The 144,179-nt window shown below is 37.1% G+C and overlaps 1 protein-coding gene across 1 annotated transcript; it reads left to right on the plus strand.

Moving 5' to 3' along the window:
• Positions 1-23,168: 23,168 nt before the first annotated feature.
• Positions 23,169-102,743, plus strand: RSPO3 (R-spondin 3). The gene is made up of 5 exons (XM_009242235.3): positions 23,169-23,823; positions 52,974-53,165; positions 54,757-54,903; positions 60,859-61,056; positions 101,534-102,743. The coding sequence occupies exons 1-5, from the start codon at positions 23,727-23,729 to the stop codon at positions 101,716-101,718; spliced, it is 819 nt and encodes a 272-aa protein (XP_009240510.1). The 5' UTR covers positions 23,169-23,726; the 3' UTR covers positions 101,719-102,743.
• Positions 102,744-144,179: the final 41,436 nt, after the last annotated feature.

Genomic DNA, 144,179 nt, shown 5'->3' on the forward strand with positions numbered 1-144,179 from the left:
GTAATTTAAAAAAAATAATAATACATATAATTTAAGCCATTTAAAATATATTTACATATCTTTACAAATATGTAATATGCATAAAAATCTTAAAAGTTATGTATCCAAATGTAAATATATTTTAAAAGTTTTGGTTTTTGTTTATTTGTTTTGGGTCAGTTTCGTTTTCTTGTTTTTTTGTTTGGGTTTTTTGGCAACCAAGGAATTAACTAAAATTAGGAACTTAAGAATGAACAATGATAATATTAAAAAATGATGGTAAGTGCTGAAATGTATTAAACATAGAATCAAGTTGAAATATCCACTTGATAGTAAAACTAGGAACACACAAGAAAAATAATTATGTGCTAATAATAATCAATTATAAAATCAATGTTTTTTTTAAAATAGTACCTCAGTAGCAAAGGGCCAAATAGGGTAAAATAATCCCATATATTTCATCATATGTGTGGCATATATGCTACCAAAAGAAAATAATACAAACGGAATCTTTTAGAAGAAGAAATTTTAGTGGCCAGTAAAAAAACAGAAAGCTATTTGTCCTCCTGAATTAACAAAACACAAATTTAAAAAACAGTAAAATGTTATTTTTCACGTGTGAACTTGGCATGAAGTATAAATTTATAACATCCAGTGCTGTTGGAAGTATAGGTAAAATGAGTCACAGTAAAAATCTGTACATGATGAGAGATGCAAGGCTTAGGAATATCTAGTAAAATTTGCAATGTGTGCAACATTCACCCCCAGCAACCTCACTCATAGTACTTCGTTATCCCCAAGAAATATTTGAACATGAGCATACAGAAGTATTTGTAAAAATATTTTGGAGGGCCATTATTTGTAACAGCAAAAAAGGTAAAGTTTGGCTCTTACTGCTTTGTTGGGGAGAATGAGCAGGCTGAGCAGAGGGTATGCAATCCCAGGGCAGCAAGAGTGAGAGAAATAGGAAACTGAGGCAGGGAAGCCAGAAAAGTAAAAACAATGTGGGTCAGTGTGAAGCTGGCATAGCCTCACAGGAAGCATAGCAGGCCATATGAAGCACCTCCATTTTGGAACAGTTGGGAGCTGGATGGGAAGTGGACTAGAAAACCAGTCCTCACATCTCCTATTCTTCATTGGTCAACTCTTCCTCACAAGTGCCTGAATTTCTGGCTTGTATTAGTCACCCCCTTTGAATAGTCAGATCTCATGCCCAATGCTCAGTGCTGATGTTAACACAGAACCAGCGGAGAGAGACAGAATTGTCAGGCATTTAGTTAAGCTGAGCCCAGTTTAGATGCTGCTGCAGGTCCCCCCTCTTCAGGTGCAACGAACCTTAACTTCTTGCCAGGGCAACCTGAGACAGCAAGTGATATTTGGGTTGAGGTGACTCCTCAGTGACATAGCCAAAGGTCTCTACTGAGAAAGTGGCTAAGACCCTGGGAAGCAGGCGGGGCCAAGTGAATCTGGGAAGGTGCATAAATGTTTAATTCTATAATGTGTTTATTAAATTATGTAAATATGCTAAGTTCAGAATTAAAACTGAATAACTAAAAAAAGTTACTAATATATTTTTATCTTCACTAATAAGAGAAACGAAATAAAACTAAAATGTTTTCTTAAATGAAAGTTTATCACTAGTAGAATTAAAAAATGGGATACTTACTTTCCAAATTTCTAAACAAGTAAAAACTAAAATGTAGTTCATAACAGAAATAAAAAGAGACTGCAAGGAAGCAAAAAATTAGGAGGCATTAAACAAATACCAAAAAGAAAGATCATACATTTCAATTATGCTAAATGCTTAACACCCCATCAGGAGGCAAGGAGACATAGATAATATTAAAGCAAACAAATAAACCAATATCCAAGTACTTATTGGCAAAACACTCCTCATCAGTTCTTAGACCTCTCAATGCACAAACTAAGATATTACTTTCATCTAATAATGCAAAGTATTGCTAGCTGTCAATAGAGAGCCCAAAGATGCATAGATAAATATAAATGAATATTCTTAGAGTCTATGCAGAAAATCTGTTGGCCAGGGCTGAGCAATCTGGAAGTCTGACTCTAAATACTTCATTAAATTATTTGTGGCCGGGCGTGATGGCTCATGCCTGTAATCCCAGCACTTTGGGAGGCCGAGGTGGGTGGATCACCTGAGGTCAGGAGTTTGAGACCAGCCTGGCCAACATGGTGAAACCCCATCTCTACCAAAAATACAAAAAAAAAAAAAATTCACCAGGCCTGGTGGAGGAAGCCTGTAATCCCAGCTACTCGGAAGGCTGAGGCAGGAGAATTGCTTGAACCCAGGAGGCGGAGGGTGCAGTGAGCCAAGATTGCGCTACTGCATTCCAGCCTGGGCAGCAAGAGTGAAACTCTGTCTCAAAAAATAAATAAATAAATAAATAAATAAATAATTTGTAATAACATCCGAGCTATCTATAGCAGTAAAAATTCTAGTCTACTTTCTTGGTTTTTAGTACTGGGGAGATGCAAAAATACCATTTTTGAAATCACAGAAACCATGGTAACATTGGGATTTTTCAGTGGAGTGGAGAGAGGAAGAATGGAGGAAGAATGTGAATCCTTGTGCTGATGAAGAAGATCCATTGGGAGCTTTGCTTTTCTGTGTTTTTGATTTTTAAAAATCTTGACACAAGACTCAACATAAGTATAAAGACAACAAGACAAATTCACCAGTAATAATTCAAATAAGACTTTTAAAGAGAATTTACTATGATTAAGTTCCTTATTTTTTAATATTTTTATTTTTGTGGGTACATTGTACGTGTATACATAAGTTCCTCATTTCTCTGTCTCTGCATCTGCACCAACATAGCTTTTTTCTTCAAATATTTTTATTTTTTCTAGATTATTGTAAATGAAACTTATCTTATTCTTCTCTATGTCAAGAATCTTTAGCAAATTTTCCAGTCATTATCTACATGTTTGAGATAATCATTGCAGTTTAGAAATGTACATCTTCCTTCAAAGTCCATATCATTCATCTTTAGAAAAATGTTCAGTTACAACGAAAGATAGTTATTTAATATTTTTCTGTTCCTTTATTTCTCTCTTTGGTATGAACTTCACCCAGAAACATATAAAATATGATGAACAAAAAACATACACCCAGGTTAAAAACAGCAAAGACGACCAGAAACTTTTTCATGGCTATAAGTATCCCACAGATTACATGAAGAATATTCTTAACGGCATTAATTTTTTTCCCAAAGAATGATCTTGACACTGGCCTTATATGTCTTTGTAGATAAACATAATAGCTATGATATGTTCAGTTTTAGATTGTGAAAATAACTTTAGGCATTAGTGTCTCCTTATTTCAAGATATTTGTCTTGAAATATCAACTCATCAGTTCCAGACTTTAAAAGAAAAAGAAAGGGAAGGAAGAAGGAAGGAAAAAAGGAAGGAAATGATGATGCACAAGGCCCTGCTTTCCAAAAGCTTCAACCCCACCACTTGACATTTATCATCAGAGATTTCAGCCTTTGCAATTACCAAGCGAGGGGATTCCACAGTGTAAGCTAATACTCAAAAGAAATGAAATGGCAGCCGCTTGAAGAAAGAAATACAGAAAAGCTAAAATAGAACATGAAGAGGATAAACTCCACATGTGACTCTTTCCCCTGGATAAAATTCCATGTGTTGATTAAGGAAAAAGAACAGAGAGAATTAAACCAAATAAATTATGCATTGTGCACCTACTATATAAATGCCTTGTATGACTGTGGGCTGAAAGGAAGAAACAAAAAGTAGAAATTAAAGTAGAAAGATAGGGAGAAGGCATAATAGAAATAAAAGCTACACAGTACCTAAGAGGCTATTGAAGAAAATCCTAACACATACTTGCACTGAATGTGAGAATTTCTCATTGCACATCCAACTCTATTTGGAGATTTGATCCTTTTGAGATATACAAAGAAATTGGTACCTGATGAGAAAAATGCTGGTTGCTCCTCATCATCAAGGGCTATAGAAGATTAACGGTGTAAAATTGTATGAAAATCTTTAAAAAACATTCACTCAAACTCTGTTTCGGGTAGATACCAACCTAAAAGTTGACAAAGGAAAAAACTGAAGCTGTATGAGTTCTTAAAATTAGTTTGCATATACAAGTTGGAAAGAAATAATACCAAGCATTTTTCCTCCCTCCCTTCCTAAAAACAAAATTTGCTAAAAGAGTCTCCTCACAAACATAAGAGCTATAAAGTCTGAGGAACTGCAATTGATGGTCTCACTAAAATGAACTACCTGTCTATTTAAATAATTTTTCAAAAACTAGATATTTTAAGCAGCATTCTTTTATTGATTTTGTCAGCAGATTTGTGTTGAATATTTACTATTAGCAAATCCCATTGCTTAAAATGGAGAATGTAAAGTTTAGGTCCCTTGATCTCTATACCTACTTAAGGAGTTTGAGTTTCATTGACAAGTAAGACATGTTCCAGAAACAACTATAAGGTAAGGCAGAAAGTGATAGTGCCAAAAGAAAAGTAACAGCACAATTTGAGTGAAGTTCAGAGAAAGTAGAAATCATTCTTATAGTGTTAAGAAGGGACAAGGAGTGTTTCATGGAGTTCATATCAGTTGAGTTGCATCTAAAGAACATGTGAGGTTTCTATAACTGTAAATAGAAGTTGAGTAAACGTCAAGTGAAAGAAATAGTGCAATAAAAGGAACAAATGTTTTAAAAAGTTACAGGAGGTATCTGGCAGAAGTACATGTAATCCAGTTGTGCATGATACAAGAATATTTAGAACAAAAGTATATTAAAAACAAAATGCTAGACTTCCAAGATTTTTTTTTTTTTTTTTTTTTTTTTTTTTGAGATGGAGTTTCACTCTTGTTGCCCAGGCTGGAATGCAATGGTGAGATCTTGGCTCACCACAACCTCTGCCTCCTAGATTCAAGCAATTCCCCTGCATCAGCTTCCTGAGTAGCTGGGATTACAGGCATGTATGCCCAGCTAATTTTGTATTTTTAGTAGAGACAGGGTTTCTCCATTTTGGTCAGGCTGGTCTCAAACTCCCGATCTCAGGTGATCTACCCGCCTAGGCCTCCCAAGGTGTTGAGATTACAGGCGTGAGCCATCGCGCCCAGCCCAGACTTCCAAGATTTTTCTAGGAGCTACTGGCTCATACCCAGATCTTCCAGATACACTTTTATACAAACCATAAACTTTCTTCTATCGAAATAATATCATAAAACTTAGACCTGGGACCTTCTAGCTCAAAATTCCATTTTAGCACAATTGAAAAACTGAATTTCAAAGAGGTTAAGAGGTGTTTCCAAGTTCACACAGCTAACCAATGGCATTATTGAGACCCATATTGTAGTTTATTATTCCATTCGGGAAGGAGTAGTTTTTCCTGGCCCGTAAATACTCTTTTACTCCACATCCTACCTTTCACTCTCTCCCTATTCATGCCTAAGTATGCATTGGTTCACATGCTGACCCAAGCAGTCTGTGACCAAGGGAAGGGGTATTTTCTCTGTAAGTGGCTAAATGGTTCACACATGGAGTCAGTCTGTACCTTGGCCTCATTAGATCCCAGTTCTAACCAATTCCTGGACTGCATCCTTATTAACTAAGAGGACCAAAACAGATTGTCACCAAGAAGAGGAATTTATTTTTAAAAAACCAACAGCACTTGAAATGCATTAAACACAACTTTCTTACATTTGACTCCCTCTAGAGTATGTTGAAGGGAAAGACTTGATCCAGTAAATTCTTTCTCAATACACATTTTAAAATATGGAGCATTCATGCTACGAAACTATCTGTCCCAATCTCCAAAAAAAAACAAAAAACAAAAAAAAAAACAAACTACAAGTTTTCTTAAAAAGAAAAAACAATATTCAGTCTTTACTAATGGACACAACTAAAATGTTTCTGCTAAGTAAACTACTGATTTGTAACTCCAACTCATTCATCTACTAGTGCCAGAGATCTCTAAAAGAAAGTAATTAACTACTGGTTCTGTAATACAAAGTAAAAAAATTCCAAATTTGCAGTAATAGCTTTTTTAGTATGAGTCAGATAATGATTTAATGAATTAGCATTTAATACATGCCATCAAATCAAATAAACCTGTCATGAAACATTTCTGTCTACAATTTAAAGTTTACTAACAAAATTCAATGAAATTTGGCTTCTTGTGTCTCTGATGAACACATATTCACTTGCAAATATGCAAGTTACATGTTTCTTTATGACAAGACACATGTATTAATTTCATATTGCAAAAAAAAAGCGCAAAATCAGAGAGTTGCTTAATTCTTCTAAACTCTTAAAACTTGAATACATTCAAGAGTTATTTTACATGTTTTGCATTTTCAACCTCAGGCAGACTTATTCAACATAACAAAAATGTTCTCAATGTCACACTGAAGCATTCTGTACCATATACCAATTATAATAAAAAATGTTCATGAAATCCCTCATAGGAATAATACTCACTCAAGGATAATCAAGTTACATCAGATCTTTTCTCTCCTTTCCCATTCTTGCAGGGAACCTACATTTTAAAAAACATACGAACATACACATACACACACACACACACACACACACATAGTGTTTACCTATACATCTATTTGTGAGCTCTGATGATCTTCCACTATCTTATGTTGATAGACCCTATTACAGTGTTTAGTACCTACCACTTCAAAATTTAAATAGTTACATAAAGAAACTTGGAAATAATATGGGAAAGAAACCATAAAACCTTAAGTTGAATAACACCTTAACACTTATCTGTATTTATGCAGGAATTCTTCTACTCCATAGGAGAAACACATTTCCTTTTAGACAAAATGACCACTTATATAATTTTCTCTCTGGAATGCTCCTCCCAGTCATGGAAGCTCTTGCTTGGCCTTGGGTCCCCAGCTATTAGTTGATTAGTAAAGTACTTTGGCTTGTCTACTAATATTAATAATTAACTTGATTGATTAATATACATTAAAGGGGTAGAGGAAAGTCATGCTGGTGGGAACCTCTGAGGGACTGGTTATTTATTTGAACACTGTGGTGCATTAAGAGTTCATTTTGACTTCTGTGAATTCTACCAGGCAGATAATTGCTCACCTTCTACAGAACTGAGAAAAAAACTTCCAGTCATGCACAAGTTGCAAAATATAGTGACTAATCCTTATAATATTGTATTACACAGTTGCATGGTGGCTCCTGATGTCAATTGACCATTTCCCATTCTACAGACGGGACTCACTTGACTTTCTGTTTATTCAAGTGACACTTGTTTGAAATTCTGGGTGCTTCTTATCCCTTTGAGTCACACACTATGTCTCAGAGCCTCTGGTAGTTTTAGCACCTAATTTATTACTAACTCTAGCAAAGTCCTGCTGTTTTGCAACTCCCTGTCTTTGTTGGGAAATCACAACCCCTTGCTAGAATGAGAAGGCAAGAAAATAGTTATCAACCAAATATCCAGTTTGGGTCCATATTACAAAAGCGAATTACCTTAGGGTCTTTTAATTCCTCTAGATATTCAAACTAGAAAGGATAACTTATTGTGTCTCTAAACTTCCTTTAAGTTTAGCGTCAAAGGAAATCCAAAAAAATATGTTTTTTAATTGCATTTGCATTCAGCTATTATTCAGAGAAGTTAAATAATCATTAAAGTTTTACAGTGAGAATTGGTAATGAAATAAAAAAAATAGTCTCTTAGTTCACATTGGCAAGTTTTCTAGGGACAGCACAAAGCACAATGCCCATAGGCATAACAGCACTCTCAACTCCTTTAACACTTACCATCCAAATCTCCCATTTGTCTGTCAACATATCCACTGCTCCATTGTTACTTATTTTTTTGTGCATAGAAGTTCTGACACCTCTGACTCCAAATAAATTTTAAGCACTTCAGAAGCGAAGGCTCTATCCTCTATTTTCTATCTGCAGCACCTAGCAGAGTACTCCACATTTTTTTTAAGTAGATGTTTAAAACACATGGTATTTCTCCTACTGCAAAATATAAATAAAACTATAAATAATTCTATAAATCAATGCATGGTCTTAAAAAGTTCTTGAAATACAACTTAACATAATTTTATGAAAACAAATTTCTCAAACCAACCTGCTACCCTATATCAAGACAGCAGATACATTGAACAAATGCAATGAGTATGTATTATAATGCATTATAATGTATTATAATCAATACCAGTATTAGAAATGTGTTATTGACTTTTGTGTTACATTTACCAGTAGAGAGGCTACACATTCTCGAAATTGGTATTCCTCAAACTGAGAATCACATAAGCAAATAAAGAATCTAAAGGACAGCTTCCCACAGTCCTACAGAATACCGAATCATTCCCTTTGTAATGAACCAGAAGACTCTCAGTCAAGTTAACCATTCTGATTTGATCTCTCTCTTCCCCCAAACCACGGTTATCATCTCTGAAATGTGCCCTTTCAACACCAGTCCTTTCTCAAACAAAGAGATTTACAGTTGTTGGGAATCATTCACTCATCTAAGTGCAGCAGTGGCTCTTGATAGTGACAAAGGGATTCAGGCTGATTTGAGTCCCACCTCCACCTCTGCCCCACCCTATTGGATATTTTGGAATCTATTTCTCATCTCACACTCTTTCCTTTCCATGTTTGTCTCCCTACTTTGTGACTCCACTGCCTCTTGTCCTTTGGTGAAGGATGTAAGGACACAGGAAAAAATGAGTTCCCACAAGGTCACCAGATGAAAGAAATAGAGTCTGAGTTGCTTGTTAAATATGCAGATGAACAGCTTTCTTTTCTGGAAATTATGATTTCTGATTCTGTAGGTGCTGAATCTAGACTCTGAAATCTACTTTGTTTACAAGGGATTTGTGAAATTTTTATCTATATGTCATTTTGGGAAAGAGCAGAGCAGTGTGTCCCAACCTTGGGTGCACCCTATAATCTCCTGGAGAGTGTTTAAAACACACAGGTACCCCAGTCACTAGACTTTCTGACTTAATTGTGTTGAAATTGAGCCTACTCAATAGTCCTGTTAAAAGCTCTTTCAGATGATTATATCATGAAGCGTTCTCAAACTTTAATGTGCATTCAGTCACCTGGATAAATAATGGTTAAAATGATTGAGTAGATTGTGATTAGCAGGTCCGAGGTGGGGCCTAATGTTCTGCATTTCTTTTTTTGAGATGGAGTTTCACTGTGGTTGCCCAGGCTGGAGTGCCATGGCACGATCTCGGCTCACTGCAACATTTGCCTCCCGGGTTCAAGCAGTTCTCCTGCCTCAGCCTCCCGAGTAGCTGGGATTACAGGCATGCACCACCACTCCTGGCTAATTTTTGTATTTTTTAGTAGAGACAGGGTTTCTTCATGTTGGTCAGGCTGGTCTCGAACTCCTGACCTCAGGTGATCCACCCACCTCAGCCTCCCAAAGTGCTGGGATTACAGGCGTGAGCCACCGCACCCGGCCTGATGTTCTGCATTTCTAACAAGCTCCCAGATGATCTCTCTGCTTCTGTTCTCTGGACAACCTGTAAGTAGCAAGGCCTATTAAACTGAATATTTTGGGGAACGGAGACAGAGGTAAAGCTACTGATCACTCACTCACCCTCCCTCCCCACTACACACACACACACACACACACACATTATTTATATATTTTAGATTCTGGGGGTGAATAAGATGCACAGCATGGAAGAAAAAGTTGAGAATAACCTGCCAACCTATCTAGAGGGAAGAGCTACTAGTTAAACAAATGTGATAACATGCCATAATGCCTTGCACAGGGCCTGGAACACGAGGTCTCAGGAAATGCTGCTGAATGTGAAGCTGAACCTTCTGAAGGAACCTAAGCAGAGAGTGGGTCATTCAATTGAGAGAGATCACTCAAAAGAGAGAGGAAGACTTCTTACCCAAGCCTTTCCTTAAATAGTAATGCCTCCCTATATTAATTGCTCTTTCCCTATATCTCTATCAGATTTAGACTTGCTTCAAAACCTGGCTTACCTGACTCAAGTCTTCAAAGACTGGTATTTTAACTAAACTACTTAGTTCTTCTCTTTTCTTGGTAGTTTAAGAGTGATTTCTTTTTGGTAATAAAGGCATAAATAGAATAGCATTTTTGTTACTAATATATTTCTTTAGGTCTTCTTCATGACTTAGTTATTTGCTCCTGGAGACCTGGGTCCTTCATTTCTTTGGTGTTATTCTCACTACATTTAACACATTTATGTTTATTGCCCACATAGTAGGTACTCAGCATGCTCACTGATGGCAGTGTTGGAGTAGAATCCAAGGGATTTTTATACATTGCATCAATCTGGAAAGAAATGAATAAATTTCAGCAGTGCCAATATAGGATAATATATAAATGCATTGCGTTATTACTTTAAGCAGGTTATTTTTTTCCTTAAGTATGACTGAAAAAAAAACCTACGGTCAGTTTGTATAACAAATCCATGAGGAGTTCTCTAGTTATAATAATAAATATAGGTTTTTTAATCAAAATAAATGCAGAAAAATTAGGTCTTCTTTCTATTACGTTCAGAAGTTACTTGACCCTAAACTTTGCAATAAGAAGTATATGAAAGTCAATGAAGAATTATTAAAAGAATCAGAAGTAAAGTGTTTTGCCCTCCGAAATGGATACATTCACAATTGTTTTAAACTTTATCAAGTGTTCTTAGTCTGAAATAACAATGAGGATTAAGGACAATGTCCAAAGAAGATGGGCACCAAGGGAATGCTAAATTAATGTGAGTAAATGAATGAATGAATTGGTGAATAAATGAGTTGTTCTCAGATTCCATTGATACAAAACAAGGATATGGATTTCTAAAGTAGAATGACTGATTAAACACTGAACACTGAACAAAACAGCATTCAGAATGGTGGTGCAATAAAATATAATCCTAGTAATGAGGAGGAGTGGGTTTTAGTCTCAGCATTGCCAGTAGTGCCTTGGGCATGTCACTTAATCTTTCAGGTCTCAGTCAAAATAAAATAATGTATACTAACGATCTCTGAGGGTAATCCAGATCTAGAATTCTATGAATTTCATAAGTCTATTAAACTAGATTTTTTTTCTTAAAAATCAAAAGTTTTTCCAGTTTCTAGACAAAGATTCCAATTTGCTTTTGAAATTTTACTTCAGTACAGACAACTTATGCTGCCATAAACTGCCATTAGAGGGAAATAAAATATTTTTTGAAATAAAATTTGTTCTACCTTTTTGAAAGCTTCTAAAGAAGAAGGAAAATTCTTTCCCTAAAAAGTCTTTACAAAGACTATACATCTTTGTCTCTCAAGGATGCTTTAAATGTTCTCCTACCTCAGGTTCAGGGGGCAAACAGATTTCTCTACTATATTCCAGCTCCCATCCATTGACAGTGCTGCATGCAGCCCTTTACATAAAGGATTCTGAAACCCCTTTGAGCCAGTGGTCCCGAGTGCCAAGATCACATCAGTAAAGTGCACTTCGGAAGAAAGGAGTTGTGGCCTCAGACTGAAATATTTGCCAAGTGTGAAAGATTAACTGATTTGTCAAGGACCTTTCAAGTTCTATATGTTTCTCAACTTGGTATTAAAGATAATCATTCTTCAACAATGGGCATAAAATAATTCATTCTGTATTTAACTTTTAAATATCTATGAATTCAACAACAGCAAATATATCTTATTCCAGTGGACTCGGCTGCTCCATTTTTTGTTCACTCTTGCCCACTATCAGTAAGGATCTATTGAACTTACTCTGTAAAGTATCCATTATTTCCTGCTTTGGTATTCCGGTGGAAATTGTTTATTTGTCTCTTCTTTATTCTCCTTCTGCACACATGTCCTGATTTATATAGACAAGGAACTATTCTGACTGAAATACATGGAAGCTGACTTAAGGGAAATCTCAGTGGCCCGATAACTACAAAGTTGTGTTTCTCGTTCATGCTGTGTCTAGCACAGGTCAGCAATGGGCAGGGAGCGAGGGGGCTGTTCATAGTCACTCAAGGACCTTGTCTGACGAAGACTTCACTCTGTCTTATGCTTCTATGATCACGACAGCACTAGAAAAAGAATGTGGTAAACTCAACCCTGGCTCTTCAAACTTTTATCTTCAAGTGACTAATGTCACTTCTGTCTCATTTATTTCCATTTATACATCCCATGCCTAACTTTAAAAGTAACAGGCACTTTGGGAGGACGAGGCAGGTGGATCACCTGAGGTCAGGAGTTCAAGACCAGCCTGGGGAACAAGGGGAAACCCTGTCTCTACTAAAAATACAAAAATTAGCTGGGTGCAGTGGTGCGTGCCTGTAATCTCAGCTACTCAGGAGGCTGAGGCAGGAGAATCACTTGAACTCGGGAGGCAGAGGTTGCAGTGAGCCGAGATCGTGCCATTGCACTCCAGCCTGGGCAAGAGAGCAAGACTCCATCTCAAAAAAAAAAAAAGTGACAAGGAGAGGCATGAAAATGCAATCTCTACACGTCTCCAGAAAACAGATCAAGGAGAGACAGAACGATTTGCTGAACAGCCCCATGGATACCACACAATGCCATGCCAGGGCCAACACTGCAGGGAAAACTTTTTTGAGCACTTTTCACTCATACTTGACAGTTGTGCAAGATGTCTCTGGCCCCTGGCAGATCTGCCTTTGAACAATTATATTAGTTTCTACCAGCACAGGGGTGATTTTAGTTCATCTTCTACCTTTGATTATCAGTTCTCTGTGAACACGTTACACAAGGCCCTAAAGGTGCATAATAATTCTACTCCTTCTATATAAAAAGAGATATGAATGATCAATTGTCAAGAGTAGAGTACAGTCTGATTTCTTTGCCCAAGACTCCCACTCTTTCCTCCAGTTCCAGAAAGGTTCTTCACTTCCTCTTCCTTCTGTCAAGGACACTTTTTACAGTCCTGATTCCTCACTACACTGTGGCTTTCAGTGAAACTGCATATTTGGAACCAAAACTTTGCTGGTATACATAAAGGAAATTTGGAGTTTAGAAATCTCTTTCTCTCAACAAATCCATGTCAAGACTAACTACTAGGGATTCAAGGAAGGCAGCTCTGAGACTCAAAGAACAATAGTGAAATTGTGGTCTAGGAGTTATCTCCCCTTACCCCCAAACAATGAATGACCTTGATTCAATAGGTAGAGAATAACTGTAAGGCAACATAATTTTCAGTGAATGAAAAATATGCCCACTTAACATTTTAAAAATGAACACCTGCAAATTAATCAATCTAGAATATTAAACTTCATGGCTATATATTAAACAAAACATTTTTATTAGGTGGGTACTCTTTTAAAAAGAAGGTAACATAAGTACTAGTATCCAATCAAACATGTCTATGTTGTCACTGAAGTTTCTCTCAAAGAGGCATTTAGAAGATGGTCATGCAGAGAAAATACTTTCATGCAGTCCTCACTAACAGGTATGAGTAATAGCAGCAATCTTGAAAACAGTTATTTTTTCAAAGAAAATGAGTAAAAAGAAACTATATGCATTTTGCCCCACATCCTTGCATTCCATTATATATACTCACCCACTTTCCATCTTTAGGGCAATGTTCTGGGTAATTTTTCTTCTTTCCTATCTCATGTCAAATATCAGGTGAATTTATGTCATTGTTTTGAGAACAATTTATGTATAATATTTTATGCAATCTCCTCCTATGTTTAGGAGGTTGCCATAATGTGTCAAATTTAGATTTTTCTTAATACTTCATAAAAGTATCTCTAGAAAACTAAGTGCATCCTTTTACTAAGTTCATCCTTAGCACACTCACACAGCTCCTTTTGCTGCTGCTTTTTCTTGCAGCTTCTGCTTCTGCGCTCACTTTTCCACCTCCCTTAGTTACTTGGTGTCCTTATCAGACACAGGTCTCCCTCATACTCACACTTCATAATGCCCCTAAACAGGTCAGACCCTCTCTCCTTGTCAAATTTCAGAGATGTGTTCAGAAGGAAACAATCTAACTAAAATAATTCACCCATTCTTAACTTTCTTGGGAATATTTGCATTTAAAATAAATTTCTAATTGTGATGATTTCAAGTAGTATACATAACGATGTGAATAATTTTAACAATGCTAAAAAATAAGTAGAGAAAAAATACAAATGTACATGAACAGAGAGAAAGCAAGCTATACGTACAAATATAATTATTTGGAGGAGAAATCCTCAAGGCATTAGTTGTCCATTAGAAACCAGGCTGTCCTTGAATATCTAGTATACCAGTTCTTTTGGGCTGCCACAACAAAATACTTTAGATTGAGTAATTTATAAAACAACATAAATTTATTTGGTACAGTTCTGGAGGCTGGGAAATCCAAGATCAAGGTGTCAGCAGAGTCATTGTCTGCTGAGAGCTTGCTCTCTGCTTCAAAGATGGAACCTCTTTGCTGTGTCTTCACATGGAACAATGGGCAAAGGGAGCTTCCTGGAGCCACTTTTATAAGGGCATGAATCCAATTTATGAGAGCGGAGCCTTCATTACTTAATCACCTCCACAAAGGCCCTACCTCTAAAAAATACAATCACATTAGAGATTAAGTTTCAATATATAAATTCGGCATAGAGCACATTCAAACCATAGTACCGTGTATTTTTTAAAAAAGACAACGCCATATTGTACATAACTTACAATGTTACTTTAAAAAAGTATTGATTCTTATGATCATAATGGTGAAAATTCACCAAAAACTCATGAAAACCCAATATATCATTCCTAACCAAATCAGAGAATCAAGTCACAGTGAGGAAGTAAATCCATTAGTTAAATTGCCTCCTTTCCTAAACACTTAAGGTAAATCTATGTTGTAGGGCAAAATGATTGTACCTCATGTCATTAAATCTCAGAATTATGGAATTTAATGAGATAGTGCTTCATGTTTCTATGCACTAAAATGATAAGTTCTGCTGCCATTTTTAGTAGACAAAAGGAAGGCCTCCTGGTAAGGAGGCATTTTCACAGGATTCTTTTCAATGAGAAGATGTCAATATTATATTCACAAACCTTAAGTAATACTATCCTAGCTCTTAAGACAAGAGAAAAGGGAAGGAAATAGCAGGCTAAAGAAAAACACTTGTGACTTCCCCCAAGATGAGAACATTGCAAAGATCTTTCTCTGTGAGTTCCAAACCATAATTGCTTCTTATTTATGTACCCAAAGCTGAAAATTTGTCCCACCAATGGCCTGGACCTTTGTACTGCTTTGATTTTGTGAGGCTTCAAGTCTAGAATTAAAACTCAATTCAGAGAAAGAACTGATCTAGAACCAGACACTCTGTATAGGTAGACAGGGTATATGGTAAACCTCAGTTTTGCTTTCTTGCTTCAATTAGGTATCAACTTTCTGACTGGCCAAAAAGCTCCACACTTGGCTTTATACAGAAGTTAATAACCTGCCCATTAGCTCTGGGGTGGATTTAAAATAGCCTACAATTCTTTGCAGTTCCTCCCATCAAAAGATAAAATCTATTGGGTAAATTCTGGAATCTAGGCTGGTCTTTTGACTTGCTTTGGTCAAAAAAATGCAGTAGAAGTGACACTTGTAGGGTTTCCAAGGGACCTTGCAACTTCCTCTCTCACACTTCTGGAACCCAGAGAGCTCCATGCTCTTGAGATGTAATACTACCTGGGAAGAGAGTCCTGCTATCTCTGCCATGTCAGCTGACCTGACAGCTGGATGTAGCATATGAGAGAGCCCAGGAGAGACCAGCAGGAGAGTCAGTCAACACACAAAATTGTGAGAAGCCATAAATAGTTGATAGTTTAAGCCACTAAGTTCGGAAGTGGTTCGTTATACAGCAATACATAACTGATACAAGCTCCTTGGAAAGAAAGTCCTTTGTTCTCCTCTATCTTCTTGCAGAATACTTCTCAGTGAGGCAATCTTATCTACAAATATAGAATACTACTTGCCAAATTGGAAAAATATCATGACCACCAGCCACCTGGAGCTTTTTCATAATGGCTTGAAACCCCCCACACCTGTGACATACCCCACAGGCCAAAGTGAAATCAAAATATGTTTCTGGGAAGAAAAGATTATATGGGGGGAGAAGAAGGAGAGAAGGGCAGAGCTAAACCAGCCCTTTATCACTAGTGAGTAAGCAAGGATTACATTTCAGAATCGGGAACTTCTAGGGTGGGGAGAGCTGGAAAGCAGAAGGGATGAGCCTCAGCAGGGGATTTTTGATAAGGATGCGTGCACAAAACACTGTCTGGGGAGAGCATGTTCCAAAGGAATACCAGAATATATGGAGAATGCTTGGGCATGGAGTTGGAGCAAGAGAATGGGAACAGCCAGACATTTACACAGGCCAACCCTCATTTCTTTGGTAGTTACTTTAAACATTCTCGAACACTTGTAGGAACAGGGGAAATGAAATGTCATCTTTCTCACATGAGAGGAATCTGCCCACATTCTCACTACAGTAAACCAGTCAAATCATTAACCCACACAAACCCCCACACAGGTATCAGCCATGAACCACACTCCCACAGGATCACCACTGAGCCACAGGAATTGCTGGAGGAGGAGGAGGCCTGATGCCGCTCTTCGAGTCTGGCTGCCTCCCTAGCAAACATGTAGCCAACCATGACCACTGACCTCCTCAAAGCAAGGCAGAAAAGGAGCTTGCCCCCCTACCTCTGAATCAGGGCCAGTCTAAAGCAAAAGAAGGGATCCTTCCTTATCCCCATTAAGATTCACCATTAGTTCTTTAAAAGCTGTATTATCTTAGACACAGAACTTATCTCTTTCCTTACCACTATCACTGCCCACCAAGTATTGTTCCTCTTCCTTTCCCCGCAACACACCACAGAGCCCTTATGACACAGCAGTTACCACATGGTTTATGTGCCTGCTTCCCTCACTGAGGGTATTCACCTTGAGGGCAGGGGCCTAGTGTCCCTAGTTTTCTATCTCTTGGGCCTAGCATGGCGCTTGCCACATGTTCAGTGAGTGCTGAAATAAAAGTAGCCAGACGGCCAAAACTAGCTACCCAAAGTGGCACCAGCAGTAACAAATATAAACCATAAATGATAGTACATATACAGGTGGAGAGAGATTTTCATTGTTTTGTTTATGAATATGGCAGCTTTGAAGAGGTACTTCCTAAAGCTTGTTGTTGGGTGTGTCCAGTTCATTTCTGTCATAAACCATAGCATTGCTTTTCATCTGAGCACCAATACAACCCCTAATATAATTCCTTCACTGTTCTTGCCTTAAAGGCCATGCATAAAACTCTGCTTCAGTGTGTAGCCTGTAGTTACCCATAGTAGGCACCATCAACAAATATTCATGGGATGAATGGATGGCACATTGACGTTAGCTGCCATCTTTCAGTATGCTTTCCAATAAACTACCCTTACTCACTGTGGATTGTGCAAGGCTTGTTTTGCACCTAACAGGAAAAAATAAGTAAAAAGTGACTTAGTCAAACCATGCTTTAAGATCAATGTCAGCTTTTGCTGCTACTGTTTCTTGATTCCCTTGCTCTTTCTTTTCCTGTGACTTCTTGTTTCTGATTGCCTGGCTATAATTTTAAACGTGAACTTTGCTTTGCGCTTTGCCACTCTGATTCTAGTTATTCATGGTGATTTAGCCCATGACCTTGCTCTGATGTTTGTTGTGTGCCCACTTTCTTACTTTATAAGCCTTCCTGACTTGTAACATACCCTGACCCTCTCCCTTCATGCAACTTAGTTTTAATCAGAGTGCCTTCCTCTGGAAAGGCAGGACGACATAGTAGGAAGGGCACTGGCATTAAATCAGACAACTTGGTCACAAGTCCAAGCACTGACACTTTTGTGTCACTTAGGGACCCAGCAAGAATTTTTGAAAGACACTTTTATAAAATGGCCATTTTCTATAGTGCAGACAGGGTTGAAGAAACCAAGAGGAGATGTTGAGGCACCAAGGAACTAAAAAGAGGGGGAAGCCATTTATATCCCTAAGCCTGAGGAGTCAAGGAGGGTAAATGGTGATTCTGAAACCTACTTGAGTGCTACAGCCACAGAAAAAGGACTGCATGACAGGGCTGTAGTCTCCTGAAGGATGTGGCAAATGATGCCAAAGCAGGGAAGGAGTGGCATCACTTTTCCTTCCCATGATCTGATCACCCGCAGGTACCCCCGGCTAGGCCTGAACTCAACTGGAAAGCAGGGGAAAGGAGCTCTGGTTATTTAGTTTATGGAAGTCAACTTCTTGGGGGACAGGGAGGACAGAGAAAATAGATTTTGGGGTAATACAAAACAGCCAGAATCTTATAAGCTTAAGCAAGTGACTTTATCTTTCTGGATTCAGTTGTCTCATCCATGAGACAATGTTTTGAGATAATACATGTAAAAGAAGCTGCAAAAATTACTCATTGGTATTATCCCTCATCTAGCACTCTACATCTTATACTTTTTTTTTTTTTTTTTTTTTTTTTTGAGAAAGAGTCTCGCTCTGTCGCACAGGCTGGAGTGCAGTGGCGCAATCTTGGCTCACTGCAACCTCCACCTCCCGGATTCAAGCAATTCTCCTGCCTCAGCCTCCCAAGTAGCTGGGACTACAGGCACCCGCCACCACACCCAGCTAATTTTTTGTATTTTTAGTAGGGATGGGGTTTCACCGTGTTAGCCAGGATGGTCTCAATCTCTTAACCTCGTCATCCGCCCACCTCAGCCTCCCAAAGTGCTGGAATTACAGGCGTGAGCTACCATGCCCAGCCTACATCTTATACATTCATGTCTTTGATAGTAACCCTTCAACCTAAATCTGTGACCACAACCACTCAAGCTTCACTGTTGACCTTCAGAAGAGGTTCCTGGGATGAAGGGTACACGGATATAAATCCTCATCCAAAGATAAGAATAGGAAAAATAAAATGTGACTTTTATTTCCAACTTTTTATTCCAAAAAAGAAAGTAATAACACAAAGATAAAAAGAATGGCTCTTAGTGAGATCCACACTCCTCCCTCATCTGTGATTCCTACAAACCGGTCTAAACGAGTGCTCTCTTTATGAGATGCAGAAGTCCTTTTTCCTACTCTCTGTAGGACTCTGCCTAGAATCTCGAGTTTATAATTTGTTTTTCTTGTTGTCCCAAAGTCTACAGACATCTAGACAGATTGAACTTGTCCTGAATTTATCTTTGCTGGGCCAGAGTCATCTAGGATTCTTGTAATGGGTTAGGCATTTCCAGAAAATCAACAAGTTTGAAAGCAGATTTCTAAATCTGGACCTATTCAATTAAACACAATTCTGTAAGTAAAAGCTGTGATGTCACACAACTAGAAATAGCTCTGACATTTGCAACTACAAGTCTGTCTTTCTTTCTTAGAAATAGTTACATTATTGTCAGAGCTGAAAAGGACTTTGGAAATGGTTTAGTTCAATTTCCTCATTTTTCAGATGAAGAAACCTGACACACAACAATATAAGTACAAAACAAGGACTCACCTTGATCCCCAGATTCACAATTTAGTGCCCTCTTACTACAACATAGCCTCTTTGTACTAAAGCTGCATGATCACGCAAAATTTTCTGAGCTGTTAAATTCTTTATATTGAGTACTATTGGATATTCACATTTTAAGTGAGCCCAGCAATCAACTGATTTGTGAAATAAGTTTTAAACTTAGGCATACCAGATGGTGCTTGCCACAATTACATAAATGTCCCATAACTTCATCTGGGAGGAAGAACATTCTTTCTTGTTGACAGAAAGTAATCCATCATGGGTCTTGATTTTCTCATTTTCTTAATGCTATATAACCATATAATCACTTTTTAAATTGCTACAATAATTCTGTCTCCTTTCTTTCTCTCTCTAAAAATAGTTTTCCTTCATCTACTAATTTCAACGGTGTTTAAGTGCTGCTACCCACTTTGTATTTCAGGGATGACTTCTAGCTGCATCAGTTACACACACCCTGCCAGCAGTACCCTGTTTGATTTACTGACTCAGATGCATCCAGATCTGAGTAACTGGAGAGCTGCGCATTTTCAGAATCTGCATATTCGCTCTGTGGTATAATGACTGATGTCAGCCCCAACTTTGCCAAACATCTCTCATCACTACTAGTTATATCCCTTTCCAAACTATTGGGCTTGCTCTCTCTTTCTGGAGCACACCCCCTTTCACATATTTGCAGTATGGATTCAACAATATGACAATCATTTTCTTTCCTTAGAGTGCCACTGCTGCAATGGATAAAAATAACTTGTTACTGTTGTCACTGCCTGGTTGGAATAAGTGGAAGGAGAGATGAGAAGTTGCAGTATCTAGTCGGGATAGGCTTAGCCTCCTGTCTTTGTTCAAAGCTATTCTATTCTCCTGGCCCAAGTCTCCCAGTCTCCCGGTTATCCAAAACTCCCTGGAACTAATGTGTTTTGGAGAAAAATAAACAAATGTTGACCTCTATGCTGAGCCTATGGTTTTTAACTTTCTTTAGGCTTGAGCTCTGAAATCCACTGGCAGCCACAGGCTTCTGTGAGTGTTGTTTTCTTGTTTGAAGAAAAAAAAAAAGGTACCATGTTGCAGAAAATATGCCATGGCATGCTTTTCATAAGCTTCTAAGACAGTTGAGGGAACGTAAAACTCAGCCAGGCAAGTAAACACACATTTAATACGACGGTAATATGGATCAGGAAAAAGTTATTCTAAAGCACAGCATCAAGAGAGAAAGAATACTCTCCTCGTTTATTTAATGTTTTCCTTATGTTTCCTCTGAGCAGAGCTTATTCCTTGACAAGCTTTTCCTTCCCACTGCATCTAGCACTTCTTTTCTGGGATGGCTCAAGAACTGTAGCTTCTCATTGGGTTTGTTTATTTACTTACACTGCCATTCCTGTTCTCATCCAAACTAACATATGTCTGCACAATGCACAGTGAAAAGTAAATGTCTTTCTTCATGTTTATTTCCCTGAAGTTGTTCATCAAATTGCGTTTTCACATCCCTTTTGCAATCTCATCCCATCCGGCTCAAGTATCCCGGATTAGAAAGGCTGTCTCTGGAGTCCTTTTCAAAGGGAACCTCCCATAGTCTTTAAATCCCCCATGTTTTATGGTGCAGATATTCAGGATTTGAGGTATTAGCAAGAAGGAAAGCAAAGCAGATGGGGACAGGCACAGTAAAATAGAGTGGCTTCTTTTTTGGATAATCATTATTGGAATTGTCTTGTTATCTGTAACTTTGCTGGTTCAAAGTGATAAACTCAGTCATTTATAACTAGATATTTTGCAACAGATAAAGGATGGAAAGGCTGTGTGTGGGGGTGTGCACACACATGTGCATACAATGTATAGAAAAAGTTCCACCACTGAAAGAGGGATGTTGTAAATGGGAACTCTTAAAAAGAAGGCAAAAATCATAATCCTGTTGAGGTGTCACCTTCCTCATAATATCAAACCTAAAGGAAACTATGCCTACTTTTGAAATTCTAACACAAGCATGCAAAATGATAAATGATATTTAATTAAAGAATTAACATCAAAAGGCCATCTCTCAGATTCTAATTTTTAGCATCTTGAAAATAATGCATATTTCAAGTTCCCTTCCTTTTGCATCCAGGCCACTTTATCGCCTCTATCCTACTTTTGGGATGTATAATAAATACACCACTAAAGGACTCCAGAGACATATAATTCACAGCATTGCAAACTTACAAAATGCTCTAATTCATGTAAATTTACCTAATTTACATAAATCGAAGGCAATCCAGTAATAGGGATTACAAATGGAGGAAGGAGATAGAAGTGCAAGTGTCACTTGCTTCTCTGCAAGGCTTTAGCAGTTGACTTAGACTGAATTATTTGAGCACAAAAATTAGCAAAGCACCTATGAATCAGGGACTCTTTCAAAGTGACCTCCCAGAAGTTTACTGCTGTGTTAACCTGTAGTGCTAGTGTAGTCCTTCAGATATTCTGTTAAATATAATACATAGGGCAGGCTTATGTTAAAAATCACTTGAGGCTTGTGACTTTCGACTAAATACTTCTTCAGTAATTACTGAAAAGTTCATCGGCTAGTACTACCGGAGAAAAGACGTGGAAAGCTCACCATTTACTAACGACAGCCAGGGTGTGCCCCACTCAGGGGTGCCAGCCCTCTGTTCTCCCATCCCTGGGTGGGCCAGGGCATCTTACTCTCTGCTACCTTGGGCCTCCACTTGGGCTGGGAAGATAAGAAAGTAGTGGACCTTCCCCTTCCTTCCCCAAGACTGGGAAAATCTTTCCAAATCTTATTCCCAGTCTTCCAAATGCGAGATCAAAATGTACAACAGATCCTCTCAAGAACACTGGGAGACAGAGGGTGAGAGAGAAAGCTCCAAGGGGGGCGAGCTGACTACAGAGGGAATTGCCTGAGAGGGAAAGGAATCTTCCAAAGCCACAGAAAAGGCTTGGTTTGGAAGAAAGCCGTAGCACAGCTGCATTTCCAATGAGAAGGTCCTGAGCGCACACACTTCTGGGTCCTCCCCGCTCGGAGCAGGTAAACCTCAGAGTAGCTGACCGGCAGCACCCACAGAGTTTCCTCCCCACCACCAGCCTGGCGACCAACTGCAGCCACTTTTATTGAAAGAAAGAAAGAAAGGGAGAAAGGCAACAGAGGTCAGGAAAGCCGGGAACAAGTCAGCAGCCAGAAACTCTCCAGCGATCTGCCAAGGGGGAGAGGGTAGTTGCGCGCCGGCGCTGGGGGTGGGGTGGGGGCGCGGGGACACAAGGGCGCAGGGGCGCAGGGGCGCACGGCCACCGACAGCCGGGTGCGCCTAGCTTGAGGCCGCGGAGAGGAGCCGAACTGGGAGGGGTGGGGGGTCTTCGGCCTCAACACTGCCTGCCAGCCCCAGCGCGCCCAAGTCTCCACGCCGGAGCTGCCCTTCTGAGGGGCTCTTCGCATGCACTGCTTTCCCCATTCTTCTGGCTGGAGTTCTCCCGCCGTCACTGCAGTGTCCAGAGATGCTGCGCTGTAGACCTGGGACCCCTTAGGCGCCTCTTCCCGTCCCTCTGCCAAAGCGCAACGCCTGTACTTTTCCAGCTCCTTCTTTCCCTCTTGAAATTGAAAGTTATTGAGGTCGCTCAGGGTTGTTGCTCCAGCAGTTTCCTTCCCCGCCCCCGAGCTCCCCCCGCCCCCCACAGCCATCCCCCCTCCTCTCCCCCTCCCTGCCCTCCTCTCCCTCCCCCGTCCCTGCCCTCCTCCTCCTCCCCTATGTGGTGCTCCCGGGAGCCCAGCCCAACACTGGAGCGTCTCCTGCTCGCGCACGCCAGAAGCAGCTCGGGGTCTCTCCGCCGCCCCTTGGCCATGGCCGCTGTGCCGACGGCGCCCGCTCCCCTGCGCTCCCGGGGCCCCCGCCGCTGCAGCCGCAGCCGCCGCAGCTTCTGAGCCCAAGGGGCCGCCGCTGCCGCCGCCGCCGCCGCTCGCCCGCCCGGATCCCGCCTGCGGCAGTTGCCGCACAACATGCTACCTGCGGCCGCCTCGGCGGCTCCTGGAACCCCGGTTCGCGGCGATGCCAGCCACCCCAGCGAAGCCGCCGCAGTTCAGTGCTTGGATAATTTGAAAGTACAATAGTTGGTTTCCCTGTCCACCCGCCCCGCTTCGCTTGCCATCACAGCACGCCTATCGGATGTGAGAGGAGAAGTCCCGCTGCTCGGGCACACTCTATATACGCCAAACACCTACATATATTTTAAAAACATTAAATATAATTAACAATCAAAAGAAAGAGGAGAAAAGGAAGGGAAGCATTACTGGGTTACTATGCACTTGCGACTGATTTCTTGGCTTTTTATCATTTTGAACTTTATGGAATACATCGGCAGCCAAAACGCCTCCCGGGGAAGGCGCCAGCGAAGAAGTAAGTGCAGGGTTTTTTACGCGTTTGCTCCCTCCCGCCGCGTTCACCTGTCGGGTCGCTTTGCCTGTCCGGAGCCGGCTCCCAACTGCAGCGGTCCTCCCGCCCTGCGCCTCGCAGAGGAGATGCGGGTTCGGGCTCTGGGGGTATGGACGGCGTCTTTCACCCTTGCCTCTCGGCGCCCCTGCCTTCCGCAGCATCCTAGCCGGTGCGAGGGGCGGGCGGACGCGGCGCTAAGGTGGCTCCCGCCCCATGGTAACTTCAGGTTCGCGGGAAAGTTCGGTCCTGGGTTAGACTCGCACCCGGGATTTGTGCTTTCCTTTTGAGGATCGGACAGGGGCACCCAGCCGAAGGCAGTTGGGACGCCCAGACGCAGGATGCCCCTGACCGCTGAGTAAATGCCGAGGGAGGCGCGGCCGCGGTACCCGCTCACCTAGCGCAACCGCCTCGCGCGGGGAGACCTCGGCTGGGCCCTTGGGCGGGACTCGGGTAGCCGAACGCCCGCTACCCGGCCAGGAAGCCAGGGAGCGAGCGCCTGCGCCGCCGCATCCCCGACACGCACCAGCGGAGCCAAAGGGCGCGCGAGGCGATGGGGTTCGCGTGTCTGCGCGTTTGCAGAGCTGCCGGACGTCCCACGCCCAAGGGTTGAAGACAGCAGAACCCCAGCTGTGGGGAGCCGGAGGTGCGGAGTTTCCAGGTTCTCTCTTGACTGTCACATGTGAGCGTCTGTACCATCTCTGGCCCTTTCAAGTGTGTCCCCTGAGACACACACGTACAGAGAGTGGGGTCTCCCTAAAGATTCGCCTCCTCGCTGCCCTTAATGCTGTTATTTGGAGGGTTGGATTGTGATGGCTTCTTAAGACAGTGTCCTAGCTGGAAATAGGCGGACACCACCACAGCAGCCTCAACCTGGGTTGGTCTGTCTGAAAGGTAGAATCTTCCCGAGATGAAAGGACAGATGCGAAGGTGTCACCTCTCCTCGCTCCAGGGTAGCCTGGCGCCCTCGCTGCTCTAGTGTCTGTGTTCCCATGGGGAGTCCTTTCGCAGATCGCAGAGCAGGGGCGACCCTGGCTCTATGTTTGGGGGCGCTGGTGGGGAGAGGGAGGAGGAAACCTCTCCTGGAGCTCTCGAGGGGCAGGAAGCGATGCTGCTGCTCTGGGCTCTTGCACCTCCCCGGAGTGCAGCCCATGCCCAGCGGCCCCACCTGGTTTCCCAAGGGGATCCCTCTCCCAGGGTCCCGCCCGGGAAGCCTTTCGGGGCAGACGTCGGGGCAGCGCGGAGGACACAACACCGGCTTGTGTGAGATGGAAATTTAGTAATCGCTTCTCGGCCGCTGTTTGTCCCTGCCCTGCCCTTGGGCATGAGGGTCCCCTGAAAGCTCCCTTTGTATTGCTGGCCTCGGCCAGACAAGGTTTGATTCACCTGAAAATTGCCTTTAAAAAAGGTGGCAGGGCCAGAGCGACAGGGGCCCTGGCCGGGCCTCACCGCCTTTAGGATCGCCTAGCAGGGGGCAGGAGAGCCCAAACTAAATATGTCAGGGCATCCGATTTATTATTCTTGGCCTCCGAATGGTGTGTACTCTGGTAACTCCCCACCCACTCTTTCATTCCGGCCCGGACGCGGAAGGGGAGGCCTGGGGCTCAGCGGTGTCCACGCGCCTGGCGGTCCCCGCCTCCTCTCCTCCCAGGCTCTGGCCTGGGGAATTGAGTCTTGGGGTCAGTGGGCATAGGGAGCCCGGGCTGAAGCGCGGCCCACTCTGCTTTCCATCCGCTCTTCCAGCCCGTGCCCACTGGGCGTCCCAGAGCACGCTCTCTCCTTTACCCGCACCGACGACCCCCGGGCTGGGAGCCACACACTTGTCAAGGAGGGACAGGGTACTGAGTGTCAGAGGCGTCTCGCTTTGCAGTTTTGGGGCCCCTGATTCTGAAGGAAGACACAGGAAAGAAAGCTTGTAGTCCATTTGTGCCCACCTCCCCCAGCGAGGACCACGGCGCAGGAAGCTTTCGCCGGGCGCTGCCTCAGGAAGCTGTGGGATGATGCACCTCTAGGTTGGCCCGAGAGGAGTCAAAAGGCAAACTGCTTTTCGACCTGCCTTAATCATCTCAAGGCCAAGTCAAAGGCGACCTCTGTTTGTGTTGAGGGGATGAAAGAGGGAATGGGTGGAACTGGGTTGCAATTCCAATTTTTCTGTGAGAGTGGGACTGGGAGACAGCACCCACAGCGATGCTCTTGCTCCTTCGCACTCGAGTCTGCGTTTGCGGCTTCGTTTGCTGGTGCAATGCTGGTAGAGGGGCGACCCCTTGCGTCCTCGGAGGAGACAGACTAGACTCTTGGCAGGTGCAGTATGACTTAATGAGGAAGGAGTGGAGGGTAGAGAGGTCCTCTTTAAATGCCCAGAAACTCAAGGTCAAACTGCATGTGCACAAACTCAGATATACCGTTTGTTTTGAAATCTCTGGGGGGGAAAAAACGAATAAAAAGACTCAATTCACAGTTCCTGCTTCTCAAGTAAGGACTAGGAAAAGTTTTTAAAATGAAAACATGTGGTCAAATGTGTTTTCAAAGAGGCTGGCTATCCTAATCGTTTCTTCAAGAGACAATTAAGTGAATATTTAAGGAATCTTCTGGCCTGTAGTTATATAGTTTCAATTTCCTAAGCCTAAAATCATCAGTAAAGATATGACAGGTAGAAAATTAAGGTGATAAAAACTGTTTTACAAAAATTTTAATGGTCTCTTTTGATTGTTTTAGTAGGAAAGTTTTTTGTAAACAAGAACATTGATTTGAAGTGTTAAATATTGTCATGTCCAAAGAACCACGCATTATCCTCTGAAATAGCAAATAAAGCCATATCAGTATTCTCCTGTTTCCCTAAAACAACTGTAATCCCATTTGTCTCTACTTTGATATAAACTAGTGATCCTAGTTATTACAAACTAGTGTTTCTTCTAATAAAAGAAACAATGTTTTAAGACAAGACTCTTGTACTTTAAAATGTCTATTTAGTTATGGGTGAATAAATACACAGTAAATTTTTATCTATTTGAATGGGTATACAGCTCTTAAAAATGACTCAACCTTTGAATTCCAGATTGTGTGCTAATAACATTAAGAAGCACATTTTTGCCGTAATGATACCCCCAATATCTTAGTGGGGCCTCACATTTTCACTTGGTTTAGTTGCTTGGGCCCTGAAATAGCCACTGAAGTGTAGAGGCAGGTACTTATCTTCCCATCTTACAAAGAAAAGGCCTGAGAACTAGAGGCTCAGTAACCTACACAATGCCATATATCCAGCAAGTGGAACTTGTCTCCTGCCTTGAATCTCACAGTTATGTACACCTTTATTCTATATTCTGGTCATAGAGAAGATATCAGGTTTATTAAGTAATAAATTAGATGGTCTCAAGGCCATCATTTATTCAATAGGTTTAGAGGATAAACTGTTCTCCTTGACTGGAAATTTTTGAACTGATATTATTATTTTATACAATGGTGATCAATGTCAAAGAATTAAATATCTAATAGTAAAGCTTTCTAAATGGAATATATTATTTGATTATCTAGAAGATACTGTAGGATTATACTATGCCAGAAGGTTATTGTTAGAAACATCAGATGGCATTTAGCATCCTTTTTATTTGATGCCATCTAGTAGCTGGGTTTTAATTGTTCAGACTCTAGATAAATGCAAGTTTTGAAAAGCCATTATATGCATAAAAATTTAAAAGCACTCATTGCACAATCTATAAAACTTCGCAAGTCTTTCATAAAGAAGTCTGAAGAAAGAGAGAAAGAATACAAAGGATATAATTTTCATGGTAATAAAATAAAAACAGACTATTGGAATGTACTGGTCATTGCTCATGACATTGTTTCAGATGTTGAGCCAGTCTTTGAAATTATGACACACTCTGTGATTATGTTGTGAATCCTGGAAAATAACAAGTTAACTGATAAAATAGAAAAATCTTTAATTCTACTATACATTTTGTAATATTAATTTCAAATGAAAGTTTGGTTTGGATATTGACTACAATGTATTTTTCACACCTGTCTACATTTGTCACCAGTCTGCCTTATTTTTGAGAGTAACAGTGTTTTAAAGATACAGACATGAATAGAATGTGCCGAAGAAAGTGTATTCTTTGATACATCGTGTAATAGCTGTATAAATCAAGACAAATGCAAATTCATATGCGGTAGTGGCAACATCTAAATGCAAGGAAAAACATCTTTGTGAATTCAAATTTAATCATCATTACATTATCAGGGTTGTTTCTCAAAATATCCCATGGTGATACTATTTTAATTCTCTGTTTATTACTTTAATAGAAGGATTTTAACAAGAACGTTAGAAATGGCCATTTTAAAATACCTTCGTTTTGGCTCCAAGTTACTCAAGTAATGAGAATGTAAGAATGAGTATGAAACTGATTTAATGTTGTTATTTCAATATTCCTTTAAACATGAAATATGAAGAGTATTTGAACTTGCAAATAGATAAGCTTTACTAAGTCATTTCTCCATTAAATAATTGCCTGGCATTTAATATTGTACAAATTAGGTCCCCAGAAAGCAATGAATGGAAATTACAACGTGTAGTAAAATTTTATTTTTGGGTTATTATGGGGAAACCCTTGCTGCATTGCTACAAAATGAATTTATTAGACATCTGATTATTTTAGATTATTTGAATCTGGACAGAGATCTCCAGATTGCTACTAAATGTCTAAAATATTTTCTAGTTCAATGGTTAACCTTTTTTTAGTTGTAATAATTCTTCTGAATCCTATGCAATGTTGGCAGAGTACTATGTAGAGTTGTCAGAGCCCTATGTAGAGTTAAGACCAAAATACACCTCTGCAACTATAAGAATGAGCTATCAAAAAATAAAACTATTCTAGATATACTGATTTGCCAAATTGTCTTTTCCCCTTTGTCTCCATCCAAATGCTTCATTTTGGACATGTCTTGATCTCTCTCTTCCTACTTCTTCACTATTCATTCACATATCCCATCCCCACCCCAAAAAAATTCTTTTCCAAGTAGTGAATTCTTGAAATGCCATCAGAGTGGATATTGTGTTTCATGAAATGTAAGAAAAAACTTTGGTTACCATTAGGAAAAAATCATTCAGTTTTAAGAGCACGGTAAGGATCATGCAAGACAGTGTGTTGAAATTATGTGTTTGACTTGGTTAGGACTATTTCTTCTAACAGTGCATTCTATGCTGGCATTTTTTTTTTTTGAAAATAATAATTTGAAAAAATGTTGCATCATAAATTGCACAGTTTTTTTTTGCTTGGCCTTTGATTTTAAGGGCAAATGTAGATTGCTTTCTTAATTAGAGATTTTTCTCAGGGTTTCACATTATTGAATATCTTAAAATTTAATATCTGTTTGACAATCTAGTAAATTTGAAATGCTTTGCAACTGTAACTAAACACATGAAGTATAGCATACACATATGTAAAAGATGCTAGCCATCTTTTCTGTTTCTCCAATTCTGCCCATCAGATCTTTCCATTCAGGAATATTACTGGCATTCTGATTAAAGTAGTCATCCAGCAATACTGAAAAGAATGGGGTGTTCCATTCTCAAAGACTGTGGGGGTGCTGAGAATGCTAAATATCTAAATGTCATTGATTGCTAAGAATCCCATTTTCTGCTCTGAAGTTTCAATAACATGGATCTTTTAAGCAAAATACCTTAATTTTTTTCACATTTGAACTGTTTGAATAATTTTTAAATTTTATTTTTAAAAAACAGGGTTGCAGGTGCCTCTTATCTGATAAGAGCATTTCTGCTGTATTTGTCATCTTCACAAGGGACCTAGGTGCTATCTGCTGTAGCTAAAATTTTTCTTGAATTTTTTAAGAGAAAATTCATTGGTGCTAAAGAATATGATTGTCCAATTAAATAAATATTTAATGGCTTTTAACTGTCCTTACGTTTTATGCAAACATCTAATCTACTCTTCAAAACGCTGCCTTATTAATGTTTCATCTGACCTTTAGAATTTAATTAATTGCAAGTATCATAAGTTTGTGGTAGAATCTGAGACCTGAGAAAGAAGGCTCCTTAGTGTATGTTGAGAAAAGGTAGACTCAGAAGTTGAAGACCTGGGTTCCAGATCCAGCATTGCTGCTAATGCCTGAATAACCCAAGAAAGTCCTTTTACTATACCAAGCTAAAGTTTTTCATCTGCAAAATGAGGAGGTTGATCAAAAACTTAGATCTAGTGATCCCTACAGTCTCCTCAACATTTAATCTTTTGGTATGAGAATATAAGTCACAACTAGGGAGTTAAATAATAACTTGTCTTATTCAACTAAATTTAACAGATAAAGATTGAGTACAAACAAACGTAAACATTCATTGATTATAAGTAAATTCATCACATAAAGGTTAATGAGTAAGTGATCAATGTGGATAATGAATTAATTATGATATACCTCATCATTCACATTTTTTATTGTCTGAAAACCATAGTCACAGCAACAATCAGCATACTCAGTCTACCCCATCTTGTCCTTAGGCTCAGGGTTAGGGAGCTGGATCAGAATACTGACTCAAGGGTCACTTCAGAGCTTCCCTAGCATGGCAGGCTTTCAGAGGTGGCCTGTAATTATGAGGAAGAGATGATTTACAATAGTCCAGGTTTAAGAAAATAAGGCCCTAGGCTACAACAGTGAATGATTGCACAAGAGAGTATATACAGCAGATAATTTCTTTTAATTAAATCAGTAGTTCTTGGCAATTAATTAGATATGAAAGGGAAAGAGATGGAGGCCCATATTTGGCAATAAACTTTGGAGTATAAGGACTCAGGTCTGGGTGAATGGAAAAATGATGACGATCAACAAAAAGAAAAATAGGAGAAGCAGGTCTTGTTGGAAATCTGTTTCTCTTTTGAGGAGCCAGTAGGACGTTTAGGAACTCAAAACTCAAAACACCTGGGATTAGAGTGTTAGGGCTGAACACAAGTACTTTAGAGTCACTCACATAAAAATGATGTTTATTATTATCAAAAGTGTGTGCTCTCCTACTGATATGGGGGTGTAAAAAATGTGTGCTGTGCTGACATCAAGACTCACTCTTCTTGGTAATGTCAAAATAAGATTAATTACATTAAGGTATCTTGTCTATTTTAAGTAGTTTAATATATCATTTTCAACTGTGGTTTTTTATGGTTTTTATAATACTCTCTGTGTTACATAAGAGGATGGTCACTGGTATCATAAGCTGTAGTTGTTGTTGCCAAATCTTGCAGCTGAAAATTGCACTTAGAAGTCTTCTTACCTGTGGAACTTTGCCACAGATCATAAGGAGACCTGAAAAACTATGATAATGAAAGGCAAGTTTACATAAGGTATAAAAATAAAATTTTGAACCATTGAATTTGGGTGCAGTATCTGTTCATCACCGTAGCATTCTACTTTTAAGTAGATTTCTCTACAAAGTGTGCTCTCTTAATATAAGAGAATCTCTGGAAGGCATAAAACTTGAAAGAATTCAGTCCATCTACACAGTGTGGGATCACTTCTACAACATCCCCACTGAGTAATTGTCTAGCCTCAGTAACAGTCAGCCTCCTAAGTTCTCCCCCTTTTTCCTCCTATTTTTAGGGCTTCTGTATCAGAAGCAGTTTATTCTCCTAGTCCTCTTCTTTGCACTTGGCATGGGCATGGGATTAGATCTAGTTACCTTAAAACACCTTTCCAAAATGAACACGCAGTAATGCAATGTGCTATATTCACTCCCAAAAATTGTCCTTAGAAAACTAGCTGGTAAGCATATTTATAATTATACCCCAATACAAAGCACATTCCTGAGAGTAAGTGGTAAAGCAGCCCCCATTTTAGAACCACATAATACAAACCACTACCACACAATATAAAATAACAGAATTTGTGAGCTGCTTATTTTAGAACACTGTTTTCTTAACATATGCTCAATAAGTTGGTACGAAAAAGAGCAGTCCTTTCTCATTGTTTTGTTCCCCTGTTCTACAAAGAGACTTCAAAGGTAAGAACACCGTCATCTCAACAAAGGCTGTCATATACGCAAAGCAAATATCAATCACATTTTGCCAACAAGAAATAATACGCCAAAGTATGTGTAAGTGCTACATGGCAAACAACAGCTTTTTAGCTCTCAGAGCCACTGTTATATTTATATACATCTTATCTTAATATGCATGTATACTTACAGAGTATTATGATAATAGTTATTACTCAATAGCTCCCATGTTATAATCACCAGTAAGTGCCAGACCCTTTGCTTGATGCTTTTGCAAAAATTATCTCATTTGATCTTCATACCCACCTGTAAGGAATGTGCCAATAGTCCCACTTTCGTTGATCACTCAAGGAATTGAGGTGGACCTCAGATTCCAGTCTAGGCTAGACTCCAAAGCCAAGGTCCTTCTTTGATTCTTCACTCCACCTTAACTACCAGGGTTGGTACTTGAGGCAATCATGGTGCATTTTCTAAATTCCACCCACTCTTTCTTTCTCTTACTCTCTCTTCTTTCCTCCTTCTCTCTTTATCCTCACTTAACAAACCATAAGTCTTTTTTCAAACATTTACATTTACTATAAAGGTTGCTTCTGATATTCAAGTACCCTCCTCTACATCACTTTCTTTTCCTTACCCTTTGTCCTCTCTTTCCTTAAACCTGTCTTATTGATGGGTTTTAAACATAAAAATTTGCTGATTTTTTTCATTAAAAGCAATAGGATTGCACAGTTTATATGAAAGACTCTGTGATTGTTATTTCCATCTATGGTGTGCATAACCAAGAAAAGATTAATGTAGGCATGAGAATGTTGGAAAAGTCTGTAATTTTGCAGTTAAAAATCAGAATCCTTCTATGTAATTTACAACCACAATAGATATTTTACTGGCTAGTTATTGTTATCCAGAAAAAGTTATCTTTATGGCACTTCATAAAGTCTGTTATTTACATTACTTTTACCATGAGCATTAACAGTAACCTCCACTCTGAATTCTTGCTTTATGGGTCTTGGTACAATGATTTTCCACTCTAAGTTCACATTAGAATTTCCTGGGGATCTTTAAAAAGATACTAATGCCCAGACTCCACCCTTGAACAAATAAAACAATCTTTGGTGATGGTACCTGAATATCTGTATTGTTTAAAGTAGTTCTGGTGATTCTAATGTGCAGCCAAGACTGAGAAATATTGTAAGAGCCTTAATTCAAGAATGACTGTTGCAGCTAAGCAACCATTGAAAACCATGCCAGTTTTGGGAAGGCTAGATAGACAAAATAGACGTATGTGGAGTGTGATTACAAATGAGATAGATGTCATTTGAACAAATAGTAGTGTAAAATATAAAGTATTCTGATACTATTGATCAATACTCTATTGATCTATATTGTTGATCAAGAGTATTATTAAACTTTAGCACTGATTGGTACAAACAAGACTGTCTGATAGAGAATTATCTCAGTTAAAAGAACAGAGCAAAATGCACACAATAGGACACACTAGTGAATGTAACAGATGCTGACTTCATAGAATAGGAACACAGCTACTAGGAGAGGTACAAACCATGGGGGAGTGTCTTTGCTGCTGAGCTATATTGTGTGGAGGCGGTATAAATAGGACAGTTTTAGAAGATGGGTATCAGGCATACTCAAATTTTTTTTCCAAGCTACTTAATAATAAACAACTGTTTTTATGTCTTACCAGATGACTGGTAATGTGCCCTAGAGTCCTCCTTGTTTTTAGGGAAAACTTAATGGTTAGGAAATGCCTAACGAGAAATAAATGTCTTTTTCTTTTATAGTTTCTGCAGTTCCTGACTCACTTTAGACTGACTACTGGTGATCAGTAAAACGACTATAAATAGCGCAGTTTTAACTCTACCTTAATGGGTTCCGTTTTGCAGTAGGTCATTTATTCATGAACTTATCATTTCTACTTCACTCCTAATGTGCTCTTCTTTGGGTAGTTATCTCCATTAAATTGTGTTTATGAGTCTTTTTTAGTCCATGAAGGATTTTCAAATCTTGCCATAAACTGGGGAAAGCTCCATGTAAAAGTGGGGTAGAAGTCTGGGCTTCCTGACAGACTTAATCCTGCTAGTTAAGGGGGCTCTTTGGGATAATATGGGTTCCAATGAGTCACTAGGCCAAATCCCAATAACCGCAATTGCCAAAAGTAATTAGACTGAAGAAAGCCAGGCTCCTTGGGAGGAAGGTCATCACAGCGAGCTTTAGCCATTGCTCCAACGTCAGACCTAGTTACTTGTCCCTAAGGATGGAGAGCAATCATGAGTTCCAGAGAGTAGGAAATATACCAGAAAACAATGCTTTTTCACTAAATTTTTTTTCTCAATAGGTTATTTACCATAAGCGTGCAACAGATGGAAATACATCATCAGTATGTGCAGTTTATGTCACTATCCTCATAAACCACCTTGTTTGCCTGTGTGAATGTACATGCCCACATAGAGAACTCCCAATTCATCACTACAAGTTCTCCTCCTCCCTTCCTGAGTAGATAAAGAACTCAAAGAATCTAATCTAAGTTCATAAAAGAAGGTGTCTGACTAGCATGGAAATGGAAGGGAAGGAATTCTTGTAAACATCCTTAGGTCAACTTAAATATCATATTATTGAAGTAACATTTGGCAACAAGAAAATGGTAGTACATTATATCAGGCAAGCAATTCTAAAATATCTGGGGCTAGAACAAACTTATGATTTCTTGTACCGAAAATAATTCACTTTAGAAACATGGTGCTGTAAGTATCTAAGTAGAAATTATCAACAAGTAAGTGGTGCTACAATTTTAAGCTTTCAATATTTGAGAAATTAAGAGATTGTTAAACCTTTCCCTAGGAAAATACTCAAGTAGCACAAAAGTATTCTTGCTCAATATCCAAAGTAAAAGTTTGCCTTTGAAACCATTGGCTTGGATACCCAGAAAAGATATTCCATCACTTTATGTGACGGATCTTTAACTGAACAAAGACACTGTCCTTACAGTGGTAAGTTTCAAATTCCTTTATGGTTCAGAATGACTTCAGTATATTTCAGTACTCTTTTGAGCTTAGACTACCAGTTCTCTGTTTAAATATATGGATGAGTGATATTGCTTATTTTAAATCTACAGACAGGAAGTCAAACTCTTTTTCTGGCCAGCTTTTTCTGGCAACTGGAAATCTCCAGGTATCATTTGGCAGACAAATAAACCCTGTCCTTGTGCACTGCACACAACTAATAGTTATCATGACCTGATTGTCACTATGGCCAATATTGTGGAACAATATATTTAATTTTCTTTTGTCTTAAATTGACAATAAGATAACCAAAGAATAGAAGAATCCTAATTTTGGAAAAACTTAGCAAAATTTTTTTGCTGTGTTTACTTGTACCACTGGTCATGTAGTTTCTGCCTTAAAATACAAATGGTATGGACAAATGCTGCTTGGCCACAAACTGAGGACATACTGAGAAGCTACATATTTGTTTCTTATAGAATTTAGTTTTGTTTTTCAATTTATGATGAGTTTTTTTTATCTGGAGTCCAAAAGGACCCTCATTGCTTTTTGGTAACAAGGAACAAGGTCCAAACATGGTATCCTTAGCCCCTCTGACTTTAATTCACACACTCTCATTTCATGCCATCCTCAAGATGGTAACTCTCAGTCCCCTCCACAAAGACTGAATATAATTTTAAAAGGCCAGTCTTTCTTTCATATAGCACATTTCTAAGACATCCAGCCAACTTTCCAGTTCTATCCAGAGCTTGATGTAGATCCAAGCTTTTAACATAGATCAGTTGGATTTCCTTGGAGGCCAATTAGACTTGCAGTATCACATAGATGCATACTTGGCCCTAGTACAATCAATAACATTTGCTATCATATCCAGCCTGTGTTTTTAAACCTGTGGGCATTATGTGACCACACCCCAAAGTTTAGTTTCTAACAGAATAAGGGAGAGTTGCAGCAAGAGAACCTCCAAACGATTTCATGCTATAACTACCATCTTCAGTATCCATGTGGACATCCCATTGACATTCCAGGAATTCATTTTAAACTGTTTGCCTCTGAACTGAGTATGTGCTCTAAGGAGAGCCTACGATCCAAGAAACCTTCATGTAATAGTTTTTACCCAAACTATTTAATTCACAAGCTGTTGGGCTGAAGTGCTCTAGGTCATCAGATAAGAACACATTCAAATGAAAATTGCCAAGATTTTCCAGTGCAGGATATTTCGTCACCCTTCCTAGCTCAAACTCACTTCCTCATCCACTCCCCAAATTCTAAACCACTACTAAGATGAGTTGAACAGTCTTAATTTTATAATCTTCCAAAGAAAAAATAAAGACACAGACAGCCGAGTTAATTTATAAAACAATGCTGCATTTATCTTGGCAGATGTCAGTTTTCCCCCCACTAACTCTTAGCAACTCATGGAGGATCAAGTCATTCCTATGTATTAAGCACCTTGAGAACCATTGCACTGAGTAAGTTTGGTGTGTCTCTTCACACACTTCTTGTACAAATTTCTTTCCTCATAGACAATTTATTTACTGGGTCTCTGAAATCTAAATAATCCCTTTACTTTAAACGTGAAGCAAATGGAGAGTCATTTTTACAAGAGCAATAAACTAAAGTGGCTGTTCAAACATTTTACTTGAATTGCTCTGGGCACTGAAATACCTTTTTGTTAATACAAACCCTTCATATTCTAGCAGGAAAACCCCTGAAATTCTAGGGTTACTTAAAATTGTATAACCAGGAATCTCCCCTCTCCCCCAACACCAGCCCTCTGATCCTGGGAGTATGCCGGTAATTTTGCAGGATTCATTCTGACAAACTGTTCTGGTGTAAATGTTTATAGAAATCTTTTCCACTAGAGATTAAACAAAGTTTAAGTAACTGTGCCTAAATGATAGATCTTAGTAGTGTTTGCAACAGCAGGTCTGATGCTATCTGATGCAAAGATTCTGATACTGTATACTAGAGAAAAGGCTAAAGGAAAAAGAATCAAGAGAGGAGTTAGTATGAACTGTATGTAATTTGAACTGCAAAATATTATTCTAAGTTATCTCTATACAGATGAGTTTTTTTAATGTGCACAGGATATAAGGGAAATGAGTTCATTTAAATTGAAAAATAGTAAAAACTGACTACTGGTGATTTAATGGCTTAAAAAAAGGTGGGGGCAATTACAAATCTTATCGTCATGCCAGTTCAAATGCAATTCGTGGCTAGTTCTCCAAATTCTCACCAAAATGAAGTAACATATCTGAGATCTGATCTGATGTAAGCTCTGGTATCCATATTATTATTATTCAAAAGCTACTAAAAGGGATAACTGCTGAGCTCTAAGCCTTATATTGAATATTATTTATTAAAACAGGGTAGTACCCTAGGCCTGAAGAGGTGAAAGCAAACCAGTGTTCCCTTTCTGTGCTTTCCTGTTTGCACAGCATTTTCAAGTGTTTATTATATACTGGGGATTACATAGCTAAGCAATTAAAAACCTCAGAAACTTCATTGACTGAATTTCAAATTAATGCTACAGCATTAATGATTCCTGTGATACTTGACTAGGAAAGGCATATGTCATTTAGACTAGTTAATGTTTCCTCCTTCCCTTGATGATTTAAGGCCTACCTTAAAATTTAAGAACCCATGAATCTTAATTTCATTTCTTTGTTGGTAAGTCACAATATGAGATTTCTTCTTAATATCTAGAGATTATTTCCTCATTACAGACATAGGATTTTTTTAATTTTAAGATTTTTTTGTGAAAAACCATTTTAGAAAAAGTTCAATGTAAATAATGTTAAAACACACGCAATGGAACTTTACTCCTTTTTGTTTTGCTTCAAACATAATGGCAGTCATTCACTGCTAAGCTTCCAATTGAATCCTATTTAAATACTGTATTTGCTATAAATGAGCAAGGAAAATAATCAAAAGGGATCCATGTAATATGAAATAGAGACTTTATAAACTTAATTGGAAGATAATCCTGTCTTTCTAATTACCTTCTTAGAATCTAGATGTTCTTGATTTGACTGTAGTGAGAAAAATCCCACCTTAGGAGGCAGGGACATTGTTTTTAATTTATATATTGCTATATAATTTAGACAAATCATTTAGTCTGTGATTTGATTGTATCCACTATACAAATGAATTCGTAATCTTTTATTTATCTGAAAGCAGAAAACTGATCTTAAAGTCCACTCCTCCAACAGTAATATCAATGAGCTTTCCCTTTTCATTTTTGTAGCATGTTCTAACCTTAGATAGTTGCCCGTCCAAATGTCTAGAATGCTGAGTTACGGCTAGAATTCAAAAGTGTAAGTTTCTTTTTGCACATTCATAGAAGTTTTAGACCATATTTTTAAAAAGCTAACAAGCCAAAAAAGGAATCTTTTTAGGGGAAAAATATGGAAAAATCAAAATTGAACTCAGCACTAACTACAATATCATACATTCATTTATTTATTTAATAGCTCTTTATTAAACAGTTATTATGTGCCAAAATTACGAAAATGAGCAAAACACACCTGGAACTTGCCCTTGTAGTTATTTCACAGTGGTTAAGGAAAGAAAATATTAATTCAGAATTTAAAAAACAATATTTGGCTAAAGATAAATTAGAGCACTTTAGATATCATTTCTAAGCCGAATAGTACCTCTTTTTTTATTTGTTTAAATAGCGTTGGAAATTAATTAGTTTACAATAAACCTAATACCTACCCAGATTTTTCTCTGGGAAATAGAGACAAAGCTGAACAAGACCACATATGGGGATGAAGCAGGAAGGTGGAAGGAAGATTAACTGAAAACATGGGAATTTATTAGGCCTTCTGGTATTTTCTCATCTTAAAATTTATGAGCAATGAATAGGACTCACTACTTAGCATGCCGTTTGTGACAATCATAGGAAGTATGCTATTGTCCACTTCAAATGTAGTTAGCATTTTTAAGTAAGCCTTGTAATGGTGTGGCATAGCTTGGCTGAGTGAATTTCCATTTTTGGCACATTGACTAATTTCTGTAGCTGAACTTTCACACTAGTTCATTAACTTGAATTACTTTTCCCAAACACTAACATATTGTATGTTTTAAAATAGTGCATTTTTTGTCCATCTCTCTGAAGCATTTTCAAACCTTTTATGGTAACCCCATGACCACCACATAAAACATACAAGTCAATCTACTTAAAAGCACCAGTTTGGCAAATATATGTCAACAAGTTATTTGGATTCTTATGTAACTCTGTTGATGACCTTTCCTAACCTCAGTTGATAGCTTTAAAGATATCAGTTGCCAAAATTCAGAGTCTTGAAAATAACTTGATTCAATTCTTTTCGGTATGTGATCACTGACTTGTAAAGGTCTTTAAGTAAAGAAAGGCTACTACCAGCTACTTCCACATGTTTATCTCATGGAAACTTCACAACAATTTCATGAGATATTATTCCATTTTATAAATAAAGAAATTGAGGCTGAAAACAACTAAGGAACAGATCAAAATGACATAGTCAGAGATGGTAAACCCAAACTGTACATCTAGATCTTCTGACCTAATGAATAGCTTTCCCCAATACATTCTGCTTTTCATTAAGCCTGTAAAAGAGAATGCCAGAGGAGGTTTAAATGAGAAATAGTTATCTTTGCAACTGAAATGGAACTACTAATACCTCATTAGACAAAACGTGAGGGTGTGAGAAAATAAACCAGACTACTTGACAGAATGGTTACTTAGGAAGTGCCAGGCCAAGTTTTTTAACTGTTTTTAAATCAGAGGCCCAATAAGATTGCAACTATTGGCCAGGCGCGGTGGCTCACTCCTGTAATCCCAGCACTTTGGGAGGCCAAGGCGGGCAGCTTACGAGGTCAAGAGATCGAGACCATCCTAGCTAACATGGTGAAACCCTGTCTCTACTAAAAATATAAAAAATTAGCCGGGTATGGTGGTGCATGCCTGTAGTCCCAGCTACTCGGGAGGCTGAGGCAGGAGAATTGCTTGAACCCGGGAGGCAGAGGTTGCAGTGAGCCGAAATCGTGCCACTGCACTCCAGCCTGGCAACAGAGTGAGAATCCATTAAAAAAAAAAAAAAATCACAACTATTGTTCCTAAAAGATGCCTCTGATTGGTAATGGTAGCAGTAGTAGTAGTAGGAAATAGGAAGATGTTAACTCTATTAATCGGGGAGGTAGAATCTGTAAGAAAGGTGATTGGAGAAGAGGATAAGGAGGGCTCCTAGATTTCTGATTGTAGCATCTTCATGATGCCATTTGCTGCAACAGAAAAGCACATGTTGACTAGATGTAGTGGCTCTCACAGGTAATCCCAGCATTTTGGGAGGCCAAGGAGGGCAAATCTCCTGAGCCCAGGAGTTCAAGACCAGCCTGGGCAACACGACTAAACCCTATCTGTACAAAAAATACCAAAATTAGCCAGGCATGGTGGCTCAAACCTGTAGTCTCAGCTACTGTGGGGGCTGACGTAAGAGTATCACTTGAACCCTGGAGTTTGAGGCTGGAGTAAGCAGTAATCATGCCTCTGCACTCTAGCCTAAGCAACAAACTGAGACCCTGCCTCAAAAAAAAAAAAAAAAAAAAAAAAAAAAAAAAGGCACATGTCAATTAAGTGTACAATTAGTTTTAATAGCTAGGAAGATTTTTGTGAATTATATATGCAGCATAAACCACTCATGTTACTGAAGAAGACAAAGAGAGACCAGAGAAGTAAGTGACTTCACTGAAGTCACTTTGCAGTGGAGCCAAGAGTAGAAATAACTCCTGTGGCCATTCTGTAATATCAAATGCTACACAGCAGATGGTTCCAAGGGTTGACCTTCCAGAGAAGGGCTCTGTGGATGCTCTGCCAATCTGATTTCCTATGTGCTTAATAATTGCCTTTTTGGAGAGAATGATCTGTTCATTGACTGAAGAGTTGCTTCACAGTCTCTTTATTTCCTTACTCCAAGATATGCCAAACTTTAAAAAGTTACAATAACCTGTTGCCCTAAACTAAGATGGCTCATGACAAGGCACAATTTTAAAAAACAAACCAATTACACATGCCGTACTCTCATCAAACACAGTTATCCGTTTCCTCATCAAACATATCCTATTCCTGGGAATGAGGAAGGTTCAAATCTGATCCTGAGCTGGAAAAGTATCATTTTGCCCATTATTAGCAATAACTTATATTAATATGATTTTGTACAGCATATAGACACTTTCTCATCGTCTTGATTTTTTTCTCAACACCCTTTTGGAATGGGCAGAACAGGTGTTATCATACTCATTTCACAATTAAAGCTCAAAGATGGTAAGTGATTTGTATGGTATCACAAGGCTGGTAAGTTGCAAAACTTAGCCTCAAAGTTCTTGTAGGGGGATGGTGGTTTTGTTTTTCTACAGTTCTATGACTTTTCCCACACTACCACAGTTCTCATATATCTACCCTGAAGTTCCTACTATTAGTATAATTCCTTTGGATTTGACAAGAAAGGCATGTAGATTAGAGGAAATCTTTATTATAGATGAGATTCTTACTAGCTGACAATGTGAACTGGCAGATCTTTAACGTCCTGTCCCATTTGAATACCCATGAATGAGCTTATTGTGGGGAGAAGGAGATACCGAAGCAAGAGCATCAAGCATTGTTTGGCAACCTGTCTTCAGGAAAAAGCAGAAAACTTGCTGGGTGTTCTCTATGGTAGTAGAACTTTCTGAGAGAAATGGTTGAGTTTTGATCTAATGGGATGTTTATTAATAAATGTCGTTACAGGCTGGGCACAGTGACTCATGCCTGTAATCCAGCACTTTGGGAGGCTGAGGCAGGAGGATCACCTGAGGTCAGGAGTTCAAGACCAGACTGGCCAAATGGTGAAACCACGTCTTTCCTAAAAATATAAAAATTAGACAGCTGTGTTGGTGTGAACCTGTAGTCCCAGCTACTTGGGAGGCTGAGGCAGGAGAATCGCTTGAACCCGGGAGGCAGAGGTTGCAGTGAGCGGAGTTGGTGCCACTACACTCCAACCTGGGTGACAGAGAGAGACTCCATCTCAATAAATAAATAAATATCATTATAAGATAATTGTATGGGCTTTCCCAAGTATCATGATATTTGTTTTACTAGACGTAATGAAGTAGACTGTTACAGGGAAGCAGTTTGAACTAGATACCTCTAAAGTTCCCAAAGTTTATGATTCTATTGGCTGGAAGCTGGCTATATGGATCTCAATATTCTCATCTGCAAATTTAAGGGGAAGGAAGAGCTTCAAGAGCCCTTTAAATTCCATAGGTAAATTCACCATCCTTTCAGATATTATGTATGTATTCCTACATAAAGCATTTTGTTCATAACATTTTCCCTCTTTCCCCCTTTCCATTTGTCTCAGTTTTTCTTTTCCTTCAAGTTCCATAACCATTCCTAACTGCTCTCTGTAGTCTTTTGATATCTCAATTATCAATAATTGCTCCTGCCTTTTAATTTGTTGCAAAAAATTTCTAGTCTATACATTCATGGTTTTTAGAATATTAAAGTATTATTTTATTAATTGTATTGTAGGCTTCTTGAGTCAGAGACTATCTTTTGTCTCTCAGCATGATCAGTACCTAGAAGACTGCTTCCAGTAATCATTGAATAAACAATTATTTGTGGAGATAATAATAATGTAATACTGAAAGTGTGGTATTTATATCCGTTCGCCAGATTCACCTGGGATGCTTCTTATCAATGCAGTTACCTAAAGCCACTGGATTCACTTCCAAATCAAAGTATTTGGAAGTGGCATCTTACCTCGTCATTGTAAACAAGTAATCCAGGCCATTTTTACACAGAGTAAAGTTTTAGAATCTTTAGACCTTTGGTTTCTCTGTACCATATAGACCTTTGGTTTCTCGGTACCATGTTGATATCATTTCTATGCCATATCTTACCTCTTTCAGTCTGTTTAAGTAGGTGTGTGTCTTCAGTGAGCAGCTAGTGCCTCAGAGGTCTTCTTGCCCCAGATGTTTGTGACTCCTGTTAAAGTCTTTGTCTATGGTCCTTAAAAAGTAGCCACTCTCTATGACTGTTAGTGAGTTTCTGGTTCCCCAAGCTTCTCACACCTCCTGTATTAGAAGCCTCATTATGTGCCCTCTTTTCTAAGAGTTATTATTGGATAAAGCTGCCAGCTGCTTCAAATATGGATGATGATAACACAGGATGAGTTTAGTGCCTCTTGAGTTAAACAAAGTGTCTTATACCTATGATTTTGATGATTGCCTATGAGAGTCCTAGGCACTTTACACAGCATCTCACTTAATCCTCTCAAATATATATCAAGCAGATATTCTGGTGTTACAGATGAGGAAGCCTAGGCTCAAAGAAATTAAACAACTTTTGTCTAAATATATAATCAGACTGGAAATTCGTTTACACAGATAATTGATTATATTCATCTTTGTATTCTCACCTACTAGAACACTGTGTGGATGTTGAATAATTTAATTTTTTAAATGAATAACTGGATAAAAAATAAATATTGGTAACTCAGCTAGAAAACACGAGAACTAGGGTTCAAAACCAGACTCTAAATGAGTGCAGAGCCGGTACCTCTTCACCCTGTCCCTGTGCTCTTCTAGGAAGTGTGCAGGACCCATTTCTGAATGAGGTCACAATGCAGGGAGCCATGCACATAAGTATAAAGATGCATCATACTTACAAGGGTGCATGTATATTCCTCTTCAATTCTGTTAGCAATTTTGTGAATCTAGGAAAAAAAAGCACTTATTTTCTTTGCTCAGAATTTTATAAGTGATACACAAAGCTGGATTTTTAAAAAATGGTATACTCACTATTTGTATATCTTCTAGTGCCTGTTAAAATACCACAAGTCTCTCACTTGCTGTTTACTTATGCTAAGGCCTCAGCAATCAGATATGCTACTTTAGCATGCTATGTAGCACAAATATCCAAGTTTATTCATAATATAACAAAGTGGAGTTTGTTTTTAGCACAAACTGAAGTTTGTTTCATTCAAGAATGTGAAGTTAGTAGTTATGGACCACTCATGCAGATTCATTACCATTAAATGATCACATTTTCTGTTTATGTTGATTTCTAATTATTTCTAACCTTAAAAAAAAAAAAAAAAAAAAAAAAAAAAGGAATGCCTCTCTCAGCCAGACCACAGCACATAATGATTCCCACTGTTGGATGAACACTGTTGGATCTGTCTCATGAAAAACGCTGTTATTACCACCCACTAACTCATCAACAGGTCCTGGCTCTCTACAGAATCTGGGTCTCATCACCCCCATCCACCCCCTCTTGTCCTCTATTCACCTCCACTTGGGAACATGGCCACTTGGAGAAGGGGAAGTTTTCCCTCTCTTAGCAACAGCTGGGGATGTTGATTCAGTACCTTACATTTTACACTCATAGCAGAGTGCATTCACTTTACAAAGGATTTTTCTACTTGTGATTAGGAAAAAAAAAAACCCACCTCTTTATTTTTGGTTCTGTGAGTAGTTTGTAACAGTTTCAATAGCAGCATCAACTGTAGCTAGTTGGTTGGTCACAGGAAAGTTCATAGGGTTTTGACTACTTTTGAAGTATCAAATTTGAAATTAGTCCATAGATTTTTAATTTATTTAAGGAATTAAAGAACATAATATTAAGATACTAAAAGAAATATTAAATTAGAAGTAAAAAGCACAGTGTTGTTACTCTAAGTTATTTAGACTGTTTCAATATGCATTGCTAATGGTAAGAATTTAGAAAAATACAAGAAAAGATTATATGCAAGACTGTAATTTTTTTGCTTTTTATTATTTCTTTGTTCTTATGACCTTTTATGTAGTTGATAACTTTTTTACTTCTCCCCACTTATTCCCCCCCACACACATACACAGAATGAAAATTAAAATCCCAAAGCAAACTAAAATTACTGCTAGAGAAAGATGGGGAGGAACAGAGGAGAAACGAGATAGTCCCAAGAGCAAAACACATGTAGATTGATGCACAGCCTCTTCAAAGATTGGAATCTGGACGTAAATCCCCAAGTTTATTGCTAGTTAGAACATTCTCCTCTAATATACAAGTTAAAAAGAGAACATATCTTCATGGAATACAAGATGCTGGTTCTGTTCCAAGATCCATAAAATTAACACAAATTAAAGTAACTATATCAGGCAAAATGTGTTCTTTCCTTTCCTTCTAATATTTACTTAGAAATGCAGAGGCTACATGTACTTAGGCTTTTTACTTTGGCCCTCAAGGGATGGCAGGATCTGGCTCCAACCACCCTTTGTAACTCATTTTATAGCACTCAATGCACTGCAGCCTCATTGGTACCTGTCATGTTGCTCCTTGTGCCCAGCTTCTCCCATGGCTGGTGCTCTACCTGAAATACTCTTCCTGGGTTTACATGATGACTCCTCCTTATTCTACAGGCCTTGGCTAAGGAGTAGACTTAAAGGGTCTTCCCTGACATGTATTTAAGGAAGCTTCCCAGAGTTATTCTCTGCCTTATTCACCTGTTTGTTGCCTTAACAACACTCATTATGATCTTTAATCATTTGATTCCTTGTTTACTTACTTATTAACTGATGAACATCATGTCTTCAGGAACTGGATTTCTTATTCATTCCTGCCTTTCCTGCATCACGTGAAATGTTGAGCACACTGTGGGTGAAATTTTTGTTGAAAACCTTAATCATAGTTTCCACAGTGTATCCATATACAGTGAAGCCTACTTGCATCTATCTTTCATTTCTAGTCCTGATTTTGGACTAGCTGTGGTTAGGCAAAGCATAGCCTTCAGTTACTAGGTTGGCTTCGAGCTCCCAAATATTCATCATATCTTAGATTTCATGAATTCTACAGCTACCATCATTTGATAGCCATTTTCTTAATATTTTGGGCTGACTTGATTTTAGTGGAAAGCCTAGCTATTTGCTGTTTAATGTTAGGTTTGTTTTATTGCTGTGGCTTTATTTTAAAGTATTTATAGAATATAAATATTAGACTCCCTTCAGGAAATTATTATTCAGTAAGAGAAAAAGAAAGATTTTCCAAGTTCTCAAAGAAACCATTTCCATTAAAAACAGTATGCTTCCCCACATAATAATAATGGTGGCGCACCAACTGGGCTGTATTCAGCAGCTGGTGAAGACATTCCTCTCTGAGACTCTTAGGAATTCTGTCAACCTCTGGTGTAGGCACAAACTTTCAGATTAGATGTTGATTTAGTAGGATAAAAGATACAGCAGACTCTATTATCCTAGCTGTTAAAGTTCAATTAATGTATGTACTTTTGAGTTTGATGAAAGACCAATAGAATTTGTATGTAGGTGTGTGTGTGCATGTATGGGCACGCATGCGTGCATATGTATATGTATATACACACATATATGTGTGTGTGTATCCATATACACATGTGCAGCATACAAACACATATGTGCACATATTTAAATATGTATATTTAAATAGCATAGGTGAATTTTAATTTACTTAATGGTTAAAACATTGGTATATTAAAACCCTAAAACCATCAGATGATAAACAGTATTTCAAAAACAGCAGGGTCTGTATATATTTGGACATATAAACATGTGGTTCTTTCAATAAGTTATCAATAAAAAATAATAATGAATAAACCTGTATTCACCCAAATATCATAGTTTGATAATCCAAAAGCAGTGTTGTATTCAAATAAGTAATTATATTTATTCAAAAAATCTTGTGTTCATATTTTGTTATCTATACCTACCTTTCTCAAGTTGCCTAAATGGTTGTGGAGACCTGGCCATTGTTGGCTCTACTTGCAAGCTTTAACACATGAACAAATAAGAAACATTGATTCTGAATATTTTCTTGGGTTGACTGGGCAGAATTTTAGAGAGACAGCCAAATAATTCAAATTTTTAACATTAGACTTTTCTTAAAGTGAACATTGCCAAACATTCCAGAGGAATCGGGAAACATCTCTTAATTTTCAATAAATGTAATATTACTCCAAACTTAAATGTGACTCCATAATAATCAAGTCCCAAGATATGGTAGAAATGTGTTGTCCTAACTTAGGCAAGAAAAATCACCACATTTTCTCTAAGGGAATGAATTACTGAAGTAAATGACACATAAAAAAACCATTATTACTTCACTTTGAGTGACTGATTTCATAATTAAACATTCAAAGTTTATATAATTTGCAACTTGATTTCTTTGCCAGATATTCATAGGCATAGCCCACTTAAATTATTATAGATACTTTCTGTTAAATATTTACTACTTTAACATTTTTATTATTCTTTCTTTCTGGGTTTGTTTTTTTTGTTTTTGTTTTTTTTTTTTAAGACAAGTTCTCTCTCTGTCATCCAGGCTGGAGTGCAATGGTAAAATCTTGGCTCACTGGAGCCTGGGCCTTCTGTGCTCAAAGGATCCTCCCACTTCAGCCTCCTGAGTAGCTGGGACCACAGGCATGTGTCACTGTGCCCAGCTAATTTTTTTTTTTTTTTTTGGTAGAAACAGGGTTTTGCTGTGTTGCCCAGGCTAGTCTCAAACTCCTTGGCTCAAGGAAAGTGCTGGGATTACAGTTGTGAGCCACTGCACTTAACAACATATTTATTATTTTTTTTAAAAATAGCTTTTTTATATGTATTGTGTTCATTCCTTCAATAATCAAAAACACTTTATTGAGAATCTATTCAATAAATAGCTTCCTTGAATAGAAGGTGGGAATTATCTCAAATTCCTGAATCTATAGTGGAAAAAAGAAGAAGAAATTATCAAACCATGAGACCTCTTCCCTCAGGAAGCGTACAGTCAATGTGAGCACACTTTTAAAAAGAGAAGGCATGGAGGAAAGGACAGATGTAAAAAACACTTTGATTATAGAATTCAGTTGGTCTCTTCTCTCTACCCTGTCTCTTAAGGCCACTGCATACAGAAAAACAGGCAGTGAATGTTGTGCAGACAAGTATGCTTTGGAGAGACTTTGTATATGATGTTTTTATTGTTGTTAAAAATAACTTAGATCAAATTTGTGAATTTATTAATTTTTAATCAGATTATAAAATCATTATTACTTTCATGTATCTGGCACTTCTTTTCAACTCAGTCAAACCTGTTTTATTAGTCTAAAGTCTACTAAAATTTACATTTCTGGAAATTAGCTACAAATAAATGATCATCAGCAGTAATTGGCAGCATGCAATAATGGATTTTTTTCACATAACAACTTACAATAGATGTTAGTACATTTGTAAATGAAGTGAATTAACGTAAAGCAAATGCTTGAAGCTTGCATTTAAACTGTCACAGATACAGAATTTAGTTCCCAATACTGTATTAGTTGATACATCATAAACATTGAAAACAAGTAGCCAAAGGTTGTATATTGTATATTGACCAAATGTTCTGGTTCCATTTAAAATTCTGTATTCTGGATATTTTATCAAAGTTGAATTAACTCTTATGATAATAGCAAGTCTCTTAGGAATGGTTGCATCAGTTATGTATCACAAGTTAAAGGTTATCAAATAGTAGGAAGCCTTCTTAACAGATAGTGAAATTGAAGTTTCTTACTCAGGGATTGTTGACAGTTCAGACACTGAAAGTAGGTTTAAGTTATGTATCAGTGTACACCCTTTTTGTACAACTAACCATAATAAACAAGAGATAATAGTTCCCTCTTTCTTAATTCTAAGGACAGACATATTAATTTCACTGTATATGTGACACATTTTTAGTAGAAAGTCCCAATATAAAGTTTCTATGAATTCTGCTCATTTTCCCACTCATATCTACCCCCATTACACATCTAAGGTTTACTTATATATAAAGATATAGTTACCAGATATCAAAGATCTCTATTTTCACCTCTGATCTAAACTCACTATTCTTCCAGCAGGCTATAGCGTTCCTTTGAGTCCAACTTTGAAGTTTCAAAATAAATGATTATGATAGCTTCTACTTATTTATATCATAAGGCAATTACCACAGTTAATTTAGCTTTTGAGTATGCTTTGAAAGCAACAGTGAGTGACCTAGAAATTCAAAGTATTGTTTAAAGCTGCTGATAATATATTTTGTTCTCTTACCAAATGTCCCCTATTTTGCTTTTTTTTTTTTTTTTTTTTTTTTTGAGACAGAGTCTCTCTCTGTCACCCAGGCTGGAGTGGAATGGTGCGATCTGCGCTCACTTTAACCTCCAACTCCCAGGCTCAAGCAGTTACCGTAGCTGGGATTACAGACGTGCACCACCACACTGGGCTAATTTTTGTATTGTTAGTAGAGACGGAGTTTCACCATGTTAGCCAGGCTGGTCTCACACTCCTGGCCTCATGTGATCAGCCCACCTTGGCCTCCCAAAGTGCTGGGATTAGAGGCATGAGCCACCGTGCCAGGCCCAGTAGCTCCTATGCCTTTTCTAATTAAGTAGCCACCATCAGAGACTGATGTGTACATCTCCAACAGCCACTCCAAAGTAAGCTCCATCTATTAAGCATCACTCTCTGGATATTTCATAAAATCTGCAAAATTAATGATTCCAAGCCAGGTTTATCTTTTTAAACATCGGTATTCTATGCACCATGCCCTACTCGCCAACTGCAGGCTTTTACTCCCCTGGTAGCCCCTCCCCTCTCTATTCACTGGCTGGACCCAGAAACACACCTTTTCAAATCCTCTTTCTTGTTCAGCATACATGCCATTGGCCACTATATTTGGTTGGTACCACCTCCTAAATATCCTTGAAACATGCATCCCTTCCTCACTACATTATATTGCCTCTGCTGTACTTTAAGTAATCATCAGCCTCTTACCTCGACTACTACATTATTCTTCTCCTAGTTTGCATGCCTGCCACACTGCCAGGGAAATTTCCTTTCCAATTCAAATCTTATATTTCAATCACTGGTGTGATTGAAACACCCTGTGTTTACAGAAGAATTTCATTGGCCTATCTCACAAAAGTTTTTGTAATCTAGGTCTATTTTATCCTTCCAATCTTCTTGTTATTCCTCATATCTTCATTCCCCACTACTTATGCACCAGTTGCATCAAACTCATGCCAGTCTCCTTCCCAGCTTGGGTCATTGTAGTGTTTCCTTCTCTAGCCACACATGGCCACTTATGTACTGATAAACTCCAACTCGTTTTCTAAGATTAAGTTCAAACATTGAGATTCTGTGAAACTTTCCCTACCTCTCCACCAACAACTTCAAATAAAAGTAGGAAAATATTGTTTGAAAAAGGTGATTTAGAAATGCAAAATGAAGTTAATATTGAATGGGGAATAAAAAGAAAGACATATGAGAAAGTAAAATTCTATTTTCTGTCTCAGAATCACAAGATTTTATGGCTGAAAGTGTTGTTACAGTCAATATAGACCAAAGTTTTTTGTGGTTTCCATATAAAAAGTAAAATCTCTTGCCTTAAAATGAAGTTTGGGAAATTTGTACTTAGTTGTGTAATACTGACTGTGTAATTTGTATGATCCTTATATGGCATTCGAGAAAGCTGTCACTACACTACATAACCATAAAAAAAATCTAGACTCATTGAATCTGAGCTTCATAGTCTCCATTTCTCTGTCTTCCCACAGCCAGCATTTAAACCTTCCTGAAGAAATAAGGTTTGCCATCATTTGATATTCAAAATTCATTGCCCATATTCAAAATTCACTGATTAAAACATAAAATTTTATGCAAGTTGGGACAACTAGGTCTTTCTTGCTTTTTCAAAAATCAAATTTTTAAAAACCCTTGCCTAGGAAGTCATTATATGAAAAAAAAAGGTAAAAAGAATTATTGTAGCACAATGTTGACTGTGCTGCATTTCATCAGTAAAAGTTTTAGAGACAGAGGGAACCAAGCAAGGTATTTTGGCACATCTCATAATTTCAGTAGATACAGTTACAATTATGAGACTTATTCAAAGCTCTCTCCTGAAGAACATTCCAAACATTCAGAACCTAGTTTTTAAAATAAAATTTATCTTCAGGAATGTCAGTTTTTGAAGCTCTGAATATGTAAATCATGTTTATATTAATAATTGATATATTTACAATTATATCGTAATTGGCAAAAGTTTCAGAATACATAAAATTAGAATTGTGTGTTTTCTTTCAGCAGCCACACTTCAGAGATAGGGATGGATTGGCATGGACCAATATGGTCCATCTTTCTTAAACCCAGAGTCTCTTAGTGCCCTGAGTTTGAAGCACTTTTCTTTCAAGTTGAGGTCCACCCTTCTATAGACAATTCTATGAAAAGGTCTTACAAGCTTTTCTCTACACCTCTCGCTTCTTGAAATGGATAATGACAGATTCCAAACACATGGAAATCTCTTGCCCCTTTTCCTTTTTAGGATCTTTGCAAGCTTACAATATGTACACGTTTTCTGTAAGTCACCAATGCTGACTTACTGGCATGAAAAATGACCCTGTTACTTGGAAAGTAGTTTCACTCACAAGTCCCCCAGGCCCTGTAATGTCTAAACCTCCTGTGCCACTTTATGTGACTACCCCACCCCCACAGAGGAGCATGCACAGGAAAAGCAGACTTCCCTTCCCCCACACATTTCCTTAGTTTATTTACAAAACGTCTTGGAATGAGAATGAGCTGCTTGTGGTTCCTGTGGCTGATTCGGGGATGGTTTCCTACAGGCAGAGGATGCTGGTCAACCGAATGACCTCTCTGTAACTAACCCATGCACCCCTGTGGTAAGGCTGTTTGGTCTTATGGGTACCTCTTCTAACTAAGCTTGGAGGGATTTGTTTTTGTGGTAAAGAACTTAGTAATGACCAAACGTCACTGTAAAGACAGATTTAATAATGCTAAGGTCCATCAGAGCCTACTCCTTCTACTATCAACAAAAGAAGCCAGAAATACACTGGGATGCCTTTAGATTCCTGTGCATCAATCTTTCTTTCTCTAAGGATTATGTTTTTTTTTTCTTCTGGCATCTTCAAAGGACAATAAAGCTATTAGCAATATATTTGAGTGGAGAACACATTAGGAAAAGAAATCATCCTAAACACCAGCTATATGAGAAATGCCCGTTAGTAGTTTTTACCAGCTCATGCAGAGGTGATGATGACTATTTAATAGTCAAAAGAAGATTTAAAGTTGTGACGATCTTAAGCAAACATGAGTCTCCCAAATATTCATTTCTGTTTGTTCAGACTTGCTAATGAACACTCTTAACTCACACATTGGTAACTCTTGGAAACCCTGGAATATGTGTAACAGTGATTCTTAAGGTAGACTGGTCCCTTCTCACCAAATATACATTTCACTCGAGTAAGTAGAAGATGAGAGCACAGAAACTGTAAGACTCTAGTTCCAAAAGAGAAAATATTGAACATAAATTACCATAAGTAGTCATATATGATCCACATGGAAACACTGGTGAGATAAGCATCACATTTTCACCATTATATCTATTTGAACTGGCAATTATTAAGCTCGTGTGAGAAGAAATATTTAATGAAGGAATTGTGGTGTACTCAACAGCTAACATAGTTTCAGCATCAGTTTGCATTGGATCAAAAAGTAAAACTGTGTTCTCTAATACACCATAGTTCAAAACAGATATTATAAAACTTAGTGTCTTTACTCAAGCCCTAGTGTACATTATTTTACTTACTGAAGAAATTAGAAACATATGCTTATCCTCCATTACATAAATGAAAAGCAAAGCAAATGTGTATTAATTTCACTGTGTAAATGAGCACAAAATTACCAGTCCCCAATCTCCCAGGGTGCTAGTTCAGTGAGGATATTATATATATGAAGAGAATATATATATAATTAGTTATACATAATTATACAATATATATTATATGATAAAGAGAATATGTATACACACACATACATATATAAGTCCTTTGAGGCAGTATATTCTTATTTTTCAAATGCTCAATTTTAAGAACTTTGAAATTAAAAACAATACATGTGCTAAAGGGAAATAAAAGATCACCAAAAAAGATAGGAAAAAAATCCCACCTCATTCACCCATTACCAACAAATTGAAAGCTAATGAAAGAAAACATATATCCTGCCCAGAAAATGTCATTTAACTTTTATATCTGTGATTTAACCTTTGTAATGTCTTTCTACATTTGTCTCCACAGTGCATCCTAACGTTAGTCAAGGCTGCCAAGGAGGCTGTGCAACGTGTTCAGATTACAATGGATGTTTGTCATGTAAGCCCAGACTATTTTTTGCTCTGGAAAGAATTGGCATGAAGCAGATTGGAGTATGTCTCTCTTCATGTCCAAGTGGATATTATGGAACTCGATATCCAGATATAAATAAGTGTACAAGTAAGTGCCTACACGAAATTGTATTTTTATCTCATCTTTGGTGACTTTTCCAGAATGAAATGGCCTCTAATATATTTGTGATATTCAATGTTAAGTAAATGATAATGTTTATCTGATAATTAGGCTAAACCATACTTGGACTTAACCCTCAGAACCAGAAAATTTTTATCGCTAACTTACAAAAAAGCACTCATGTTTTGGTTTTCTTTTTAATTATGAAAGCAAAGGCTGGGAATATGATTATTGCTCATTGAACCTATAGAAAAGTACTGCAAGCCTCAATTCCATCTGAGTTTCCATTATCAACACAAAATCCAAGTATTGACTAACTTGCTGAATCATTTCAGCTATTTTGACTTCAAGAGAGATTCCAGAGCAACTGAAACATTTATTTATCAATTGGAAATAAATATTGGGAGTACTGTCATCTAGAATCTCAAAACCTATTTTTCATACTGCAGACCCAGGGACCTTTCTCAAAAATGTAAATTAGGAAATACCACTCTATTCAAATACCATATGTAGTTCCATCAATCTCTCCAAACTCATCTCCTACAACTCCCCCTCAACCATTTTGCAGCAGCCTCACTTCCCTTCCCGTAAGATCTTCCCACCTCAAGCCTTTGCAATTATGTTCTACACTGGCTGTTCTAGCAGTTGGAAAGCTTTTTGTCCACATCTTTGCATAGCTGGCTGTCATATCACTGATGATTTTGCTCATATGTCACCTTCTCAGAGAGACATTCCATGATCATCCTATCCAAAATAATCAGCCTGTTCCCTTTGTCAACCACCCTCCATCTCTTTTTCCAACCATTTGCTGTTGTTTTTTTGTTTTGTTTTCCAGAGCATTTATCACTCTGGAAGTAGACTACCTGGTTTCAAAAAGCAGTCTGATCTGTTGTCCTGGGTTAGTTTTATAACTTTTATGAGCCTCAGTTTCCTTATATGTAAAATGAAATTATACCAATGGCTACCTCATTGGATTGTTGTAAATTTTAAATAACTTAATAATATTGTAAAGCATTATAGCAATCCTGGCTTACAGTAATCACCATATAAGGGTGAATTATTGTTATTGTTTACTGTATCTCTTCTCCTAGGATGTAAACTTTCTGAAGCCTGACTCTTACCCCTCTTGTGCATTGCTGCCAACCAATATAAAAAACAATGCCTGGCACACAGTAGGCAATCAAATATTTGTTGTAAGAATCAATAGCCCTCAAGAACAACACAAAGGTAATATCCTTTGTATGTTTTCTTAAGGTTCTGATGAAACATTTTCACTATCACTTAATATAAACAGATACTTCATCTTATAAATATTCTTGGCTATATATATATATATATATATATAAACAAAGATTTTTTCATAGGGCAATCAGTACAATGATTTTAAAATCAATAACCAATGTACCTCAACTAAATCACTGTGGAGGTATCCTGAATTCAGTCTGGCAAAATAATTTTGGACTTCAGGTATTTATTTGATACTAAAGTTGTGTGTGGCTGTGTCTGACACATGCAGAACTGGACCAATAGTTAAGAGAACATAATGCAAGCATATTTCTCTTTCTTTTTTCTCTTTCAGAATGCAAAGCTGACTGTGATACCTGTTTCAACAAAAATTTCTGCACCAAATGTAAAAGCGGATTTTACTTACACCTTGGAAAGTGCCTTGACAATTGCCCAGAAGGGTTGGAAGCCAACAACCATACTATGGAGTGTGTCAATATTGGTAAGGAGAACCTGTAATAATTTGAGTAAGTGATAATGTCAGTCTCCATGGAGGTGCTTTTCAAAGTCCTTTGTCAAAAGAACTTGAAGGTTCTTGGGCTGAGATCTCTTAAAGGCTGTCTCCATCCTTCTTTACAAAGATACTCTCTTAAAGGTGTTTTTCATAACCTTATCTAGTATGTATTATGGTACAATTTAATACAGTAAGTGCTTCCTCATTTCTTAGGGACTATCGATAATTGTTTCAACCGTTCTGTTTATGATAGATTTATTTTTATTATTATTTAGTGAATTTTTATTTAAATTATTATTTAATGAATTTTATTTAAGTAAACATTCAGTCAAGACACACATATGTATATCTGACAGTGATCTGTTATGTGACATACATATATGTCTTGAACTTAATTTTTAACTTGAAGCAACAGTTTCATAAAACACCTAGGTCTAATCTCAACTAATGACCAAAGTTATTTTCCAAGGCGGGAACATATATTCTCTTGACACAGCCCATTAATGCTCAGTAAATGGATCAAAGACCTAGAGAACTGGAACTGATTTAGTTAAAATCTCACTCTTTTTCTCTCACACTGCTATGCTGAAATATTCTGCTTGCACAGGTATTGATACATAATAAAAAGGATTGTGGACTTACTCAAACTGACAGATTGAGACAGTCCCTGGGGCTGATTAATTGCAGGCCAAATTTCCTGAAGGGGAGGTCCCTCAGACAAGTTGTTTGTCTAAATAACAGATCACTGTCAAGCTATATTTTCCCTCTTTTAAACATTGTGCAGCTACTACAGCTACAACTTTGATGAACACTTGGGAAGCAGATGCTGAACCAAATGGGAAAATAGCCTAGGAAATCTCAAAATCCCCTGGGCAAGAACTACAGGAACCTTTGATGCTGCAGTGATGTTGGCATATCCACACAACTGCCCTCCTGATTCAGTACAAGATAGTCTCCAAGACTCCCCTGGGGTCCCCATCTTAGGGGTCCCTTAGAATCTAAAGTGCTGGAGTAATAACTCCAAAGTGTTGGTTTAACCATTTCAAGTCCACCGTAGCACTTTTATTTCTAAACAATGTTTTTGATAGAATAAAATAAAAAGACATTTTAAAGATAATTTTAGAAGCATCTGGAGAACAACGGTCTTGAAACAGTTCGTGGCTCATTTTGGTTAAGTTTTTTCTTCTCTAGTTGTAAAAACACATGGAAAAAAAAGCAACTTAGGAATAGAGTAAAAAGTACAAAAGAAAGCACTTCAAGTTCTTTTTCTTATAGGTCCTGAGGGCTGATGATTAGAGGTAATAAGTTCCAAACACTAGAAAAAATAGAAAACACGTCTGTGGAATATTCAAGAGCAGAAACTCAGGATGAGTTGCAGAATGTTTGTGACATTTCTCTACCCAGAAAAAAAGGCACATATTTAGATTTTTTCAGTTGTTGAAGGTGTAACATTCAGTCCTGGAAAGGCTGTTTACCTTAAATGTATTAATGCTTTTCTGTCAGGGAGATCATTTCACACTTGGCACTATTGGATTTGCCCTTAAAGCTTACTGGTAATTTATACTACTAGTAAGACTAAGACTATTTATTTCTTAACACAACTACATTTAAGTTTATATATTTTGGAAGAGAGGTTAGCAGTCCAAAGGCCAATTACTGAGTTTGGTTCATTTAACAGATGCAAATAACCTAGGACACTGTAGTAACACAAATCACCAACTTTCGTTCAGGGCTGGCTCCAGTTGTTTGCTCGATAAGAGATGTCTCCCATCATATGGCGCCTAGCCTGCAGGTACTACACCTGCCATGCCTTTAGGCCAGTCCAGAATTTCAGGGAAGATGATGACCTGCTTCTATATCACAAAGGAATATTAAAGCCTGTTCCTTTAACAAATATGAAAACTGGGATCCGGAGAGCCAAAATGGTGACCCCAAAGAAACATTTTAAGTTATTTTCAGTGCTGTAATTAGTAGCTTGACTTTAGCTTCCCACTACTCATCCAATAGAAAGAATGTGTCTTTCTCATTGCTAAAATCCACACCGTATTTCTAGTTTTCTATCGAGATTTTAAATTGAGAGGAAAGGTCATAAACAGAGGAAATGCTACCCTGATATAGAGCTGGGATGAAAGAGGTATGTCACAGTATATCCGCTTTCCATGGTTTGCAGGTCAAATGAAACAGAAACATCCACTGAACCAAATTTTATAAGAGAACGTATTCTTTTCACTTTGTGCTCCAGATATTCGCTTCCTTTCTGCACTGTCATTTTGTCACTCTCACTGCTTCTCTTAGAGAGCTGGATTTGTTCAAGAAACACAGAGAGAATATATCTCACTTCAAGGACTGAGTAGCAAGGGACATTCCCTTGCTATGTTCTCTATGGAACCATGCAACTAGTCAACAAGAATTAGAGCAAAATGACCAGTAAAGTCACTACTAGTAGGACATCCTATTCAACTTTCTTGCCAATTCGGGAATCCCTTTTACAGCATCTTGCACTGATGATCAACCACAGCACAATCATTCCCAGGGACCGGAGCTCATTACCTTTATGAGACATGTGCTTCATTTGCTTCATTAGTGAATAGCTAAAGATTTCCAGTTTTAAGATTGTTCTTAATAGAGAAGCTAGGAGGAACACAGAAGGTGAATATTCTGTTTTTCCTTAACTATCTCTTAACCAAGGAGTGCCTCGATTCTACATTGCTCATTAAATGATCTGAATAGAACTTAAATCACCTTTGTGTTGTCTTTAGCACTTTTTTTTTCAGTTTTCATTTTTTTTTCCTGGAAATATTATTTGGATGCTAACATTATAGGTTTATTCTACAGTGTTTCTCTAAGATAAATTCACCTCATTTCATGGTGTTTTAACTCTCTGGTCTCATTAGAACTTTTTACTAACTAAACTCATTAGTTTTGAATATTTTCCCTCCTCCAATGAAACTATCTAAGGTTGTCCTTAGAATTTAATTTATAAACCCTTTCATCTTCTGACTATAAACTAATAATTACCTAAGCTGTAATTTTTTAAATACGTTTTTCTGAAGTCCAAGTATACATTTGCTTAGACCACTTTTGCTGTTATGAAAGAGCACCGAAGTTCTGGTCACTTGCACATCAGATCATTTTTTCTAATTCAGTCCTCTTAATTCTGGAATTAAATGAATACTGGACAAAGTGACAGCTCACAAACATTGACTTTCCTCTTCTCATCTGCTTTTTTGGAGGTGCCTTTTTTTGTAATGCTAAGGATACACTACTTTTTAATGGTTAATATCAGAATGGGATGCTGGAAGATAATATCCATAACCAGCAAGAGATTACAATATTATTAATTGACTTAGTTACTCTATTCTTGAATGAAAATTGTAATGGTATAACTGAGCATGAAGACTATTTTTAAATGATTCAATAAAGTTCATTTCATTTCACAGAAACATAAAGTCATGTATTTAATCAATTCCATTTAATTCCGTGTTGCACTCAGGGACCTAAAAGTGTCTGAAAAGTCCTGTGAAAAATGTATAATAAATGGATTTAAATTTCTAAAACATTTAAGTTATCTTTCAGCCTCTGCTGTTATGAGATAGCATTCTGCTCTACAGTAAGGAATCATTAAATCAGAAGGCAATAAGGGAGGTTACTGGAAACTTCTTTTTGTGGAAAGATAGTCTTAAATCATCAGAAAGAGTTACTGTTGCTAGCTGTTGTTATACATTAGAAAGTTTTGGGGACATAAATATAATAGCACCTTGAGATGTTTCTTTTCTTTAGAAGTGCAAAAATCTGTTATAACCTGAGAAAGCCATTATTGAAAAAAAGAAACTAATACAGAAAAAGGAAACAAATCTCCAAAAGAAGCTTCAGAAAAAGTACATCAGGTCATCTTAGGAATCACTTGGTCAGGTTAATTTTAGAAGCAGGTTATCAGCTGAAATTGACCCAGAATTCACATATAATAGATGCCGCTATGCCTGAACCATACTCAGTAACAGATATCAATATCTAAGCGTACAACAGCACATGTCATAAGCAAAGGCAGTAAATAGTAGGCCAAAGACCAGGATTCATTTTCTGCTCAAGCATTCTCTAACACAGAGGTTCTCAAAAGGAGTTCCCAGTAACAGCAAATCAGCATTACCTGTATTGTTAGGCAAATTCACAGCCCTACCCCAGATAACTGAATCAGATTCCCTGTTTAATAAATGGTGCTGGGAAAACTGGCTAGCCATATGTAGAAAGCTGAAACTGGATCCCTTCCTTACACCTTATACAAAAATTAATTCAAGATGGATTAAAGACTTAAACGTTAGACCTAAAACCATAAAAACCCTAGAAGAAAACCTAGGCATTACCATTCAGGACATAGGCATGGGCAAGGACTTCATGTCTAAAACACCAAAAGCAATGGCAACAAAAGTCAAAATTGACAAATGGGATCTAATTAAACTAAAGAGCTTCTGCACAGCAAAGGAAACTACCATCAGAGTGAACAGGCAACCTACAAAATGGGAGAAAATTTTCGCAACCTACTCGTCTGACAAAGGGCTAATATCCAGAATCTACAATGAACTCAAACAAATTTACAAGAAAAAAACAAACAACCCCATCAAAAAGTGGGCAAAGGACATGAACAGACACTTCTCAAAAGAAGACATTTATGCAGCCAAAAAACACATGAAAAAATGCTCACCATCACTGGCCATCAGAGAAATGCAAATCAAAACCACAATGAGATACCATCTCACACCAGTTAGAATGGCAATCATTAAAAAGTCAGGAAACAACAGATGCTGGAGAGGCTGTGGAGAAATAGGAACACTTTTACACTGTTGGTGGGACTGTAAACTAGTTCAACCCTTGTGGAAGTCAGTGTGGCGATTCCTCAGGGATCTAGAACTAGAAATACCATTTGACCCAGCCATCCCATTACTGGGTATATACCCAAAGGATTATAAATCATGCTGCTATAAAGACACATGCACACATATGTTTATTGTGGCACTATTCACAATAGCAAAGACTTGGAACCAACCCAAATGTCCAACAATGATAGACTGGATTAAGAAAATGTGGCACATATCCACCATGGAATACTATGCAGCCATAAAAAATGATGAGCTCATGTCCTTTGTAGGGACATGGATGAAATTGGAAATCATCATTCTCAGTAAACTATCGCAAGAACAAAAAACCAAACACCGCATATTCTCACTCATAGGTGGGAATTGAACAATGAGAACACATGGACACAGGAAGGGGAACAACACACTCTGGGGACTGTTGTGGGGTGGGGGGAGGGGGGAGGGATAGCATTAGGAGATATACCTAATGCTAAATGACGAGTTAATGGGTGCAGCACACCAGCATGGCACATGTATACATATGTAACTAACCTGCACATTGTGCACATTTACCCTAAAACTTAAAGTATAATAATAATAAAATAAAATAAAAAGAAAAAGGAAATTCTGGTGGGGGCTAGTGGGGAAAGGTCCAGCATTTTTTGTTTTAGCAAGCCCTCCAAGTGATTCTGATGCATGCTAAAGTTTTAGAATCAATTCTCTAGCACATAATATAACAATTGTTCTTCAAATTCTGGTCAGGATCAATCAACAATTGCAGCAGTGCTCTGGAAATTATAAAGAACTGATCAATTTTAGTGATTATATTAATGTTAGTGCCAGTGTTAATCAATCTAGAGAAAAAGGAAATCCAATGCAAAAATGAGTTTACCTGATGAGTCCTAAACTGAAAACATTCAATTTCTGCCTTTCCCATTCTCCTGTTTTATATTTAAGTCATCTTGCCCGACTTTGGTCTGCAAGATTCTTCTCAAATGTGGAGAAGTTCTGATGGAAGCAAATCTTTTTTTAACTCAACAATAGTGAAAGTGGTTGTGAGCCAGCTGAGTCTGTTTCTTCTGTTCTGTTTCAGTGCACTGTGAGGTCAGTGAATGGAATCCTTGGAGTCCATGCATGAAGAAGGGAAAAACATGTGGCTTCAAAAGAGGGACTGAAACACGGGTCCGAGAAATAATACAGCATCCTTCAGCAAAGGGTAACCTGTGTCCCCCCACAAATGAGACAAGAAAGTGTACAGTGCAAAGGAAGAAGTGTCAGAAGGGAGAACGAGGTACAATCATAATAACAAAATGTGCTTGTTTGAATCCTCATAATCTGTTGCATTTTTCATTTTATTTCTTATGAAACATTTGGCATTATCTTTCATGCCTAATATCCTAAAATGCGTACCAAACAAGAATATGTTGCTTGTAAATTACAGAATATAGATGTGGTAATTCCAAAATATGGAGCCTGATGTCAGAACTTTACTATAGAAGTGTGCTAATTGAATTATGATGAACTAGGCTGTATTGTAAGCATTTAGGGCATTATCTTTACTATAATCTGCTTTGCTAGTACTTAGAAAACTTTTGGGAAGTCTCATAATTACAAAGTCTAATGATATTTACAAGAACAAGACAAAGAAACACTGCCATCAAACATTCCTTTCCTCACTGCCTGCAAACCAAAGTAGTGAAATGTAGTGGTAAGCTTTTGTAGCTAAGTGTATATATATATGTGTGTGTGTGTGTGTGTGTGTGTGTGTGTATATATAATTTTATATATATATAAAATTTTATATATATATATATAAAATTAAAGACAGAATATCATTCTGTCATCCAGGCTGTATTGTAGTGGTGCCATCGCAGTTCACTGCAACCTCAAACTCCCAGGCTCAAGCAATCATCCCACCTCAGCCTCCCAAAATGCTGGGATTACAAGCGTGAGCTGCCATACCTGGCCAATATAGTTAATACTGAGTTTATCTTGAATTAAATGACCAAAGACACATTTTATGAATATAGCAAAATCATTAATGACATATGTCTCCAGATTTCTTTTCATATTGCACTAACTTTATAGACCAGATTACAGAACCTATTCCATCAATATTAACTATTAGAATTTGCTATGAAATCAACAAGGAGAAATATACCATTTAATAATATGATCCTTTAGGGTGAATAAACTTCCAGCCAGAAGACCCTCAGTTGCCGATCTTTAAAATATCATTTTTCTGTCTTTCTCACTAATGTCTTCAGCACCACTTCCTACAAATACGTTGTGTAGTTTTATGTAACTATTGGTAGTTATCTGGTGAGTCTATAAATGATCTTCTCAGTTAATTCCAAAGGAGTTTGATTGCCTCTGTAGTTGACCTTTCTTAACTTATTTCTCCATAGTTGACCTTTATTAGGTTATTTCATTCATTTACTAGCTTATTTCATTCATTTATTCATTCAACATAGTTTTATTATATTCTTACTTTATGGCTATGCACAGTACTAGGGCCTAAGGATTCATAACTGAATAGGGTACTGTCTCTCTATTGTGAAGGTACACCAGAGTCCATTGAAAGGTTGAGATATTTAAACAGATAATCACAACATCATAGAGTAAGGGAGATTATACATGTGTGAACTAGTTTAAAGGGAATACAGAAGAGGACACTGCAAACTTGAACATTGCTTATACAAAAGAGAATTTGGGTCACCTGTACTTTGCAAAGAAACATCCATTATGCCAAAAGAATTGGCCATCACTAAAAGCTATAAAACCTGTTTCTGCCATTCTAATCAAGTAGTTAATGTGAAAAAATTCTTGAAGACACGGGTTATTTAAAGAGAACTTCAAACTTTTGTAAATTTGTAGGAGGTTTTGATTAAAATTTGTTTAAGGAATGAAAGCTGGCTAGTGAAAAAGGCCTTTTGGCATTTGTTACCAATTAATTTAAAACATCTTAGATTTTAAAAGTTGGATCTGGAAGTCAAATATTTCATCACTCTACTTGTTGGTATGCTCCCGTTGCCATACATTTACTTATGTTTACTAAATTTCTTTAAAATTTAATGACTTACAGGTGGTCTTTGCTCATATCATTCTTTTCAGAAAGATTGTACGTTATTAATCAGTATTCAGTATACATTCCTTTTAAAATATAAATGAAGAAAAGTTATCCAATAGCAGAATTAAATCACGATTCTAATTACATTTTATTTCTTTTACTTGAGAATGTGATCTTTCAATAGAGTATATTTTGGTAGCACTTGACTTAAACATTAACATTGAAAATGTCAGCTGTTAAAACTGGCATTTATCTCATCTAGAAAGAGATAAAATAAATAACATCACAAGAAGTTTGAAATAGTAACCTGTGACATAAGATTTAGCTTAAAAGTGTCTTTCTGATTTGTTTTCTTCCCCTCTGAGGATACAGTGACATTTTACATTTACAAAGAGAAGTTTATACAACTAGAAAATTTAGGTGTTTTATTTTTTCAAATTTCATAAAATATAGATAAACAAGTGGCAAATACGAATCACATTTACAATTAATTTCCAGATTTAGTCCTACTTTTATTTTTCCTCATTTATTTTTCAAGGTGTTTGTCAAAAACTTTTCTTAAGTAGCCTATAAACTAAAGGTAGGAAGAAAATCACTTCTCTCTTTGTTGTTTATTTCTCTAATCCTCCAGTTTTCTTAACTTCTCTTAAGGTTTAGTTAGCAAGTATCCTATTTGAACACAAACCAAATAGAAAAGTAATAATGACCTCTGGACATCCCACCGTATACTCTCTATCAAGCATCATATCAAAATAATAACATTATCCAGAGTCTTCATTTAGGCTCTACTATATATTTATATAATGTGTATAATATATAATAAAAATATCTTGAAAATTACTCATTGTCTTGAATTTATAACCTAAATGATAAGAACCCCACATATACATACAGAGAAGCATATCAACAGAGCAAATTTAGTAGAGGACTTTAATTCATCTTTATATTTTTCTATAAAAGTTGGCATTTCTTATTTTAAGTAGGGTAAGCATTAGAAACATTTAATCAACTTTAAAGATAAACACAATAAAGTAGTACAGACATGACTTCTCCTCACACTTAGGATAGCTATTATTTGAGTTGCCCCCAGATGTTTATAGATTAATAAAATAAGAAGATTCTTTTAGGTTCATAGCTTCAGCATTTCAAGATGAGCGTACTAAAAGATAAGGCTTTTCTTGTGAATTTAAAGTTAGGTCTATGATCCCTGCCTAGGAGGTTAACAATAGACAGGGGTAGATAACTCATATTTGGAAAAGGTAGGGAGCATGTGTTCAGGATTTTTTCTGCTCTGTTGAAATTGCCAAAGCAAGATCTCCAGGGAAGAATGATAAGATCCAGAAATGACTTTTCAAAATGTACACAAAGAAGAAGTTGAATAGAAGAAAATAGTTTGTAGGAACAGAGTGGATTCATCTAGTTGGGAGATGCTTTTTAATATGTATGTGTTACAAAATCTTACACACACACATTTTTCTTTACTACCATTTTCTCATGCTTAGAGTTAGTTAACCCGAGGAGATAAATTCAATTGTTGTATCCTTATATTTAAATTATCTCATGTATTTGTTTACAGTATTTCAGATTATTCCCCTTTACTTGACATGCTACCTTTTAATCAGCCTGAACTTCTCCATCAATCACTAACTTTAGTAAGAGGTCATTACCAATACAATTCTTTCTAGCATGAGCTTAATTGAATTATATATTTGAAATATCAAAAATATAGATTTTAACAGATTATAGAGAGTAATATATAAACTATTATCACGTGTATTGAAACATCATATTTAAGTAGAAGTAAACAAGGAGAAAATGCATTTCCAGTGGTTGCCAGATTTTATTTATTGACTTTTTTGACATACAGTGCGTAACCATCTCAGATAAGGAAAACTGAAACAGCTCAGGAAGATGTGCGTGCACCTGCATTTGATGCAAAAGGGTATTTTTGTGTATGTGGTGGTGGAAGCAGAGTGAACGAACACATTTCTCATTCATTTGCACCTTCCTCTAATTAACTAAAGAGAATTTCCTATAGATGGTTTTTAAGGCAACTCACCAAGAATAAAAGAAATTTTGTTCTTTGGTTAGTTTTATGAAAAAGATTCTTATTAATCACAGATAGTGTATCATCTTGGGATAGAAAGGAGAGAGAAGAGCAGAGCACATTGCTGGAAGAAGTGAGGTGGAGGTCTACCTTCCTGGTATAAAGACAAGCTAGCATGCATTCCACCAGAGAAATATAAAAGGAACCCTTTAAAATAGAAAGAAAGAAAACGTTTAGGGACACACCAGGGAAGAAACAAATGTAGGAATCATTGTATTACTGTACTATTTGAGTATACTGTAGTTTGCCTTACGTACTTTCTCAAAATTAAGTATAGTAAAAGTCTACCAGGCATTATGTAAAGGCATTACATACAGTCTCCTTTTTTTTTTTTTTTTTTTTTTGAGATGGAGTCTCACTCAGTCACCCAGGCTGGAGTGCAGTGGCATGATCTCGGCTCACTGCAACCTCTGCCTCCTGAGTTCAAGCGACTCTCCTGTCTCAGTCTCCTGAGTAGCTGGGATTACAGGCACAGGCTGCCACACCCGGCTAATTTTTTGTATTTTAGTAGACATGGGGTTTCACTGTGTTGGCCAGGCTGGTCTCGAACTCCTCAGCTCAGGCAATCCACCTGCCTCAGTCTCCTAAAGTGCTGGGATTACAGGCATGAGCCACCATGCCTGGCTGAATGTATTCTCTCTTAAAGGCTAAGCCACGTTTTCAATTTAATGTCCTCAGTGGACAGGCCTTCCAGTTGCTGAATCACTATTTAGCTTTCCCTCCACTAAAATTAATTATATGGCTATAATCATTTCTTTTTCATAATACTCTCCTATCTATTCAGTTGAACTGTATGCAACTGCCTTTTCTGTAGGTCATAAATGGTCAGATGTTAGCAGTTTCATATGGTTCAACCTGATACTTTAAAATTTCATCTCTCTAAACTGATCAAGTTTTAGAACCAGACCTAGAGTATTTTTCTTAAGGATTGACAGTTTACAGTTTGTATATACTACAATCTGTTTTAAATATTAAGCTTTTAATAATAGTAAACTGTACAGCTGTCCTTGAAAGAATGTAGGCACTACCAATGCAGAGCCTGAAAAGTGGGGCTTAGCCTGGGAGGGTTCTTGGCTTAGCCCAGAAAAGAATTCAAGGGCAAGCCAGTGGTGTTCAACAGCAACTTTTATTGAAGCAGCAGTGTACAGCAGCAGCAGAGGTACTGCTCCTTGTGGAGCAGGGATACCCCATAGGCAGTGTGCCCTGAGTACCATCTCAGAGGAAGTTCTGCAGTCACATTTATACCCACTTTTAATTAGATGCAAATTAAGGGGCACATTATGCAGAAATTTCTAGGTGAAGGGTGGTAACTTCTAGGTCATTGGGTTGTTGCTATGGAAAGGGGTGGTAACTTCTGGGTGTTGCCATGGCAATGGCAAACTGACATGGCACATTGGTGGGTGTGTCTTTTAGAAAGGTGCTTCCACCTCATGTCTGTTTTAATTAGTCCTCAATTTAGTCTGGTGTCTGAACCCTGCCTCCAGAGTCAAGTCTCACTTTGTGAGTCAAGCCCTACCTCCTACCTCACTACTAATCTTTAAAGTCTCTCATAAAAACATGTTTGGTCTTCAGATGCTCTTTAATCATGGTCACATATCACTTATTCTGTTTTTATTTGATTTTTTTTCTCCTTAGCTATATTACTCAACCCTTATTCCTTTTTTTTTCTTTCCCACCACCTCCAATTTAATCACTGAAACATCAAATCACCTTGTAAATTCAGTGGACAAGTATCAGAATTTATTATCCATATAGGTGAAAACATTTAATGCCTCAGTGACAGGCTTTCCTCTTATTGTTTCCTCTGGCATTGACATTATAATAGCAGGATCTATGTGAGGATTCTTTGTTGCCTAGGTTTTTGGGTTGAAGACTGAACCAAGAGGCTTTATATGCACAGTTGACTTCCCTGTGTCATAATGAAGCAGAAGAATCACAGCCAGCACCTGGATAGATGTAGAAAAAAAAATGAAATGACGGTTTTTAAGTTTCTTGCCTCTAACACATTTTACATCTTATTGTATGTTCTTAAACTTCTCAACATTAAAGAAAAAGCTCTGCAGAAAATAAGAAGCCTTTATTTCATGTCTTGCATTCCTTAATATTATATCATCTTTTAGAACTCAACCAGCAGTTACTACCTCTTTATAATTCAGACCAAGTTTGTTCCATACCATTTTTGTAGGCTCTCTGAGATTTTGGGGATTTTATTAACGGTGGTCAAAAATCATGGTGGACATTATTCATGGTGGGAAATACTTAATTGTTATTATTACCCATGCAATCCCTTCATTCCTATGATAGTATAAAAATTATTTGTAGGCTTTTCTGCTAATTGGTGTGTACCTCAGCATTCCTATTCTAAAATAAACTTTGTAATAAATGATCCTTGAAAATGCCTATATTCTCTGAGATTTCACTTAGTGATATTTATAAATATCTAGTGCTTTGTGACCCATTGGTGAGTGTGACATAACACACAGTGATCAGGTTATTGAATAGAGTGGTAGCATTCTTCAGCTCCTAAGCAAACAATGATCTTGCCATTGTTTAGGTCTGGTGCATGAGGATTGTTTCAGCTAGCTTTTGCTGCATAACAAATAACCTCAAAACATAAAGGCTTAAAACAACAACCACTTACTTAACAATTTGTGGCTGGGCAATTAAGGCTGAGACCTACTGGGCAATTTTGATCTTGGCTGGGCTCGGTCACATTGTTGGATGGCTGGAGAATGAGGAAATTGCCATGTTTCCATTATCATCAAGATGGCAAGAGGTCCTACAGCCTTCCAAAGTAGAAAAGGTGAAGTCATTCCTCTTGAGGCTAGGCTCAGAACCTGGCATAGTTTTTACTTCCACCACATTCTGTCAGCCTATACTAGTCATAAGCCTAGTCCTGATTCAAGAGTTGAAGAAACAGATTTTATCTCTTGGCAGAAGAAGGTGCAAACTTACTTTGCAAGGTGGCATGCATATACAGGGTGGGAGAGGAGAATTATAGCCATTTTTGCATTCTACCCTAGAGGTCTTTCCCTTGTTTGTAGTTAGATTAGTGTGATTGCTCATTCATTTAACAATCTCTTACTGTCTAAAATACAGTAAGAGATTTGTATTTCCTTTGTAAATTTCCTTCCTTCCTTTGTACAAACAGTCAACTATTGATACAGGAGATGTTGTGTTGGATATTATTTCTACTGTACTTTCTAATTTGTAAAGGGCAGAACAGGAAGAATAAATAAAATTTGAGGCCAAGATACCTTCATACGCTCAACAAATATTTATTAAACTTCCATCATGTGCTGGGCACTCTTAGGTGCTGAGGATAAAGCAGTACACCAAAAAGACAAAATTCTTTTCATCATAGATCTTATATTCTGAATGGTTTATATCAGTCCACAAGGTAATGACCATAAAGGATCAGCCCTTTTGTAAGCATACGCCTTTGTTAACAGTTTTCACCTTTGTGATTTGTACCACCAGTAGCTGCTGTCTTCATTAGAGTTTCCTAACACATTACAAAGACATTTGTTAATGCTGGCAAAAATGAAATTTCTCTGCTTACATTTCCTTTTGGTCTCAATGTGAATACATGTATTTTTTCTGTGACCACCATGTTGATGTGCTAATATGTTTTTGTAAGACGGCTAAGTAGGGTTAAAGGTACAGCTTGTGGTTGTGGAACAATGCTGAGTTAACCAGCCCTTTGGAGAAATGACCCCAAGACCTTGGCTTCCTTTACAGCCTGTTCTAGCCAACTGAGATCCCTGCCAATTAGGAGGGTTCCCTAGAGAGAGACTCTGAGAGCATCAGCATAAATTTAAATTCTGGACCCCCAAATGTAGTTTCCAAAAGAAGCTTCTTGTCCTTTGCTAATTGCAAAGTAAACATTTCTCCAGCAAAAAGACACTCCCTCCTTTCATGCTCCTGTTCTCCTTCCCATCTCCCTAATACTGTCACTCCTTAAAACTGCTAGTGTTGCCGAAACCTCTTTGGCATAGGGGACACCCCATATTTGAAGGCACAAAGAATTATTCTTTCCATAGATCATTATCTTGCTTTTTATCTCCTCCAGCAACTTCTTCATAGAAGCATTATAGACTAACTTTGTAGATGTCATAGTCTGCAGAAAGGAGTTGATGCCTTATCCTTGGGCCTCTCAAGAGGTGTGACTAAGTAGGCTATTATTAGCATGACAAAATGGATAGAAATGGAAAATTCTTCAAAACCTCTTAATCCACTTTGTTCTCACTCTCTTCTACATGCCCTTCTCTTTCTATTTAATTTCCTACTCAGTTCCTTACCTTTCATTTAAAACACCCCATTTCTCAGGTCCCAAATTAGAAATACTTTCCTAAAATTTTTCTGTTTTTCAGTTTCTCTAAAAAATTATTTACATGACATACTTATTACTTTAATAGCAAAACAATATATTAGCATGTATCTCTCAATGACAGTCCTTTTTTCACCAAGCTCACTGTTCTGCCCTCTGTATCCTGCAGGAATTGTAGTTGAAAATGACAGATCTCAAATTATCTTAGGCAAGAAGAAAATTATTGGCTTAACCACAGACTGCACTAAGTCCTCAAACAATATCACTTTATCACAATATCACTGCATCGCCTTCTGCTGTCTCCCTTTCTCACCATTTCAGCTCACACTGCCTTCATTCGTCATTGTTTGTTGGCCTTATTCTCCTCTGCTACAGAGTCTTTCTCCATTTAGGAGGAAAGCTGGCTCTGGGCAGCTCCAAGTCTATATATCCACATTGCTCCAAATAAAAAAGGATAGTGCTCTCGCTCTCTCTTTCAGTATCCCTGCATCCAATCTCTTGAAAGGATTCCAAGGGACCCTGCTTTGAATCACTGTGGCAGAGGAACTGGGGTCCTGAGATTGGTCTGTCTAAGTAAAATGCCTGCAGTTGAAGCCAGGGTCAAGTGAGCCATTTTGATTGCTGGCTCTGTTTAGAAACAAGGGTACTGACAAAAACACAACAGATGTAAATCATCTCTCATCTCTCCCCACCAGACAAGAAACAAAACTTACCACATCTAGAAACGTATGTTCTTCTACAAGACAATCCCTTTTCAATACTGGTTTTGAAAATAATTTTAAGTGAGGAAGAGTAACCAAAGTTTTTTTCTATTTCAGACTAAACACATGTTCAGGATAATGCTAAGAATATTTTAATTTAACTATTTTTTTCTAGTTTCTCTGCATTTGCTAGAAACTTTTTTTTGGGAGTAAACTGGTTTTAAATGAATAGAAAAAATAATCTGCTATGCATATGAATGGTTTCTGGAATTGAAATGTGCAGGCTTAAGTAAAGACATGTCCATGTCCATTTCTAGCTGCTGAGGGTTCTGTGTGAAATGCACCAGTGTGGGCAATGACCTTTTGCTTGATTATGCACAAGGCCACTGAAACGTTAAAATTAACTCTAACCTAATTACTGAACTCCGGTGTTTATATTGTGTATACACCACCAGGTCATAACTCTAGCCTCTGTGAGCCCCAGCTGCCATAATTGAGAAATATGCTTTGCAAATGGTTGTTTTGTTTACTTGTTGTTTCTGCTGGAAGAGCTTGCTTTTCCTATTTTTGCAAAGAAACAGATGTAGGGAAGAGCTTCTGAATAAAGTTTAATTACATTTTATATCTCAATGCAAAACATGTACATCTGTAAATGAGATATTCCTTTTACTTTTGCATTACATAAAATGTAATATCTGAAAGCACAATGCCATTTACTATTCACTTTTTTGAGTAATAGCACATTTTAGGTAAGGAAATATCAATATACTAAATTCACATGCAGAAAATATGAATAGTTGCTAATTCCAAAAATAAAAGATATAGAAAATATGTGCATACTTAGGATCAAGAGTTAATATCTAATTAATTATAACTCATGAACAAAAATTATTGTCTTAACAGAAATAAGAACATAGGTTTTCATAATATAATTAGTAGAATATGAATTACATGGCTAATTATTTTTTATGGAATATGTACATATGATAGTAAAATATTTCTCAGAATAATAAGTACAATTGTAAACATCTGCTATGCTGCTTATCTGTTTTCCAGCCAACAGCAAAATCGTAAAGGGATTTTGTTTTATTTCAAATTTGTTTTGTTTCAACAGCTAAGATACAGTTACTAAAGTATTTCATTGGCAAACCTGTAGTGGCTTCACATTTGTCTAGTTTGTCAAGGTCCTGAAATCTATAAGACAAGGGAGTTTTTTAATTTAACTTCTCTCCATCAGCCCCTTGGCTTTCTACCATATTTTATACCTTTTATGCCCTTCCTCCTACCTTGTCACCCTTTCCTTCCATCTCAGCGGATTTCTTCAATTTTGAATTAAAATTATCTGCTCATAGAATAACTGTTTCTTCTCATGTTCATAATCTTCAAAAACTAATATTTAATATTTGCAATGTCAGCCTAGTAAACTAAAAAAGTATTGAAATAGTTTAAAAACCAGAACCATCTCAGTTAAGCTACAGATTTGTTATTTGTTTTATTCATTTCTTTGTTTGGTTTACACAAAAGCTGTATTTTTAATATCAATAATGATGTGCATGCTCTTGTAAAAACACAAAAGCCTAAAAGATACATAAATAAAAAATTAATAATCTCACTCTCACTCAGTCCAGTCCTTCCTCTGAGAAAAGCAATGTGAAAGCGGGTTGTATATTCTTCCATATTAATCTTCTGCTTATAGAAATAGACATATAAAAAATTTCCATAGAGAATGAATACATTATTTTCTTTATAAAAAGCATTTGACTTTTCTTTCTGTGTCTACAGAAAAAGAATAAATTGTGCACCTTAGTAGCTCAATAGTGTGTGTATGTTTACTTGTGTCATTTTAAAATTTGCATATCATGGACATCTTTCTAATTCATCTTTTTAATAGCTGCAAAATGTTACATTCTATGAATATCACATAATGTATTCAACCATTCTGCTATTGATGGATTGTAAAATTGTTTCCCATTTTTTTGCTCTTCTTACTGTAACAAAAATCTCTATCATGTTAATGAATTGATACATTCACTTTCTATCAGAGGAAAAGGAGTTGATGCATCTTAGAATTTAGAGCACAGGCTTTGGAACCATGTGGTTTCAAATTTCAGTTGTGCTTTTAACTAGCGCTATGACTTCAAGCAAATTCTTTAGCCTTTACATATCCCATTTTTCCTCATCTATACAGTGGGGATGATAACACTAACTATGTTACAAAGTTGTAGTGAGGAGTTATGAGTATGTATAAAACTTTCAGACTTGTGCCTGGCACAGAGAAAGCACTCAATAATTGTGACATCTAATATTAAATGTAGTCCCAAACATTTGATGGATAAACCAAAGATGTGAACATTTTAAATATTAATATATTCTGCCAGATTATTTTTCAAAAAGGTGTTTCAGTTCACACGTGGAATATATCAAAATTATGTGTTTCCTCATATCTTGACTCTAACTGCATGTTATTAGTCCTTTAAACTCTTGCCAATCTGATAGATTGACAAATGGTATTCTATTGTTTTATTGACATTTTCCTATTAATAAGGCTAATCTCATGTTTACAGGCTATTTGAATTTCCACAGGATGCCTATTTATATGTTTTGTCCAGTTTTCTAATTTTTCTATTAAGTAAAACACCACTTAATAGGAATTATTTGTATATTAGAGATTAACCTTTTGTCATGTGCATAGCAAATATTTTTCTTATTCTAGTATTAACTTGACTATAATGTGTTTTGCTTTTCTTTTTTTATATTACTGATATACTTGAATTAGTTTATTTTTTTTCCTTCAACTTTTATTTTAAGTTCCGGGGTACATGTGCAGGATGTGCAGGTTTGTTACATAGGTAAACGTGTGCCATGGCGGTTTGCTGCACAGATTGTCCCATCACCTATAAAGCCCAGCATCCATTAATTATTCTTCCTGATGCTCTCCCTTCCCCCGGCCCCAACAGGCACCAGTGTGTGTTGTTTTCCCTCATGTGTCCATGCGTTTTCATCGTTCAGCTCCCATTTGTAAGTGAGAACATGCAGTGTTTTGTTTTCTGGTCCTGTGTTAGTTTGCTGAGGGTAACAGCTTCCAGATCCATTCATATCCCTGTAAAGGACATGACCTGATTCCTTTTTATGGCTGCATAATATTCCATGGTGTATATGTGCCACATTTTCTTTATCCAGTCTATCATTGATCACCATTTGGGTTGATCCCATGTCTATGCTATTGTGACTAGTGCTGCAGTGAACATATGAATGCATGTATCTTTATAATAGAATTTTTTTTTATTATTATACTTTAAGTTCTAGGGTACATGTGCACAACATGCAGGTTTGTTACATATGTATACATGTGCCATGTTGGTGTGCTGCACCCATTAACTCGTCATTTACATTAGGTTTATCTCCTAATGCTATCCCTCCCCCATCCCCCCATCCCACGACAGGCCCTGGTGTGTGACGTTCCCCTTCCTGTGTCCAAGTGTTCTCATTGTTCAATTCCCACCTATGAGTGAGAACATGCGGTGTTTGGTTTTTTGTCCTCACGATAGTTTGCTGAGAATGATGGTTTCCAGCTTCATCCATGTCCCTACAAAGGACATGAACTCATCCTTTTTTATGGCTGCATGGTATTCCATGGTGTATATGTGCCACATTTTCTTAATCCAGTCTGTCATTATTGTGTTGGTTCTAAGTCTTTGCTATTGTGAATAGTGTTGCAATAAACATACATGTGCATATGTCTTTATAGCAGCATGATTTATAATCCTTTGGGTATATACCCAGTAATGGGATGGCTGGGTCAAATGGTATTTCTAGTTCTAGATCCTTGAGGAATCACCACACTGTCTTCCAGAATGGTTGAACTAGTTTACAGTCCCACCAACAGTGTAAAAGTGTTCCTGTTTCTCCACATCCTCTCCAGCACCTGTTGTTTCCTGACTTTTTAATGACTGCCATTCTAACTGGTGTGAGATGGTATCTCATTGTGGTTTTGATTTGCATTTCTCTGATGGCCAGTGATGATGAGCATTTTTTCAAGAGTCTGTTGGCGCATAAATGTCTTCTTTTGAGAAGTGTCTGTTCATATCCTTTGCCCACTTTTTGATGGGGTTGTTTGATTTTTTCTTGTAAATTTATTTATGTTCTTCGTACATTCTGGATATTAGCCCTTTTTCAGATGGGTAGATTGCAAAAATTTTCTCCCATTCTGTAGGTTATTCACTCTGATGATAGTTTCTTTTGCTGTGCAGAAGCTCTTTAGTTTAATTAGATCCCATTTGTCAATTTTGGGTTTTGTTGCCATTGCTTTTGGTGTTTTAGAAATGAAGTCCTTGCCCATGCCTATGTCCTGAATGGTATTACCTAGGTTTTCTTCTAGGGTTTTTATGGTTTTAGGTCTGACATTTAAGTCTTTAATCTATCTTGAATTAATTTTTGTATAAGGTGTAAGAAAGGGATCCAGTTTCAGCTTTCTACGTACAGCTAGCCAGTTTTCCCAGCACCATTTATTAAATAGGGAATCCTTTCCCCATTTCTTGTTTTTGTCAGGTTTGTCAAAGATCAGATGGTTATAGATGTGTTGTATTATTTCTGAGGGCTCTGTTCTGTTCCATTGGTCTAGATCTCTGTTTTGGTACGAGTACCATGCTGTTTTGGTTACTGTAGCCTTGTAGTATAGTTTGAAATTGGGTAGCGTGATGTATATTCCTTTGTGTATTTACCCAGTAATGGATTGCTGAGTCAAATGGTATTTCTGCCTTTAGATCTTTGAGGAATCACCACACTTACTTCCACAATGGTTGAACTAATTTACCCTCCCACCAACCATGCAAAAGTGTTTCTTTTTCTCCACAACCTCACCAGCATCTGTTTTTTTTTTTTATTTTCTGTTTGGTTTTTTGTTTTGTTTTGTTTTTGTAATTATAACTTCTCCTTCTCAGATGCTGATTTTAATAAAACTTGTTAGATACTGCAATCTTACATGTGTGGGTGTTCATTCACAAACATTATAGGTGACAGTTGTGTGCCAGACATAGTGCTAGGCACACTAGTGTAAATGTATTTGCATGTACATATGATCATACGTATGTATAAGCTATCTTGTCCTATATCCCTCATAAACTCTTCTGCTTCTGCTGATGTAATTAAGAAGACTTACGTTAGAACTAATTCTAGATTTCCTCCTCTTATGTAGGAATAACAAAACATAAAACATCAGAATAAGTCAAAAAGTACCTTGGAGATACATACTTCACCATTCTTTTTTGCAATAAACAACACGAAAGAGTTAAAGTGACTTTGCCCAAGTGACATTATCACAAGGCTGGTAATGACAGAAAAGAAATGTGAATCCCAGTGCATTATAGCTTCCACTGTATCATAAGGCTTTATGGACACAATATTTTGTGTAGTATTGTTTACCATGAACTGTGTTGACATTGTTAATTCAATTTGTGGAGCTATCCAGATATTTAATAATGTATCACCGTACTAACTGTGCTTACTTGCTTCTTTTGTTTTTTTTAATCACTTCCTAGGGTCTTATTTTTAAGCAGCAAGGGGAGTCACCTACTTGAGCCACTCTCCCCTGCTGCAATGGAAAACAGTCTCCCTTCAATAAAATGGCTGTTTTAGCAGTTTGTTCTCACTGTCTGATGTGGCTTGGGGCCAGGTATTCTGTAAAGCAGATTTGAGCATTAGACTAAGAGAGTTATCCTCAGAAAGGTGTTCTGAGAAGAGCTGCCAAAAAAGTTGAGGCTTAAAAAAAATGTAAGTAGGAGTAGTAAGAGGAGACTTTTAGTGGGCATTTGACTGGGTCTTGCTTTCCTCCTGGTAATACATTGCTTGGCTACCTACAGATGCTTACAAGATGAGAAAATTGGAGTAGAAAAAAATTGTTTTAAAATGGATTTTAGCAACAGAACCCTCTGCTCTGTTGAAATTATATGTAGAGCCCAATTTATACAATGGATAAAAAATAGATGTGCCTTATTGTTGGCAAAGATGTGGGAAAAGTTGGAACTATCATGCACTATTGATGGGAATGTAAAATAGTACAGCCAACCACTATGAAAACAGCATAGTGGTTCCACACATACACACACACACACACACACACAAACAAATATACATATATATATATAAAATTATACATATATATATAATTACCATATAATCCAGCAATTTCATTTGAGTGTATACCCAAATGAATTGAAAATAGAATCTCAAAGAGATAGTTTTACACCCATGTTCATAGCAGCATTACTTACAATAGCTAAAAGTTGGGATGGCAGCAACTACAGTGTTCACTGATGGATGAATAGATTAAACAAATTGTGATATATACATACAATGAGATATTATTGTCTTTAAGAAGGAAGAAAATTCTAACTCATGCCACAGCATAGATAAACCTTAAAGACTTTATACTAAGTAACTTCAAAGAGTTACAAAATGGCAAATACTATATGATTTTACTTATATGAAGTACCTAAAGTAGCAAGTTAATAGAATAAAAAGTAGAATGATAGTTGCCAGGAGGTAAGGAAGGCTAAATGGCGAGTGATTGTTTAATGGATACAGACTTTTCAAATTTTGCAAGATGAAAAGAGTTCTGAAGATGGATGCTGGTGATGGCTATACAACAGTGTGAATGTACTTAATGCCACTGAACTGTACACTTAAAAATGGTTAAGGTAGTTACGTGTTTTTTACCCCAATTTAAAATAAAATAAAAATAAACTAAGTGCCTCTATTGAAGTAAGGTCTAGCCAACCAGTAGCTCTGTACCAAAGTACTGTATTTTAAAACTGTTGAACAAGATGTTTTCTAAAACCTCTTCTACATTTTTCAGTTATAATCATGGTAAAATCTGTATTTGACATTCCTGTGGACTTTTTGCTACAGAAAAGCATAATATTTTTTCTTAGGAAAATTGCTTGACTCTCAGAAGGAAAAATATATCAGTGTGCTCCCCAAGGCACTGTGCAGAGGTTATATCAGATGTCTTGGAGTCCATTATGCTGTAGCTGTAGGATGTTGTAGGGCAGCAAGAAATAAGTAACTTTGAGAAGTGGCTCTCTCATGATATACTAACGTGCTGGGCTTTGTATTTCTTTCTTTCTAGGTTTTCTCCTCAAGTTTGCATTCATTTATACTAACTTATAGAAACATCCCTTCCACATTTGTCATTATGACTATAGTAAAACTATGGAAAACAAAGATGAAACTATAACATTCCTAAAACATATACTGTACACATAACCTTTAACTTGTTGTAATGTTTAACACATGACACTGTATCACTTTAAACAACATCTCTTCCTCTTATTTGTCCCATCTAATCCTCTGGCATAATGTTTTTTTCATGATTTCTGTCATTTATCCTTCCTCTTTTTGGTTGCTAAATACATAATCTAAAATGTTAGGTTGCAAACTAGCTTCAAATTGGCTAGGAGCTTGGGAGAACTACTCTGAAAACTTTTTATATAAACTCTAAGGAGGTCAAATTTAGAAAAATCTCAGCTGCTGGACTTGGATCCCATTAACCACTGATCATTTATAATTAATATTAATAAATGGCAGATGACACATGTATATTGCTTAACTAAAAATGTGTGTGTAATACTAAATTTTTTAAAAGTTAGTTAAGACCCAGAGGACTTGAATATATGTATTGAAATAATGAAAAGAACAAAACTACCAACATGTGATCTAGTATCTTCTAACTACAAGCACCTAAAGTTCCAGAGGAAACAGAAGTATTTTTAATTCATCATATTACACATTGTATTGCCATGAAATTCTATACCTTTACACTGAAATGCCTGTTTCACAAGCCTATATTAATCTGGACAATAGGCTTATGAATCATTATAGATATACAGATATAAATATATATATATACACACACACACACACTCACACATACACACACCTGTTAATCTCCTAGTCTAAAATCAAATTGTTTAATACATATGGTTTTTATAATCAGAAATAAAAAAATAATATCCGAATGCTGAGTTGCTTTAAATCCTAATGTTCCATAGAGCCCCACTAAATAATATTAACAGCTGGCAGGGATTTATTCATCTCTGGACACTAAGGAGTTAGGGCACAGTAGTTCAGTTACCTGGTTATATAATTCTGGGAACCTATACAATGATTAAAATGGAAATGAGACCTCCAGTTATTGCAATGAAGGTAAAATGGTTTTCCAGGGGAATTACACTTGGACTCAAAATCACCTTACAAAAAGGCAAAAGACAGAAAAATGTATTCGCTTGGGCTATATGTCCTTATTCAACCATATCCATTACCATAACCATATTAACATAGATTCTTTCTGATTGGACTGTGATTTAATAATATTATTTGTTTAAATGTTGGCAATTTTACATAATTATCTCATTTAAAATTCTTTAAATATTGCAGGCATATATGCATTATTATTATTGACTGCATTTTAAAGATGAGGAAATTAAGGCTTTGAGTGTGAGCAGTAGATTTCACACTCGAAGACCAGGACTCACACTCAGATCTAATTCTGAGTCCAGTGATATTTCAAGTGTTTGAGGCTGAAAAGAGTATATAACTACCTTAAGAATGCCAGTTAATAAGCAAGTTAGTCAGTACTAGAACCTAAATCTTTTGTCAATCTGATCTTTCCATTCTGTCTTTTTCAACACTTTTACCCCGTGTTCAAGAGGATCCTTTATTTCTAATCATCTGCTCTTTTCTAACTATACTTATCACACATGAGGCTTAGCATCAACCATTATTTATTAATGATATTATCATTGTTGAAAAAATTGAAAACCTCTTTTTACCACCAAATCTGCTTCATCTTTCTGTTTACAACCATTTTGTTATTCAAAGAACAAACTTAACTATAATAAGCAAATTGGCCAGTGATTTCCCCTTTTGCTTCAAATCATACTGATGTTTTAAAGCCAAATAGTTTTCACAAATTGCCAACATCATATTCAAATGCACTAAATGGTTATGTTAGTGCTATCATGTTGTCTAAACAAAGGCACTGTCAGTCAGTAGAGTCAGTGACCTTCAGGCTGTTAGGTGGTTTGTGCAATTTTCATAGGATTATGTTTAAATATAAATCCTAATAAAGAATCTCACTTGGCTTTTTAAAAGGTTGTGAAAATTAATACCTAATTCAATTCCTATAAAATAATATTGAAGACATAAAGTAAAATTTACTAAAAAAAATGTATTTCAAAGGTTTGGATTTTCTACTCAATTTATGAAGCATATATGGTCTCCTAAATGCTGTGTGAATCATTGGACATGCCAGACACGAAGCAAACTTCCCACCCCAGGAGGCTTCTCGGCCCGAAGCAAGCTGTAAGTGGGTAGAGTTCCAAGAGGGAACACAACGTGCATGTGCGAGGAAAGCAGATGCAGCATGACTTTGGGTTTGTTCTTTGGGAACACACAACTATATGGAAAAATACATGCTGCTCCCAATTGCTGTAGACATCTGCTGAAGGCACGTGAGATTGAGACTAGGGAATGGTGCAGAATTTCTCCTAGAATATTGTAGTTTAACTTTGGAAGCAAGGGGAATTGGCTGTTAACCGAATAAGAGTTTCATTCTAACATGAAAATTGCACAGCGTGCTCATTCATGTTGGCACACAGAGGGCGTTAAGCTATTTCTTTATAAAAATATGGGAGCATTGATTTCCTTCAGCAGTATTATTTGATATCTATTTACAGTTTAGTTGGGTTGTCAAACATCAGTGAATTTCTAATAGCATGTGTGTTTGTGATACACTGCTCGTGGCAAAGGCTTAAAAATTTAAAGAGGCTTTGAAATACTTTTTAGGCATGAAATTGAGCTCACAAACTAAGCTTAATGGCAAATTAGTCAGGAACACATGGATATGTTTCCTTTAAATTGTATACAGATTTTCAGAATTAAGATGTGGTAAAACCTACTAGCAGTCTATTAAGCCTTCTAAGGCACTTGCAACATAATTAGAGATTTGCAAATTCAAGGTTGGCCTAATAGAAAAATGAACAAATTTGTGTTTACATTTTAGCATTGCCTGAGTATTTTTACAAACACTTCATTTAGCATAATTTTGAAATGGTGGATATGTTCTGATCAGAGGACTAAGAAGTATGAAGAAAGCAAAAGAAACATGTTTTTAAAATCAGGGTAATAGATACATTAAGAAACTGCTTCTGTGCTAGCTTTTATTTTGTTACCATTGTCCTATGGGAAGATGAGGACTATAATTTTTCAAGTTGACCTCCCTGCCACCATATTCTCTAGAGCCACTAGAATGGAACTAGTCTTACTCTGTTTTCCTCAAAGATTTAAGTATGTGTGTGCTACACAATTATTTAACACTTCAATAATAAAATAATTGAAAGTAATTGTATGGAGTCATAGAACTGAACATAGTCACCAACACATTTTTTTAAAGTATTTTATGGTCTATTTGTGTTTCTTTTCAGTGATATAAGAGATTTTCATTTGAAGTACCCAGGAAAGTTTTCTTAGGGCAGTTCAAAGGGAAGTCTGACAGAAAGAGTGTTTAGGTTGATGGAGAAGCTTTCTACCCTTGGGCAGCTTTATCTTAAACTTTAAACTAACCATGGAATCATATGAGTGAGGAACTCTTAGACTTCTTTCATTTATATCCCTGACTTTAAGCATAGATGCATGAAAATTTATTTAAGACTTCTTAGTGAATAGATTTTCAACCTTACTTCAATGCAAAAAGGTGACTTTCCCCAGCTTATCAAAAGCTTTCAATGCTCATTCTCTTTACATTCAATAATTCATTTGTCTCCTAATGTATACATTTTCCCAAATTAAAAGTAATGTATTCATTTATATTTTTTCCTGTATTTGCTCTTTTGTCTTTCTTAAGTTTGCCCATTTGTTTTATTTTGGTTATTTGTCTAACTTAGAAAATAGAATTCCTTTATTGAATATAAAGTCCCAAAGCATATTATTTAGTTTGTGTTTCAATATTCAGCATCTTGCAGAATATTGAAAACCAGTAAGTAAGAGCTTTGCTAGTTTCAATTACAGAACATGTTTGAAAAACATGCAGTTGTGTTACCTTCTTCAGTGGTGACATATGGTTAATCTGCCACCACCAAGTGGAAATTGGGTAGGTGACTACTTAAGTTATCAAATAATACTACCTGGTAATATCAATTTTGTTCATATATGAGCATAAAGTACTGGAAAAGTTAATACTTTTGGATCATTTAAGTGCATCTAAAAATCATAGTTTGTTTCAAAATTAATTTGCTTAAGAAATCCTTTTTCTCCCTGTCAACATTGCAGAGGCCAATTTTAGCACAGTTGTGACAGTTCCTTCTAACTCATAAATTACAAATTGATGGCCTTAAACTGATTTTGTTATTATTCAGCCTCATTTCTGCATCTTAAGACTGGTCTCATCCTGAAAACTAGTAAGAAGAGATCTAATATCAAACTTGGATATTCTTAAAGACTGGATTATTTAAGACTCGTTCACCAAATTTTCTAATACCAGTAAATGTGGACACATTATATTGAATAAGGGTATTGTTACCCAAATTCTAAGATTCATCTTAAATTGTTTTCTTATAAGAATTGTGTATTTACCATTTTAAAAATCACTATTATTTTAAAACACTTAGAAAGTGACCATCTGAAAATGATGTGCCTTTGGATGCTCTGTAATGTTAAACAGATCCAGACATAAAGACAAAAGTAAATTCCAGAGTATTTTTGTAGCCATGGACTCACCATAAAAGGGGTTTTTGACCCCAATGTTACCGTAACATTGTCTTCAGCATTTCATATTTAATTACAGTAGATTACTCACCAATATAATAAATATAGATTTATGAGATACTTTAATGTTCTAAAACAAATGAAAACCACCCAAGAGGAGCCTCACCAAACCTGAGGTTGTCCAGATTGCATTGACTAAGATTAAGTGAAAGATCATTCATCTCCAGAGGTCATGCAATTAATCTCAGAGTGGGAGTTAAAGCAATGACTAAGCAGAAAAGGAAGCCAAATACAAGCTCGTAACAAAAGGAGCTGGGGCTCCAACATCAAGGAACTTGTTATTTCCTTTTTATTTATTTATTTTTTCAATACAGCTAAAACCCTCATTCCATACTACTGGTTTCTTTGGGTCCTAAAATTCCGCTTGGTTAGGTCAGCTATTTTCCATGACTATTTTTGATACGGTCAAACAAATACAAAGAATAAGCTTTTAAAAAACTACAGTGGGTTTTCATGTCTAGGAAAACAACATGACACTTCATTTTATGTGTCAACAGAAAGTAATTTAGGATGAATGTATAATAATCCAGGGTTTGGACAATGAAAAAGCTCAAGATACACTTTAACGAAGACATATTCTACTCCAGGGTTTTATAATTATTTAAATTCAAATAAAAGTCAAAGTTCATCTTCACTTAACTCAGGTACCTGATACCTGTTGCAAAATATTGAGGAAAACGTTTGGCTGTCATTCCTTGAAGCTGAATCTTTATACCCTTGCTTGATAATCCCTCAATTCCCTGTGGCAGCAAATTTTTATTTCTAGTAGACACATCTTGTTTTTTCCTTCACCTTATTGAGATTCCTAAACCTTGTATTTTAAACCAAGAATAATTTTGAACTTGGTCGTTCCTTATTGCGAGGACTTCCTCCAACTAGGGTGAATTTTGACCCACAATTAGCCTGCCTTTGGAGTTTATGATGTGAAGTGCCACAGCTGATGGCCCATGAAAGAGACTGCTAAGTCTATTGCTCACATCAATATTCCCGCTGGATATTTTGCTCATTCCTTGGGAATTTCAAAGAATAACAAATAACCAACAAATCATCAAAAACTATAACATGTTACCCAATTCTTGGGAATAAGCCAGTGAGACTAAAATCTGCTTAAGTATCACAAATGTGAATTCCCAGCATTTCAAGCTTGTAAACTGTATCCAACACTCACCAATGTCTATTCCATTTCTTAGCTGTACAGAAGGGGCACATTCATCTGGTAACTGTCAACAATGAGGTTCCTTCCTTCTTGAACCCAGCTGGCCATACAAGCAGGCAGGAGTTGCATGTTTGACCCTGAGACAGCAAAGGGTATTGCCCTGTTGGGAAGACAACAGGATTGCAATGTAATCTGGAATCAATTTGAGATTAGCACCAGATGCTCCATACCAGTAATAAGTGCTGATCATAAGACTTAATTTTGTATGCTATTAGAATTAATGATAAGGTATAAGCATAGTATGTCCCAAACTACAGGAATGAATAAGAACAGAGTGAAAAACTGAAATGGTAAAACAAAAATAGAAGTTTTAAAACAGGTAAATTGAAAATATTTGTTTACTTTATTTTTATAGCTTGAGTAAAAGAGTTGGAAGACAAAGGAGAAAAGGACTTGCAAGAAGCCAACTTTTTTTTATGAATGTGTTTGTTTTTCCTCAAAAGTCAGTTGTAAATGCTCTTCAGGGAAGGGAGTCAGAGAGAGCCAAATAGTGGTCTTAAAGTTTTGTTTGTGTTATTATAGTTTTCTTGTTTTTTTTACAAAAAGAGAATGGTGAAATAACTTTTGTCACATTAGTATTAGTCTCATAATCAATGGAACACAGTCGTTTTTTGAGTCATTCCTGAAACAGAAATGAGCATGAAATGAGCCTGGTATTCATCGAATATTAATAGGTACATTTAGCTGCATGTCTAGGACTGTGCAGTATATGAGAGATCCTTTACTAGTCATCTTGAATTTAAATGTTGAAATGTTAACTAATTATACTTCACTGTATAGACTTTTAAATAGTAGATTATATATTATAGTTGGCAAGGGGAAACATATTGCATTATTTGGCTGGACAACAGCTAATAGTATCACAGACAACTCCTTGAGATTCTCTAAGTTCTACACATAAGCTTCTTAATTACCAAACTCATAACAGAATATGTGTCTTGAAGCAGCTTTAATATGAGTCCTATTTTTATATAATTATAAAAATAAAAGTCACGTTAAAAAATGATTAATACTGGTGCAAAATGGTTTTAGGTATCCTTTCAAAGATTTTCCTAAAATGATCTGTAATCTGGCAAATAAAAATATTCTCCATGCTATAAATATGCTCAGTAATAAGTCAGAAGTAGAATATCAATTTCTGTGAATTTTCAAAGAAAAACATGCTGGGTTAAGGGCCAACATGATATAACGTTTATTGCCTTGTATTACATTATACACACACAAACACACACACACACGCACGTTTTGTGAACTTTTATAAATGGAATCAATAAAAATATGTGTATATAAAATATATTGTTCTAGATATCAACTATATTTTTCTATTATACTTCAAAAATATGAAAATATTGCTGAGAAACGACCATCTGTGTCTTCTCACATATAACTTTTCTTGATTATTTCTAGGAAAGCAGACTAAACACACAATTCTGACATAATACAGCATCCCATTTTGATTTCTGGTTAGCTCAGAAGGCTTTACCAGCCAAAGAAAGTCTCTGAAAAGGGCAAAACTTTCTGACCTCAGGAGGTTCTGATAGGAAGAACTGAAGCAGTGAACACCCAGAGGAGAGAAAACATGGGAATAAATTCCCCAAAGTTCTGTAACCACAGTGATGTGGGTTCATGGAGGAAGACATAATTTCATTCTTAAAGAATGTCCCTGTTTTCACATTCTTTCATTTGTCTTAAAGTTGATCTTGCAGATGATATAGTCCAGATGAATTTCTGCTTAATAAGAATTCTTGTTCACAAATTGACAGAAAAATATACCAACCATATATGTAAAAATAAAGTGGAGAATACCCAAGCATACCATAATACCTTTCTCATAATTCAGCTAATAATCTATCAGATCATTTTTAGGAAAAGGAAATTTTTGCTTCTTATAAGAATTAGATTGAGAGTAGAGAATTAGATTGAGAGTAGAGGTATAAACTTGTAATAAAAATTAGAATGTGGTTTCTTTCTGATGCTCCACTTCCTTTGATTTATTAGTTTGCATCTTATCAATAAATTCAACTTATCCAAATTTGCTGGAACAAAGTTTTCAGAAAGGAAATTAAGGCTCTTATGTGCTAATATTCTGTGTAGACAAATTAGATGCTGCTCATAACCAAAACGATCTCATTTAGTTTACCCTAGAACATTTGAATAGTGGGATGAGGGTCTTTAAAACTGTTTTGGACATGTGAACTGAAATATAAGAAAGCCATTACAAAGTTGGGTTTGTATTAGTTTTTTGTTGCTGTCATCGTAAATTACCAAAAACTTAGTGTCCTAAACGACACAAATTTATTATCTTACAATTCTGTAGGTGAGAAGGTTGACACAAGTTTTACCATGCTAAAATCAAGGCATCAGTAAGGCTGTGTTCCTTTTTGGCAACTATAGGGTAGAATCCACTTACTTGTCTTTTCCAGGTTTTACAGGCTGCTCACAATCCTTGGTTCATGGCCCCTTTCTCCAGCCTCAAAGCCTCAAGTGGCAGGTTGAGTCCTTTTCACACAGCATCTCTCTGACACAGTCTTCTGCCTCTTCTTCCCCTTTCCACTTTTAAGGACTCATGTAATTAAATGGACCAATCTGGATAATTCCAAATAATCTCTTGCATCTGAAGGTCAGCTGATTAGCTAGACGCTAGAAGTGAAAATAACAAAGATATGCAAATATGTATGAGACGCCTTTGGAAGTTCATAATTTCATGGGAGAATTGGTCGTAAACAAATAAATGCAAAATTGACAGATGTGTCCTCTGGAAATAGAGGAGATAAATTATTGGCTCTTAAAGGCCAAGTAGAATTTTCCAGCTAAAGAGAAGGAGAGGAACTTTCCATTGAGAAGCAGCATCAATAAAATCACAAAAGCAAGAAAGAGCATGATGTGATCAAATTATAGTGAACTATGTAGTGTGACTGAGCAAAGGCAAATTAGGGAAGGAGGTGCTGTTCAATAACATAACTAAGAGTCAGATTCAGAAGGGCCTTCTAAGCCATGCTGAGAACTTTGGGAGTACAGGTACCGGGCAGATTTAAAAACAAACAAAAAACCAACAGGAATAAAAGACCAGCCCTCTGCACTATAAGAAGGTAACCTGACAGCAAAGTGGAAAATATCTGGAAGAAAACAAACAAACAAACAAAAAAAAACCACCTGATCTTTGCAAAAATCATTCTAGAGGTTCTAGAGGTGACAGAGGTTTGAACTGAATGAGGATAAAGAAGGAATGACACATTTGAGAGATATGCAAGAAGTAAGGCAGATGGCCTTGAGTGGGTTAACGACTTTCACCAAACATCTTAAAGGAATTAAGAGCTCCTCAGATTTTACCCAAATCAGATTAAGGCTGTTCTATTTTTAAAGGTGACTTGATTCACTCAGCTGTTTTGTAGTTTCATAGAGACCATTTATCGTTACTAATTATTTTTATTTTAGGGATTATAATTTTAGAACTCTTTTCATTTTCAACTACTTATATATCATTTGTTTCTCATACCTACCCCAAATAATGAGAATAGTAGGAATTATTGATTCTATTTTATAAATGAGGCAAACAAAACACAGAAAGTGCTTTACTTAAGGTCACATTGCTGATGAGTAATATAGCCAAGTTTAAAATGCACATTTCCTGATACATATTTCAGATATTTAAAATTTAATGCCCCACTTTTTTTAAGCACACATTTTAAAAGATGAGGTCCTGAGAGTTTAAGTAATATCCCCCAAAGATAGACAATGACTAAATAGCTTGGCAGAAAATCAAACTCAGATCTTTCTAACTTCAAAGCCCAAGGTCATAGCAGCTATACATTACTGCATCCCTCCTCACCTGCTGGAGAAGATCAGGGAAGAATTAATAGAGAAGTGGCCTTTAAAATGTATCCTGAAGGATGTATGTAGGTAAGGCGTGATCTTCAAGATCCTTAACAACTAGTATAGTAAAATATATAAATATAGTAGCCCATATATAAATATGTTAAATATATTATCATACATAGATAATACAACTGCTTACCAGGTGTTGTTAGCAGTAGTGCAAATCATTTGTGAGGTTATTCGGTGATGCCTGAAAAGAGTTGCTAATTTTTAGAAATCACCTGGTATTGTTTTCAGTTTGTTAGGGTTGATTCACACACCCACACCGAGACCCATTCATACTCAGGGAAGGCTTCCTCAGAGACATTTTGTGCTTAACTCCTTAAATCCTCTGCAGTTTAAAAGTTCCAGCAGAGCTTGCAGGATCCAAAAGTGTGCTTGATTAAGGGTGGACGAGATGTAATGGACAAAAAAGGGATTCACCTTCCTCTCCCCAAATTCTGGCATAACAGATAAACAAGTAAGCCAATCTTACTTCTGCTTTCCTTCAGTATTTTCACTCCCCAATATTTGAAGACACTTCCTGACTACTACTCTTTCTCCTAAACATTCTCTGGAGATAAGGGAATGGCTTATATACAGTCATTGATCACGTATCCCCGTTTCTACCTGTCTCAGTCCATTTTTCTATTGCCATAACAGAAAACCTAAGGCTGAGTAATTCATTAAAAAAAAGAGGTTTATTTGGCTAACAGTTCTGCAGGCTGTACAAGAAGCATGGCACCAGTATCTGACTCTGTTGAGGGCCTCAGGCTGCTTCCACTCATGACAGAAGGAAAAGGGGAACTGGCACGTGCAGATCATATGACTAGAGAAGAAAAGAGAGAGTGTGTGAGAGAACGGAGAGAGAGAGAGAGAAGGTGCCAGGCTCTTTTTAACAAGCAGCTCTCTGGGAAACTCTCATAGGAACTAATATAGAGTGAGAACTCACTCATTACCATGAGAATGGCACCAAGTCATTCATGAGGGACCCACTCCAATGACTCCCAACCACCTCCCATTTGGCTCCACCCCAAACATTTGGGCTCAAATTTCAACATGACGTTTGCAGGGTCAAATATCTAAACTATAGCATTACCTTAACTAGGTCTTAAGGTACATACGAAGTTTACTTTGCTCAGAAAATAAAAACCAAACATATGGGATATTTCAAGCTCTTTACCCCTTTAAAACTTTTTTCTATTTCGTCCAGCCTTCTTTTTTCCAGGGTCACTTTATTTGATTCTTAAATACTTCAATTAAATGAGAAATATTTATTTTAGAGATTAAGACAGTGTTCTTAGAGATTGAGTAAGACAGTGTTCATTCTTTCAGGAATTGTCACATTTCCTTTAATTTTCAGCTCATTTGCTTAAGTCTTTCCTGAGACTTTCTCTTCCCATTAATTGCATTGCACATAACATCTGCTGTCCTTGCTACACCCTCTTAAATGGAAAGTTTCATCATACTACCCCATGGTCCATTTTGGTGGCATTCCACTGAAAGAAAAATTCAATGGATTACAACAAAAGCCACAGTTATTCGAAACTCAAGAGGAAGTCAGGCTTCTGAGACTGTGTAGTGCCACTTCAAAAGAGGATACAAAAGCCCCAAGATCAGGCAAGATGGGCTGGAATCAAATTTCATGACTTTAAAGGAAGACTACATTCTCAACTCCACCAAATAAAGCATCATTTATGCTTGCTATAGAAGATAATTAAGGAAGACAGGTTGTTTTGTCATCTTTCAACTTTTGACAACCATCCCAAGTCCTTTCCTCTCTTCCTCTATTTCTCTTTTATTTGTTCCTCTTCCTGACCACCTCTTTTTCTACAAACAATCGCAAAAACTTTTTGGTAGACCACTGTTTTCCAGCTTTGGGCTAAGAGATGGACTCTGGTCCACACTCCCAACCTCAGGGAAACTTTGAAGTCTTCAAATCACTAAAACTGTCCTAGAACTCAAATGCTTTCTGGAAACAAGAAAATGTTAGAATTCTTTCTAACTTCTCTGTTCCAACCTGGACTTCCTAATGCCATTTCTTGAAACAGCTTTAGGGATACTCTAGTTATCCATCATTGACTTGGTCCCAAAGGACCAAGCATGACAAGTCAAAATGATATTCCTGAAAACATGATATAGCTCTCTGGAGTTCACTGTAATCTCTTGAAGCTGATATTGGAACAGAAGTAGCTACCTGGCTGAGTATTCTACAATAAGTGGGACTTATTAAGACAGGTTGTTTGGGACACTGGGTAATCACAGATTGCCTGCATATGAAAGAGTAACGCCAAAGCATCTCTGTCTATGCCTGTCCTTCTCCAACTCTAACACAAATTAAGTCATGGCCATGAAATCAAGAAAAGGGAACAATATTTATCTTTTTCATTTAATTCATTCAATGAATATTTATAGACTTACTACTGTTCTCAGGCTCTTGCCAAAGAGAAAGAAGGAGCTACCACAGCCTTTAGAGCAATAGTAGCAGTGCTTACTAATATACCAGGAATATCGGCCTTACATGTCTCCCCTTGTGCACAAAATTATGCAAATAAATCAGGGAATCACTGCTAGAATCTCCCAATACTATCCACCCCACCTGTATTAGTGCATTCTCACACTGCTAATAAAGACATAACCGAGACTGGGTAATTTATAAAGGAAACAGGTTTAACCACCCCACCTGTATTAGTGCATTCTCACACTGCTAATAAAGACATAACCGAGACTGGGTAATTTATAAAGGAAACAGGTTTAATTGACTCACAGTTCAGCATGGCCTCAAGAAACTTACAATCATGATGGAAAGGGAAGCAAATGCATCCTTCTTCATATGGCGGAAGGAAGAGAAGTGCCGAGCAAAAGGGGGAAAAGCCCCTTATAAAACCATCAGATGTCATGAGAACTCACTTACTATTACGAGAACAGCATGAGGGTAACCACCCCCGGAATTCAATTACCTCCCACTGGGTCCATCTCACCACATACGGGGATTATAGGAACTATAATTCAAGGTGAGATTTGGGTAGGGAAGCAGGCAAACCATATAACCACCCTACTCCAAAATAATCAGTCCTGTGAATTGCATTTCCTTTTCAATACTTTGATGGGTAAATAAAAATTAAGGTTGAATTTCTATAAAGAGTAAGTTCTTTATATTTGCAGTTGTTACTACATTAATTGTTCTTCCTAATATTATGAAAACTGGAAACAAACTTCAATATCACCTTGACAAATTGCAAAAGGGCCTAGAAATATCAATTAAAATTAGTAGATAATATATTGGGTTGCACATAGGGACCCAATCAAACAATAGAAGGAAACACACTAGTTAATAGCAAAAAAAGAGGAGTGAAATCTACTAATGATAATGTTAATGTTGGGAGGGAAAGTCTATGCATAGGAGATTGACTATCCAAAGAATTAAAGTAGTTATTTGATTTCTTCTGCATTAATCAGATGCTTATTAGAAAGCCATATTCTATTTTCCTCAGGACATTCTGAAAGTTTGTGAAGAGAAAAAGTAGATAGGGTACAAGTCTTAATATGCTACATGGAAAATATGGTTGATAAGAAAAAGTTAAAAGTCATATAAGTTACAGAAATCACTAAATTTAAAGATTCAAATTTCTAAAGAGCTCTTGTGAAAGAATGACACTCTTTTCAGAATCATTAAAAATTACATTGGAAAACAGCCTGTCTTGGAATTGATACTTAAAATTCACCCCAAAAATAGAACTTTTCCATCAGTGGTGGAAAGGGACCTATAAATAAATATGTGCATATACATTTATATATAAAAATATATACACACACAAACATACACATTTGTTGCCCAGGTCTATACTTCCAAACCTACCCTCATCAATAATCATAGAGAAAGCACAGTGAAAAGCTGTAAAATAGGTACAGTAAAATCTTACTAATCTTGCTAAATTACAGGGTGGATATTTCTAGATTAGTTAACACAACCTCCAAACAAATTTTAAAGATGATTAAATCAGTTGTATTCCCCTCCAAGTACTATATGTAACCACTATTGATGAAGTAATTACAAGGAGCTATCTTGATAATTGTGGAAATGAATGTTGAAAGTATTTCTGATTAAGAACAGACAATTGCTTCAACAAATAGAATGGGAGAAAAAGTACTTAGAACAATCTGCATTACCCGCTATAGGTGAAATATTCCCTTTATCATATATTATGGGTAAAGTTTATCACAAATTTTAATGTAGTAGAGGTTGAGTGGGGTTTTCTATGTTTTTCAAACTAGTTAAGAAAGCAGTAGTTTGAAGCAAAATCTGCAACAAAAGAAGAATGAGTAAAATCCTGAAGCATAGTGAAACCATTTAAGAACATATTTGAAGATGCATGAAAATCATCTTTACATATGTAGTTAATAAATAGCTGAAAACATTAAACCATCACTATAAACATGTATATTATCTGCAGCTAAAATTTCATGGAGTGGGACACATGATACGTGGAGCAGCACAAATAAGAAACTGGGTAGTCATTTTTCCCCACATGATGCAATTCCAGATTAAAGGTACATTTTTCCCCATAGACCAATAAAAAACTTCAGAGAAAGACATAGTGGGCTGTGTTAGAATGAGAATTAGACAGCACAGTCAACTAGTGCATAACATGATGAAAGAGTAGAATACTATCAAGATTTCTTGTATAATCAATCACAGCAAACATGTCAGCAAGTATGAGGCCATCCGCTCCTGTCCATACAACCCAGTAGACAATTTGGGTAAGGGAGACACTTCTTCTGTTTCTGTCTCAAAAGAACAAAATTCTAAGACAAGCTCTTAGAACAAATGGAAATTTATCCAAATGAAAATCAAATGATAAATACCCAGAGAATATTCTTTCTTTGGAATTCTTTCAATTCTTTAATCTAACCAGCTGGAATAAATTTTCAAGTAGCATTCTGCTCAGCCTTTTGAAATGAAGGACTTTTCTGTTAATTGGAAAGTTATATTCCATCAAAGATGAAGACAGTGATTTTGCCTTAGTGATTCTTAGAAAAAATAAAAGGCATTTGGTGAATATTTATCATAAACTGATTCCAGAACATGTATTTTAAGCATGAATGAATGAGCTGTGAGCCTACACATTTAACTAAAGAAAAATAGGGAAAATTCAAATACAAGTTTTATTTTAAACTGTACATAAAAGCTAACTTTCACTATGCTCAGTCATGAGAGGAATATGTAAAGAGAAAATAGAAATAGAAACCATTAATTTTGAGAATGAAAGATGGATAATACAGCTGTGGTTCCTGATTTTCTGAAGCAAATGAATTAGATAAGTCAACACATTTAAGTGTTCTTTACTGTGTTACTGGAATATGTGTTATTGGGGCTGGGGAAACATGAGAGTCAACTCAAAAAGATCTACAGCAAGAAAATAAAAATTTACTAGGAAAAATGCTCTTGAAAATTCATATTTTTAAATCAATCTGTACCATAGGCAGTACTTTAAACTTAGTCATTGATTACGGATGTATTAAATAACATTGTTACATTTAAATTTTAAATTGGCACATTAGGCAAACTAATTTATCGCAAATAATGTGAAAAGTTGTTTAAAAATTAATGATAGTCAAACACTAAAGAAATAATTTTTCCAGATTTCTTAAAGGAATCACTGGATAGATGGTCTGAATTATAATTGTGTATTCTGATTTAAAATAATTTTATAGGAAGACTTCTAGGTAATGCTATTTATGTACTTTCAGTCTGGCAATGTGTGTATAACAGAAATTTTTCAAAGAAGCTGTTTCACTTTTTTAAATATTTAAATTGCTGAGAGAACTTTTTAAAGGGTAATATGAAAGAAATATTTAATAAGTTCCATAGACTCAGGATTCTCCAGCTTGAGACGGAAGATGGTGGCTGAAGCAGCAGGGGGCGCCAGCCGGCATGGTGGTGAGATGGGGACAGGGTAGAGTATGAGTGTTACAAAAAAAAGATGAATACATTAATTCGTTTTTGAGGTAGTCACTAATATTTTGAGAGGACTAGGTCCAAATTGAAAATTTGGGATAGAACACGACAATGTTGCTAGGCAGGCTTTAATGATCTTTGAAATATTAGCATTAGGACACCCCACTGACTAAATTTCTGAAGATAGGTAATAAAATTCCCATATTACAAGCTCATAAACATTATATAAAACAACCAAAGTATCCTATTCAGGGTCATTTTTTTCTCTTAAGGGAACAATAATATTTATCCAACAAGCTAGTCATGAATTTCACGGCAAAAGTAATGAATAATATTTGATGGTACTTAATAGATGAAATTTACCAACATACCCTTTGATAACAAGTAAGAATGAGAATAAATTTACATGCTTATTTAATAGATACAATTATTTAAAACCCAAGATCTAATTCAAAATGTGTTATGCAAACATACTTAGATCAAGAAATTGTCTACATGTAAATCAATGTATCAGATTTAGTTTCCAAGAGTTTTGTGATCTAACCTAAGGTGATAGATAGGATTTCAAAGTCAAGATAAGAACTTCTGCTCTAAAGAAAAAATTACTTATTGCAAATGAACTTTTAACCAAAAAGCAGTTGATTCAAGAGAAATAAACCCATACAAAAGAATGCAAAATTTAAACTATTTAATATAAATTATAATACCCTGCTAGCTTTTAAAATATTATACAATAATATACAGAATATCCTTTACTTTTATAATGAGTAAAATTTGTAAACATTGTCAATATTTTTTAAAATCTTTGGGTACTTTCTCCCCTGATCACTTTTAACTGTTCTTTTAATATAGAACAGGAAGGCATCCTAGTATGCAATACCCAATGCCTTTAATAGTTTCTTTTGGATGCCAGCTAATGGCCCTTTTAAATGGAAGCAAGGATTCCAGGCTGGGGTTCCAGGCAACAGAAGCAATGAGGTGGAATGGAGTTAGCTTGAATGAAAGGGTTATGGAAACTTCTGTCAGGACATTGAGCCAAAATTCAAAATTTCAGATTCTGAATCTTTAGTGGATAATAAAATTATTTAAACAACGGAGAAAAAAAATCTGTAAAGGCCTATTGGCAATGGTCCATTTGTAAGGAAGGTATTTAATTAGGCAAAGAGAGTTTATTATGCTTAAAGCAGACTATGAAAATACGTATTCTAAAAAATTGTGATTATTGATATTTATGATGTCTGCTATAATGTGAAATGATTTATAATAGGACTGCATTCAAACCTCAGTAAGATTTTAAAATTTTAAAGCTATATAATTTTTCTTTCTCTTTTTTAGTATTAAGTATAACAAAATATGAAAATATGTGACAATTTCATTAAAGTTTCAAAAATGTAACGGTAGTCTAATGGAAAATTATTTCTAAATTAGATATAAATTATGTATAATTTTCAAGTTACATATATATATAATACCTCTATGTGTTGGGGGGAGTGGAAATACTAAAATATAGGCTTGTAGCAAAAATAAAAAGAGAGAGAATAGAGAATGAGATGGTGCTGAATGGTGCTGACTCAAAAAGTTTATTCCAACTGCTATTAAGTTCCGAGTTAATTTCTGATAAGCAGATTTTTCTTGCCCAGCAAATTCAAATTTCAAGAGATTAAGAAAGTACACTCCAAATCTTGATTTTTACAAAACTCCTCTCTTTTAAACAGTTAGTCTACAGCTGGGCTCTTTCCTTGCCTCAGTAGCTGAAGTAACATAAACAAGGATGGCATGTCACATTGTGCTCTATTGAGAAATAATGTGGAGGCAGAAGGGTGCTGTGGTTAGGAACCCTCCTTGTCCTCATCTGTAGAACAGGGGTTGAATAGAGCTTCTAGGCACCGTACTCCTACTTAGAAGTTGGCCTGGTACATATTAAAAGTAATGGCACAAACCACAATTATTTTGCACCAACCTAATAAAAGTGTGTGTTGAATTTTAGTTATAATTATTCTTACTATTTTTAAAAACAAACTATCCAGGTCATCTTCACCTTGATCTGCAGCAGGGTCCTAATTGGGAGCTGAGAACACAGAGAGGAGAAATGTAAATAGTCCAGCCTAGGAAGAGGTTAGGAGAGTGAGGAAGGTTTCCCTGAAGGCCAGAGAATTCAACAGTAAGTCTGAGTTAGGGCAAGGGATCTAGAAACTGCATTCTAGATAAATGTATCCAATATATGGGATCTGTAAACATTATGGTGGGACAAGTGCAGGGGTGACTAAAAGACAAGTGTGAGGCCAGCAAAGTAGATAAGTAAGCAGGGGTCATATCACAGTGGAGAAGGACCCTGAGGGCCATGTTAAGAAGCTTGGGTTTATCTGCTTTCATTTCCTAAAGTGTATACTCAGTGCCTTCCAATCATTATGTTCTTGTTTCTGAATTCCCAAAACAGCATGATACAAATAGATTGCATCTCTTAAACTGGTCCTTTGAAATTGATGATAAAATGTTATTTCAATCTCAATATATTTTAATGGTCAGAGCTATCTTTGTAAAAGTGGGCTCAAAGTAATATCCCAAATTAATAGCATTTAGTAGAGTATGTAATGATGTATCAAATTATTTTTCTTTGAATAATTAATCAGAATCATCTTGAAAATTAAATAGAAAAGGCAATAGAATTCGTGTGTAACCTACAGCATAGGTAAATCAAGTAGCTTTAAATTTCAATTTGGAGAAATTAAGTGTCTGCTTATTTATCAAAAAGCAAAAGACATTCATTCTTTGATATTTTTACTGTATTTGTTGTAAATTCCTAGGTTAAATTTAGAGCAAGAAGAATAAGTTTTCTATTTTATTAAAACAAACAAAAGACATTTCTCAATTTACTTGGTAATAATATAGGCCTGTACATATGTATCTACACAATACATTATAATTGCCCCCAAAAAAGAAAAAAGTCATACTATAGCAATTCCTCTTCCTTGCAAATTTTCCCAGTGATATTTTAATTTAAAATAACAGGCCGGGTGCAGTGGCTCACACCTGTAATCTCAGCACTTTGGGAGGCCAAGGCAAGCAAATCGCCTGATGTCAGGAGTTCAAGATCAGCCTGACCAACATGGTAAAACCAAACCCCATCTCTACCAAAAATACAAAATTAGCCAGGCACGGTGGCACGCACCTGTACTTCCAGCTACTCGGGAGGCTGAGGCAGAAGAATCACTTGAACCTGGGAGGCGGAGATTGCAGTGAGCCAAGACTGTGCCACTGCAGTACAGCATGGGCAAAAAGAGCAAAACTCTGTCTCAAAAAAAAAAAAAAAAAAAAGATAAAAGAACAAAAGCTGGAATTTTCATTCTCTATACATAATAATCAGGTCCAATTCTAGATTCAAAAATAATAAGATCAACCCCTTTTTCACACTGTGAGTGCTTTATAGAAGGCATAAAGCCATGGGCTTCCGGTTGAATTTCATTCCACACCAAATAAAAAGAAAAGAAAAATGTAATACTTATTTAATTGGTTTGAGTCATAGAATTTGTGATATTTAGTCCTCAGTCTGTAATGTGGAATACATTTTTAGCATTTGGGTAAAAATTATAACCTAGTTTGTCTTGGGAAGCGAACTACTTACAGCTCAATGGCTCCCCTTAGTGACACTTTGCAAGAAATTCACAAAGCAGCAGCTTTTATGAAGACCTATAGACAGATTTTATCCAAACATCAAGAAAATAGCTGATATTCATAATTTAAGTGTTCTCAATAAGTGAATTACAGTTGTGATTCTAGGGAAAGCAACTCTTTTATTCATAACCTCATTATGTTTAAAGGATACTGAACGTGTTCTATGGTTTGCATTTTCACTTGGAATTTAAATATATACTATATAAGTTAGGAAGAATAATTCAGGATCACTCTCTTTGTCATTTTTTACATGTTTATTTTTTCTAGTTCATATATGCACTTGAACAGGTTTTAAAAAGATAACCTGCAACTAATTTAATTTATATCTGGATGCCTATTCCAAATGTATCTATTAAGAAAACTTGCCTTAAAATTAGTAGCTACAGTAAGTCAAAAACATATTTGATATTCATTAGGAAAAATGAAAGAAACAAAGGAGCAACCATGCAATTTGAAGTAAGTTTTGAGAGTATATATTTGAAGAAATTGGGTCTTCTGTTGCTCTGCAGCTTTGGCTTTTAAATGTGGTTGCACATCAAAATAAACTATGGGGGTGTGAACTTGTTATTGACTACAGGTTCTTGGGCCCCTCATAAGAACGACTGAATCATAATCTCCAGGGGTGGGATCTAGGAATCTGTATTTTTATATGTTTTGGAACATTGTCTGCAGAAGGCCATAGGAAATGTTTATGTAAAAGACTGTATGTGTTTATACTAACAGAAAATAATTTCAGAATCTTAAAAATATCAATTACCAATTCAATTATGTGATACTAGTATGCAACAAAATCTTAAATAAATATGACTTTTTGGTCTACATGGAGATTTTAGCTACTCTTTCAAAAATTAAGGCTCAAAAATAGAGGGAATGTGACTACATTCCCTCTATGGTGTCTTATTACTTACAGCAATTTTCTGAAATAGGAAATAAGGTCACATGTAAGAATAGCCTATTGGCCTTTTCTAAACTCAACACGGAAACATACAACCTTTGGCCTGCTATCTGAATTCAATACTTGCCCTTCTCTAGTTTTCAGTACACTGGTCCTGAGGACAAACTCCCAACATGGCAATTGAAGCCCGTATATCTTTCCAGCTTCTCTGGGTAATAGTCTATATATAGACTCTGATCAAACCAAGGAAGTCGACTTTCAATGCCCAGATTCACCATGTCCTTGCATGCCTTAGTGCATGTTCACTGCCTGGCATGCACTTCTTCCCTCATCAGCCTAGCAAACTCTCAGTCATTCTTTAAGGCTCACCTCAAACATCATTACATCAGGGGAATTATTTTCAGTCTCTGAAATCATTTTCACTTCATGGAGTTCAATGCTTTCCCACTGTACCCCCAACAGGACCTTGTACACACCTCTATTTTAGCATTAGCATGTGACTATAATTATTGGCAGTCTCCATATCTCACTTATTTCCCCAGGTTTTATCACACATTTTTGGCACAGAGTAGGGGCTTTGTTCATGTTTGTGCAAGGGGTTAATAATATTAGTTTTCATTTGTCCCATGAGTAACATATGCCAGTCACCATGCTAAGTGCTCTACCAGCATCTCATTTAATCCTTATGAAGTTTAGCAAGAAGTAAGGATTATTCACATTTTAAATATATCAGAGAGTTAATCCTGAGAAATATCAACAATTTGCCAGAGTTCACACTACTAGTTGGTGGCAGACCTAGAATTTGAAAACAGCGTTTTTCTGGCCCTAAGGACAGTGTACTTAAATGTTACACCATAGTGCTTCTCTGCAAGGGCTCAGATTGTACTTGACTGCTAATAGCAAATTCTCTTTGATGTTTTCTACCCAAACACCCTCATAGGTAGAACATCAAGGGGAGATGAATGCTGTTTTAATCACTAGAATGTTCCAAAACCCAGTTCAGGCACGTATGTGCATGTACACGTGCACACATACATGAATATTCAATGAATGGCAAAGCACGTGTGTGTGTGTGTGTATATATATGTGTCAGATTGTCATAACTGGAATGCTTAGTTTGCAAAATTGCCAAAAAAGGCTGAAAAAAATATTAACCACATCAATGAAGTCATCAGAATAAAAAAGGAAGTCCCCTCTAATGAAAACCTTACAAAATTATCCCAAATTACACGTGATTTTTAATGGACTACAGCCACTCTTGTGTATTTCTATTTTATTTCTTAGACAAGCAGAAAATATATTTATGCAAAGGATAGTTAGCATTTCCAACCACTAACACATGGCCTGTAAAAAAATAACAACCCTATTCTTCTGTTGTGCAATAGCCCTCTGTTGAGCAGCAATAATGTACAATGTGTTAGTTTCCTGTTACTTTACTAGAGCCTTCCCTTTCACTCACTGCCCAGACTAGTTATTCCTTGGACATAAAGTTATAATACCGAGTTTCAGTCTACTTCCAAAAATGTTTAGGCCTGTCTTAAGAAATAATCATATCAGTTTGCTAATAAGCAGAAATGCACTGCCAGTTGAGGATGTTGTCACAAGTGGCTAAAAAACATATAAATCAATCTGTGACCAAGGAAGAAACAATACATTTCTTATGTGTCCAAAACATTATGGTTGGGATCACAGCTGTAAGATGTTGGACCATCATCAAGAGAACAATGTCAAACACTGAACCTCTGGATGATTTCCATAAAAATAACATTTTGCTTGGGGTCAGTAGTTTTTATGGAACTTTGGAATGGTTTTTGCTGACAATTTTTTCGAGTTGAACTCAAACACCTCCAAAATGCTCCTCAATATGGAAATATTATGTAATCCAACCTTTGCAGCCATCTCCTTCTGAAAACTAAGCACATAGCATGAAAACTAGTATTTTTCTCTGTTTGTACAGTTTTATATAATTTAAATTATGCTACATATTCAGAAAGGTAAACTTACTCTTCAGTTTTCCCTGTTTGGTTATTATATTCAAGTCAGCACATCAAATGTGTACTCATTAAATCCAGCATGGAAAGAAGGCCCTGATCCCTTCTGTAGAAATCTTATCAACCCAGCAAAATTCTTTTAAGTGAAAAGAATAATGGAATTGAGTAATCAGAATATAAGTAATTCAGCTTAGGCATAATAGTTGCCTCTAATGTTGTTTGTTCCTCTCTGTATGTCCAAAACAATTTGCTTCACCCTTGGATGAATTCTGATTTTTGTTAATTGTCCCTTTAGATTCCAGAATTTGAGGTATGTTGTGCTGAGCCCAACAAGGAAAGCTTTCAAAAAGTAACTGGAAGGCTTTATAAATACAGTCTCATGACAAAGCTAGATGTGGCATAAAATCATTAATCCAAGGAGACCGTATTGGCGTAGTATACCTATGCAGTATTAATAATACCACTCCCTAGGATTCTGTAACCAGAGCCCAAGAAAAGGAAAGCCAAACCACTGAATTCAATATTTGCAGCCTACTTCAGGACATGAAAATATTTTGGTTCTCTCACGCAAACAATTTCTCCAAAATATTTTTGTCAAAAGTTACTTATTTTAGACAGTCTAATTTCAAATTTTAAATGACCCAGTATGTGGGATACACATTCAGAATTTGTCATACCTCAGGAAATAGTTTGTTCCTAGTTTTTGTTTACTGTAATATTGATTTGAATCTAAGTAATTTCTCATTGGGATATATGTGTTCATGGATGTTACTAAAACCATGCCTTCAGACTACATTGTAGACTACATATGTAAAAGGTGTACATGATAATAAAACATCAAGTTAATTCACTATTTAGAAATAAATAAAAATAGTCATCCAATTTGGTGCCAGGTTTATCTACTTCGATCAAATTATTCACTTCTTCTAAAACTCCCAGCAGTTCTCCAATGCCGACAGAATAAAATTCAGTTCTTCAAGTGGCTCCCTGTTGGCTACAATAATACATTTTCACATCCAAACCTTTAAAGTCATGTTGATTCCACTTTTAAAAATTTCTCCTCTCATAATGTGAGTCTGAGTTAAATCTATGCTTCAAACCCAGCTCCAGGTCAGGGGCCTGCAGGAAATCCAGTATACATGTGATAAATATCTACCCATTTGCTGGACAGAGACTCAACCTGCCCTGGTAGCTTGTACCAGAGGGTTATTGATCAGTTATAGTCATCACTACCCTGCATGTAAAGAAATTGTAATCCAAATTAATTTCAACATACAAATATTTGTGTTAAAATATAATTATCTTGTTATTCATCCTGACTTATTATTTCTGCATTTGTTATGCAAATCAGTTCTCTTCTCTTAGATAGCAGGCAAATATCTTGACAAATTATAACTATGTAACTGCTACTTGGAAAAAAATTGAATACAAAATGGTACCTTAAAAATAGGAGCCAGATAAAAATCTCTCCTTTTTTTTTTTTTTTTTTTTTTTTTTTTTTTTTTTTTTTTTGGAGATAGAATCTCCCTCTCTTGCTCAGGCTGGAGTACAGTGGCGCTATCAGGGCTCACTGCAGCCTTGACTTCCCAGGCTCAAGTGATCCTCTTACCTCAGCCTTCTGCATAGCTGGGACACAGGCATGCACCACCATGCCTCACTGATTTTTTTTTATTTTTTGTAGCGATAAGGTCTCACTATGTTGCCCAGGCTGGTCTTGAACTCTTGGGCTCAAGCAGTCCTCCCACCTCAGTCTCCCGGAGAACTGTGATTACAGGCGTAAGCCACCAGGCCCAGCCAAAATATACGTTTTAATAAATGTTTTCAACAGCAAGAAATCTATCTAAAACTTTCCATGAAACATGCATAAATAACTATCATGTAAAATAAGTTCCAAACTTAGAACAGAACTATTTGGATTTCAAACTGTCATATGTTAGTTGCCTTATTATATTATATATGTGTTTCACATTTAAATTGTTTGGAATATACCACGGACTTAATAATAGTTGAATGAATTATTTAAATAGCAGATATTTAGCATCTATCATTATGATATATAATTTGAGAGAAATTTAAGTCATTTTTAAAAACGTAATTAAAAAAATAGAACATAATTGAATGTAATTTTTAAAAGAGTATCCTTTCATTTCAGGAAAAAAAGGAAGGGAGAGGAAAAGAAAAAAACCTAATAAAGGAGAAAGTAAAGAAGCAATACCTGACAGCAAAAGTCTGGAATCCAGCAAAGAAATCCCAGAGCAACGAGAAAACAAACAGCAGCAGAAGAAGCGAAAAGCCCAAGATAAACAGAAATCGGTATCAGTCAGCACTGTACACTAGAGGGTTCCATGAGATTATTGTAGACTCATGATGCTGCTATCTCAACCAGATGCCCAGGACAGGTGCTCTAGCCATTAGGACCACAAATGGACATGTCAGTTATTGCTCTGTCTAAACAACATTCCCAGTAGTTGCTATATTCTTCATACAAGCATAGTTAAAGAGCCAAAAGATCAAAGAAGGGATACTTTCAGATGGTTGTCTTATGTGCTTCTCTGCATTTTTAAAAGACAAGACATTCTTGTACATATTATCAATAGGCTGTAAGATGTAACAACGTAATGATGACATCTGGAGAAGAAACATCTTTTCCTTATAAAAATGTGTTTTCAAGCTGTTGTTTTAAGAAGCAAAAGATAGTTCTGCAAATTCAAAGATACAGTATCCCTTCAAAACAAATAGGAGTTCAGGGAAGAGAAACATCCTTCAAAGGACAGTGTTGTTTTGACCGGGAGATGTAGAGAGTGCTCAGAATTAGGGCCTGGCATTTGGAATCATAGGATTTATCATCACAGAAACAACTGTTTTAAGATTAGTTCCATCACCCTCATCCTGTATTTTTATGAGAAACACAAGAGTGCATACCAGAATTGAATATACCATATGGGATTGGAGAAAGACAAAATGTGGAAGAAATCATAGAGCTGGAGACTATTTCTGTGCTTTACAAAACTGTGAAGGATTGTGGTCACCTGGAACAGGTCTCCAATCTATGTTAGCACTATGTGGCTCAGCCTCTGTTACCCCTTGGATTATATAATATCAACCTGTAAACATGTGCCTGTAACTTACTTCCAAAAACAAAATCATACTTATTAGAAGAAAATTCTGATTTTATAGAAAAAAAAATAGAGCAAGGAGAATATAACATATTTGCAAAGTCATGTGTTTTCTTTCTCAATGAGGGAAAAACAATTTTATTACCTGCTTAATGGTCCACCTGGAACTAAAAGGGATACTACTTTCTAACAAGGTATATCTAGTAGGGGAGAAAGCCACCACAATAAATATATTTGTTAATAGTTTTTCAAGTTTTGTTCACTCTGTTTTATTGTTTGTTTTATTGAGAAATTCTTATTCTTAGAGACTCATGAATTAAGAAAGAGAATTCTGCTAACTCAGAGAACCTGGTTCCTATGTAATTCAGAATATATTACATGTCTCAGTAATATTTGTTTTTTGAATCCACCTTTATCTGAGCCAATGGAGATTTACTTATAGGGTATTAGGAGATATTTATTCCACTTTCTTATTTTAATCAACATTCTAATTATAGACACATGGGCCTCCCTAGCTGATTTCACTGCTCCCCCTTCATTGCTTAGAAATGGGCATCATTTCTTGTATGTCAGATCCCCCTGCATCTTCAACATTTAGTCTTTTCTTCTCCATACTTTCTGTCTGTGGATCTCTTTAGGGGACTGAAGTCACCCTAGCTGAAGGCCTCACCAGTGTTTCACAGAGGACACAGCCCACCCCTTGCAGGAGGAGGTATCTCTGAGTGTGCAACACAGAATCTCATGACCCACCTTAACCTTCCTGTTGTCATGGAAGGATGCACGGTTGCTCTGTCCACTGTGATTCCTAGCCCTCTTAAGATCACTGCTTTCTGAAGAATTTGCAATGACTCTGGCTTCTGGCTGCTTATCTCTGGACACCCTTTCTCCACCAGTTGTACAGTTCATGTAGTCTACTTGGCTTAATTGATTTTCCACTTCTCTCTTCCTCTTCCAAGATAAAAACATTTTAAATGATTTATTCCTGTTTCTTATTCTGGTGTTTCTTTCCTTGTCCCTATAAGTGTTTCAACTCACTAGATCTATTCCCAATGTATAAAATAATTCTAATTCCATTTTCAGCTAAAACATATTACCAAGAAGAAACAAACTTTATCCTACAGAATGATGTTAGGTAGAAATATGTCCCCAGGTTTGTGACCTTTCGGATGATTTCATATACCATCTTTCTTCTGAGTGTTACCCAGTCAAGTATAAGTAGCCAAACTATTTTTGCACATCTTTCTGTTTCTCATGTCTTCATTTATTCAACAAGCACTTACTGGGAAGGTCTACACCTGCATAGGCAATGCTGGAAAAAGGGTTAAGTAAATCAGGACATGACAATAGTGGCAAATGACTATCAGGTCTTCCCATGTGTTTGATTCAAAGTTATTACCCTGTGGTCTTTCTGACAATGGCAGAAAGTCTAAATCCTTGATGCTAAACTTATATAAAAGTAGAATTATTACAAAGGAAAAAGAAATAAAAACATTCATCTTCATACATTGGATGAAATATAAATGAAGAAAAAGATAACATCAATTTTAACTGTAATTCTCCATCCACCAGTAACAGATCCTTAAGACAATAGAATCATACAGTATTCAAACCAGCAGCCTTCTCAAATTTGAGCAAAAACTCTTTATCAACCTCTGGTAAAGTTCCTACACTAGTCACAGAAGGTGTTAACTTTCTACTCTGATTCTGTCTCCATAATGGGGTAAACTGTTGATAGTTTACCTCATCAACAGATGGTCGGTAAATTATTGATTCGAAGAATCGAGAGAGTGCAGCAACATAAATCTGTTAATGTCTGATCAAGCTCCTGCTCTGTTCTCCAAATTCAGCTTCATAATTAAGGGAAGGCCTCTTTTCTATCCTCAGATTTAGGTTCTAGTAGCAGTTGTGTAACCACTAGTGAGTCACTTAACTCCTCTGGGTCCCCATTTCTCATGTGCAACAAGAAAGAGGGGAACTGGAGATGATCACTGTAGTTCCAGACAAGGGAACATTTCACACTTTGTTTACTTCAGGGTGATGTCCCTGAGCCCTCATTAGTGACCGTGTCCTTTGGAAGTTATCCCAACCCGCTTTTCTCAAAAGTGAAAATGTATAGGCTCTCAGAGGAGATAGATTTAACTCTGCTTCTCTAATGTTATTGAATTAAAAGCTGCTCACATTAGTGGTTATTAAAATATTGAAATAAATAAGACTGGGAAGAAAAAGTGTATATAAATACAGCTAAAAACAAGAATAGATATTCATCCTCACAAAGGGAGACAGTAAAGAAAATGGGAAGTGCACTGGTGCTAGCGTTAGACAGCTTGTGTTAATGTCTCAATTCTGCTACTAACTGGTTGCAGCTTGTGTGACCTTGGGCACATTGTTTGATCTCGCAGAGCCTCCATCCCACATCTGCAAAATGGAATTGGCATCATCTCTTTTGCAAGATTGTTATGAGAATTAAAAGTTCTTCACTCAATATAATAATAAATATTTTGTATATAAATGAATATCAAAGTTATGACTAATTCCACAAGTAAGACATATAAATAAATTTTATTTCTTGATTCATGATATGTGATAGTGTCCATAAAAATGTACATGCATGATAATTTCAAGGAATAAGTATATATGTGAGAATCATGGAAATGAAATGAATAATATTAACTAGTAATTAAAATGTAATTTTGTCTTGAGTCTTCTTAAAATTAGGAAACTACTTAAAGTACATTTTTTATAAATAGGCATAAATACAGACAGTATATATTTTCCATGGATATATTTTCATAGCAGAGGAACTAACTAGATTCTTTCTCAATACAACTGCCACTATTTCTGGCCAAATTATGGGGAAAAGGCCTGTTTTGTAGTTGATCTGTTACAAACAGGGTGTAACTTCTTGTAACGCAAAGATAATTTGTCTGGAATTCATCCACCACTGAAAAAATAAAATTAAACAAGGATCATGGTCAAATCAATTGAGATTTTTCCAAATTTAAGCAATAACATTTCATCTTACTAACATAGTAGATTATTGTAACTTTATTTCAAATGTTCTTAGAAAAAGAAAATCAAAACAAAACAAATGGCTGTACCTCCTTTATGCTAGCCACTTAACCCTTTGACTATACTATATTATGTAATTATCCCAAAAGCCCTGTGAGGGAGTCATTGATGTACTTGTTTTACGAAAGAGGAAATTGAGGCACAGAGAAGTGTCTAAAGTCACACAACTAGCAACATGTGAGTTTGGAAGTGACAACCAGTTCTGGCTGACTCCAAAACCCACTTTCCTTCTCCTTCATCATAACTTCTAAAGTCATATTTATTATTAGTTCCAAGATTGCCCATGACGTGCAATAGTGAAGTATTTCCTCATGATCTAAAACTATTATCCCCCATTAAGAAGCCTGAGAAGTCAAGTTCTAGAGGCCTCAACCCAGGATAAGACTTAACTCTGAATCTGAACTCGAAATGTGACTGTGTGTGTGTGTGGCGCGGTGGGGTAGGGTGAGGCGGTGAGACAGAGAGCTGCAGGAAGCCTATGGGCTGGCTGGATGTGGGGTTTGCAGAGAACAGTGGATTGGGGGAGGCAAGTGCATTGGTAGGCAAGAGGAATAAAAAGGAGAAATGCGAAATACGTGCTATCAGAAAAGGACCAAAGTTCAGAAAGAGAACAGTAAGTCTGGCTCCTTGGGAAGCCCTCCATTGTTATAGCCCTTTATGTCTGTGGATCAGCCCTCAATTCAGTTCTTTTCTGGTATAAGCAGGGTATTTGCCAGCATGATCGTCTTTCCTCTGAGTCCTTGTTCAGAATTGCAATGATCCAGGAAGAAACATCAACAGATTTTCTTCACTGTTGGAACTACCAAAACAACTTTCTTCAGAGGATACTTCATTTTCTTCCAGCTACTTTCAGACATTCAATATCAGGATTTTAATTGTCACACACCTTTTCCTGCCCATACTGGCTCTCAAGTAATTTTGAGGCTAACATATCCATCACATACACAGGTACAAAAAATGAAGGAAGAAAGAAAGAAAGAAAGGGAGGAAGAAACATAGGAGAGACGGAAGGAGGGGGAAGGCAAGAAAGCAAAAATAGCAATCATTTTTATTCATAGTCCTTAAAATACAGTAGTAACACAACTCCAACAAGTGGAAATATTTCATTAATTGGAAAATTGGCTACATAATAATTTCAAAAGACATAATTACATGACCACAAAATAATCTGACATATAAACAGTTTGCAAACTGTTACAGTTACTTCTATATCTATAGCTGTGTGCAGTGAAAATTGTTGTTCAATATGATGTGGAGGCAATCCAACATACTGAATCACCTACAAAAGATTAAGTTTTATTTTAAAAAATAAAACTGGCAGATACATATAAGAAAAGTTTTTAAACAAGGTTAAATAATAACTTTACCAAAGTGTTCTGCCTAACTGAGGTTTACTGGAAGTATTCACTTTTGTACTATTAGCATCAGTTACTATTTTAGCTGCTCCAAATTTCTATCACAAATGAATTTCAAGCAAGATCTAGATTTTCTTCAACAAATTTAACAACTTCTTAAACATTTTAAAGAGGAATCTACCTTTATAAATAAAATAAAATAATCAAATGTATTTTAAGTGCTTTGAAATTGTAAAGCACAATAAATATATAAGCTATTACTGTTGCTAGCCAATCCCTAGCTACAGCAACAGTTTGACATTCCTTTCCCCATTGCTCACACTGCTGCCCACACTGGAGATTTCAGTCTAAGAATTACCTATATTCTTCCCCAAAAGGAGTCAATAGAAGTACGTGATGAGACCACATATTTGAGAATGCAACAATGTAGCCCTTCCTTACTAGAAGGGAGTAAGGATATACTTCACTTCCTTCTAGTATATCTGCATTGTTTTTTTCTGTAGCTGCTGGCAATGGAGCTATACTAAACATGGAACTAGAGGTGCAACTTTACTTTGTACATTGTGTGATACCCAAATACAATAAAATAAACTACCACTAAATGTTGAATCTTGAACTGGAGACATTTCTGAGTCAGTTAATGCTACCACATACGGTCTCCCCAGAACACGCACATTCCAGGTTGGTCCCAATCTCCCAAGAGGTAGAAAATTTGGTGACAACTCAGTCAACTGTCTGGCTATGATGATCTCAAGATTTGAAAAAAAGTAAAAAGAATTCTGATCCCAAAAAGAAAAGAACCCTTATTTTCATCCTTGTAACTACTCAGTGACATGTACTACCCCTCCACCAGAATGTCATGCCAAAAACGAGTGCCATGCCCTGGGGCACTGTGCTGTCCTTTTGACTTCCTTCCCTACTTCGGTTCTACACTTTGCTTATTTATGTTTTTTGATTGACTAGTTTGGGAAGGAAAATAAACCCTACCTAATGATTTAAAAATTAACCTAGGAATAAACTGGAGAAGACATAATTTAATAAATTCCTCTAAATATAGAGCTATGGAAAGAATATTATTTATACCTCTTTTTTTTTTTTTTTTTTTTTTTGAGAAGGAGTCTCGGTCTGTCGCCCAGGCTGGAGTGCAGTGGCGCAATCTCGGCTCACTGCAAGCTCCGCCTCCCGGGGTCACGCCATTCTCCTGCCTCAGCCTCCCGAGTAGCTGGGACTACAGGCGCCCGCCACCACGCCCGGCTAATTTTTTTTATTTTTAGTAGAGACGGGGTTTCACCATGTTAGTCAGCACGGTGTCGACCTCCTAACCTCGTGATCCGCCCGCCTGGGCCTCCCAAAGTGCTGGGATTACAGGCGTGAGCCACTGCGCCCGGCCCCATTTATACTTCTTAAAAGAAGTTTAATAAAAATAAAAATAAACTAGAAAACAAAAATAGAAACACTTTGTGTTTCACATACAAGGGATTTTCCTCATGTGGTAACTATTTGGAAGAAGGTCCTATTTATCACTAAGTTCACCCTTACTGATCTTTTTCCCATAGTAAAAAAAAAATGATTATGACTCACTTTATGAACACACCAAATGCTACAGGAAAATAGATTTTAGTTTTATCCCAACCAGCAGTGAGAATAATTTATGATTCCAAAAAAGACATAGACATGCAGAGTCAATTTAGGAAAGTGAGTCAGTTTCATGCAAATAAGTTCTAGCTTTCTTGATTGCCAGTCTCCTTTTAATGTTGGAATTTTAGGGGGGGAAATGAATTATTGTGGTAAACCAATAATTCCACTTGTTAACTATGGAATATTTAAAGGATAGCTTAATATGTACATGTGAAAGGGTCAAGAGAATAGAGTTTTATTTGAATATCCAGATGATCCAATTAAATCCAAAATGGTGTTATTTATAGAACAGAAGAGATCATTAGAATGTGCTGTTATAGTATCTCTAGAATTCTCAAATTTATTATGAGAATTATCCTTTCCACAATTGTCAAAACAGATTGTTTGGCCATAAACATCCTTGCAAGCCTAAGCAATTTGAAATTCAGGGCTTATATCAGTTTCCTTGTCTCCACCCCTTTCACCCCCAAAAGAAACCAGTCAATTAGATAATGGATAAATTAACACTACATTGACAAGCAAAGAATAATGAGAAATTAATAATCATAAAGAGAAATGACTGTGTAAAAAAATCACTTGTTTCAGGTTTAATGTAGTCACTTTGGGACAGGAATATAAAACACGAAACATGAAAATAGTCAGCAGATGTCCTTTCCATCCATTAATAAAGTATCTTTTAAATAAATAAACAACCAACCTATAGATTCTGCCATTAGGAAATTAGCAACAGTGCTTTGCTGTATCAGATTAGACAATCTTCATATGTATAGGTGACATAACATTCTCCTAAAATTTTCTATCAGGTTTCTAGATGGAGGTTAAAAGCCTTGTATTATTTTGTAATAATTGATATACCAAGCCTGGCATCCACAATAAATATTGATGTTTTCCATTCTGTAAAAATGATATAAAAACATATTAGTGCTTTTACAGTTATGTAATTTTGTATGTTTTGATACCAAAAAAGATCCAGAAAATGTGAAAATACAGATGGTTATCTAAGTATAGCTTCACAGAGATTGGGTGATTTAATTATCAATTTGAAAGAAAACTCTTTTATCTGTGACAACAATCATAACTGAACTACTGAACTGGCCAGCAAAATTAATGTCTTGATCTGCCACTCAAGCAGTATTTAGTCATTATTTTCAAATGACTAAAATTAAATAAAATAAACTATACTTTTGAGGATCATTTTAACTGGAGAAGTAGCCAGTTATAAGGGCTAGTCACAGGCAGTGTTTACAAAATGTCTCTTTAAGAGGTGTAAGATTATTTCAGATCCACAAAGAAAAAGCGGCAGATGGTCCTGCTTTTCCCTTGTATCACTTGAAACATACAAGACTTAAATATTAAGTTAAAAGTGTATTGAGAATACTTCAGAAAACAAATCTATGCCCAAATCACTCCTTAAAGCATGGAAAGAAAAATAATGCTAAAGTGGAGGAAAATAATTAAAAGTGGAATTCCCTATATATTCTAATTCGCAAGATGAAGCTTCACTCTTCCTGCAAAATACTACATTACGGGTATGAAGACGCCACACCAGTCCTAACCAAAACATATCTCAGCCCTTCTCCAGCCTTCACCGAATATCACATTGCCAGCTTCTCTTTTGTCACGTCCTTGCACTTCCACAAATTGGATTTCCACAAATTGAACTCAACAAAGCAGAAATAAGAAAAAACAACTTTAAAAATGTTGTTTTTATATTACAAAGCAATGTTTCAAATAAATGTTATTCAATATTACTGAAATGGCATTGAAATAGTCATAATGAGAAAAGTAAGAACTTGGTTGGACTTTCTTATACTGGTTTTACAGTTTAATTCTATGTTAGTTTGCAATACATTAAAAAAAGGAACGACAGAATCTTTCAAAATCCTTGGTCCAGTTCTACTGCACAAACACAAGCACCTACTGCCTCCCTTCTCTCCCGTTAGCCAATCCTAAGCCTTGCCTGAGAAATATCAGTGATTCTGTCAAATACAACAGACTGCTCTCTATCCTGAGTGCCTTGAGAAGGTCTCCAGCTATTCCGGTGTCACCTTTGACAGGAGGCAAACGTGGTAAGCAAAGGTGTCAAGGCCCTGTCACCCATTCTGCCTTGTGTTTCTTTCATTTCCTGTACAGGGTAACTGCTCAGAAAAACTCAACTATTTCTCACAGGACAAATCATATAAAACCTTACAGGATTAAAAAGAGAGAGAGAGAGAGAAGCGCTTGTAATGAAAAGAAATGAAAGAAATAATAAGAGATCACACAAGAGGAAACCAGCCACACCCATTCTCTCTAGAGCTATGTAGCTTAACCCACACCCAAAGTAAACTGCCTTCACTTCAAGAAGCTGTCTTTCTGTAAATAAACTGACCAATGTATCTTTAAGACATAAACATCTTGGACTGCCATAATAAACATTGCAAAATAAATACAAAATAACATCTGGAGGCAAAGCTTTGCTAGGAGTGGGGTGAGAGGGAGTGCTAGCTTTTCTTAGCACCATTAATAAAATATTAATTTCATTTTCTTTTAGTTTGGAAAATGCTTTCCATTATTAACCAAAAACAAATCAAAGACTTACTGATTTTACTTTAAAATCCAAAGAATGTAATACTGTCTGTCCATAATGTCTTTTTGCAAGTTGGACTAATCTTCTTAGTTATATTTTAATTCCCTTGTTTTCTACTATTTGAAACTAGCACTCAGTCACCAAGCAGTTAGATATGAAAGTGGTTTATATTTAGGTCTAATTATTACTGTCCTGTAAAAATCTTCTTTCTGTCTTGGGAAACCAATTTCTCCAATATAATGTACCAGAAAAACACAATACTTCCATTGTAAGAGTATATTATAATGATTATAGCATTCAACCATTGTTTCTCATTGCAACGGCAGAGACCATGTTTCATGCACTTCCTATCGGCATCCAACTTATGTGTAGTTATCCCATTCAATTAACATTTATCATAGGCAAACAGCAACTGGTCCAGCTCTCTACCTATCCAAAATAATTACATCAAATGCTTGAGTTGCTCCTAGTAAATTTTACTATAATATTATTATGTAGACAATTGCCCTAGGAATTACTTCTCTTATTTTGTGTAATGCTCTGGTAAGATTTTTTGTAGGTGTCATAGTAAGCAATGTATTCCAATGCCAAGAAAAAAAACTCATTAGAAATATATGTAACTTACAGCCAGGTGCCATGGCTCACGCCTGTAATCCCAGCACTTTGGGAGGCCGAGGTGGGTGGATCACCTGAGTACAGGAGTTCCAGACCAGCCTAGCCAACATGGTGAAACTCCATCTCTACTAAAAATACAAAAAATTAGCTGAGCGTGGTGGCAGGCACCTGTAACCCCAGCTACTTGGGAGGCTGAGGCAGGAGAATCGCATGAACCCAGGAGGCAGAGGTTGAAGTGAGTCGAGATTGCGCCATTGCACTCCAGCCTGGGCGACGAGAGCAAAACTCTGTCTCAAAAAAATAAAAGAAAAGAAATATATGTAACTTATGAGTAAATTATAATACCTCCAAAAAATCATTATACCTAATTTACAATAATTACTACTAATAATGACAAAATAAATTATTCCAAATGTATATACCCTAAATTATTTCCTGTTCCCAATGCATAAATCTTTATTTTTTATAAAATGAAATAAACCTGTTAACTATCAGGGGAACAGTAAATGCCTTCCATTTAGTCAAATAAATATGTAAGGATATTTAATCTCATGTAAGTGTTTTTTAAAAGTATACTTGTCTCTCTTTCCATAGGAAGTAATGTCTGGCAGAGGAAAACTGCTGAGCTATGTCTGGGACAGTTTCATCTGCTCACAGTCTGCTCCTGATGGCACATATTTATTGTGTTTCTCACATGGCCTAAACCATACCAGCAAAATTAGGAATTCCGTTTTCCTTTTAAAAAATTTTCCTTTTGAAAATAACAGGCATTTTACTAAACATTCCTTTTTTTCTTATTTTGATTAGCCAAAATGCCAGTTGTAGGCAGGCTACATAAAGGATATTCTAAATTCCAGACCCTCTTTCATCAGATATTGCAAAGGTTGAAAGTAAGATCAAATTTACCCAAGCCACAAGTTGTAATAAATTTAAAAGAATCATCTTTGGCTTCCATGATTAGTCATTTCTTCTCTTTCAGCAAACAATAATTCAACAAATAAAAATTTTAAAAGTTCTGTCTATTTTAGGCTTTGCAGATAGAAAGACTTGCATTTAAATCTCTTTATTATTGACCATGCACTCTTAGAAAAATAATTTAAGTTATTTGATTCTCCATATATTCATATATAAAATAAATATAATATTTTTACAGACTGTATAGAGTTGTGAAGATTAAAGGAAACTATGTGGCATGCCAAGTACATAGTGGGTTCCCAGTAAATTGCTACTAATTAAAATGTATGTGCTTTCATATACACCATGGAATACTATGCAGCCATAAAAAATGATGAGTTCACGTCCTTTGTAGGGACATGGATGAAATTGGAAATCATCATTCTCAGTAAACTATCGCAAGAACAAAAAACCAAACACCGCATATTCTCACTCATAGGTGGGAATTGAACAATGAGAACACATGGACACAGGAAGGGGAACATCACACTCTGGGGACTGTTGTGGGGTGGGGGGAGGGGGGAGGGATAGCATTGGGAGATATACCTAATGCTAGATGACGAGTTGGTGGGTGCAGCGCACCAGCATGGCACATGTATACATATGTAACTTACCTGCACATTGCGCACATGTATCATAAAACCTAAAGTATAATAATAATAATAATAATAATAAAAGAAAAAAATAAAAAATAAAAAAAAAATGTATGTGCTTTAATTAAAATAGAATTTCCAAGCCAGTCTGAAACAGAAATATCGATATTTCTGTTATATATAAATATATATAAATATACTTATGCAAACACACATATATACACATATATTTCCTTCAATAATCAATCTTTCTATAATATTTAATTTAATCAATAGGTATTTACAGTATATCTACTGTTTACCAGGCAACATGCTTGATACAGATAATACAAATCCACAAAACAAAATTCTTGTCTTTGAATCTACTAGAAGAAACACATAAGATACCCAAATGCTATAAGCGTATTTTACCTAAGTCTGTGCCTCCTGGTGCGGAGGTCAAGAGGAATGAACCCCTAACTCAGGCTTGGATGCAGGAGCAGGAGAGGATGAGTGTTTAGTAACGTGAGCTAATTCCTCAGTCATGAGTACTTCTTTGGCAGTGAAACAAAATAGGAAATGAATGTCGGGTTGGGTATCACAGGCCATGAGAAAAGCCTGGCATAAATGAGAATATGCAGTTTGGGGAATTACAAGTAGTTTCTGTGTTCTCTGGCAAGAGATTTGGGAGGTGTGAACAGGAAACAGATGATAAATGGCCTTATATGTTATGGGAAAGAGTCTATACTTTATCTTGAAAACAGTGATGAGTCTGTTAAGGGTTTTATGAGGAGCAATGAAATAATTCTATTTGTCTTAAAAGTTGCCTTTGGTGACAATGAAAGGATGGATTTTTAAGAATGAAGAACACTCAGATGAGTAACAATTTTAAGTATAGGAGTATAAAATTGTACAGTCAACTTCAAAATAAAAAGAGCCTGAATTAATGCAGAAAAAGATGAAGGAGAGGAGGGAATAGACACCAGAGATCATTTGAAGGTAGAAGCCATGAAACATGTAACCAATAGCAAGAAGCAGGGGAGCAAAGTGAGTCCCATGTCTCCCTCGGCAAGCAGTGTCATTAATCAGAGAATCACCCACAGCTGAGAGTGGGATTGCTTATTTGCTTTGTTGAGATTGAGGTGTGTGACAGATATTCAATTGAGATAATTTCCTAAGAGTCTGGAATATTATAGGTCTGTCCCTGGGCTAAACTGTATGAAAGGTAGAGATATTGATTTAGAAGTAATTATCTAATAAATAAATCACAGGGCATATGTGAGTGAGCCTAAGGAGAATTCAGTGAAAGAGAAGAAAAAAGATTGAATACAATTAGCAATATTTAAAGAGTGAGTAGAGGAACAGGGAGTTATGAAGGGAACTGAGAAAGATGGACTCAGACGTAAACAGGTCAAGAATAAAGAAAGCAATGTTACAGAAACATTATGGGGCATGATTATATCAAATATTGCAACAAAATCAATCAATCTGAAGACTGGCAGGTGTCCCCAGGACTTGCCAATATGGTGTTCTTTTAGAACTTATTTTAACAAAGTTCTGAAGACAGAATCCAGGTCTCAGTGAGCCAAGAAAGAATGAGAGGTAGGGAATTGAAGATGCGGAATGTAGGCAACTCAATAGAGAAGCTCTTCTATCTGTGGGTAAGAAGGAAACTCAAGGTAGAGCCTACAGAGAGTCAACATATGTTTTATTTGGGTCTGCTTTATGATGAAATTAGACTACAGCCATTAACCTACTGAGGCAAAGGAGAAAAAGGAGTAAATGTTCTAATTTAACAAAGAGTAGAATTATCCACACCTGTGATAAAACTAAAATTCCACTATAAATATTAAGCATGAGGGATAAATGTCAATTTTAACAGAATTTCCATTCAAACTTGTTTTCCCCAATACATCTTCCCAATTTTCTCTCTTGACTTCCGATATCACTTCATAATTTTCAGTAAGGTATTTTTGCCTTCTCCTTTATTTCTCTTTCTCCTTTTCTATATAAATGCATTTGGTAATGCTACTTCATCTTAACTGATTTTTTTTCATGTAAAATCAATCTTGGTTGCTGCCCTCCTTAACACCTAAGTCAAATTTCTCAACTTTTAGGCAATATTGGCTATTCAACTCTGTGCCCCAAACTCGTGTATACTATATTACTTTCTACTTTTTGTACATTATTTTTTAAATAAATTACAAATAAAATAAAAATAGATGTCAGAATATTTTTAAAATGTAAAATGCTGTAAAATATGAAGTCTGATAATATTATTAATATCAATTTAAGGATGCCTTATCTCCCCCTTGATCAAATTGTCAGCCAATATTTGAATCATGAATATAAATCATTGACAAGAAAAAAAAAAGCTCAGGCTGACGTCACTGCCTAGTAGAAAAATTTCCCTTAAAAAATTTAAACCTGTTAATTATATTTTATTTAATTAAATACATATATTTATTTCCATATTTGCATTTCCTTTTTCAAACACATGCAGCAGCAGTCTACTATATACAATCCTGTTTAATGCAACCAGTTATTTTTGTAACAGTTTATAATTCTTTCACATATTGGCATCATTTCAGCTATTCAATTAAAAATGAGATTTTTTTATTAATGTATTCAGTTGCTGATATAAAGCATCTTGTGCTTAGCATATTAAGCAAAAATAGGGCTATATTGTTTCCATTAACTTATTATTTAATCCTTAAAAATAGAAACCTAATGTAATGGTTACAGTATGGATCCAATACTAAATATAGAATTCTAGTTTTCTGTCCTATAGAAACTCAGATGATCTGTAAAAAAATCACACATCTTCACAACTTCTCCTAAGCCAATAAAAGAGAAATGCTTGCTTTCAAGTTAGATTCTAAATCATAAAATTTATTATATAAGGCCAGAAAATAAAGCAATTATCTTACATCTATAGTAAATACTTTTGAAAAAAATCATGTTTCAGTATCCCTCCAAAACTGCCCATTTTAAAAAATTTATTTTCAAAACATATTTCCTTTTTGCCTAAATAACAGGGCTTGCCCTGAGAAACAATTGTGGATTTTGAAGACTGCACCAAAGTTGTGTGTTGGTATCTGATAAATTTCTAAAAATAATGTTAAACTATTGATAAGAAGCTAGAATACCAGGCTTTACCATCAGAGAAAACTACAGGACACATGGGATCACAACCCCTCTCGGGTATCATGCTCTCTGCCTTACTAATCCCATTTTTCTGTTGTGGTTTAGTTTGTTTGCTTTTTAGAGTTTTTAAAGTAATAGATTAGGGAAGTTTTACAGAATGTGTATTGAATTAAATAAGAGATTTGACAGAACTTCCATGTATATATTTATGTATAAGATTTAGAGAAGCAGCTACAATTAGATGGCTCCATATCTGATTGAACAACCCTATGTAAGAAGTATTGATAAAATTATCTATGTCAATCTCTTTGTCCTTCATCTTGCCCTGTTAGCCCCATCTCAATAGCTTAGATGAAGCTAAAGAAAGCAAGCCTACTTGAATTTGGAAAAAAAAAAAAATAGGACAATGCTGACAGAAATAACATACTTTGGAGGAGAAAGTCAAAACTGTAAAATAGCAGGTGTGATGATAGGCTGGGCCGAAATGATAAAATCAGTAAGAAAAGAAAAAATAGGCCTACCTTAAAATACAACAAAAAGCACAGTACAAGGAAATTAATGGCAGTTGGCATGGAAAAAGTCAACCCTCAGAGGTTTTATTGGACCACAAGCTTACTAGGAGCTAAGAAGCTGATAACGGTGCCCAAAGGAGCTACGGAAGCAATGGTGCTGTGGACAGCCTGCCATTCCCAGAAGCTGCTGCTACTCCCGCCCCCAACCCCCAAAGTCAGGTCCTGGGAAAAAGCTAATCTGAGTGTCTGCATTCTTGGGCTAGAATTTCTTCAAAGGCACCATAATAAAATATCCATACCACTGAGTGGAGCCTTGAAAAGTGGCCATTCATTCATGTCCTCAAACCACAGCATGTTCAAATGCACCCATGAGCTCTATCAGGAAGTGTAACTCCAGGGAATTCTAGCACATGAGGTGGGATTTTTCAAGGCCACCCCTGTTTTTAAGGGTATTATTCAAATATCCACTAAATGAAAGAAATGGACAGCTCAATTTAGAAGAGTTGTATGTTGGATTCTAGGTATGGATAGAGAGATGGATGTGAGAAGTGGCTAAATCAGACTGGAAGCAGCACAAAATAAATAGGAAAAGCATAGAATTTGGGGAGTGGGGGATGACCAAGAATGAGAACGATGTACATGAAGGAAGAAGAGCCAGAAGAATGGGACTTTGGCTGGGCGTGGTGGCTCACGCCTGTAATCCCAGAACTTTGGGAGGCCGAGGTGGGCGGATCACTAGGTCAGGAGATTGAGACCATCCAGGCCGACACGGGAAAACCCCGTCTCTACCAAAACACACACAAAAATCAGCCGGGCGTAGTGATGCGCGCCTGTAGTCCCAGCTACTTGGGACGCTGAGGCAGGGGAATCGCTTGAACCCGGGAGGCGGAGATTGCAGTGAGCCGAGATCGTGACACTGCACTCCAGCCTGGCCACAGAGCCAGACTCCACGTCAAAAAAAGAAAAAAAAAAGAATGGGACTTCATGTTACTGTTTCTAAACCTTAACTTCTCTTAAAGTTCAGAACATCTGGCAAAATCATGCTTTACACTTACTGTACCATTGCCACTTTTTCACTTCTACCACTCCTGACAGATTCATCAAAGATTTGAGCAGATCAATCCACTCTCATTCCTATTTCTACTAATCTTGGACAACTGCCACTTCTGTGTGGACAGTATATCCAACACTCCAACCTTACTGTCTATATATCTCTGTCTGGATACGCTAGTCCAAATCATATCCCAAATCATCTAGCTCCAGATTTCTAATTTCTTGATTACCACACTCTGTCCACAATCTCATGTGTTTTCTGCTTCCTCAACTTTTTGGTCCACTGATAATATTCTTCAATCTCATTAAGGACTCTAGTCCTTCACCCTTCCGATTTTACTTAATCTCTCATCCTCCACCTGGCTTCACTAAATTTTTCAGCTGGGCTTCATTTTCCTCACTTGTAAATAGAAGTAGGAATACCCACCTTACGTATTTGATGTGAGAATTAGAGATAAATTATGTAAAACATAACCTTGTTCCATGCTAAAAGTAGGCATTAAGTGATGGTTACCAACCTTACTCCCCATAAAGCTCATGACATTTTACTTAGAAACCTCTCTTGCCATTACCATCAGTTCCCTTGCCTTTTGTCCTTTTTCTGCACGTAATTAGCAAAACTCAAACCCTGGATCAACCAGTCACTTCCTTTCCAGTCACATATCTGGCTGCCAAGCACTGCTAAAAACAAATTCCACAACCACATGGATTGATGCCACTACAAATTTATGGTCTCCCACATCAGTTGGGCTATTAACACTACACAGTAAAACTTCTAACTATCCCTAATCCACTTCCTCTCTCATTCACCACAATAATATTTTCAAACTTTCACTAACCTGATTTTCTCCATCATTCTCAGCAAATGAACTCTGCTTTAGAGAGAAAATACAGATCATCTTGCAAGAACGTTCTCCACTTCCTTTCTCTCCCCAAAACACAAACAAGTGTAAATATAGTCAGAGCCAGCCTTACCTCTTCCCTTTCTATTTTGGCTAAATTGTTGTCCTACATTTCAAATGTTAAACCTACCATCTGTTCTTTGAATCACATCTTCTCATTTCTTTGGGAAGCTTACATTGCATGTATCTCTTCTCTTCTGTATTTCAACTTCTCCTTTTCTTTCAGCATCTCCTATTTTGTCGCTCTGTTTCCTTCTAGTGTACACCTTAGTTTTTCGTTCACCTTAGAACCACATTTCTCCAAAGAGCAGTATGTACTTACCTCTATGACTCCATTTCTTAGGACTGTGTCAACCACCATATCTGTGTTTTTCTATCTCTATTACAGTAAATTCAATCTTGCAAATATCTTTGTAATTACTTAAAACAACAAACATGTTTTAGTCCTTACCTTACATGACCTTTCTTCTACTCATGATGTTGTTTATCATCTTTATTGAGATTCTTTCCTCCTATGACTGTTAAGCCACCATTTACTCTTGATTTTCCTCTTCTTTTTTTTGGCAGGGGGAGGGTCATGGGGGATGGAATTTCCCTCTTGTTGCTCTAACTGGAGTGCAATGGCACCATCTCAGCTCACTGCAGCCTCTGCCTTCTGGATTCAAGCAATTCTCCTGCCTCAGCCTCCTGAGTAACTGGGATTACAGGCGCCCGCCACTATACTCAGCTAATTTTGTGTATTTTTAGTAGAGATGGGGTTTTGCCATGGTGGCCAGGCTGGTCTCGAACTCCTAGCCTCAGGTGATCTGCCTACCTCAGCCTCCCAAAGTGCTGGGATTACAGGCGTGAGCCACTGCGCCAGGCCTCTTCTGTCTTTCATAGAGAAAATCTCACTCATTTATAGGATTTTTAACTACCAGTAACCTTAACAGTACAACATCTAACTTACTTCTTAATTTGAATGTCATATTGTGTCCGGAATTGGTGGGTTCTTGGTCTCACTGACTTCAATAATGAAGCCGCAGACCCTCGCAGTGAGTGTTATAGCTCTTAAGGTGGCGCGTCTGGAGTTTGTTCCTTCTGACGCTCGGATGTGTTCGGAGTTTCTTCCTTTTGGTGGGTTCGTGGTCTCGCTGGTTCAGGAGTGAAGGTGCAGACCTTCTGGTGAGTGTTACAGCTCTTAAGGCGGCGCCTCTGGAGTTGTTCGTTCCTCCTGGTGGGCTCGTGGGCTCGCTGGCTTCAGAAGTGAAGCTGCAGACCTTCACAGTGAGTGTTACAGCTCATAAAAGCAGTGTAGACCCAAAGAGTGAGCAGTAGCAAGATTTATTGCAAAGAGCGAAAGCACAAAGCTTCCACAGTGTGTAACCGGAGGCCAGCGGGTTGCCACTGCTGGCTCAGGCAGCCTGCTTTTATTCTCTTATCTGGCCCCACCCACATCCTGCTGATTGGTAGAGCCCAGTGGTCTGTTTTGACAGGGCGCTGATTGGTGCCTTTACAATCCCTGAGCTAGACACAAAGGTTCTCCACGTCCACATAGGATTAGTTAGATACAGAGTATTGACACAAAGGTTCTCCAAGGCCCCACCAGAGATACAGAGTGTCGATTCGTGCAATCACAAACCCTGAGCTAGACACAGGGTGCTGATTGGTGTATTTACAATACCTGAGCTAGACATAAAGGTTCTCCACGTCCCACCAGACTCAGGAGCCCAGCTGGCTTCACCCAGTGGATCCTGCACCGGGGCTGCAGGTGGAGCTGCCTGCCAGTCCCGCGCCCTGCGCCCGCACTCCTCAGCCCTTGCGTGGTCGATGGGACTGGGCGCCGTGGAGCAGGGGGTGGTGCTCATGGGGAGGCTCGGGCGGCACAGGAGCCCATGGAGGGAGTGGGAGGCTCAGGCATAGCGGGCTGCAGGTCCCAAGCCCTGCCCTGCGGGAAGGCAGCTAAGGCCCGGTGAGAAATCGAGCGCAGCGCCGGTGGCCGGCACTGCTGGGGGACCCAGTACACCCTCCGCAGCCGCTGGCCCGGGTGCTAAGCACGTCATTGCCCGGGGTCGACAGGGCCGGCCGGCTGCTCCGAGTGCGGGGCCCGCCAAGCCCTCGCCCACCCGGAACTCCAGCTGGGCCGCAAGCGCCGCGCGCAGACCCGGTTCCCGCTCGCGCCTCTCCCTCCACACCACCTTGCAAGCTGAGGGAGCTGGCTCTGGCCTTGGCCAGCCCAGAAAAGGGCTCCAATAGTGCAGCGGTGGGCTGAAGGGCTCCTCAAGTGCCGCCAAAGTGGGAGCCCAGGCAGAGGAGGTGCCCAGAGAGAGCGAGGGCTGTGAGGATAGCCAGCACGCTGTCACCTCTCAATATCACATTTCAAACATATTATATCCTAAATTGAACTCACCATCTCTTTCGTACCTTGAAATTTGCTGATCTCCTGTTTTTCCTATGTTGGCAAACAGTACTACTTTCCAGCCGTTTTCTCAAGCCAAAAATTGCATTCAATCTATTGACTGAGTCCTATTATGTTTCTCCCTCAATAATCCTTAAATCCACTCTTTTGTTGTTATTATTCTGTGATTACTGTTTCATGCTTGGTTCTCTGTGTGTTTTCTACAAAAGCCTCCTCCTTGTGTCTGCTAAAAGCCATTGGAGCAATACTCATCATCCCCACTGCTGCCAGGTATCCACCCAATCAAAATTTTTCCCCATTGTTTGCCATTACTTTAAACAAAATTATCCAGTACTTACCAAGTATGGTAACTTTTTATATACCATTTACATTAATCTAAAAATAATCCTTAAAGTAAAAATAAATGGGGCCAGAATAATTAGATAACCAAGATTAAATAATGAATAGAAGTAGCAAAGGCAGAATTTGGCCAAGAGACTTTCTGACTGGCAAAAGTGTGCTCATAATGGCTGTTATGTAACTGAGCCAAAGACAGCCTCTGTATCTCGGTCTCTAGGTTTATTTCATCACTGCAGGCTGAAACCCACTAAATCAAAAGTCCCCCAGCACCAAACTCAAATGTCTATACATCCAATTATTTTTGAATAGCCCAAACACCCAGATATTTAGCCACTTACAGCTTCTTACTTTTTACACCATTAGAAACCTCATCCTACATCTGCTGGCCATTAATAAGATAGAGGCTTGTGGTTATAAGACCCCAAAATGTTGTGGCAATTTTAAATAAAGTGGACAGAGAAGACTTTAGGGAGGTGCCACTTGAGTGAGTTTGAGATTTTGCTCTGGGGTAAATGGGGAGCCATTAAAGAATTTGAGCAGAAGAATTCTCTGATCAGACTAATATTTAACAGAATCACTCTAGCCTCCAGGTTGAAAATCAGCTTTAGGGGACAAAGAGCAAAGGAAGCAGCTGAGGAAAGGTTGTATTGCAGAATAGAGTGGTTGCAGTAGAACTGGTAATAGAAGGTCAGATTCTGGAACTATTTTGAAAATAAAGCTACCAGATTTGCTGATAGGTTATGAGTAGGATGTGAACAAAAGAGAAGGATGAGGGATGACTTCAGTGTTTTTTGGTCTGAACAACTAAAAGGATGGAGTGGCCATTAACTGTGATAGAAAGGCTTTTGGTGAGGTCTTAGAGTTTATTATTTCTGTTTAAGCTTAACCTTCCTCCTCAATGAACACAAATTGTCAGTGTACATCAAAACTTCAAAAAAAAAAATCTTGATCCCTGGAGAAAAAAGTAATCTGAACCCAGCAATCAAATTGTACTATGAAATATAGTGATGACAAGTTGGATGGATCAGTGTATTCTAGATACTCTGATATTCCATATGGTCTAAAGAATAGTACAATTCAGACTGCATCCATAATAAATGAATCCCAAACAGGGACTGTTTAAGACTTGCAAAAATACAATAAAAATAACAGAGTGGATTTTAAGGTTTATTTTTGAAAAATCTATTTTTCTTTGGTTTTTGTTTTATAACCCTCCTTTTCCTTTTCCTCCTCCTTCTTTTTCTATTACCTTCTGCTTGTTCTTTTTTTCTTCTTTCTAAAACTGCATTTTTTTCTTAGTTGCTCTGTGGGCCATTAAATTTTTAAGACATCAGTTTTATCCTGAAGTTAAAGTGTGATTTCTGGAGCATGTGTGGAGTAGAGCTCATCTAAATCCATCATGTTTTATTTCAATCAGCCTCTTCCTATTAGCATTGCTAAAACACCCAAATCTACTATGAAGCCTAATTGGTAACAGAAGGGCACTGGTGCATCTCTCATTGTGAGTAGGTGGAGTAGGTGCTTGCCTCGTGATTTGCCTGAACGAAATACACACATTGCTTTAAAAATAGAAAGCCTCGGGATAAAGATAATCAAATATTTATGTCAGCCTGAAAAATTGCATAAATTTTAAAGTCAGAAGACTTGAAAACTATGCTTTATAGCTTGCAAACTGAGTGATTTGGGGCAAGTCACGTTACCTCTCTGAATCATAGCTTCCTCACTTCTAAGGCATCATTGTGTAGTGTTTGCCTTTCTTTTCTTCCTGTTTATCTTATTTTCCTTCCTTTCATCCTTACTTTCATTCTCTCCTACTTTCCCTCCCTCCACCTCCCCTTCCCTCTCTTTTTCTTCTTTCCTTCCTCCCTTCCTTCCATTATACCTTATGCCACATAGGATTTGAGAGAGATTTCAATAAGAATATATCCAATAAAATAATAAGAACCTGAAAAGTAGATGTAGAAAGCCAAGAGTAAAAATACATAGGCTTAAAAGCACCTACAGAGATTTCTAAGCAATTAAAAGTTGGAAATTTCAGCCTAGGTTATCATATTTTGGTTAGAATTAAAGTATCCAATCACCACTGTTAGCTGGATAGAAAGCAATGGTACCACATTATGGAAGTGTTTGCAGCCTCAGTTCTTGGTCTATTCCATCCTTTGACCACATGAGAACACAGTTATACCACCTGTAATATGGTCTTTATAAAAGTCTCTCTATTCTTCATTTTCTTTCATTCTCTTTTTTTTTTTTTTTTTTTTAGTAGAAAGATCTTGTTCTGTCTTCCAGGCTGCTGAAGTGCAGTGGCGCAATCATAACTTACTGTAGCTTCAAATTCCTGGGCTCAAGCAATTCCTCCTGCCTCAGCCTCCTGAGTAGCTGGGACTACAGGCACATGCCACCTAATATTTATATTTTTTTAGAGGTGAGTGTCTCACTGTGTTACCCAGGCTTGTCTTAAACTTCTGGGCTCAAGTGATCCTCCCACCTTGGCCTTCCAAATTGATGAGATTACAGACATGAGTGACCGTGCCTGGCCTCCCTATTCTTCTAGGTAACTTACTAGGTGGATAAACTTTAGCAAGTTGTTTAACCTTCCTAAATTCAAATATAAATCTGTATATTGTGATAAGAATAGGTAATATAATGTATGTGAAAGTATTCATATTCGTTTTCTATTGCTACTTAACAATACCACCACAAACTTGCAGGCTTAATCATCTCTGTGGGTCAGCAGTCTGGTCATGGCTTAGCTGGATCCTCTGTTCAGGGTCTCACAAACCTGCAATCAAGGTGTTGGCCATACTGTCATTCTTCTTCAAAGCTCAGTGTTCTCTTCCAAGATTATTCAGGTTATGGGAAGAATTTGGTCCCTTGCAGTGTAGGACTGGGGTCCCCATTTTCTTTCCGACTATTGGCTGGTGACCATTCTGAGTTTCTAGAGACCACCCACAGTTCCTTATCATGTGCCTTCCACAGGCAGTGCACAATCTAGCTCTTTGCTTTCTTCCAGGCCAGCAGGAATGTATCTGCTGATACTTCTTATTTAAGACCTCATCTAATTAGCTCAGGCTCATTGAGGATAACTTCTATTTTGAGATTAACCAGTCAACAAATTAGGAATCTAATCATGCAAGTGATATCATATTCACAGTTTTACCCACACTCAATGGGTGGGAGTAATACAAAGTCACAGGTCATTGAGAGTCATCCTAGAATTCTGCCTGTTGTATATAGCATACCATGCCACCCACTCCCTATAAATAGAACAATTAAAACAAGATTTTATAAGAAGTGCTACTTGGTGTAATCCTTTTCTGCACACCAGAATCTTAACTATAATAATCAATTCAGTCTAGGAACCATTATGAAATAGTATTACCTCAAGGATTTCTCAAGTTCTTGATTTTTTTCCTAAATTCATTCATCTCCTTGTCATTCACTTAACAAGTATGTGTTGGCCATCTACTCTGTGCCAAGCACAGTGGTAGACACTCATGACAAGATATCATGGTCTCAGCCTTTGCAGAGCATATAATTCAGTAGGAAGAATAAAATAACAAAAAACCCCAAACAACTAAAGAAACAAATAGGCACAATATTTGCTAATTGTGCTAAGACCTTTCAGTCATTGTAGGGCTTTCTAGTCACTGAAGACCCTTAAATTATTCTCTGGGTCTTCTTGCTATTGGATGTGACCTCAACTGGAATTTTTTCTAACCAGAATATTTTATCACTTATGGTTAGTTTGGCTGAAAACAAAATAATAGTGACTTAAACTAGAATGAAATTTATTTGTCTCATGTTTTTTGTAAAAAAAAAAAAAAAGCCTAAAGATATGCGCTACAGGGCTTGTATGGGACTGAGCTATGCTTCAGGGCTGAGCTGGGGTAGAGGAATAGGATAATGAGGTCACAGAGGTCACAGTGGAGCCAGCTCATATCAGGCTCTCCCCTCGAGTACAATGGGCTACCATTGGAGGGTTTTGAGTACAACCATGGCATGCACTGATGTAGATTTCAAAAGACTACCATGTAACTGAGGCAAGAGACGTTGCAGCTAAGACTAAAGTGGTGGCTGGCTGCAGTATCAGTGAGAAGTGGTTAGATTCAGATTTGTTTTGAAGGGTAGGAACAACAAGATTTCCTGATAGAATGAATGTGGAAATGTGACTCTAAGGTGTTTGGTCTAACTAGCTAGAAAATGGAGTAGCCATCCACTAAGATGGAGAAAACTATGGGTACAGAGAGATTTAGGGCAAGAATCAGGAGTTCAGTTTGAGATGTTTTAGACATTCAAGTGGAGGTGTTGATGGCATTCAGATACTAAAGTCCATCCATTGAGAGAGGTCTGGGATAGAGATACATATTTAGGAATTGATAGTATGTATACAGCATTTTAATTGATGAGGCAAAGAAGAGTAGTCCCAGCTACATCAACCTTAGCTCATGACTTCCACCTCATGGCCCAAGAAAACTGGTCAAGTTCCATCTGGACTGCATTACAGCCAGCTGAAAAAGCAAGGAAGCAAAAGGCATATGTCAGATGACCATTACGGAGGGTTTTGTGAAGCTATAAACAAAAATCCAAAAACTTATGCTCATGTCTTGTTGACCAGAACTTAGTCCCATGGCCATACCTAGCCACAAGGAAGATTAGAAAATAAAACCTTATTTCAAGGCAACCAAATGTCCAACTAAAATCCAGGGTTTTAATTACAAGAAAGAAAATGAGATTGCAAACTACAGTAAACCACTAGCAGTCCCTGCCGTGCAATAAAAACTCCGAGGTAGATTTCAGTGGAGTAAGAAAAGTCCACAACTTTTGGCCAGTTTTGTAAATAGGTCACTCATTCTAACCCAATCTGAAGGCCCAGTTTCATCAACTGGAATTCCCAATATAGGGTTTGCAGCTGAAGCCCCAGCTGAAATGGTGTAGCAATGTATTCATGGGATAAAATAAAACAAATGGAAGTCTTGGTATCAACATATGTGACAGCAACCCACCTTGAACTAGCTTAAGAAAAAAGGAAGTTTTTTTGCAAAGATATTTGTCTCATTTTCAGAACTTAGAAAATTACCAAACAACCAAAACTTTGGGAGAACAAGTGTTGAACTATCCTCAGGGATAAACCAGATACTGAAGAGATCTTCTAAATATGGGACGTTCCCCCTACCTCTCATCATTTCTATTACTTTGGGGAACTGGATGGTGACAGCTTTATTTTCCTAAATTTTGCAATATAGTAAATATGTGGAATGCCTCCTAACTAACTAATCAAGGGGCACATCCCGCGGTTCCTGATTAGAGAAGAAATAGAAAGAGATTCACTTCCTGGAAAGAAACTCTGGTTTGCTCAGTTTGGGGAATATTCCCATCCATGGGCAAATGACTGTCAGCTCCCATCCGAACCAGGTGGATGAAAATACGAATGAATGAGAGCTGCACATGAAGAAGGGGGAAAGCTACTGAACAAATAAATTCATCAGAGCTCTTCTAAATCTGGAGTTGACATACTAACACTTTGGAAGTCCTGAACAACAGTTCCAACAGCAGGAAAAGAGGCAAAAAGAAAATCTATGTTCCTGTACTATTACAGAATTTTATATTTCGTCAGGAATAATTTGAGGGTAAAATCCATTTAAGGGACTTATTTTGTGGGAACCGAGGAAGTTCTTGATTAAAAGAAGGGGTTCATTTTGTTCAGTTTTAGAGAAAAAAACAAAACAACTTTCCGGCACTTTATATCTCTGGCCTTATATAACTGAGCTAAGCTTGTGTCTGGTGTATGTTGTATAACCCTGGCTAGTTTTTCCGCCCAGCTGCATAAGAAGAGCCAAAGAAGCTCCCTTGAGGTTTCCCCACAGCCAACCCAAAAAACACAGAGGATGGGAATCCGACCAGCTCTGCCCTACCCTTTGAGCCAAATACTATCTTAGTCTTCAGTGCTTTCCTCCACTGCTTGTCATTAGAGGTGTGCTTTCCTTGACTCAATGAGTGTTGACATTGAGAATTCAGATTTAAACTTTGGAGTAGAAGCAAAGAAAGCAAGTAGGTCTTCCACTCAACTTTTGTCCTAGACTAACTTTTGTCCAATTAACCAAGCCAAAAGAATCAGTGAATGGTTAAGCCAAGATCTCAGGCCACCCGAGATCTCCATGGGAGTGTGGAGCCAACCCCAGATAGTAATAAAATATTATTTTATTTGGTTTTGTTTTCCATATATATATCTTTTACGTGGGTTTGTGGGTAGGGGTACCTGTTAAGAATCAAATTAAGATGATTGAGATGCCCTATCCTGACTAGCCATAGCCGTATCTCTTTCCATAAAATCTCTTGCAGTTCACATGTACATATGTACACATACTCAGACATTCATCTATTTTATCATAACTAAATACATACATATACATATGGAAGTTGATAAACTAATATAGCAGGGCTCTAAAATAGACTTTTAGCTATATTTTACTAAGGAGCTTATGAGACACCCTTAGCCAGTTTGAATGAGGATATCTGGTATCTGTACTGCTCCTATCTGAAATCCTCTTATATTCACTTCTATTGCCCTGATAGTTTTTATAAGGCCACCTACCCTGGGATTTGTGTCTTTCTTATTTAAAAGGCCTCATTACTATTTTCAGACTAGTTTTCATTTTTGTCTCTACAAATGCTTAAATTTCACTAATCATCTGATCTCTATAGAGAGTTGACTCTCCTAATTTGTGCCACAAAATAATTTCAGCCTGCCTTATTTTTTAACCTTGAAAGGTTTGTGTGTGCTTGTGTGTGCATGATCTCTCACTTTCTCACTCTCTCTCTGTCTTTTACTCTCTCCCACCTCCCTTCCCCTGTTTATATGTTTCTTTCTAAGATAGACGGATGGGTGGAAGAAAGGAAGGAAGGGAGGGAAGAGGGGAGGAAGAGAAGAAACTTCTCAAGAGAGCATTGGTATTATGTTGCACAAATTTGGGCAAGAACAGTTGTCTCTGGATGGGGTAATAACAACTTTTACATTGACTAAAGTATGAATATCATGTATGACACATCCTATGTCAACACTGACTAGAGCAGTTGAGTGTGTATCTATTTAACCATTTTAGACACAGCACCATAGAGTTTATGGTGGACATAGTTAGAACTCCATATTAGTTTTCTTCTCTTTTGGTAGAGAAGAAGCACAGAGGTGAGGCAAACATTTACAAGACACCCAGAGGGGGCAAAAAGAGACTCAGACAAAAGAGAGACCATGGCTGCCAAATACAAGCTTCCCTACTTCTGTGCCTCATGCCTTGCCCTCAGCTGGCCTTTTCTGTGCTTTAGATACCCTTCAGGGAAAGGCTTTGCAGGGCTTAGGAGTGGGCTTAAGAGTCCATTTGGCACCTTTGAAATCAGGGAATCAGTAAAAAATTGTCTCTCTCTTGATTTTTTCAGGATGGCCTGGGTCACCTCAAATAGCCCAATAGTATCAGAAGAAGTCAACTCTTCCCACCTAATTTAGAAGTCGTGCTGACTTGAAAAGGTTAATTAACTTGTGATTGTCACCTTGAAATGACTCCTGTTCCCTTACATCATTGGTACTTGTGCCAACTTGCAAATACAATCATAACACACACAAAAACTGAGTTTGAATTAAGGCACAAATATGCTATGTTACTCATCTAAAAAGAAAGAGAAATTAAGTTCTAGCTAGTTAGATATAACCATGTTGTGACACAAAAGGTAGCCATCAGATAAGGAGGATGCCACCTGCTAGATGTTAAAGTACCAACACTTGTGAGTGACTTGTTTTTAAAAAATAAATTTGAACAGATTCAAATTTTATTCCTAAAGTATTATTACTCCTATTCCTTGCATTTTGATATATGTACGGCCAGGACAGTCTCCGTGTTCTGTCTAGATCTCTTTGGATTGCCTTTGCTATTCATGAGCAGCCCTCCTCCAGTTTCTGGCTTATACCTCAGACTCTTACAAAAACTGCCTGAAGACAACTGAAGCTATTTTGCCTACAGGCTAAGAGCAAAGGAGTTGAAAGTTCCTGGGAGCTTATGTACCTCCCACATCTTCAGTCCTTGGCTGATTACTTACTGATGCAAAAATATGAAAGCTTGGTCTTTTCCTTCTCCAGTCAGGAAAACGCTGTGGTGAATTTTACATTTCAGAGAATTTGACGTTTCCACAAAATCAGGCTGAGGCTCTTACCTGGCTTCTCCTGTATTCCTGTCCTGCTGACCCTATTTCCTTCCTGGAATCTCCTGCAAGTACTTTCTTTACAAATCACTTGTGCACACACACATTCTTGTCTCAGGGTTGATATGCTTCAGAGAAAATTTACCTAAGGCAATATATTGTCTTGAATGAAGAGAAATGATAAACTTAGAGATGTTCTGTCAGAAATTGCACAAGCCTCTGATATGGTTTTGGCTGTGTCCAAACCATGTCATCTTGAATTGTAGTTCTCATAATCCCCACGTGTCATGGGAGGGACTTGGTGGGAGGTCATTGAATCACAGGAGCCGTTACTTCCATGCTGTTTTCATGATAGTGAGTTCCTACGAGATCGATGGTTTTATAAGGGGTTTTTCCCCCTTTTGATCGGTACTTCTCCATCTTGCCATCGTGTGAAGAAGGACATGTTTAGTTCCCCTTCTGCCATGATTGCAACTTTCCTGAGGCCTCCCCAGCCATGCTGATCTGTGAGTCAATTAAACCCCTTTCCTTTATAAATTACCCAGACTCTAATATGTCTTTATTAGCCACATAAGAACGGACTAATACACCTCCCAAGTCCACTCAGAATTGTCCCTTCTAGGAATGTCATCTGTCAGATGTGTCATTCCAAAAAAAGGGATTGAAATCCTTCCCTATACTAAGCCTGGATGAGGAATCTTTTCATATATTGCACTTCAGGAGGGAAAAATTTTAAAGTCAATGTCTATACAAGTTTAAAGATTATTATATAAATTGTGGATTTTTTTTTTTTTTTTGAGATGGAGTTTTGCTCTTGTTGTGCAGGCTAGAGTGCCGTGGCGTGATCTCGGCTCACCGCAACCTCTGTCTCCCAGGTTCAAGCGATTCTCCTGCCTCAGCCTCCCGAGTAGCTGGGATTACAGGCATGCACCACCATGCCCAGCTAATTTAGTATTTTTAGTAGGGACGGGGTTTCTCCATGTTGGTCAGGCTGGTCTTGAACTCCCGACTTCAGGTGATCTGCCCGCCTTGGTCTCCCAAAGTGCTGGGATTACAGGCATGAGCCACCGTGCCCAGCCTAAATTGAGGAATTTTTTAACAGAGAGAAGTGTACTACAATCTACTCATCTTTTAAAATTAATAATGGGAGTGTTGAATTCTACTGACTTGCTCAGAAAATAAAATTTTTATGTCAGTTACTTTCCAGAGAAATGTGATAAGTAGAAGTGAAAAAGACAAGGAATAGAGACAAGGAAACACCGTGAGAATTAGAACTTATAGATGGTATTTAATGCTTAGGGCTATCATTCTAATACACACATATATATGTGTGTACATAGACATACATGTACATGTATACACACATGTATTTATCTTGATATTTATTAACTTACCCACACAACAATTCTATAAGGTGAAGACTATTATACCCTCATATTTCTGATGAGAAAACCCCAACAACATTAAGATGTGAAAAAATTTGCTCAAGGTCATCCCACAGTAAGTGGCAGAGCTGAAGTCTGGTCCCAGGCAATTGGGCTCCAGTGTCTGTGTTCTAATTCACTACCTGTCCTGGGAGAAAGTGAGAGAAATTAGTATAAAGAGCCACTGAAGGGGAAAGAAAAAGGAAATAGAAAGTTAATTAAATAGGCAAACTGACTCATATAAACATAAAGATCAGGAAGAAAGGAATCAACAGAGAGAAACACAGACACATCCCACAGAGGCAATGGGAAACTGATATAAAGAGAGTCTCGTTGTAACATAATTACAGACAGAGATCTATATGCAAAAAAGGACATGCATACTTTATAAAGATAGACCAAAATGCAAACCAGGGCAGAGTATATATATATATATCAAACTAAGCCAAACTTAATGACTTAAAACAATAACTCTTTTAGTATATATCATCATTTTGTGAGTCAGGAATTTGGGCATACTCAGCTGGGCAATTATTTTGCTCCACAGGGTGCTGACTCACTAGTTTTCACCTGATCCAAGGTGGTTTTACTTCCATTCATTATGTCTTGCTGTGGACAATTGGTAGGCTGGGCTCAGCTAGATTCTTCTGTCTCTCTCCACATATTCTCAATATTCTCCATGTGGTCTCTCCAGCAGTGTGATCTGACCTCTTATTTTGTACTGGGGGCTTTAGGAGACTGAAGTAGAAGCTGCCAATCATAGAAACAAGGTCTAGAACTGTCATAATCCCTATCACTGCACTCCATTAGTGAAAACAGATTAATGGCAGCCCAGATTCAAGGAGATGGCAAATAGGCCCTACCTCCCTACAGGAAGAATGTCAAAGAATTTGTGGCTGTTGTTCATCTGCCACACCATTTGACCAGAAACAGGCTAATAATGCACAGATACGTGAGAAACTAGGGAGGGTTCAAGCTTTGGACACTTTCCAGAAGGAAGTGTCACAGACAGCTAGAGTTTAAGAGCAGAAAATGTCTCTGATACTACTGGTAAAACTGAAGATTGGATAATTGTGGAAAAGGAAAGAAATGAAATTACAGATTCGGGGTTATAGTCATGCACATTTGTTTAGATCTAACTAAACATGCTGTACTACTTGGCCCAAAAGGTTTTCTTCATGTCCTAGATGACATGTTTACATTTGTGTATTGCCTTGACTGCCTACATGACTTTCCCGTTCTGCTTCTGCAACCATGTTGTTAAGATTGTAAATTCTGCTATTTTTTATTGTCCTTTAATGTTTCTGAAATGTCTTCCATCTGTAAATATATCTGGATACATATGATCCATTAATAGTACATAGTCTCAGTCAGGAGGCTCCTGTTCTGTTTGGTAATTCAGAGACATACAAAAAGGTAGCAATGGATACAAGCCTGGTGTAATAGGACTAACCATTAACCAATCATATCAGCAGTAATTCCCCTTCCCAAGCCAAAATAGAATAGTTCAAAGCAAAATAGGTGGTTTGGACAAAGCATTCACTGTGTGGTCAAGCAGAAATCTGCCATACCATTTGCAAAGTGTATGACTTGTTTAAGTCATACTTAATATGAAGTTAGTACTACTTATTTTCTAGAGTTGTTAGGATCATTTGAGAAAAGGTATATCATGTAGATAGCACATAAGAGCCATTCAATAAATCATAATAATTATTATTAATATTATTTCAACTATAATATGATGCAAGTAAGGAACTACAATAAAATACAAAAACCCATATATATAGCACATGAATCTGGTTAAATATCTGTGTTCTAGAACTTTAATTTCTAAAACAGATAAAATAATATCCATATGTTACTCATATGATTATGTATTGTCATTAAATATGAAGATACATGTTACATTATGGTTTTTAAAAAAATTATTTTTAGAAGTACTGTTTACTTTCTTGTGGATTTGAATTGACCAGCGTTTGACTTGAAAGTTTTCTGTTTGCTCACACATTTTTCATGTACGCGAACATTTAGAAGATATTATTGTTAATAGAAATAGAATGAATTTAAAGGTGAATAGAATTTAACAGTTAATAGAATAGATTGAAAAGTAAAATATTTTATGATTCCAATGACTGTTTTTGTGACTAAGCATATTCTTTAGATAACAATTATTTTTAAATGATTCTCCACAACGTAAAACTAATATACTTAAAAATGCAAGTAGTACCACAAAAGAAACTTCCCAATAAGTTGGTTGTCTTCTAAAACAGAAGAATACTTAAAATAGACCATTATATCTATTTTTTTATATTCCCTTAGTCTGGCATTTTCTCTTTGCTATATTTCCAGAATTTGGTTGCCAGTTCTGTTTTTCTTCTCTCTCTCTCCAAGTATTCTCAAGACTCGTCATGTAGACCCCACAAGTATAATTAACCTCTTCCTCAGAATTCCTTGTTTTTAAGGGGAGTATGTTGTGTTTTTTTCTTTAAGAACTTTTTTTTTTTTTTTCCTGAGATGGAGTCTAGCTTGGTCACCCAGGCTGGAGTGCAGTGGCATGATCTCGGCTCACTGCAACCTCTGCCTCCCAGGTTCAAGCAATTCTCCTGCCTCAGCCTCCCAAGTAGCTGGGATTAACAGGTGCCTGCCACCGTGCCCAGCTAATTTTTGTATTTTTAATAGAGACAAGTTTCACCATATTGGTCAGGCTGGTGTCGAACTCCTGACCTCAAGTGATCCTCCCACCTCAGCCTTCCAAAGGCACCCAGTCTTCTCTAAGAACTATTTTGGCATTTTAATTTGATGCCTTATGTAAGAGTCATTTGTGTTTATGTCTGTCTTCCATACTTGATTATGAGCTCATGAAAAGAAGAAAACTAACCCCATGTGCCCAAAATACAAACCAGAAAGCTTTAAACATAAAAGATACTCAATAAGAAAGGTTAAATTTACTAATACACACACATAAACCAATCATGCACTTCATTAACAAACCAAACACTGGTAATAATATAAAACAATAGGGCTGGCAAGATGGCCAAACAGGAACAGCTCTGGTCTGCAGCTCCCAGTGAGATCAATGCAGAAGGCGGGTGATTTCTGCATTTCCAACTGAGGTACCTGGCTCATCTCAATGAGACTGGTTAGACAGTGGGTGCAGCCCATGGAGGACAAGCCGAAGCAGGGTGGGGCATCACCTCACCCAGGAAATGCAAGGGGTAGAGGGACTCCTTCCCCTAGCCAAGGGAAACCATGACGGACTGTGCCATGAGAAATGGTGCACTCCGACCCAGATACTATACTTTTCCCCTGGTCTTTGCAACCTGCAGACCAGGAGATTCCCTCAGGTGCCTATGCCACCAGGGCCTAGGGTGTCAAGCACAAAACTGGACAGCCATTTGGGCAGACACAAAGCTAGCTGCAGAAGTTTTTTTTCCATACCCCAGTGGTGCCTGGAATGCCAGCGAGACAGAACCATTCACTCCCCTGAAAAGAGGGGCTGAAGCCAGGGAGCCAAGTGGTCTAGCTCAGTGGATCCAAACCCTACAGAGCCCAACAAGCTAAGATCCACTGGCTTGAAATTCTTGCTGCCAGCACAGCAGTCTGGTTGACCTGGAATGCTCGAGCTTGGTAGGGGGAGCAGCAACCACCATTACTGAGGATTGAGTAGGCGATTTTCCCCTCACAGTGTGAACAAAGCCGCCGGGAAGTTGGAACTGGGTGGAGCCCACTGCAGCTAGGCAAAGCCACTGTAGCTTCTCCCTAGATTCCTCCCCTCTGGGCAGGGCATTACTGAAAAAAAGGCAGCCACCCCAGTCAGGGGCTCATAGATAAAACTTCCATCTCCCTGGGACAGAGCACCTGGGGGAAGGGGTGGCTGTGGGTGCAGCTTCAGCAGACTTAAAAGTTCCTGCCTGCCAGCTCTGAAGAGAGCAGTAGATCTCCCAGCACAGTGCTCAAGCTCAAGCTCTGGTAAGGGACAGACTACCTCTTCAAGTGGGTCCCTGACCCCCGTGCCTCCTGACTAGGAGACACCTCCCAGCAGGGGTTGAAAGACACCTCATACGGTAGAGCTCCAGCTGGCATCTGGTGGGTGCCCCTTTGGGACAAAGCTTCCAGATGAAGGAACAGGCAGCAATCTTTGCTGTTCTGCAGCCTCCGCTGGTGATACCCAGGCAAATGTTGTCTGGAGTTGACCTCCAGCAAACTCCAGCAGACCTGCAGCAGAGGGGTCTGACTGTTAGAAGGAAAATTAACAAACAGAAAGGAATAGTATCAACATCAACAAAAAGGACATCCACACAGAGACCTCATCCGAAGGTCACCAACATCAAAGACCAAAGGTAGATAAATCCACAAAGATAAGGAAAAACCAGTGCAAAAAGGCTAAAAAGTCCAAAAACCATAATGCCTCTTCTCCTCCAAAGGATTACAACTCCTTCCCAGCAAGGGAACAAAACTGGAGAATGACTTTGATGAACTGGCAGAAGCAAGCTTCAGAAGGTGGGTAATAACAAACTCCTCAGAGCTAAAGGAGCACATTTTAACCCAATGCAAGGAAGCTAAGAATCTTGAAAAAAGGCTAAAGAAATTGCTAACTAGAATAACCAGTTTAGAGAAGAACATAAATGACCTGATGGAGCTGAAAAACACAGCATGAGAACTTCATGAAGCATACACAAGTATCAATGGCCGAATCAATCAAGCGAAAGAAAGGATATCAGAGACTGAAGATCAGCTTAATGAAATAAAGCATGAAGACAAGATTAGATAAAAAAGAATGAAAAGGAACTACCAAGCCTCCAAGACATATGGGACTATGTGAAAAGACCAAATCTACGTTTGATTCGTGTACCTGTAAGTGACAGGGAGAATGGAACAAAGTTGGAAAACACTCTTCAGGATATTATCCAGGAGAACGTCCCCAGCCGCAAGACAGGCCAACATTCAAATTCAGGAAATACAGGGAACACCACAAAGATACTCCTCAAGAAAAGAAACTCCAAGACACAGAATTTTCAGATTCACCAAGGTTGAAAAGAAGGAAAAAATGTTAAGGGCAGCCAGAGAGAAAGGTCGGGTTACCCACAAAGGGAAGCCCATCAGACTAACAGCAAATCTGTCTGCAGAAACCCCACAAGCCAGAAGACAGTGGGGGACAATATCCAACATTCTGAAAGAAAAGAATTTTCAACCTGGAATTTCATGTCCAGCTAAAATAAGCTGTATAAGCAAAAGAAAAATAAAATTATTTGCAGACCAACAAATGCTGAGAGATTTTGTCAACACCAGGTCTACCTTACAAGAGCTCCTGAAGGAAGTACTAAATATGGGAAGTAACAACTGATACCAGCCACTGCAAAAATATACCAAATTGTAAAGATCATCAACACTATGAAGAAACTGCATCAACTAATAGGCAAAATAACCAGCTAGCATCATAATAACAGGATCAAATTCACACATAACGATATTAACCTTAAATGTAAATGGGCTAAATCCCCCCATTAAAAGACACAGACTGGCAAATTGGATAAAGAGTCAAGACCCATCAGTGTGCTGTATTCAGGAGACCAAGCTCATGTGGAAAGACACACATAGGCTCAAAATAAAGAGTTGGAGGAATATTTACCAAGCAAATGGAAAGCAAAAAAAAAAGTAAGCAGGGGTTGCAATCCTAGTCTCTCATAAAACAGACTTTAAACCAACAAAGATCAAAAAAGACAAAGAAGAGCATTGCATATTGGTAAAGGGATCAATGCAATAAGAAGAGCCAACTATTTTAAATATATATGCACCCAATACAGGAGCACCCAGATTCATAAAGCCAGTTCTTAGAGACCCACAAAGAGACGGTGTCTCAGACCACAGTGCAATCAAATTAGAACTCAGGACTAAGAAACTCACTAAAAACCGGACACCTACATGGAAGCTGAACAACCTGCTACTGAACGACTACTGGGTAAATTAGGAAATTAAGGCAGAAAGAAATAAGTTCTTTGAAACCAATGAGAACAAAGACACAACATACCAGAATCTCTGGGACACAGCTAAAGCAGTGTGTAGAGGGAAATTTACAGCATTAAATGCCCACGGGAGAAAGTGGGAAAGATCTAAAATCAACACCCTAACATCACAATTAAAAGAACTAGAGAAGCAAGAGCAAACAAATTCAAAAGCTGGCGGAAGACAAGAAATAACTAAGATCAGAGCAGAAATGAAGGAGAAATGAAAAACCCTTCAAAACATCAATGAATTCAGGAGCTGGTTTTTTGAAAAGATTAACAAAATAGACCACTAGCCAGATTAATAAAGAAGAAAAGAGAGAAGAATCAAATAGATACAATAAAACATGATAAAGGGGATATCACCACTGATACCACAGAAATACAAACTACCATCAGAGAATACTATAAACACCTCTATGCAAATAAACTGGAAAATCTAGAAGAAATGGATAAATTCCTGGACACGTACACCCTCCCAAGACTAAATCCAGAAGAAGCTGAATCCCTGAATAGACCAATAACAAGTTCTGAAATCGAGGCAGTAATTAATAGCCTAACCAACCAAAAATAAAAGCCCAGGACCAGACACATTCACATCCGAATTCTACCAGGAGTACAAAGAAGAGCTGGTACCATTCCTTCTGAAACTATCCCAAACAACAGAAAAAGAGGGACTCTCCCTAACTCATTTTAAGAGGCCAGCATCATCCTGATATCAAAACCTGTCAGAGACACAACAAAAAAAGAAAATTTCAGGCCAATATCACTGATGAACATCAATGTGAAAATCCTCAATAAAACACTGGCAAACCGAATCTAGCAGCACATCAAAAAGTTTATCCACCACAATCAGGTTGGCTTCATCCCTGGGATGCAAGGCTGGTTCAACATACCCAAATCAATAAATGTAATCTATCACATAAACAGAACCAATGACAACAACCATATGGTTATCTCAATAGATGCAGAAAAGGCCTTCAATAAAATTCAACACCCCTTCATGCTAAAAACTCTCAATAAACTAGGTATTGATGGAACATATCTCAAAATAATAAGAGCTGTTTATGACAAACCCATAGCAAATATCATACTGAATGGGCAAAAGCTGGAAGCATTCCCTTTGAAAACCAGTGCAAACAAGGATGTCCTCTCTCACCACTCCTATTCAACATAGTATTGGAAGTTCTGGCCAGGGCAATCAAGCAAGAGAAAGATATAAAGCGTATTCAGATAGGAAGAGAGAAAGCCAAATTGTCTCTGTTTGCAGATGACATGATTGAATATTTAGAAAACCCCATCGTATCAGCCCAAAATATCCTTAAGCTGATAAGCAACTTCAGTAAATCTCAGGATACAAAATCAATGTGCAAAAATCACAAGCATTCCTATACACCAATTGTGGCCAAACAGAGAGCCAAATCATGGGTGAACTCTCATTCACAATTGCTACAAAGAGAATAAAATACCTAGGAATACAACTTACAAGGTATGTGAAGGATGTTTTCAAGGAGAACTACAAACCACTGCTCAAGGAAATAAGAAAGGACACAAACAAATGGAAAAACATTCCATGCTCATGGATAGGAAGAATCAATATCATGAAAATGGCCATACTGCCCAAAGTAATTTACAGATTCAATGCTATCCTCATCAAGCTACCATTGACTTTCTTCACAGAATTAGAAAAAACTACTTTACATTTCATATGGAGCCAAGACAATCCTAAGCAAAAAGAACAAAGCTGGAGGCATCACGCTACCTGACTTCAAACTATACTACAAGGCTGCAGTAACCCAAACAGCATGGTACTTCTACCAAAACAGATATATAGACCAACGGGACAGAACAGAGGCCTCAGATATAAGGACACACATCTACAACCATCTGATCTTTGACAAACCTGACAAAAACAAGCAATGTGGAAAGGATTCCCTATTTTATAAATGGTGTTGGAAAAACTGGCTAGCCATATGCAGAAAACTGAAACTGGACCCCTTCCTTACACCTTATACAAAAATTAACTCAAGATGGATTAAAGACTTAAACATAAGACCTAAAACCATAAAAACCCTAGAAGAAAACCTAGGCAATATCATTCAGGACATAGGCATGGGCAAAGACTTCATGACTAAAACATCAAAAGCAATGGCAACAAAAGCCAAAATAGACAAATGGGATCTAATTAAACTAAAGAGCTTCTGCACAGCAAAAGAAACTACCATCAGAGTGAACAGGCAACCTACAGAATGGGAGAAAAGTTTTGCAATCTATCCATCTGACAATGGGCTAATATCCAGAATCCACAAGGAACTTAAATAAATTTACAAGAAAAAAAACAACCCCACCAAAAAGTGGGTGAAGGATATGAACAGATACTTCTGAAAAGAAGACATTTATGCAGCCAACAAACATGAAAAAAAGCTCATCACCACTGATCATTAGAGAAATGCAAATCAAAACCACAATGAGATACCATCTCATGCCAGTTAGAATGGCGATCATTAAAAAGTCAGGAAACAACAGATGCTGGAAAGGATGTGGAGAAATGGGAACACTTTTACACTGTTTGTTGGAGTGTAAATTAGTTCAACAATTGTGGAAGACAGCATGGCAATTCCTCAAGGATCTAGAGCCAGAAATACCATTTGACCCAGCAATCCCATTACTGGGTATATACCCAAAGGATTAAAAATAATTCTACTATAAAGACACAATCACACGTATGTTCACTGCAGCACTGTTCACAATAGCAAAGACTTGGAACCAACCCAAATGCCCATCGATGATAGACTGGATTAAGAAAATGTGGCACATATACACCATGGAATACTATTCAGCCATGAAAAGGGATGAATTCATGTCCTTTGTAGCGACATGGATGAAGCTGGAAACCATCATTCTCAGCAAACTAATACACATGTTCTCACTCATAAGTGGGAGTCGAACAATGAGAACACATGGACACAGGGAGGGGAACATTACACATTGGGGCCTCTCGGAGGGTGAGAGGCTATGGGAGGGATAGCATTAGGAGAAATACCTAATGTAGATGATGGGTTGATGGGTGCAGCAAGCCACCATGGCACATGTATACCTATGTAACAAACCTGCACGTTCTGCACATGTATCCCAGAACTTAAAGTATAATAAAATATACATATGAAACAATAAATACTAGCTTTTTATACAAACACAAATATTTCTTATGTTGGGCTTTTAAAACCATTTAGCCATACTAGAGTATTTCCAACTAGTTTTATTCCAAAAATACATCATCTAGTGTCTTAAAAGAGAATTGCAACTAGTATAATCTCTAGTTTTTAAACCAGTGCTACTCCAAGTACAGTCTGAGGACCAGAGCATCATTAGGATGTGGGAGCTATTTAGAAATGTAATCATCTGGTTCCACCTGAGATCTATGGAATGAAACTCTCTACAATTCCTGACTCTCTCACAGGAGTTAGGAATCTGTGTTTTAACAAACTCATCAGGTGATTCTGATGTATGCTAAATTTTGAGATACTAATCTAGATACATATAAAATCTCGAAGCTAGAAAAAATCTGGGGGTCTTTTAGTCTAGTCCTTTTTCAATTGGATGAGAAACTGAGATCAAAAAGGGATAAGGTTCATGTCTATGTGGCAGATCTGAGATCCCAACCAGAACTCTTGATCCCAAGCCTGGGTTCTCTTCACTTCAGTAGTCCAAACAAAATGATTTTGAATTAACACCAACTGGAATTTGAGTTAATACTAGGTGCAATTTGGGATCCAAAACATAGTTATCACTAGTATTGCAAATTGTCAAATTAACCAAAAGTTATTGAATTAAAAAGAAGAATGGAAATGTTGTAGTCTTTGCTGCTGGGAAGAAATCATGCAGAGTATGACATTTCTCTTCACCCCATCACCGAACAGTAAGCACGTAGGCATTGTGCATACACACAGCTATACATAGGGAAATTTCACTCCAGACGTGTAAGTCTGTTATGATGAAGTCCTTCCGGCCAATGATGAATTTGGGAAGATCAGACATGTGTCTTATTCCTGACCTTAGAGGGAAAACATTAGTTCTTTTTACCATGAAGTAATATGCTTGCCATAGATTTTTATAGATGCCCTTTATCAGATTGAGAGAATATCCTTGTGTTCTTTCTTTGCTGAGAATTTTTATCAGGAATAGATGTAGGATTTTGTAAGTGCTACATGAGATAATTTTGCAAGTTCACTGTGATAACTTTTTAATATGATTTTTCTTTTTTAGCTTGTAATATTCTGAATACATTGATTTATTTTCTGCTAAACCAACCCTATATTTTTGGAATAAACCACACTTGCTTATGATGTATTATCCATTTAATCTACTTTGTGCTCCATTTGCTAATATGTTTGAAATTTTTGTACAGATGTTTATGAGAAATACAAATCAGTAGATGTTCTTGGTTTTCTGTTTGTTTGTTTCTTTATTCCTTGGAATTCCATTGCCTGGGTTTGATATTAGTTTAATAGTAGCCTCATAGAACAAACTGAAAAGTATTCCTTATTCATTAAGTTCTGGAACAGTCTATGTGAAATTGATATTGTTTTTCTATTAAATATTTGTTAGAGCTCACCAGGTAAGCAATCAGCCTGGAGTTATCTTTGTGGGAAGTTTTTGTTTGTTTGTTTTGTTTTTGTTTTTTCCACTCCCTACCCCCTCTGCTGTAGGAAGTTTTATAACTACAATACTACGATTTCAAGTTCTTTAACAAATATAGGTATATTCAGATTACCCATTTCTTTTTGAGTGAGCTTTGATATTTAATGTCTTTCAATGATTATGGTCTGGAAACTCTCTCAAGGCATTAAACTAAAGCGATTATAGGGCTGCCTCATTTGTTTCCCATCTCTCAGAAATTACTGTTCTTGTTGCCTTATGTAAAATGTATTAAAAATTATTATTTAATAATATCTATACATTTTAAATTTGTCTTATATGCATGGGTATCCCTGTTTCTTAATTCTGACTAAAAGTGAAAGTTCTACATCATTCCTTTGATTGGCCTTTGCATGGTATATATTATCCAATGTATGGTATATCTTTTCCCATGCTTTTACTTTTAATCTATCTGCTTTTTTTTCTATTTAAACTTCATTTCTTATATTAAGTATACAGTTGAGCCTGCCTTGAAGAAAAAAAATTCCATCTGACCATCTCTGCCTTTTATGTGGTGTGTTAGGCTATTTACATTTAATAAAATCATTAGTATATATTGATGTAAATCTACCATCTTGGTATTTGTTTTCTAATTGTCTTTTCTGCTACTTAGCTTTTTTCTGTCTTCTTTTGGATTCAGTATTATTTTTATTACATTTTATTTCTACTGTTGACTTATTATCTACTCCTTTTTATTTCACTGTTTAATGATTGCTTTAGACTTTGCAATATACCTCAATAACATCACAATCCACCTTCAAATAATATTTTTTAAACTCGTATATAGTCTAGCAACCACATAATTATATGCCTCCATTTCTCCCTCCTGTTCTTTGTCATGTATTTTATTCTACTATTTTTGTAATTTTTTTCTGAGTACTTTAAACTTCACAACACATTGATATTATTTTTGCTTAAAACATCATCTTTTTTAAAAATAAAAAATGAGTTAAAAATCTGATATCCATTTTTATCTATCTTTTCTTTCATTGATTAGTTTGCATTTAAATTTCCTTCTGATATCATTTTCCATCTACTTAAAGAAGTTTGTTTAATATTTCCTGTTGTATATGTCTGCTGGCAATAATTTTTTCAGGTTTATTAGTCTGAAAAAAAGTTCTATTTTGCTTTGTTATTTGAAACATCTTTTCACTGGATAAGGAATTCTATGTTGACCATATTTTCTTTCAAAGATTTGAAGCTGTTACTCTACTCTTGGCTGGCTTAACAGAAGTCTGTTGTTATTCTTAAACTTATTCCTTGTAATGTGACTTTTTCTCTGACTGATATTAAGATTTTCTCTGATTTTCTGTAATTTGATTATAATGTGATTTGGCATGCTTTCTTAATGATTTTTATTGAGCTTCCTGGATCAGTGGGTTCCCTCCACCTCCTTTCCTCTGAGATTTCAATTATACATGTATTAAACTAGCAGATATTGTCCCACAGATCTTGATTCTTTTTGGGTTTTTATAAATCAGTACTTTGTTTTCTCTGTTTGCTTTATTGTATATAGTTTCTATTGCTATGTCTTCAAGATAACTAGTCTTTTCTTTTATGATATCTAGTCTGTTCTTAATTCCATATGGTGTTTTCCATTTTAGTTATTATATTTTTCACCTCTAAAAATTCCATGTGAAATGTTTTTATATATATTTTTGTCAGAATTTTATGTTTTGCTCTACATCCTTAAACATGTGAATTATGTTTGTAAGAGCTATTTATACATTGTTGATAATTTCATCATTGTTATTATTTCTGGATCAATTTCTATTAATTGATTTTTCCATTAGTTATGGGTTTTTTCTGCTTTTTTGCTGAACATTTTAATTTTAGTTTTGATTGGTAATGGGCATTGTGGATTTTATATTATCAATTGCTCTGTTTTGTTATTTTCCTTTAAATAATGTTGAGTTTTGTTTTGGCATGTTACTTGGAAAATTTAAATTATCTAAGAGGTAAGTTACTTATAATCAGTTGGATCATTTTGAGTCTTCTTTTAAACTTTATTACAGTGTGTCTGTAGTATAAAAACTAAAGTTTAAAGTGTTGTCTTTATATCTTTGAGCCTCACAGGATCCACTCCCATGCTGTGAGTATATGTGACCAATAAACTGCTGCCAAGATCTTTCTGTCCATTGTTAGGTATCCTGTGTTCAGTCATCTTATACTGTTTAGGGTGGGAAATCCCTTCTTCACCAGTGGGGTGAGTAGAAGTTCATCAAAACAGCATCAAAAACAGCCC

Source organism: Pongo abelii, chromosome 5 (assembly GCF_028885655.2).
Source record: "Pongo abelii isolate AG06213 chromosome 5, NHGRI_mPonAbe1-v2.0_pri, whole genome shotgun sequence".
In the NCBI taxonomy this organism is placed as follows: Eukaryota; Metazoa; Chordata; class Mammalia; order Primates; family Hominidae; genus Pongo; species Pongo abelii.

Excerpts from the sequence above, each read along its gene's own strand:
- RSPO3 (XM_009242235.3), top strand. The coding sequence starts at position 23,727 with ATGCACTTGCGACTGATTTCTTGGCTTTTTATCATTTTGAACTTTATG. Across the intron at positions 54,904-60,858 it reads TATGGAGTGTGTCAATATTG|TGCACTGTGAGGTCAGTGAA; the intron begins GTAAGGAGAACC and ends GTTCTGTTTCAG. Across the intron at positions 61,057-101,533 it reads GTGTCAGAAGGGAGAACGAG|GAAAAAAAGGAAGGGAGAGG; the intron begins GTACAATCATAA and ends CTTTCATTTCAG.